This window comes from Dendropsophus ebraccatus, chromosome 3 (assembly GCF_027789765.1).
Source record: "Dendropsophus ebraccatus isolate aDenEbr1 chromosome 3, aDenEbr1.pat, whole genome shotgun sequence".
In the NCBI taxonomy this organism is placed as follows: domain Eukaryota; kingdom Metazoa; phylum Chordata; class Amphibia; order Anura; family Hylidae; genus Dendropsophus; species Dendropsophus ebraccatus.
The window spans coordinates 196,954,068-197,098,246 of record NC_091456.1 but is presented as its reverse complement, the minus strand read 5'-3'; the positions used below and the strand labels follow the sequence as shown (position 1 = coordinate 197,098,246).

At 45.5% G+C, this 144,179-nt stretch overlaps 6 protein-coding genes, 1 long non-coding RNA gene and 1 other non-coding gene across 9 annotated transcripts in view; 1 reads left to right on the top strand and 7 right to left on the bottom strand.

The window, feature by feature from the left end:
* Nucleotides 1-583, bottom strand: part of LOC138786706 (zinc finger protein 271-like) — a 10,336-nt gene extending 9,753 nt beyond the window's left edge. The window contains exon 1 of the mRNA XM_069963696.1: nucleotides 1-583. This exon is cut by the window's left edge and continues 115 nt beyond it. Within this exon, the coding sequence (XP_069819797.1) occupies nucleotides 1-555 (555 nt within the window). The 5' untranslated portion in view covers nucleotides 556-583.
* Nucleotides 1-40,893, bottom strand: part of LOC138786721 (zinc finger protein ZFP2-like) — a 380,133-nt gene extending 339,240 nt beyond the window's left edge. For both annotated transcript variants that reach the window (XM_069963729.1, XM_069963730.1), the window contains exon 1: nucleotides 40,797-40,893. The gene's annotated coding sequence lies outside the window, so the exon portion shown is untranslated. The remainder of the gene's footprint in view (nucleotides 1-40,796) is intronic.
* Nucleotides 12,351-26,213, top strand: LOC138786677 (zinc finger protein 182-like). Its single transcript, XM_069963655.1, has 8 exons — nucleotides 12,351-12,638; nucleotides 12,918-13,085; nucleotides 13,176-13,293; nucleotides 13,581-14,015; nucleotides 15,818-15,964; nucleotides 18,478-19,536; nucleotides 19,669-19,848; nucleotides 26,005-26,213. The coding sequence occupies exons 1-8, from the start codon at nucleotides 12,561-12,563 to the stop codon at nucleotides 26,211-26,213; spliced, it is 2,394 nt and encodes a 797-aa protein (XP_069819756.1). The 5' UTR covers nucleotides 12,351-12,560.
* LOC138787666 (U2 spliceosomal RNA) lies at nucleotides 22,002-22,200 on the bottom strand. The gene has a single exon (XR_011362425.1). It is a non-coding gene; the product is annotated as a U2 spliceosomal RNA (small nuclear RNA).
* LOC138786676 (oocyte zinc finger protein XlCOF22-like) lies at nucleotides 27,842-44,621 on the bottom strand. The gene is made up of 3 exons (XM_069963654.1): nucleotides 44,424-44,621; nucleotides 35,122-35,233; nucleotides 27,842-29,023 (listed from the first exon to the last, which is right to left on the bottom strand). Exons 1-3 carry the CDS (start codon nucleotides 44,619-44,621, stop codon nucleotides 27,960-27,962), a joined length of 1,374 nt encoding a protein of 457 aa, XP_069819755.1. The 3' UTR covers nucleotides 27,842-27,959.
* Nucleotides 44,622-52,312: 7,691 nt separating this feature from the next.
* Nucleotides 52,313-56,401, bottom strand: LOC138786675 (oocyte zinc finger protein XlCOF6-like). Its single transcript, XM_069963653.1, has 2 exons — nucleotides 56,092-56,401; nucleotides 52,313-54,055 (listed from the first exon to the last, which is right to left on the bottom strand). The coding sequence occupies exons 1-2, from the start codon at nucleotides 56,399-56,401 to the stop codon at nucleotides 52,686-52,688; spliced, it is 1,680 nt and encodes a 559-aa protein (XP_069819754.1). The 3' UTR covers nucleotides 52,313-52,685.
* Nucleotides 56,402-94,193: 37,792 nt separating this feature from the next.
* On the bottom strand, nucleotides 94,194-143,699 carry LOC138786674 (zinc finger protein 721-like). The gene is made up of 6 exons (XM_069963652.1): nucleotides 143,041-143,699; nucleotides 123,260-123,314; nucleotides 113,857-114,589; nucleotides 107,574-109,040; nucleotides 97,097-97,555; nucleotides 94,194-95,824 (listed from the first exon to the last, which is right to left on the bottom strand). Exons 1-6 carry the CDS (start codon nucleotides 143,610-143,612, stop codon nucleotides 94,509-94,511), a joined length of 4,602 nt encoding a protein of 1,533 aa, XP_069819753.1. The 5' UTR covers nucleotides 143,613-143,699; the 3' UTR covers nucleotides 94,194-94,508.
* LOC138786887 (uncharacterized) lies at nucleotides 97,762-101,273 on the bottom strand. Its single transcript, XR_011362241.1, has 3 exons — nucleotides 101,126-101,273; nucleotides 98,570-98,692; nucleotides 97,762-98,140 (listed from the first exon to the last, which is right to left on the bottom strand). It is a non-coding gene; the product is annotated as an uncharacterized lncRNA (long non-coding RNA).
* Nucleotides 143,700-144,179: the final 480 nt, after the last annotated feature.

Sequence of the window (144,179 nt, the reverse complement as noted above, 5' to 3'; positions counted from 1 at the left end):
AATGTCCTTCTTATACTGCTCATCAACGCTCACATCTGTCTCTTCTTCTTTTACCCTTATTTCTATAGCATTTATAGAGTCCAGCTCATTTCCGGAAGTGATGTCCTCCATATACTGCTCATAACCGCCTACATCTGTCTCTTCTTTTACCCTTATTTCTATAGGATTAATAGAGTTCAGCTCGTTCCCTATAGTGAAGTCCTCCTTATTCTGCTCATCACTGCTCAAATCTGTCTCTTCTTTTACCCTTACTTCTATAGCATTAATAGAGTTCAGCTCGTTCCCTATAGTGATGTCCTTCTTATACTGCTCATCACTGCTCAAATCTGTCTCTTCTTTTACCCTTACTTCTATAGCTTTAATAGAGTTCAGCTCATTCCCTATAGTGATGTCCTCCTTACACTGCTCATCACTGCTCTCTTCTTCTTTTACCATCTTGTCTGCAGTATAAAAAGTGTTTATATCCTTTTCTTCAGTGATGTCCTCCATATACATCTCCTCTTTTACTGTTATGTCCAGAGCATTAATATTGTTCCCATCTTTTCCCTGTTTCATAAGATGTGAGAGAAATATTGTAAGTAACATCAGACAGGAGGAGAAGTCAGGTGGGATGTACAGATCATAGGGAACATCTCCATCTACCTGATCCTGTGGGAGAAGAGGACGGGGACATCTCTCTGGTGCTGTTCTCTTACTGGATCTGACTGGAGGGAACACATACAGAGACTGAATTCATTCTTTCCATCCAGATAATACAGAGAGGAGGTGTGTATATAGTCCTGTCTATTACCTGCTGATGGGAGGATTATTATCCTCTCGGCCATCTTGTCTCTGTCTCTCTCCATGGTTGATGGGTCGGTCTCTTATATAGAAGATATCAGCAGAGGATCCTGGAGGGAAGAGGAGGAGACAATGTAATGCGGCTCTAGATTCCTGGAGATAGAAATATACATGGACAGGAGGGGATATGGGGGAATATGGGAGGAGACAATGTAATATATCTGGGGGATGAAGCTTCTCATAGACGTCAGTTATATAGAAACATAAAAGTTTGTCTGCATAAAAAGACCACTGGGTCCATCTAGTCGGCCCTTTTAGTATTTTCTTTCTTATTATCTTAGGATAGATATATGTTTATCCCAGGCGTGTTTAAATTCTGTTATAGTAGATTTACCAACCACATCTGCTGGAAGTTTGTTCCAAGTATCTACTACTCTTTTAATAACGTAATATTTTCTCATGTTGCTTCTGATCTTTCCCCCAGTAACCTCTCACAGTGTCTTCTTGTTCTTGAGTTGTTGTTGTTTTTTTTTTTTACTAAAAACACTTCCTTCCAGAACCTTATTTAGTCCTGTAATATATATAACGTTTTCCATAATGTCCTCCCCCCTTTCCCTTCTTTCCTCCAGACTATACAGATTTAAATCCTTCAGTCTTTTCTGATATGTTTTATGCCTCACACCCTCCACCATTTTTGTAGCCGTCTTTGGACCCGTTGTATTTTATCAATATCCTCTTTTAGGTGAGGTCTCCAGAACTGGACACAGTATTCCAGATGTGATATAACCAGATATATACACCCCAGCATACGATTTGCTTTCCCCACCGCCTGGTTGCACTGGTGACTCATTTTAAGGCTGTCAGAAATCACTACCCCTAAATCCTTCTCTTCTGAAGTCTTTTCCAACACAGAACTGCTGATGTGATACTCGGATAGAGGATTCCTCCTCCCCAAGTGCATTATTTTACATTTGGAAACATTGAACTTCAATTTCCAATGTTTGGACACTTATCTAGCAAAGCTAAATCATTTCCCATATTACTGACACCTCCAGGAATATCAACCCTATTGCACACTTTTGTGTCATCAGCAACAGACAAACCTTACCCACTAACCCTTCTCCTATATCACCATCCTTACCTACCAACCCTTCTCCTGTTACTATCCTTACCTACCAAACCTTCTCCTATGTCACTATCCTTACCTACCAACCCTTCTCCTATATCACTATCCTTACCTACCAACCCTTCTCCTATATCACTATCCTTACCTACCGCACCTTCTCCTATGTCACTATCCTTACCTACCAACCCTTCTCCTATGTCACTATCCTTACCTACCAACCCTTCTCCTATGTCATTATCCTGACCCACTAACCCTTCTCCTATGTCATTATCCTTACCCACTAACCCTTCTCCTATATCACTATCCTTACCAACCAACCCTTCTCCTATGTCACTATCCTTACCTACCAACCCTTCTCCTATGTCACTATCCTTACCTACACACCATTCTCCTATGTCACTATCCTTACCTACCAACCCTTCTCCTATGTCACTATCCTTACCCACCAACCCTTCTCCTATGTCACTATCCTTACCTACCAACCCTTCTCCTATGTCACTATCCTTACCCACCAACCCTTCTCCTATGTCACTATCCTTACCTACCAAACCTTCTCCTATATCACTATCCTTACCCACCAACCCTTCTCCTATGTCACTATCCTTACCTACCAACCCTTCTCCTATATCACTATCCTTACCCACCAACCCTTCTCCTATATCACTATCCTTACCTACCAACCCTTCTCCTATGTCACTATCCTTACCTACCAACCCTTCTCCTATGTCACTCTCCTTACCCACCAACCCTTCTTCTATGTCACTATCCTTACCCACCAACCCTTTTCCTATGTCACTATCCTTACCCACCAACCCTTCTTCTATGTCACTATCCTTACCCACCAACCCTTTTCCTATGTCACTATCCTTACCCACCAACCCTTCTCCTATGTCACTATCCTTACCTACCAACCCTTCTCCTATGTCCCTATCCTTACCTACCAACCCTTCTCCTATGTCACTCTCCTTACCTACCAACCCTTCTTCTATGTCACTATCCTTACCCACCAACCCTTTTCCTATGTCACTATCCTTACCTACCAACCCTTCTCCTGTGTCACTATCCTTACCTACCAACCCTTCTCCTGTGTCACTATCCTTACCCACCAACCCTTCTCCTATGTTACTATCCTTACCCACCAACCCTTCTATGTCACTATCCTTACCTACCAACCCTTCTCCTGTGTCACTATCCTTACCCACCAACCCTTCTCCTATGTTACTATCCTTACCCACCAACCCTTCTCCTATGTTACTATCCTTACCCACCAACCCTTCTCCTATGTTACTATCCTTACCCACCAACCCTTCTCCTATGTCACTATCCTTACCCACCAACCCTTCTCCTATATCACTATCCTTACCCACCAACCTTTCTCCTATGTCACTATCCTTACCTACCAACCTTTCTCCCATGTCACTATCCTTACCTACCAACCCTTCTCCTGTGTCACTATCCTTACCCACCAACCCTTCTCCTATGTTACTATCCTTACCCACCAACCCTTCTCCTATATCACTATCCTTACCCACCAACCCTTCTCCTATGTCACTATCCTTACCTACCAACCCTTCTCCTATGTCACTATCCTTACCTACCAACCCTTCTCCTATGTCACTATCCTTACTTACCAAACCTTCTCCTATGTCACTATCCTTCCCTACCAAACCTTCTCCTATGTGTCACTTACAAATATATTAAAAAGAACAGGACCCAGAACAGACCCTTGTGGCCGCCATGTGTAACCAGTCTCTGCTCTGAATATACACCATTAACAACAACCCTCTGATATCTATCCTTCAGCCAACCACAAATCCACTGAACTATCCAGGGATTAAGTCCAATTTTCTCTAACTTCTCTCTCAGCTCTTTATGGGGACCTGTATCTGCGTCTTTGCTGAAGTCCAGATAGGCGATATCCACAGCACCACCTTCATCCAGCACTTTTGTGACATAATCAAAGAAATCAATGAGATTAGTCTGACATGATCGGCCCTCAGTAAAGCCATGCTGGTTTGGATCCATCAAATTATTGATTCTTACGTGATCTATTATCTTTTTTAGAAGAGTTTCCATCATTTGTACTACTTCAGATGTTAAGCTCACTGGCCTGTAGTTACTGGGCTCCTCTCTACTCCCCTTCTTGAGGATGGGTATAATATTGGCCGTTCTCCAATCATCAGGGACATCTCCTGTTAGCAGGGATTGGTTATACAGATCTGTCAGGAGGGCAGCAATCACAGATCTGAATTCTTTAAGAACCCTGGGATGGATCCCATCTGGACCCATCGCCTTATTCAGCTTTATACGGGCAAGTTCCTCTGCAACTCTGAAAACCCTGGAGCTGGAGGCAATGCTGTGTCAAACCATCCTGTGATTGTGAAGGCCGCCTTCTGAAAACACTGAACAGAAGTAGCTATTCAAATAGTCATCGACCGCCTTATCTCCATCAATAAACGTATTATCCCCATTACTTATTTTAGCTATTCTTCTTCTTCCTGTCACTTATATATCTGAAGAAGGCTTTACTCCCCTCATTAACCGATTTTGAGGCTTTAGCAGCATTTATAATTTGCTTTGCCTCCTCCTGTATAATTTCATACATCAGCTACATTTCCATTCTCTTTATACTTCCTATAGGCTGACTTTTTTTCCCTTTACAATGGTCTTAACTAGGGATGGTCATGCAGTGGGCGGATACAGCGGGGGGACCGCCTGGAAAACTGGGATACAGCCTATGGCTATGGCTGTATCCCAGTTTTCCAGGCGTTCCTCCCGCTGGATCCGCCCGCTGCACGGAGCGGGCAGACAGCGGTAATCATTGCGGATGGTTCAGGTTCGTACGAACCCCGTCCGAACCATCCCTAGTCTTAACCTCTTTAGTAAACCATAATAGATTCTTCTTCCTTTTACTTTTGCTAACTTCTTGTACATGTAATCTTGTTGCCTTTAACCTCTTAAGGACATATGCCGTACCCGTACGGCATATGTCCGCAAGAGAAGTTCAGAAGGGGGCCGCGCCGCGACCCCGCTCTGATCTGCTGCGATGCCGACTGCTATCTGCAGCACGAGACCGCGGCTATTAGCGGGAGGATCGCCGCTCCCACTAATTAACACTAACAGTGTTACAGTGTTATTTGCAGCCCATCCCTGGTATCTAGTGGAGGGATCCCTGCCCCACGTGATGCGATCATGGAGGGGGGATCCCTTGGTCTTACCGGGCCAGGCCTCAGCATTGGTATTCTATTGCAATGGTGTGCAGCAGGCCATAGCAATAGAGCACTGATTTCAAGGATCGGTGCTGTGTTATACAGCTACACTGATCTCTATGAGAGATCAGTGTAGTTGTATTAGAAGTCCCCCAGGGGGGCTTCTAAGTAATGTAAAAGTGAAAAAAAAATGTCTTCATTAATTAAAAAAAACCCTAATAAAAGTCTGAATCACCCCCTTTTCCCATTTTATAAATAAAAATAAATAAACATGTTTGGTATCGCCACATGTGTAATCGTGCAAACTATTAATTTATCACAATCCTGATCTCGCCAGGCAAACGACGTAAGCGCAAAGACCCGCCAAAGTGCAAAAATTGAGCATCAACTCTAGAAACATTGTAATGAAAAGCGATCAAAAAGTCCCATATGCGCAATCAAGGTACCGATAGAAAGAACACATCATGGGGCAAAAAATTACACCTCAATCAGCCCCATAGACCAAAGGATAAAGGGTTACAAGCATGGGAATAGAGCAATTTTAAGGAATATAAAAGTTATGCAAGTTACATATTGTTTTAATCAGATCCCTCTTTGGACTGCATGCAAACCCAGAGAGTCTCCGGCTCTTTGTATGTATTTTGGATGACTGTCAATTTAAGACTATCCCTAACATAAATGGCTCCCCCGCCTCCCCTTCTCTCTGTTCTGTCTTTCCAGTATAAAACATATCCCAATATAGCTATTTCTCAATCATTCGAATCTTTACCCTCCGTGGCCACTGATAACCCCCGATACATATATATATATATATATATATATACACACTGTGCCTTCAGCTGCAGAGCCGTACAGGAGCCGTGTGCTTTCCCTGTGCTTCCTGGACCTACTATGATATCACAGTCATGTGATCAGTCACATGATCAGGGGCTGGGTTGTGACTAAATCCTATATCTGGGAAGGACCTTTTTGCCCCCTAGTGGTCAGGTCCTGAATAGATCCAGTATTTTGCCATCACACATTGAATTGAATTTTTTCTCATAACGTAGAAAGACCTTTTGCATTTATTATATACTGAGAAGAGTCATGTAGGAGAGGTCCTCCTGGTGATGGGATTTTGCGTCTTCTATAGTGTAAAAAAAAAGCTGCACGACAATAACCAAAACTTGGCTAACAAAGTTTTTTTTTTATTTTTTTTTAAAGTCTATGCAGTCTGACCATAACACAGCTGGGCTAAAGAAAAGACTTGTGGCCCACTGAAACAGTGTCGGACAGTTTATTGAAGAGGCAGCGTTTGGACGAGGTGTTCACATCATGTCTACTCTGATTATGTGCCGACCCGCAGCAGATTCATCGCATGTGTTCTCGCCCTCAGGGTGTGAACACGTACCTGAACCACTGCAGATATTAAAGGGGTAATGCGGCACTAAAAAATTATTCACAGAATAACACACATGTTATGTCTGTGAATCGCCCCCTTCCCGTGTCCCACCACCTCCGCCCATGTACTCGGAAGTGTTGGTGCATTATACATTACCTGATCCGTGTCGTGCATGTCCTCCATCTTGTGTCAAACGTCATCTTCGGCCACCCGGCCGAATCGCTGCCGTCGTCCCCCCTCCGCACAGTTATGCTCAGCCACTGTTTGGCACAAGATGGAAGACATGCGCGACACGGATCAGGTAATGTATAATGCACCAACACTTCCGAGTACACGGGCGGGGGTGGTGGGACACGGGTAGGGGGCGATTCATAGACATAACATACATTACAAAGTTGTATAACTTTGTAATGTGTGTTATGCTGTGAATAATTTTTTAGCGCCGCACTACCCCTTTAACATGCTAATAGAATTGCATAGGGACATGCTGTCTTCCTGGTGTTCACCAGCTTTATCCCTCGCTCACCTGATGGGCAGGCAGGGGGTGTGCGGCAAGGCAGGGAGGAGGCATGACCTCCTACGTGCCAGATTTATCACAATTTATGCCCATTCGCAGGTGCAGGGCCAGCTGTACTAAGAGGCGTAAGCCTCTAAGTAAATCCGGCTTGGGAAAAGGGAGCAGGGCGTACGCGTACGCCAGTCCTAATACATCTCCCCTTATGAGGCTGTCCAGACGTTCCCTGCTGCAAAAAAATAGGACAGATTGCTCTATAGAAGTCTATGGAATCCATGTTTTTCACTGATCCCACCTCTGTGGCAGCGCATCCCCACATATGACCCCTCCCGAACCGGTGCAGCCCCCCATCGCTTCCTTCTCCTGTCTCTCCTGTCGCACAAGTGACATCACTCATGCCCTGGGAAGCCGGGAGAACAAACCACAGTTCAGGTGAGATCTGAGTTGATCTGTGGAGATGCACTGCCAGGTCGGGGGGTGGCAGGGGAGTCATCTGTGTGAATGTGCTGCCAGTTCCGGGGGGGTCATCTGTGTGCATGTGCTGCCAGGTCAGAGCGGTCGTCTGTGTGCATGTGCTGCCAGGTCTGGGGGGGGGGGTCATCTGTGTGCATGTGCTGCCAGGTCTGGGGGGGGTCATAGGTGTGCATGTGCTGCCAGGTCCAGGGGGGTCATCTGTGTGCATGTGCTGCCAGGACTGGGGGGGGGTCATCTGTGTGCATGTGCTGCCAGGTCCAGGGGGGTCATCTGTGTGCATGTGCTGCCAGGTCCAGGGGGGTCATCTGTGTGCATGTGCTGACAGGTCAGGGGGGTCATCTGTGTGCATGTGCTGCCATGTCAGGGGGTGGGAGTCATCTGTGTGCATGTGTGCTGCAAGGTCCAGGGGGGTCATCTGTGTGCATGTGCTGCCAGGTCAGGGGGGTGGGGTTCATTTATGTGCTGCCAGGTCAGGGGGGTAATCTGTGTGAATGTGCTGCCAGGTCAGGGGGGGGGGGGGGTCATCTGTGTAAATGTGCTGCCAGGTCAGGGGGGTCATCTGTGTGCATGTGCTGCCAGGTCGGCAGTGGGGGTCATCTATGTGCATGTCCTGCCAGGTCAGAGGAGTCATCTGTAAGCATGTGGTGCCAGGTCGGAGGGTGGGGGTCATCTATGTGCATGTGCTGCCAGGTCTGTGGGGATGCACTGCCAGTGTAAGAATTATTATGTATATATAATTACCTAGAATATAGATAATATATACCCATGCTGCCCCTTTGTTCTCCCCCAGACGTCCATATGCCGTGCTGACACAGATGATGAATAGGAGAAAATCTGCCTGGAGCATTCCTATTGATGAGGAGGGACAGAGAAGTTGTGCCAGCCTAAGGCATACACAATCTAGGCCACAGCCGTTGGGCACAGGGCTGCAAGTTTTAAAGTAAATTTTTCGGACAACTACCGTATTTTTCGCTTTATAGGACGCGCCTTTTGATAAGACGCACCCCTGATTTTAGGGGGGAAAAATAGAAAAAAAAAATATTTTGCTCATTGTCACAGTTTGGAGATAGCAGTGTGATTGGTGCCAATCCCCCCATATAGTGCCCCACATAGTAGCCAATGCCCTCATACAGTAGCCAGTGCCCCCATATAGTGCCCCACATAGTAGCCAATGCCCCCATATAGTGCCCCACATAGTTGCCAATGCCCCCATATAGTAGCCAGTGCCCCCATATAGTAGCCAATGCCCCCATACAGTGCCCCCCATAGTAGCCAATCCCCCCTGCGACCAGAAAAACAACAAACAGGCTACTCACCCGTCCGCCGGCCCCAGTAGCTCCTCTCCCGACACTCCGGTCTCCTGACATCCTCCGGCACAGGCAGCGGGGGACAGAGAGACTGCCGCTGCAGAACACTTCCGGGACACAGGCAGCTTTTCTGTACCCCGCTGCCTGTGCCCGGAGGATGACATGAGGCCGGAGGATGACGGGAGACCGGAGTGTCGGGAGAGGAGCTGCTGGGGCCGGCGGAGAGGTGAGTAGGACAGCGATCCCCTCCGCCCGCCAAGCCGGCCCCCTCCATCGCCACTTAGCCGATCAGGAGCCCAGGAAAGTGCTGCTCATTGCACTTTCCTGGGCTTCTGATCGGCTCAGCTGAGCGGGGATAGAGGGGGCGGGTGGGGCGGGCAGAGGGGATGGCTCAGGGCCGCTCACTATGCATATGTATAGTGAGCGGCAATACAGAGGGCGGGCGGGACGGCTTCCATGCGGAGCTCAGCACTGCTTGGGAGCCGTCTTCGCTTTATAGGACGCACTTAGTTTTTCCTCCCACTTTGGAAGAAAAGTGCGTCTTATAAAGCGAAAAATACGGTACATCACCTACCAAACGAACCCCATGACAGATCTTGGATTAAAAGCAGCTATCTGAAGGTACAAGCGGTTTGGGGGGGGGGGGGGTCAGATTTTGGGTATAGAGTCACTTTAAAATCACAGACAGCTGATGTACGTATCAGTAACATAAGTGGGAAAAAAATCATTCATTTTGATCTTTCAACATGTTCTCAAATCATCGTTGGTCGTTTGCTAAAAATTCGCAGATCACGTTGTGTAAACAGTCTTTCAAAGATTCACCCTATGTGAAAGATGGGCTTAAGCGATCTTAAAAACGATCGCAATGAATATTCTTACAAACTTTCTAACTATTTATTCGTCTAAACAGTGATCGTTATAAAAACCAAATTGTTGCTTCAAAATCATTAAACAATCGATTGGGCGAATTATCTCTTCGTGTAAATGCAGCATTAACTTTTATAGACAGAATATGGGGCGGTAGTACTCATGCACAGTGTATTCACATGAAATGTATAAACTTTCAATACAGGCAGGGTTTCAAGTCACAAGTCACATACATATCACACTCTGATAGGTCAATCCATAGATGTCAGCAGTTTCCTGTCCTGCACAGTCAGGCTGGTACATCATGTTTACCATAAATTGTTTATTTAACAGTGTCTCTTCATTGCGTCTGTATTGTGGCTGCAATGTAGGTTCGAGGTGCTGTGCTCATCGGCGTGCTGCCAGCATTCCTTTCCTTCTACCAGGTCATCTGTTGGGATGTGCTGCCAGGTCCGGGTGAGGGACAGGTCATCCGTGTGGGGGGGAGGGGATTTGGCAACCTTTCAGCTTCTGCCCAGGAAACCCTGTAGCAGTCAGCAGCCTCTGAGGCCCCCAACACCTTAAATATGTGATCATTTGAGGGTTTACTACAGTGAACTACGTTTTTAAACAGTCTAGGGGGTGGGGGCATTATATCCGCAATCGAGGGGGGGGGGCATTATATCCACAGTGTGTGTGTGTGTGGGGGGGCATTATATCCACAGTGTGTGTGTGTGTGGGGCATTATATCCACAGTGTGTGTGTGTGTGGGGGGGGGGGGCATTATATCCACAGTGTGTGTGTGTGGGGGGCATTATATCCACAGTGTGTGTGTGTGGGGGGGGGCATTATATCCACAGTGTGTGTGTGTGTGGGGGGGCATTATATCCACAGTGTGTGTGTGTGTGGGGGGGCATTATATCCACAGTGTGTGTGTGTGGGGGGGGCATTATATCCACACTGTGTGTGTGTGTGTGGGGGGGGCATTATATCCACAGTGTGTGTGTGTGTGGGGGGGGGCATTATATCCACAGTGTGTGTGTGTGTGGGGGGGGGGGCATTATATCCACAGTGTGTGTGTGTGTGTGTGTGGAGGGGGGGGCATTATATCCACAGTGTGTGTGTGTGTGTGGAGGGGGGGGCATTATATCCACAGTGTGTGTGGGGGGGGGGGGGCATTATATCCACAGTGTGTGTGTGGGGGGGCATTATGCCCACTATAGGGATATAAAGCACCGTGTGTAAATTAGGGCAAACTAGTGTTGGTCATTGGGCTTATTCAGTACTATCACAGCCCCCTGTCCCTGCAGACCATCACATGGCATAACAGTACAGCTAGACCCATATCCCTGCAGAACATTACACCTAGACACTGGTTACAGCCCCGTCCCTAAAAAGTATAACCACATACCCCTGTCCCCGCAAACCATCACACCCAGACAGCAGTCACCTCCTTTGGATCACATTCCACCACACAGAAGCCTTGGGTGAGGAGGACTGATCTACACAGCACAGACCGGCTCCACTGAGGAGAAAGCCCGGGAACACAACGACTGACTATAGCTCCGCCCACACTGGTCACATGGGCATGACGTCATCAAAGGTCCTTCTGAGTTATGAGATTTACACGGCCCCTGTACAGCTCTGCGGGTGGAGGTACAGTATATATATATACACAGGGAAGGAGCTGGGGGTACAGTATATATATATATATATATATATATATATATATATATATATAGGGAAGGAGCTGAAGGTACAGTATAATATATATATATATGGAAGGAGATGGAGGTACACTATATATATATATATATATACAGGGAAGGAGCTGGGGGTACAGTATATATATATATATATATATATATATATATATATACAGGAAAGGTGCTGGAGGTACAGTATATACATATATATATATACACTCACCGGCCACTTTATTAGGTACACCTGTCCAACTGCACATTACCACTTAATTTCTAATCAGCCAATCACATGGCGGCAACTCAGTGCATTTAGGCATGTAGACATGGTCAAGACAATCTCCTGCAGTTCAAACCGAGCATCAGTATGGGGAAGAAAGGTGATGTGAGGCCTTTGAACGTGGCATGGTTGTTGGTGCCAGAAGGGCTGGTCTGAGTATTTCAGAAACTGCTGGGATTTTCACGCACAACCATCTCTAGGGTTTACAGAGAATGGTCCGAAAAAGAAAAACCATCCAGTGAGCTGCAGTTCTGTGGGCGGAAATGCCTTGTTGACGCCAGAGGTCAGAGGAGAATGGGCAGACTGGTTCCAGCTGATAGAAAGGCAACAGTGACTCAAATAGCCAACCGTTACAACCAAGGTAGGCAGAAGAGCATCTCTGAACGCACAGTACGGCCAACTTTGAGGCAAATGGGCTACAGCAGCAGAAGACCACCAGTTACTAGCATGGTGTACCTAATAAAGTGGCCGGTGAGTGTATATATATATATATATATATATATATATATATATATATATATACACAGGGAAGGAGCTGGGGGTACAGTATATATATATATATATACAGGGAAGGAGCTGGAGGTACAGTATATATATATTCAGGGAGGGAGCTGGGGGACAGCAGGAATATTAACCCCTTCAGGACTGGGCAGTATTAGGTATGAGGTGTTGTAGTTCCTTGTGTCATTGCTGATCCCAGGAGGCCGATCTGTGCTGTTTCCTCTTCTCTCCTCTCATCTGGATGATATCATGTTGGGGGAGATGAGAATCTTTCTTCACATTTTCTTCTCTCTTTCCTGGGACATCATGTGACTGTTCACTGTGCCTGATCAATAAAGTTATATTATACTGGAGACCCCCGATATATTACATTGTCTCCTCCTCTTCCCTCCAGGATCCTCTGCTGATATCTTCTATATAAGAGACCGACCCATCAACCATGGAGAGAGACAGAGACAAGATGGCCGACAGGATAATAACCCTCACCCTACACATACTCTTCCTGCTTACTGGGGAGGTGAGGGATTCTGGGAGTGATGTCATCATGACATCATTCTTATCTATGGAATAACAGATGGATAGGACTGGGGAGGTGAGGGATTCTGGGAGTGATGTCATCATGACATCATTCTTATCTATGGAATAACAGATGGATAGGACTGGGGAGGTGAGGGATTCTGGGAGTGATGTCATCATGACATCATTCTTATCTATGGAATAACAGATGGATAGGACTGGAGAGGTGAGGGATTCTGGGAATGGATGGAGTGATAGTAATGTGTCTCTCCATACACAGGATTACACAGTAGTGAAGAAGTCCTCTAGGGGGCGCTGTGGGGCCCCTGGGTGTGAAGGATGGGGAAGAACCCTGAGCCCAATCCCGGGGCCCCTGATACATGAGGAAATGGAGGAAGAGAAGATCCTAGAAGTCACCAACAAGATGGTGGAGCTGCTGAGTGGAGAGGTGAGACTGTGGCTGCTGGGAATGCTGGGACATTATACAGTAACACCACAGGAGGGGTGGGTGGATGACTGTGATCATTGTGTGTGTCAGGTTCCTATAAGGTGTCAGGACGTGGCGGTCTATTTCTCCATGGAGGAGTGGGAGTATGTAGAAGGACACAAGGATCAGTACAAGGATGTGATGCTGGAGGATCAGCAGCCCCTCCGATCAGCAGGTAATAGACAGGACTATATACACACCTCCTCTCTGTATTATCTGGATGGAAAGAATGAATTCAGTCTCTGTATGTGTTCCCTCCAGTCAGATCCATTAAGAGAACAGCACCAGAGAGATGTCCCTGTCCTCTTCTCCCACCGGATCAGGATCAGGTAGATGGAGATGTTCCCTATGATCTGTACATCCCACCTTACTTCTCCTCCTGTCTGATGACGTTTACAATATTTCTCTCACATCTTATCAATCAGGGGGAAGATCTGGACTATATTGATAATACAGCCATAATAGTTAAAGAAGAGACAGATATGAGCAGTAATGAGCAGTATAAGGAGGACATGACTACAGGAAATGATCCAAACACTATTAATGATACAGACATAAGAGTAAAAGAAGAAGAGACATATATGAGCGGTGATGAGCAGTATATGGAGGACATTACTACATGGAAAGATCTGAACTCTATAGACATAAGAGTAAAAGAAGAAGAGACAGATGATGGCAGTGGTGAGCAGTGCATGGAGGACATCACTACATGGAAACATCTGAACTGTATAGACATAAGAGTAAAAGAAGAAGAGACAGATGACGGCAGTGATGAGCAGTGTATGGAGGACATCTCTACATGGAAAGATCTGAACTCTATAGACATAAGAGTAAAAGAAGAAGAGCCAGATGACAGCACTGATGAGCAGTATAAGGAGGACATCACTACAGGTAAGCGCCGGGGGGAATATTATAATCTCTGTGTCCTGTCAGTCTTCTCTGCTGTATATCCCCCATACAGTGACACATTATAGGAGATAACACACACTGTGCATCTATAATATGGACATGAAATAAATTCATGTGGACGAGGCCGATATCTGCATCAAAAGCACAGAAAAATGCAACAGCTCACCGCAATGGCAAGATGCAGACCCAATACAGACATGAAAATCACTAAAAGCAGCCCCCCCTAACTGCAAAAAATCTCCATAAAAATATTAAGGCTCTTGGTTACCATTTGCAAATAGTGTAAACCACCCCAACAATGATAAGGTGGCCTCATGCCGGGGTGGATCCTACACTGTACTATGGCCTTTCCATCATCTGCTGTCACTACTGATGGGGGGAAGTATTTGCCCTATTTTGTGGCTATGATACTATTATTTCCTATTAGAATCCTCTGAGGTTACTGTGTGACCCCCACAATGTGAGCAAGTCCTCCCATTAACCCCTTCATGTCACAGCTAAGTTTTCATTTTTGCACTTTAGTTTTTTCCTCCTCATGCTTAATTATTTTTTTTTCACCTAAAGTCCCGTATGAGCTTTTATTCTTTGCGACACCAATTGTACTTTGTAATGACACACTGTTAAATTGTTAAAATAAGCGTCATTCACAATTCTGTTTCCTGTCCTTTGGAGGCTGTAGATAGGAAGGGGTCCCCTAACTCTCCAAGGGATCGCTTAAAGAAGGGAACTGGGTGATTAGCTGAGCGTAAAGCACAGGTAGAACGGTAGACGGCGATGAGGGAGGAGAAATAGGAGTTAATATTTTATTCTTTGCTCAATCAGGAACCAATGTAGTGACTGGTTTACGAGGAGACATTAGTGTAGTGACTGGTACACGAGGAGACATTAGTGTAGTGACTGGTACAGGAGGAGACATCAGTGTAGTGACTGGTACAGGAGGAGGAGGAGGCATCAGTGTAGTGACTGGTACAGGAGGAGGAGACATCAGTGTAGTGACTGGTACAGGAGGAGGAGACATCAGTGTAGTCACTGGTACAGAAGGAGGAGACATCAGTGTAGTCACTGGTACAGGAGGAGACATCAGTGTAGTGACTGGTACAGGAGGAGGAGACATCAGTGTAGTGACTGGTACAGGAGGAGGATACATCAGTGTAGTGACTGGTACAGGAGGAGGAGACATCAGTGTAGTGACTGGTACAGGAGGAGACATCAGTGTAGTGACTGGTACAGGAGGAGGAGACATCAGTGTAGTGACTGGTACAGGAGGAGGAGACATCAGTGTAGTGACTGGTACAGGAGGAGACATCAGTGTAGTGACTGGTATCCTTTGGGGCTATGGGATAGGGAAGAGATGTATTTGTATGTTAGGGGATCAGTTCCTGTATGTGTGTGAGGTTGGGGTGTCGAGGAATTTGTGACTAAGAAGCAGAGAAGGTTTTGGTCTGAGAGCTCGGTGGTAGAGTTAGGAAAGTGGGAAATGTGGGCAAAGTCTCGAAAAGACCAGGTGCAGGTTATTGCCACCCTTGTGGGTTGGAGACTGAGATTGCTAAGAAAGGCCAGGGGAGGAGGTTAGGGAAAGGAACTGAGCGGCTGATGGGGAGATTGGGTTGTCAGTGGGGATGTTAATATCGCCCATGATGAGAGTAGGACACGATGGACAGAATAGTGTCGTATAGAAAAAGGACTCCCCTGGGCTCTCCTACACAATTACTACTGATGCCGATCCTCAGGGGTGGGGAGCTCACACAGATTCTCCGGTACTTCAGGACCTCTGGTGTCCACAGGAGGCCAGAGATTCTCAGAACGTCAGAGAACCAAGGCGATATTTGTGTCCTTACCTCAGGCCCTTCCTACTGAGAAATGTCAGGGTTCTCACCGACAAGGCCCCAGCATTGGTGAATGGGGGTACAAGATCGAAAGACCTGATGAGAGTAGACCATTATATCTTCAGGCTAGCCGAAACTCATCTCAGCTCTCTCCCTGCTCCTGAAGGGAACAGACACCACAACAGGTAGTTCTCACAGCTCCCTTTTGGCCGAGGAGTGTGTAGTTTTCATGGTTGAGAACGATGTCCATAGCCAGTCCATGGGACGTTCCGGACAGGTCAGACCTTCTGAGTCAGGGTCCTGTTCTTCGTTCCAAGGTTTGTGAATCAGCATTGAGTTTTCCGCTAGAATAACTCTGTGTGCATGTAACCTTAGGAAAACTATGCCTGTAGGGTTTGGGGTACATACTACTAGAGCAGTTATTGGAGAGGGCCTCAATATCCAAGGAGCAGCTACCTCCCCTCACACCTTTTTTTTCATCACCACAGACTGCAGCTTACCTCTAGAGAGGATCTGTCTTTTACCAGAAGGTTCTGCAGGCTGTAGTCCCCCACTAGGTGGTTGTGTATTCCTAGTCTGGTCTCCAGGGGTGGCGTTATAGGGCGATAGGAGAAAACATAATTTACTAACCGGTAATTTCTTCTCTGGGCCCATGACGCCACCTGCCTATAACCCCACGATTACACAATCGCAGTGAAATTGTCATCCCGCTGTGTGTAAAAGTCAGCCCCCTTAACACCCCTTCCTGGTGCACACATTACTAGGTCCTGGGTGTCTGGACCTTCTATTTAGCCAATCAGTGCTCTGGATGTCCAGAGGCCGTATTCGGTGCCGGTTGGGGTGGGGTGGGGGGTCGCACAGATCTCGGACCCGGACACGGACCCTTACTTGGTACCACACTTGGGTTTATGAGATTTTTTTCATCAAAATATGTTTATTTTGGAAAAAAGGGGGGGATTTAACCCCTTAACGTAAGGACGTTCAGAGCGGGGCCGCGCGGCGGCCGTGCTCTGAACCGCGGCGGTCCCGGGTGCCGCTTGTAGCCCGGGACCGCAGGTATTAGCGGGCATGGTCCCGCTAATGCTGCAGAGATCTCTATGACAGATCAAAGCACTTATACTAGAAGTCCCCTAGGGGGGCTTCTAGTATAAGTGTAAAAGTAAAAAAAAAAGTGTCATTATTAATAAAAAGCCCCCTCCCCTAATAAAAGTCTGAATCACCCCCCTTTTCCCAGGTTATTAATAAAAGTAAATAAATAAACAAACATGTTTGGTATCGCCGTGTGCGTAATCGCCCAAACTATAAATTATTCACATTCCTGATCTCATACGGTAAACTGCGTAAGTGCAAAAAAATCCCAAAGTGCAAAATTGCGCATTTTTGGTCGCATCAAATCCAGAAAAATGTTAATAAAAAGCGATCAAAAAGTTGTATATGCGCAATCAAGGTACCGATAGAAAGAACATGTCATGGCGCAAAAAATGACACCTGACACAGCCCCATAGACCAAAGGATAAAAGCGCTATAAGCCTGGGAAGGGAGCGATTTTAAGGAACGTATATTTGTAAACAATGGTTTTAATTTTTTACAGGCCATCAGATACAATATAAGTTATACATGTTATATATCGTTTTAATCGTAACGACTTGTGGAACATATATAACAAGTCAGTTTTACCCCAGGGCGAACGGCGTAAAAACACATATCCACTAAAAACACAAAATGTGGTTTTTTTTTTCAATTTCACCACACATTGAATTTTTTCCTGCTTTTGCAGTGTACTTTATGCAAAAATTCAGCCTGCCATTGCAAAGTACAATTAGTGGCGCAAAAAATAATGGCTCATGTGGGTTTCTAGGTGAAAAAATGCAACTGCTATGGCCTTTTATGCATAAGGAGGAAAAAACGAAAACGCAAAAATCAAAATTGCCCCGGTCCTTAAGGGGTTAAACTTTTAAGACGGATTTATTTATATTTTAGAAACCTTTTTCACACATTTTTGGAGTCCCCAGGGCATTTCTATGCGCAGTACATTGCATCTACACTGGATCGCTTCTATCGGAGCTGGCGTCTGTTTTAATTCAAATTAAAGAGACTTTTCAGGATTGTAAACACCCCAATCAGGATCCATAGTCCTCTCCATCAGTGAGATATAAGCCTGTTTATTATTACAAAAAAAAAAAAAAAAAAACTCGCTCTAAAATAACGAAAGTGCAAAAAACGATTATTGGTCGTGACATAAAGGGGTTAATAGATATATATCCAAGGGTCCTTCCAAAAATTCCTTGAGAAAGTCCTACCTTCTCCTTACAGTGTCAGTCTCTCTGTCTCTCATCCACTAGGATGACAGGAGGGTTCCACGATGGAGGAGGACGGGAGGGTTCCACAATGGAGGAGGACGGGAGGGGTTCCACGATGGAGGAGGACGGGAGGGTTCCACAATGGAGGAGGAGGACGGGAGGGTTCCATAATGGAGGAGGACGGGAGGGTTCCACGATGGAGGAGGACGGGAGGGGTCCACAATGGAGGAGGACGGGAGGGTTCCATGATGTCACATTTTGGACAAGATGCTGCACTAAAAACCTATTACTCTAAATTAATCTCTTCTCTATTGTCAGGTGACTGTACCCGGAGATCAGAGGGAAATCTGATATATTCAGGTTTTAAAGTACATGATCATACATATGGAAAATGTTCTATTACCCCATATCTACCCTCAGCCTCTCACAGCAACGATCTGTCATCTGATCCTTTTAATACCATCCTGTATTTTGATTCATCACAGATTATTAATCTAAATAAGGACAAGTCATTTTCATGTTCAGAATGTGGAAAATGTTTTACTTGCAAATCAGCTCTTGTTAGACATCAAATAATTCACTCAGGGCAGAAACCATTTTCATGTTCAGAATGTGGGAAATGTTTTACTCGTAAATCAGATCTTGTTACACATAAAAGAATACACACAGGAGAGAAGCCATTTTCATGCTCAGAATGTGGAAAATGTTTTGCTAAAAAATCACAGTTCATTGTACATGAAAGAGCTCACACAGGGGAAAAGCCATTTTCCTGCCTAGAATGTGGGAAATGTTTTACTCAGAAAAAGGTTTTTGTTATACATCAAAGAATTCACACAGGGGAAAGACCTTTTTCATGTTCAGAATGTGATAAATGTTTTACACACAAATCCTGTCTTATTAAACATCAAAGAATTCACACAGGAGAGAAGCCATTTTCATGTTCAGAATGTGGAAAAGGTTTTGCTCACAAATCAGATCTTGTTAAACATAAAAGAAGTCACACAGGAGAGACACCATTTTCATGTTCAGAATGTGGGAAATGTTTTAACTATAAATCAAGTCTCGTTAAACATCAAAAAACTCACACAGGAGAGAAGCAATTTTCATGTTCAGAATGTGGGAAATGTTTTGCTAAAAAATCACAGTATAGTATACATAAAAGAACTCACACAGGAGAGAAGTTATTTTCCTGTTTAGAATGTGGGAAATGTTTTATTCAGAAATCTGATTTTGTTATACATCAAAGAATTCACACAGGGGAGAGACCTTTTTCATGTTCAGAATGTGAGAAATGTTTTATTCAGAAATCAAGTCTTGTTAAACATCAAAGAATTCACACAGGAGTGAAGCCATTCTCGTGTTCAGAATGTGGAAAATGTTTTACTGAGAAATCACATGTTATTAAACATAAAAAAATTCACACAGGGGAGAAGCCATTTTCATGTTTAGAATGTGGGAAATGTTTTACTCATAAGTCAGATCTTGTTAAACATCTAAGAATTCACACAGGGGAGAAGCCATTTTCATGTTCAGAATGTGGGAAATGTTTTACTGTGAAATCACAGCTCGATACACATCGAAGAACTCACACAGGAGAGAGGCCATTTTCATGTGATAAATGTGGAAAATGTTTTACGCGGAAAAAAAAACTGACTGAACATCAAACCATTCACTCAGTGGAGAAACCAAGTCAGATCGCTGAATGATCAGTCAGACGTCTGTTCTCCAGGAAGCAGATAAAAGCCAGATACCACAGCTATGTATTTCCCATGTACAGAGGAGATTTGGCGGTAATACAGATATCATATACCGCAGCTCCAAACTTCTCACTAATTGTTAATAAAATGTTTCTTCTAAACCTTAGTCTCCTCTCCCTCCATCTCATGTGGATATATATATATATATATATATATATATATATATATATATAGGGTTATGATGATGTGACAGATGGCACAGGTCCTGAGTGGGCGGCTGCGGCTTCCTCCGCATAGTTAGTGGCCATGCATACACAGTACAGGAGCAGGGAGGCCGGGGAGGATCTGGAGTCCCTGCTGCTCTATGTACAGTGTATTAGTGCAGCCGCCATGTGATGTCTTGGGGAACAGAAGGGGTATTGTTAAAGAGAATCAGTCACTAGGAAAACCACTATTAAAGGAGAAATCTCACCAAATTTAATTTAAAAAAAAGTCAGGGGACGCGGGAAAATAATTAACTAAACTTCCCTATCCTCGTGTCTCACAGCGCCGCTCCGGAGTCCCACTGACAGTCGCAAGTGACCTGCAGCTCTTCTAGCTTTAATGTCATGTACCTGGCACAGCCAATCAGTGACTGGGGCGGCCATGATGTCACAGCTGGAAAAGTTGGGTAGGTGAAGTACCCGGTTTCTAGCTGAAAATGACTTTCTGCGGCCGTCAGGGGGAGGAGCGCAGGCTCGGGGAAGTAGTCATGGTCTCGGGGCTGACCAGCACTGTCATCACATCCCTCTGGCCAAGATTCAGAGTGCTTTATCTTCATGGGGCAAACCCACCGCAGATTTCGCAGCTCGCCTTCGCTCACGGTTGTACACCCCCCCCCCCCTGTGCCATAGACTTCATTCTATGGTCAGGCAGATTCCGCCGTCTACCCGAAGAATGAACGGGTCAACGGAATCTGCCTGACCATAGAATGGAGTCTATGGCACAGGCGGAAATGCACGCGTCCACAAGCTGTGGAGTGTCCCTTCATGAATAATCACTGCTGCCTGGCCTCTTGTGCGCTCAGCTGTCAGTCAGTATCTGCCAGCAGATGACTTATCTGCAATCAGGTATAGTTGAACCTCCTAGCCTGTTTAGGAACTGTGGTATAGGGGTAAATCACCTGTCTGGAGACCAGTAACAGTTTGTTTTCTTTGGTTCAAATCCCCTGTTGGAAATGAAATAAAGTTAATTATTTATTTTTTTCTCAATATTGCATCATTTTTTAAAAGTGCAAAGAATTCCCAATCAGGTCCGGGGCTCAATGCAGGATCTCATCTTCAGGGGTAAGGATGATTCTGATAAAGGTCAGGAATCGTCCCAGAACCACACGGGAGGATCTGGTCACTGACCTAAAGAGAGCTGAGACCATAGTCTCATAGATTACCATTATTAACATACTACACCGTCAAGGAGTATAATCCTGCAGGACTCACAAGGTCCCCATGCTTACACCAGCACATGGCCATGCCCGGGTGACGTCACCAATCACCATCTGGAGAATCCAGAGGAGACATGGGAAAAGGTAATTTGGTTAGAAGAAGGAGGAAGAAGGATAAGTACAACTCCAAGAACACAATGTTAAGATCTATCCGTCTATCCCTAAGCGTATCCTCCATTCTTACCAAGATACTCCAGATGGTGGAGATAGACTTTCCCGGAAGATTCACCAGGTTGCTACTTCTTGAAAAGAGATGGGGGTGATGGACAGTAGTGTGTCTGGAAATAGTATAATATTAAACAGATACATAAACCTGAAGGTAATAGGGATTGCCTCTAAGTAACCACCTATCCCAATATGCAGGCAAGGCATATATATATATACTAGTACAGCAGTTTACTAGAGTCCTGAGGTGTTTTAATCCTCTGATCATTAATTGAGATTAACGAGAGGATCTCTCGCAAACACAGTGTACCTGCACCATACACATACAGTTACTTACCATACCATACATATACAGGCCAGTAATTTGAAACAAGTCTGACTCAAATCCAAACCCCATTTCAAAGGCAGGTGAGAGACGGGTAAAAGTAAGACTCAGCTATTCCTACGTGTTTCAACTCCCTCTGGGGTCTCCTCAGGGGACGGTGTGGCTTTTGTTTTATTTCTTTTGCACTGATCCTGGAAGCGCTGCAGTACCTGGTCAGTGCCTGGAGAGGACACCGCAAGCTCTCCCTCCATCTTCCTGTTCTATAAATCCATGTAATATATGGTCCTCAGATAGGAGACGTATCAGATATTAGACTGATAGGAACAGATACTACACCTGATCTTATAATCTTAACCAGAAGGCCGAGAAGCAATGACAGTGTGGCTTTTACAGACAAAAAAAAAACAAAAAACAGAAGGTGCAACAGCAACCCACCGGTGCAAGGGCTTACCATATATACTCCTCCCAGTGTACACACGATAAACACCTGCTCTACAGAGCAGGTGTTTAATGTGTGTACACTGGGAGGAGTATATACGATAAACCCTTGCACCTGTGGGTTGATGTTGCACCCTCTGTTTTTCTTTTTGTCTGTACTTAAGCCACAAGCAGCGTGCAACCTGCAGTGTGAACAGACTCATAGATGTGCTGCCAATTTTTTCCCTTTTTTAGTGTGGCTTTTACAGATAGGAGGATATCGGGTAGTGATGTCCACCAATGTCAAAGCTGCCATAGATGTCTGTCACACCATGGCCGTCCATTACTTGTCCCCTCCATAGATCTCTGACCTGATATCCCGCTTCCATTCTACATTTTTCGCTCCCCTGTTCCTACTTAACTCGACCACCTCAAAGATTCTACCTGAGCCTCCCTCATACTCTAGAACTCTCTACCCCAACACATCCGGCTCTCATCCACCATCAAGACCTTCAAAACAAACCTGGAAACCAGGCTACAACCTACAATAACTCTGCAGCCCGCTGTGACTGGCTGCCCCCTCACCTACTGTCGCCCTCCCCTTACCTTGCAGAGTGTAAGCCCTCATGGGCCGGGTCCTCTATCTCTATGTACCAGTCTGACAATTTACCTTATTCATGTATCTGTGTTTGTGAACCCTATCCCTTGTATAGTGCTCTGTAATCAAGGGCACATTACAAATTAATAATAATTGGTAATCGCATTGATTTTTTTTTTTTACACACAAGTGCTGGATAAAGGTGTTGAGGATGTCGTCTCTCTAGACTTCAGGAAAGCCTTAAAGGGAAACTCCAGCGAAAATCTTTTTCTATCAAATCAACTGGTTTCAGAAAGTTATATAGATTGGCAATTTCCTTTACTTTAAAAATCTCCTATCTTCCAGTACTTTTCAGCTGCTGTATGTCCTGCAGGAAGTGGTCTCCAGTCTGACACAGTGTTCTCTGCTGCCACCTCTGTCCATGTCAGGAACTGTCCAGAACAGGAGCAAATCCCCATTGAAAACCTCTCCTGCTCTGGACAGTTCCTGACATGGACAGAGGTGGCAGCAGAGAGGATAGTAAGGATAGTGACATAGGAGAAGGGTTGGTAGGTAAGGATAATGATATAGGAGAAGGTTTGGTAGGTAAGGATAGTGACATAGGAGAAGGGTTGGTAGGTAAGGCTAGTGACATAGGAGAAGGTTTGGTAGGTAAGGATAGGGACAGGAGAAGGGTTGGTAGGTAAGAATAGTGACATAGGAGAAGGGTTAGTAGGTAAGGATGGTGACATAGGAGAAGGGTTGGTGGGTAAGGATAGTGACATAGGAGAAGGGTCGGTAGGTAAGGAAAGTGACATAGAAGGGTTGGTGGGTAAGGATAGTGACATAGGAGAAGGGTCGGTAGGTAAGGATAGTGATATAGGAGAAGGGTTGGTAGGTAAGGATGGTGACATAGGAGAAGGGTCGGTGGGTAAGGATAGTGACATAGGAGAAGGGTCGGTGGGTAAGGATAGTGACATAGGAGAAGGGTCGGTGGGTAAGGATAGTGACATAGGAGAAGGGTCGGTAGGTAAGGATAGTGATATAGGAGAAGGGTTGGTAGGTAAGGATAGTAACATAGGAGAAGGGTTGGTAGGTAAGGATAGTGACATAGGAGAAGGTTTGGTAGGTAAGGATAGTAACATAGGAGAAGGGTTGGTAGGTAAGGATAGTAACATAGGAGAAGGGTCGGTAGGTAAGGATAGTGATATAGGAGAAGGGTCGGTAGGTAAGGATAGTGATATAGGAGAAGGGTTGGTAGGTAAGGATAGTGACATAGGAGAAGGGTTGGTAGGTAAGGATAGTGACATAGGAGAAGGGTTGGTAGGTAAGGATAGTGACATAGGAGAAGGGTTAATAGATAAGGATAGTGATAAAGGAGAAGGTTTGGTAGGTAAGGATAGTGATATAGGAGGTTTGGTAGGTAAGGATAGTGACATAGGAGAAGGGTTGGTAGGTAAGGATAGTGACATAGGAGAAGGGTTGGTAGGTAAGGATAGTGACATAGGAGAAGGGTTGGTAGGTAAGGATAGTAACATAGGAGAGGGGTTAATAGATAAGGATAGTGATAAAGGAGAAGGTTTGGTAGGTAAGGATAGTGATGTAGGAGAAGGGTTGGTAGGTAAGGATAGTGACATAGGAGAAGGTTTGGTAGGTAAGGATAGTGATGTAGGAGAAGGGTTGGTAGGTAAGGATAGTGACATAGGAGAAGGGTTGGTAGGTAAGGATAGTGACATAGGAGGTTTGATAGGTAAGGATAGTGATGTAGGAGAAGGGTTGGTAGGTAAGGATAGTAACAGGAGAATGGTTGGTAGGTAAGGATAGTGACACAGGAGAAGGGTTGGTAGGTAAGGATAGTGACATAGGAGAAGGGTTGGTAGGTAAGGATAGTGACATAGGAGAAGGGTTGGTAGGTAAGGATAGTGACAGGAGAAGGTTTGGTAGGTAAGGATAGTGACATAGGATAAGGGTTAGTAGGTAAGGATAGTGACATAGGAGAAGGGTTGGTAGGTAAGGATAGTGACATAGGAGAAGGGTTGGTAGGTAAGGATAGTGACACAGGAGAAGGGTTGGTAGGTAAGGATAGTGATATAGGAGAAGGGTTAGTGGGTAAGGATAGTGACATAGGAGAAGGTTCGGTAGGTAAGAATAGTGACATAGGAGAAGGGTTGGTGGGTAAGGATAGTGACATATGAGAAGGGTTGGTAGGTAAGGATAGTGACATAGAAGGGTTGGTAGGTAAGGATAGTGACATAGAAGAAGTGTTGGTAGGTAAGGATAGTGACATAGGAGAAGGGTTGGTAGGTAAGGATAGTGACATAGGAGAAGGGTTGGTAGGTAAGGATAGTGACATAGGAGAATGGTTGGTAGGTAAGGATAGTGACATAGAAGAAGTGTTGGTAGGTAAGGATAGTGACATAGGAGAAGGGTTGGTAGGTAAGGATAGTGACAGGAGAAGGGTTGGTGGGTAAGGATAGTGACATAGGAGAAGGGTTGGTGGGTAAGGATAGTGACATAGGAGAAGGGTTGGTGGGTAAGGATAGTGACATAGGAGAAGGGTTGGTGGGTAAGGATAGTGACATAGGAGAAGGGTTGGTAGGTAGGGATAGTGACATAGGAGAAGGGTTGGTAGGTAAGGATAGTGATATAGGAGAAGGGTTGGTAGGTAATAATAGTGATATAGGAGAAGGGTTGGTAGGTAAGGATAGTGATATAGGAGAAGGGTTGGTAGGTAAGGATAGTGATATAGGAGAAGGGTTGGTAGGTAAGGATAGTTACATAGGAGAATGGTTGGTGGGTAAGGATAGTGACATAGGAGAAGGGTTGGTAGGTAAGGATAGTGACATAGGAGAAGGGTTGGTGGGTAAGGATAGTGACATAGGAGAAGGGTTGGTAGGTAAGGATAGTGACATAGGAGAAGGGTTGGTAGGTAAGGATAGTGACATAGGAGAAGGGTTGGTGGGTAAGGATAGTGACATAGAAGGGTTGGTGGGTAAGGATAGTGACATAGGAGAAGGGTTGGTGGGTAAGGATAGTGACATAGGAGAAGGGTTGGTAGGTAAGCATTCCTAGAACCGTCTATAACACTTGCAGTTAGGATTGACTGGAGACTTAGAAAGAGAGATGTAATGAGAGGGTCTGCCCTGACTTGCCTACACTATCCGTCCCTTCTTTTCTTCTGAAGACGTGTTTTTGTCTTCCAATCCTATGTCCGGAGATGAACACATGCAGCTTGGAGCCATTGACGCCAATGCCTGGTCTGCCCATCATCTTCAGAACAACCTGTGCCTTTACTGCCGTAAACCAGGGCACCAGGTCTGTGACTGCCCCTACAAGCCTAAAGGCCCTATTCCACCAACAGATCTGACGACAGATTATCTGCCAAAGACTTGAAGCCAAACCCAGGAGTGGATTTGAAAAGAGGAGAAATCCAGTCTTTCCTTTATGGCCTGTTCTCCGATTATAGTCTGTTCCTGGGTTTGGCTTCAAATCTTTGGCAGATAATCTGTCGTCAGATCTGTTGGTGGAATAGGGCCTTAAGCCGGCAGGAATCTTCAGCCGGGTAGCTTTCCACCTTAGTAATAAATTGATGTTGAATGTAACGTTGTCTTCATGTAACAAATCGGTTTCCGGCTTTGCCCAGATGTATTCTGGTGCGGCAGCAAGTTTTGTTAATGCCTCGTTGTGTCTTGGTATCAGGTGGGCGCCATTCATTGTGAAACCAGGAGTCTATTAGTAATGGATAACTTACATTCTGATCTCATTCTCCGCTTCCCTGGTTGGACTTGTTTGATTGGTCCACCCATGAATTGGTTTAGTGGGGATCTCCGTGTGCTCCTCATTAATTAATAAATTCCACAGTCTGTTCCCCGCTGATGATATCTGATTTGTTGGCTGATTTGATGTGTTACAATCTGGAATGGACCCCCCCCCCCCCCTAAAGAACCTATGGTTGTGGAACAGAGGTGATCCCAGGGTCTAAACACCCCAAAGGTAGAAGGTTTAAAGGGAACCAAGCAGCCCTGGGGCTGGTATGATTCCCTGAACCGCTGTATACAGCTTCTGAGTAGCCCACGGCATGTACCAGAACAGCTGCAGCAGGAGCTGTATACCCCAGAAAAAGCAGTTTGACAAACATAGATAACATGTCAGTTTTACCACAGGGCAAATAGCGTAAACACAACCTCCCCCCAATGAAAAATATTGGGGGAGATTTATCGAACATGGTGTAAAGTGAAACTGGCTCAGTTGCCCCTAGCAACCAATCAGATTCCACCTTTCATTTTCCAAAGAGCCTGTGAGGTATGAAAGGTGGAATCTGATTGGTTGCCGGGGGCAATTGAGCCAGTTTCACTTTACACCATGTTTGATAAATCTCCACCTGTATATACACTGTTAGGGCCAGTTCACACTGAGGAAACACGGCGCAAATGTGCTGCTGTAAGAGAATGAGAGGGCGCGCGCTCGTCCGCTCCCTCTCTGCCTAAAGAGGTAATATGTCAATTCTCTGTGCGGAGAGCGCGGCAGCACACTGAGCACGGTGGGATTCCGCAGCGGAATTCCGACAATCTTGCTCAGTGTGAACTGGCCCTAAGGGTACAAACACACTTAACGTATCCGCAGCGAGTTTCTCACTGCAAATTGCAGCGAGATTCGCTGCGGATCTCGGCCCTATACTTTCAATGGCAGACAATCCGCAGCCCGCCCCGTTAACCCCCCCACCGCCGGAGCTGATACTTCACCTGATCCCGGCCCAGGCTTGCTTCGGCAGTTCCCGGTGTCTTCACGTCCAGCTCGACCAATCAGTGCGCTGCGGCAAGGCAGCACACTGATTGGCCGAGCGGGACGTGCCGGGAACCGCCTAATGTGGGGTCAAATGGTTCAGGCGTTTGGAAGTCTATAGAGGACAGACAGAAAGACAGACAGACTTTCATTTTTATGATATAGAAGATATATCCACATGAGATGGAGGGAGAGGAGACTAAGGTTTAGAAGAAACATTTTATTAACAATTGGTGAGAAGTTTGGAGCTGCGGTATATGATATCTGTATTACCGCCAAATCTCCTCTGTACATGGGGAATACATAGCTGTGGTATCCGGCTTCTATCTGCTTTCTGGAGAACAGACATCTGACTGATCACTGAGCGATCTGACTTGGCTTCTCCCCTGAGTGAAGATTTTGATGTCTCATAAGGTTATATTTCTGTGCATAATATTTCCCACATTTATCACATGAATATGGCTTCTCTCCTGTGTGAATTCTTTGATGTTTAACAAGATCTTTTTTACGAATAAAACAGTTTCCACATTCTGAACATGGAAATGGCTTCTCCCCTGTGTGAATTCTTTTGTGTGTAACAAGACTTGATTTGCACCTAAAACATTTTCCACATTCTAAACATGAAAAGGGCTTCTGCCCTGTGTGAATCATTTGATGTTGAACACAATTTGATCTGTTAGAAAAACATTTCCCACATTCTGAACATGAAAATGGCTTCTCTCCTGCATGAGTTCTTGCATGTATAGTGAGAAGTGATTTCTGAGCAAAACATTTCCCACATACTGAACATGAAAATGTTTTCTCTTTTGTGTGAATTGTTTTATGTTTAACAAGATCTTGTTTGCGAGCAAAACATTTCTCACATTCTGAACATGAAAAGGGCTTCTGCCCTGTGTGTATTATTTGGTGTCTAACAAAACGTGACTTGACAGCAAAACATTTCCCACATTCTGAACACAAAAAGGGCATCTCTCCTGTGTGAGTTCTCTGATGCACAACAAGCTGTGATTTTTCAGGAAACCGTTTCCCACATTTTAGACAGGGAAATGGCTTCTCCCCTGTGTGAGTTCTTTCATGTATAGTGAGATGTGATCTCTTAGAAAAACATTTTCCACATTCTGAACATAAAAATGGCTTCTCTCCTGCGTGGCGTCTTTGATGTATAGTGAGATGTGACTTATAAGCAAAACATTTCCCACATTCTGAACATGAAAATGGTTTTTTCTTATGTTGCTTAGTAATCTGTGATGAATCAGTAGATGGGACTGGTATATAGGGATCAGATGAGAGATCTTTGCTGTGAGGGGCTGAGGGTAGATCTGGGGTAATAGAATGTTCTTCATATGTATCCTGTGTGATAAAATTCTCTGCTTTATAACCTGAATATATCAGATTTCCCTCTGATCTCCGGGTACAGTCACCTGACAATAGAGAAGAAAGGATTTCTGAGTAATAACTTTAGAAATGTTTCATATATTTATATTTTGGGTTTTTAGTGCAGCATCTTATCCAGAATGTGACATCATGGAACCCTCCTGTCCTCCTCCATCATAAAACACTTTCATAGCAACCTAGATTATCGGCAGAAAAAGACCACCTGGTGTATCTAGTCACCCATTTAGCTCTATACATGGATCACAATCTTCTATTCTTACTGGTTATACCTCTAGCTATACAGCACAGCATACCATTTTATATATATACACTCAGCGGCCACTTTATTAGGTACACCATGCTAGTAACGGGTTGGACCCCCTTTTGCCTTCAGAGCTGCCCCAATTCTTGGTGGCATAGATACAACAAGGTGCTGGAAGCTTCCTCAGAGATTTTGGTCCATATTGACATGATGACATCACACAGTTGCCGCAGATTTGTCGGCTGCACATCCATGATGCCAATCTCCCGTTCCACCACATCCCAAAGATGCTCTATTGGATTGAGATCTGGTGACTGTGGAGGCCATTGGAGTACAGTGACCTCATTGTCATGTTCAAGAAACCAGTCTGAGATGATTCTAGCTTTATGACATGGCGCATTATCCTGCTGAAAGTCGCCATCAGATGTTGGGTCCATTATGGTCATAAAGGGATGGACATGGTCAGCAACAATACTCAGGTAGGCTGTGGCGTTGCAACCATGCTCAATTGGTACCAAGGGGCCCAAAGAGTGCCAAGAAAATATTCCCCACACCATGACACCACCACCACCAGCCTGAACCGTTGATACAAGGCCGGATGGATCCATGCTTTCATGTTGTTGACGCAAAATTCTGACCCTACCATCCGAATGTCGCAGCAGAAATCGAGACTCATCAGACCAGGCAACGTTTTTCCAATCTTCTACTGTCCAATTTCGATGAGCTTGTGCAAATTGTAGCCTCAGTTTCCTGTTCTTAGCTGAGCGGAGTGGCACCCGGTGTGGTCTTCTGCTGCTGTAGCCCATCTGCCTCAAAGTGGGAGGTACTGTGCTTTCAGAGATGCTCTTCTGCCTACCTTGGTTGTAACGGTTGGCTATTTGAGTCACTGTTGCCTTTCTATCAGCTGGAACCAGTCTGCCCATTCTCCTCTGACCTCTGGCATCAACAAGGCATTTCCGCCCACAGAACTGCCGCTCACTGGATGGTTTTTCTTTTTCGGACCATTCTCTGTAAACCCTAGAGATGGTTGTGCGTGAAAATCCCAGTAGATCAGCAGTTTCTGAAATACTCAGACCAGCCCTTCTGGCACCAACAACCATGCCACGTTCAAAGGCCTCACATCACCTTTCTTCCCCATACTCAGGCTCGGTTTGAACTGCAGGAGATTGTCTTGACCATGTCTACATGCCTAAATGCACTGAGTTGCCGCCATGTGATAGGCTGATTAGAAATTTAAAAAAAACAACCTACAAAGTCCTGCCTACACAAATGTGCTGCGCAACAACAAACCCAAGGAAACCAAAAACACTTGCACAACAACTATAAATATGCAAAAAGTCTTTATTGAAGCTCAATCAATTCATAAAAGCAGATAAAATAACATATGGGATAGAACACAGAGGTCAAAACCAGAGGGGGAGAAAGACATCAGTGTGGTACTACATGAATGAATAGAAAAAAGTAGGTGGTAGCTACAATGTGATCATGTTGAAGCACTACCATCTAGTGGTCATTACTTTTTGCATATTTATAGTTGTTGTGCAAGTGATTAGAAATTTAGTGGTAACGTGCAGTTGGACAGGTGTACCTAATAAAGTGGCCGGTGAGTGTATGTATATATGTACACACACACACATATATATATATATATATACACACATATATAAACACACACAGAGCCTACAAGTAGCATTCAACCCCCTGCAGATTTAGCAGGTTAGATAAGTTGCATATAAGTTAGAGCCTTCAAACAAGAGCGGGATTTATTAACAGATGCATAAATATTACAAAGCAAAAATTTACGTTGCTCAGTTAAATTATAATAAATTTTAAACATAAGTGTGGGTCAATTATTATTCAACCCCTAGGTTTAATATTTTGTGGGAAAACCCTTGTTTGCAATTTCAGCTAATAATTGTTTTTTATAAGACCTGATCAGGCCGGCACAGGTCTCTGGAGTTATCTTGGCCCACTCCTCCATGCAGATCTTCTCCAAGTTATCTAGGTTCTTTGGGTGACTCATGTGGACTTTAATCTTGAGCTCCTTATACAAGTTTTCAATTGGGTTAAGGTCAGGAGACTGACTAGGCCACTGCAACACCTTGATTTTTTCCCTCTTGAACCAGGCCATGGTTTTCTTGGCTGTGTGCTTTGGGTCGTTGTCTTGTTGGAAGATGAAATGACGACCCATCTTAAGATCCTTGATGGAGGAACAGAGGTTCTTGGCCAAAATCTCCAGGTAGGCCGTGCTATCAGTCTTCCCATGGATGCGGACCAGATGGCCAGGCCCCTTGGCTGAGAAGCAGCCCCACAGCATGATGCTGCCACCACCATGCTTGACAGTAGGGATGGTATTCTTGGGGTCGTATGCAGTGCCATCCAGTCGCCAAACCTCACGGGTGTGGTTGGCACCAAAGATCTTGATATTGGTCTCATCAGACCAGAGAACCTTGAACCAGTCTGCCTCAGAGTCCTCCAAATGATCATGAGCAAACTGTAGACGAGCCTTGACATGGCGCTTTGAAAGTAAAGGTACCTTACGGGCTCGTCTGGAACGGAGACCATTGCGGTGGAGTACGTTACTTATGGTATTGACTGAAACCAATGTCCCCACTGCCATGAGATCTTACCGGAGCTCCTTCTTTGTTGTCCTTGGGTCAGCCTTCATTCTTTGGACAAGCCTGGCCTCGGCACGGGAGGAAACTTTCAAAGGCTGTCCAGGCTGTGGAAGGCTAACAGTAGTTCCATAAGCCTTCCACTTCCGGATGATGCTCCCAACAGTGGAGATAGGTAGGCCCAACTCCTTGGAAAGGGTTTTGTACCCCTTGCCAGGCTTGTGACTCTCCACGATCTTGTCCTTGATGGCCTTGGAATGCTCCTTTGTCTTTCCCATGTTGACCATGTATGAGTGCTGTTCACAAGTTTGGGGAGGGTCTTAAATAGTCAGAAAAGATGGGAAAAACAGATAATTAATCCAAACATGTGAAGCTCATTGTTCTTTGTGCCTGAACTACTTCTTAATACTTTAGGGGAACCAAACAGAATTTTGGTGGTTTGAGGGGTTGAATAATAATTGACCCTCTGAATAAACTTTTCACAATTTAAAAAAACAAAGAAATAACATTCTTTTTTGCTGCATTTCACACTTCCAGGCTGATCTACAGTCCAAATGTCACAATGCCAAAGTTAATTCCGAATGTGTACACCCGCTAAATCTGCAGGGGGTTGAATACTACTTGTAGGCACTGTATATACACACACACATACAGCCCAGCATACCATTATATATATACAGCCCAGCATACCATTATATACGTACAGTAATGGCCAAAGGTTTTGACCATGACACAAATCTTATATTTTCCCATGATCTGCTGCCCTCTGGTTTTTATGTGTGTTTGTCAGATTTTTTTATCACATACAGAAATATAATTGCAATCATATTATGGGTAACAGAAGCTTCTACTGACAGGTAGACTGAGTTACTGCAGCAAGTCAATATTTGCAGTGTTTCGCCTTCTTCAGGACCTCTGCAATTCTCCCTGGCTGCTCTCACACAACTTCTGGACCAAATCCTGACTGATAGCCGTCCATTCTTGCACAATCAATGCTTGCATTTTGTTTGTCCACCCGTCTCTTGATGATTGTCCACAAGTTCTCAATGGGATTAAGATCTGGAGAGTTTCCAGGCCATGGACCCAAAATCTCTGTTTTGTTCCCTGAGCCATTTAGTTATCACCTTTGCTTTATGGCAAGGTGCTCCATCATGCTGGAAAAGGCATTGTTGATGGCCAACCTGCTCTTGGACGGTTGGGAGAAGTTGCTCTTGGAGGACATTCTGGTCCCATTCTTTATTCATGGCCATGTTTTTAGGCAAGACTGTGAGAGAGCCGATTCCCTTGGCTGAGAAGCAACCCCACACATGAATGGTTTCAGGATGCCGGTTACAGTTGGCATGAGACAAGACTGGTGGTAGCGCTCACCTCGTCTTCTCCCAATAAGCTGTTTTCCAGATGTCCCAAACAATCGGAAAGGGGATTCATCAGAGACAATGACTTTCCCCCAGTCCTCAGCAGTCCGCTCCCTGGACCTTTCTCCCAGTCCTCAGCAATCCGCTCCCTGGACCTTTCCCCCAGTCCTCAGCAGTCCACTCCCTGGACCTTTCCCCCAGTCCTCAGCAGTCCACTCCCTGGACCTTTCCCCCAGTCCTCAGCAGTCCACTCCCTGGACCTTTCCCCCAGTCCTCAGCAGTCCACTCCCTGGACCTTTCCCCCAGTCCTCAGCAGTCCACTCCCTGGACCTTTCCCCCAGTCCTCAGCAGTCCACTCCCTGGACCTTTCCCCCAGTCCTCAGCAGTCCGCTCCCTGGACCTTTCCCCCAGTCCTCAGCAGTCCGCTCCCTGGACCTTTCCCCCAGTCCTCAGCAGTCCCCTCCCTGGACCTTTCCCCCAGTCCTCAGCAGTCCACTCCCTGGACCTTTCCCCCAGTCCTCAGCAGTCCACTCCCTGTGCCTTCTGCAGAATATCAGTCTGTCCCTGATATTTTTTCTGGAGAGAAGCGGCTTCTTTGCTGCCCTCCTTGAGACCAGGCCTTGGTCCAAGAGTCTCCGCAGTCTCACAGTGCAGATGCCCTCACACCTGCCTGCTGCCATTCCTGACCAAGCTCTGCACTGCTGGTAGCCCCATCCCGCAGCTGAAACACTTTTAAGAGACGGTCCTGGCGCTTGCTGGTCTTTCTTGGGCGCCCTGGAGCCTTTTTGGCAACAATGAAACCTCTCTCCTTGAAGTTCTTGATGATGCGATAGATTGTTGACTGAGGTGCAATCTTTCTAGCTGCGATACTCTTCCCTGTTAGGCCATTTTTGTGCAGTGCAATGATGACTGCACGTGTTTCTTTAGAAATAACCATGGTTAACAGAAGAGAAACAATCATGCCAAGCACCAGCCTCCTTTAAAGTGTCCAGTGGTGTCATTCTTACTTAATCATGACAGATTGATCTCCAGCCCTGTCCTCATCAACACCCACACCTGTGTTAATGGAGCAATCACTGAAACAATGTTATAGTCCATTTACACGGAAAGATTATCTGATTATCTGTCAAAGATTTGAAGCCAAAGCCAGGGATGGATTCGAAAATCTCAGGCTTTCCTTTATGACCTGATCTCTGTTAATAGTCTGTTCCTGGCTTTGGCTTCAAATCTTTGGCAGATAATCTGTGAGATAATCTTTCTGTGTAAATGGACCCTTAGCTGGTCCTTTTAGGGCAGGGCTGCAATGATGTTGAAATGTGTTTTGGGGGATAAAGTTAATTTTCTAGGCAAATATTGACTTTACAAGTAATTGCTGTTAAGCTGATCCCTCTTTATAACATTCTGGAGTATATGCAAATTGCCATTTTAAAAACGGAAGTAGTAGACTTTGTAAAAATTTGTATTATTCTCAAAACTTTTGGCCATGACTGTATATACAGACCAGCCCAGCATACCATTATATATAGATACAGCCCAGCATACCATTATTTATACACAGCCCAGTATCTGATTACCTTCCCCAACCATCTGACAGCACTGGAGACTTAGAGGTATCAGAAATCTGAATTCTTTACTAAGATTTTGTTACATTCACACACCTGTAGTGCAACCATGCAGCTGCGGCCCCCACCAAGAATGTGCATCTGTGCCACGCGCATTGTGGCTCCGTACACGCGTATGGATGTGTGAACTGGGCCATTGAATAACATTGGTCCCATGTCCGGCGGACAGAACAATGGACGTGTAAATGTGGGCTTAGTGTTCCATTGTCTTAACCACTTATCTTGTAACGCTAAATCAGAAATATACAGAAGAGAAGACACAGAGGTTATAATATTCCCCCCAGCGCTTACCTGTAGTGATGTCCTCCTTATACTGCTCATCACTGCCGTCATCTGTCTCTTCTTCTTTTACTATATTGTTTAGACTATCAGTAAAGTTTATTTCTTCCCCCTGATTCATAATCTGTGAGAAAATAAAAGGAGAAGACGAGACAAGAGAAATCTTTAATGCAAAGAGAAGAGAACAGGAGAGGAGACAGTGTACGGTATTAACCCTCGAAGTGTCCCTGTCGTTATAACTTTCAAAATCTAAATCAGCAGTAGATGTGATGAAAAGAAAGTCTGCAATTTACATTTATTTTTTATTTCTTTTAGTTATCATGGAAAAAACGGCACTTCCCGTTGTCGGATCTTATTTTTTCTCAAAGAGTCAGAAAACAGAAAGTCCTGTGTATCCCAGGCCATCAGAGCGCGCAGAGAGAGAAGACAGTCATGTGATTGATGGACACATTCAGCCGGGACTCTCTGTACTGGAGGTAATTCCTGTGTTTAGTCTGTTTTTATCAACCAGCACAAGTCAGAAAATCTGCCTCCAGGAGACTGGACCTGGATACAGTAAGTATAGCTGTTATATAGCTGCCTTCAGGAGACTGGACCTGGATACAGTAAGTATAGCTGTTATATAGCTGCCTTCAGGAGACTGGACCTGGATACAGTAAGTATAGCTGTTATATAGCAGCCTTCAGGAGACTGGACCTGGATACAGTAAGTATAGCTGTTATATAGCAGCCTTCAGGAGACTGGACCTGAATACAGTAAGTATAGCTGTTATATAGCAGCCATCAGGAGACTGGACCTGGATACAGTAAGTATAGCTGTTATATAGCTGCCTCCAGGAGACTGGACCTGGATACAGTAAGTATAGCTGTTATATAGCAGCCATCAGGAGACTGGACCTGGATACAGTAAGTATAGCTATTATATAGCAGCCTTAAGGAGACTGGACCTGGATACAGTAAGTATAGCTGGTATATAGCTGCCTCCAGGAGACTGGACCTGGATACAGTAAGTATAGCTATTATATAGCAGCCTTCAGGAGACTGGACCTGGATATAGTAAGTATAGCGGTTATATAGCTGCCTTCAGGAGACTGGACCTGGATACAGTAAGTATAGCTGTTATATTGCTGCCTTCAGGAGACTGGACCTGGATACAGTAAGTATAGCTGTTATATAGCAGCCTTCAGGAGACTGGACCTGGATACAGTAAGTATAGCTGTTACATAGCTGCCTTCAGGAGAGTGGACCTGGATACAGTAAGTATAGCTGTTATATAGCCACCTTCAGGAGACTGGACCTGGATTTCTGGTAAGTATAACTTTGTTTTTCAGCATGATAACAAAACAAATAATGAATGCATATTGCAAACTTGCTTTATATCACATCTACTGTTGATTTAGATTTTGATTTGGACACAAGATTGGACCACAGAACCATTACTGTAAGGAGGAACGGAGGGTGAGGGGCCCAGGGTAAATAAAAGAAACTCCGTAGACCCAGAGATCGGCTTATACTGTATGAGGAGGAGGGGAGCCGGGCCACACATTATATAGCTCCTGGCAGCCTGAGCTGTGCTGGGGGAAACTGTAACGTCCTTTCCCAGAACCACGAGCTCAGACCTAAAAAGTATCATCCATATAATAGTGTAGGAGAAACCCCGACCCCAAGAGCCTCACATTTACACATCATAGGGAACATCTCCATCTACCTGATCCTGATCCTGTGGGAGAAGAGGACGGGGACATCTCTCTGGTGCTGTTCTCTTACTGGATCTGACTGGAGGGAACACATACAGAGACTGAATTCATTCTTTCCATCCAGATAATACAGAGAGGAGGTGTGTATATAGTCCTGTCTATTACCTGCTGATGGGAGGGGCTGCTGATCCTCCAGCATCACATCCTTGTACTGATCCTTGTGTCCTTCTACATACTCCCACTCCTCCATGGAGAAATAGACCGCCACGTCCTGACACCTTATAGGAACCTGACACACACAATGATCACACAGTCATCCCCCCCACCCCTCCAGTGGTGTTACTGTATAATGTCCCAGCATTCCCAGCAGCCACAGTCTCACCTCTCCACTCAGCAGCTCCACCATCTTGTTGGTGACTTCTAGGATCTTCTCTTCCTCTATTTCCTCATGTATCAGGGGCCCCGGGATTGGGCTCAGGGTTCTTCCCCATCCTTCACACCCAGGGGCCCCACAGCGCCCACTAGAGGACTTCTTCACTACTGTGTAATCCTGTGTATGGAGAGACACATTACTATCACTCCATCCATTCCCAGAATCCCTCACCTCCCCAGTCCTATCCATCTGTTATTCCATAGATAAGAATGATGTCATGATGACATCACTCCCAGAATCCCTCACCTCTCCAGTCCTATCCATCTGTTATTCCATAGATAAGAATGATGTCATGATGACATCACTCCCAGAATCCCTCACCTCTCCAGTCCTATCCATCTGTTATTCCATAGATAAGAATGATGTCATGATGACTTCACTCCCAGAATTCCTCACCTCTCCAGTCCTATCCATCTGTTATTCCATAGATAAGAATGATGTCATGATGACATCACTCCCAGAATCCCTCACCTCCCCAGTCCTATCCATCTGTTATTCCATAGATAAGAATGATGTCATGATGACATCACTCCCAGAATCCCTCACCTCCCCAGTAAGCAGGAAGAGTATGTGTAGGGTGAGGGTTATTATCCTGTCGGCCATCTTGTCTCTGTCTCTCTCCATGGTTGATGGGTCGGTCTCTTATATAGAAGATATCAGCAGAGGATCCTGGAGGGAAGAGGAGGAGACAATGTAATGCGGCTCTAGATTCCTGGAGATAGAAATATACATGGACAGGAGGGGATATGGGGGAACATGGGAGGAGACAGGAAAGTGCAGATGATGGAACTCTCCTCCATGGCTGAGGTGAAGCAGTGATCAATGATCAGTATTACACTAGTGTAAAAGTGAGAACAAAAGATGTGCACCAAAACACATAACACCCCCCAGCCCCCCCCTCCAATAATAAAGATGCATTACATTCCCTATACGCAATAAATCGTTATATAAAACAGATCAAAAACACAAATCCTATACATATTTGGTATCCCCACGTCCATAATGACCCAGTCTATTAAACTACATTAATAATTATATTGCACGACACACACTGTAAAAAAAAAAAAAGTCATATATATGTGAAACTTGGTATCAATAGAAACTACAGATCTTCCCGCAAAAAATAAGCGCAAAAGATAATAACGCTATGGATCTTGCAATGTGGCGACAGTTTTTTGTGGGTTTTTACTAGGAAGATAGTTTCTATTGCGCCAAAGTGGTAATAGTTAAAAAAATTAAAAAAAACTACACAAATGTGGTATCGCCATAACCGTAGTGACCCAGAGAATACATGTATGATGTTATTAGTGACCGCCGATATGGATTTTTAAAGCAGTCACTAATGGACTCTATTCTGCTTCCATCAGCTTTTTACAGCGATGGCGCAGAATAGTGCAGCGGTGCCGGTAAGGCCCGCAGCCCCCAAATTCGGTAGCTGTGGGGTTGGGGCAGAGTGTGGGGTCAGTCCTGGAGGGCGATCGCTGTTATTAATAGTGTGACATCAGTCACCGCTAACGGGCATTGCCGGCGCAGCTAAAAACATGTCCCCAGGATTAACCCTAGTGACCCGGTCACTGACCCTCCCCTCCCTGGGCGGCCATCTGATCCAAGATGGCTGCCGTCACTGTGAACAGACTCTGTTCACAATGATGGATTCCTAAAAATGATCAAAGCTCCATCCTCTTCACCACCGGAGGTGGCGGAGAGCATGGAGCAATGATTGGGGACACCCAGTGTGGTCCCGGTACAAGAGATCAGCGGTATACACTTGCTCCAAATGCTTTTTATCCCCTGTCACGAAAGTCAAGTGCCCCAGATTACCTGTAACCAACCCAGATAGCCAGTGAACACCCCAGATTGCCCGTCACCACACCAGATTGCCAGTGAACACCCCAGATTGCCATAACCACCCCAGATTGCCCGTCACCACGCCAGATTGCCAGTAAACACCCCAGATTGCCCGTCACCACGCCAGATTGCCCGTCACCACGCCAGATTGCCCGTCACCACGCCAGATTGCCAGTAAACACCCCAGATTGCCCGTCACCACGCCAGATTGCCCGTCACCACGCCAGATTGCCAGTAAACACCCCAGATTGCCCGTCACCACGCCAGATTGCCCGTCACCACGCCAGATTGCCCGTCACCACGCCAGATTGCCCGTCACCACGCCAGATTGCCAGTAAACACCCCAGATTGCCCGTCACCACGCCAGATTGCCCGTCACCACGCCAGATTGCCAGTAAACACCCCAGATTGCCCGTCACCACGCCAGATTGCCAGTAAACACCCAAAGATTGCCTATAACCAAAATGACGCTCCTCTTCTGAGCCCCGCTGTGTGCCCATACAGTGGTTTATGCCCACATATGGGGTACCATTGTACTCAGGAAAACCTGCACTACAAATTTAGGGGTGCGTTTTCTCTCATGTTGCTTGTGAAAATGAGATACTTCAATCTAAACAAATACATTATTGGAAAATCTCTATTTTCCATTTTTTTAATGGCCTAATTGCGAACACTTTCCTCCAGCCCCTGTAGGGTCAAAATGCTCATTATACCCCTAGATTAATTCTTTAAGGTGTCTAGTTTCCAAAATGGGGTGACTTATGGGGGTTTCCAGTATACAAGACTCCTAAATCAACTTAAAAAAAAAGAAGTGATCCCTAAAAAAAAAAATCAGTTTTGAAAATTTGATAATTTCCTGATACTTTTCTAAGCCCCGTAACACCCTAAAAAGCTAAAATATGTTTACAAAATGAAATCAGAAGAGAACATAATAGGGGAAATTTATCAAACTAATTGCGCCTGTTTTTAGTCTAATATATCTAGTTTGCGCTCATAATAAATCTAATATGAATTTATGAAGCTTCTTAGACAAGACTATCCAAATTAGATGCGACTTTTTGAATTAGATTTTTTGTCGTTAATTAGATCAAAAGTGCGCAAAATTTATTAACTGCACAAATTTTTAAAAAAGTTGCATATATTGGCGCATCGCTACGACTGCTCCGAACCAGGTGAATTTATTAGACTAATTAAAAGACCATTATTTTTAAGACACATTTACTATGCTATTAGACAATTTACATAAATTTGACTAAACACATTAGATTGGAAATTCTGCCAAAACATCGTTGACAAAATCGTGTTTTTAGATTTGTTAGTAAATATTCCCCATTGTTATTGTGACTTAGTAACTAATTTATGTCATGTGACTTTCTTTTTTTTTTTTTAGCAGAGAATTTCAAGGTTTGTAAAGTGCAAATTTTTAAAATTGTTCATGATATTTTGATGTTTTTCACAAAAAAACACACAAGACAGTGACCAAATTTTGCCAATAACAAAAAAAGTACCTTATGTTACACAAAAATTTTTTTTAGAATGGCTAGCATACGTTACAGCATCACTGAGCTATAAGCGCATAAAGTGAGACAGGTCAGATTTTGAAAAGCGCAAACATGGAAACTGGCTCCGTCATTAAAGGGTTAAGGGGAATTCCGGCAACATTCATCCTACTTGTCAGTGAGACCTTTTCTTTGTTACGTTAATCCTTACCCTGCTGCCCGGCAACATTCAATTTTGCTTGGACAAATCCTTTAAGGCAGGTGAGGTGTGCTCTACCAGCTCCTTCTGTGTGGTGACTCCTCATATATATATACCCCTCCCCCACCTGCAGAGCTGTACAGGAGCCGTGTGCTTCCCCCGTGCTTCCAGGACCTGCCATGATGTCACAGTCATGTGATCAGTCACATGGAGGAGGAGGAGTCACATGATCAGGGGCTGCTGCTCAGTGTATGCAGGACTCTGCTGTGCTGGATGAGCTGAAGTGATGTGTATGCAGCAGAGCTGTGTGTGTGTGATGTGTGTGGAGCAGAGCTGTGTATGTGTGTGTTATATATGTCTGCAGCAGAGCCCTGTGTGTAATGTACATGTAGCTGATCTGTATATGTGTGTAATGTACATGTAGCTGAGCTGTATATGTGTAATGTACATGTAGCTGAGCTGTATATATGTGTGTAATGTACATGTAGCTGAGCTGTATATATGTGTAATGTACATGTAGCTGAGCTGTATGTGTGTAATGTACATGTAGCTGAGCTATATATGTGTGTAATGTACATGTAGCTGAGCTGTATGTGTGTAATGTACATGTAGCTGAGCTGTATGTGTGTGTAATGTACATGTAGCTGAGCTATATATGTGTGTAATGTACATGTAGCTGAGCTGTATATGTGTGTAATGTACATGTAGCTGAGCTGTATATGTGTGTAATGTACATGTAGCTGAGCTGTATGTGTGTGTAATGTACATGTAGCTGAGCTGTATATGTGTAATGTACATGTAGCTGAGCTGTATATGTGTAATGTACATGTAGCTGAGCTGTATGTGTGTAATGTACATGTAGCTGAGCTGTATGTGTGTAATGTACATGTAGCTGAGCTGTATGTGTGTAATGTACATGTAGCTGAGCTGTATATGTGTGTAATGTACATGTAGCTGAGCTGTATGTGTGTAATGTACATCTAGCTGAGCTGTATGTGTGTAATGTACATGTAGCTGAGCTGTATATGTGTGTGTAATGTACATGTAGCTGAGCTGTATATGTGTGTGTAATGTACATGTAGCTGAGCTGTATATGTGTAATGTACATGTAGCTGAGCTGTATATGTGTGTAATGTACATGTAGCTGAGCTGTATATGTGTGTGTAATGTACATGTAGCTGAGCTGTATATGTGTGTGTAATGTACATGTAGCTGAGCTGTATATGTGTGTGTAATGTACATGTAGCTGAGCTGTATATGTGTAATGTACATGTAGCTGAGCTGTATGTGTGTGTAATGTACATGTAGCTGAGCTGTATATGTGTGTAATGTACATGTAGCTGAGCTGTATATGTGTGTGTAATGTACATGTAGCTGAGCTGTATATGTGTGTGTAATGTACATGTAGCTGAGCTGTATATGTGTAATGTACATGTAGCTGAGCTGTATATGTGTGTAATGTACATGTAGCTGAGCTGTATGTGTGTAGTGTACATGTAGCAGAGCTGTATGTGTGTAATGTACATGTAGCTGAGCTGTATATGTGAGTAATGTACATGTAGCTGAGCTGTATGTGTGTAATGTACATGTAGCTGAGCTGTATATGTGAGTAATGTACATGTAGCTGAGCTGTATGTGTAATGTACATGTAGCTGAGCTGTATATGTGTAATGTACATGTAGCTGAGCTGTATGTGTGTGTAATGTACATGTAGCTGAGCTGTATATATGTAATGTACATGTAGCTGAGCTGTATATGTGTAATGTACATGTAGCTGAGCTGTATGTGTGTAATGTACATGTAGCTGAGCTGTATATATGTAATGTACATGTAGCTGAGCTGTATATGTGTAATGTACATGTAGCTGAGCTGTATGTGTGTAATGTACATGTAGCTGAGCTGTATATGTGTAATGTACATGTAGCTGAGCTGTATGTGTAATGCACATGTAGCTGAGCTGTATGTGTGTAATGTACATGTAGCTGAGCTGTATATGTGTAATGTACATGTAGCTGAGCTGTATGTGTGTAATGTACATGTAGCTGAGCTGTATATATGTGTAATGTACATGTAGCTGAGCTGTATATGTGTGTAATGTACATGTAGCTGAGCTGTATGTGTGTAATGTACATGTAGCTGAGCTGTATATGTGTGTAATGTACATGTAGCTGAGCTGTATATGTGTGTAATGTACATGTAGCTGAGCTGTATATGTGTGTAATGTACATGTAGCTGAGCTGTATATGTGTGTAATGTACATGTAGCTGAGCTGTATGTGTGTAATGTACATGTAGCTGAGCTGTATATGTGTGTAATGTACATGTAGCTGAGCTGTATGTGTGTAATGTACATGTAGCTGAGCTGTATATATGTGTAATGTACATGTAGCTGAGCTGTATGTGTGTAATGTACATGTAGCTGAGCTGTATATGTGTGTAATGTACATGTAGCTGAGCTGTATGTGTGTAATGTACATGTAGCTGAGCTGTATATGTGTGTAATGTACATGTAGCTGAGCTGTATATATGTGTAATGTACATGTAGCTGAGCTGTATGTGTGTAATGTACATGTAGCTGAGCTGTATGTGTGTAATGTACATGTAGCTGAGCTGTATGTGTGTAATGTACATGTAGCTGAGCTGTATGTGTGTATGGGGGGGGGGGGCGGTGACACAAGAGGCAGTAAGTGCTGTGTTTGCAGATGGGGCAGCCATTGTACATAGAATCAGAAAGCTCCTGTAAGTGTGGGGTGAGCTCTGCTTTGCATTACTATTCCCGGCCATTTAATCAAGCTGGCTCCGCTGTATAGTACCATCCACCAGAAGATGAAGTTTTTCTTCTCAAAAATCTTCATAACCTGGGTTGCCTTGGCTAGAAGCTCATAACCCCATGTTCTATTGGTCCAGCAGGGAACTTGTGCGGTGGGGGCCTAGGTGTGGATCGCATTGTATTGCTGTGTCACTTGTAGAATGTTCCCCTGGGGAGGGGGAGATTCCAGAGTTTTTGGATGACTATGCGGACGTATTTAATGAGAGTTCAGTGGAGGGGTTGCCCCCCCCATCAACCCTATGATTGTGCAATTGATCTCATTCCAGGTGCCAAATATCCTAAGGGATGCATATTCGATCTATACTGCCCATAGAGGGAGGCCATGCAGGAGTATATAAAGGAAAGTCTATGTAAGGGTCACGTTTGCCCCATCTCCTCTCCTTTGGGGGCAGGATTCTTTTTTCTCTCCTCACCTTCACGACGGCACCACAGGAGTTAACTCTTGCCCTAGGGACAGGAAAAGCACACAGCGAGAGGTTAAAAGCCCCTCCCCTTCCCCTAGACACCAGTGCTTTTCCTGTCCCTGAAGGGCAGGCACGAGAGGTGTGGGGGATTCGTCGGAAGGTGAAGAGATCCCCTTGAAGAAAAAATTCCCCCCTTACCAGAGGGATCGATCGGGTTCATCCCCTTCCCTGGAGGCAGCTAATGGGGGTAGGGGGGAGGCCCGTTCGCGCGCCATCCTCCGGTGACGGGACCGGCCGGGGATTGCGGGGCCGCGGTCTTCAGCTCTCCCCGGCGGCGACTCGTCCACGTCGAGCTCCGGTAAGTGTGCGGCCTTCTCTGCGTTCGCCGCGGCCTACTTCCGGTTACGGCTAGTTCCGCCGGAAGTGGGGCACGGAGTCCGACGTGCGTCCCCAGGTGACGCGCTGACGTCACATGACGGAAGCGGATTCTCCGGCCGCTGACAGAAACGCCGGGCGGTGCATTTAAAAGACAGGCTTCTCTCTGCGGGTCGCCCGTCCTGAGGTCTGCTTTCAAGATGGACTTAGCGGCATCATCTGCAAACATGCCTTCGCACCCGCCAGCGGCGGTAAGTGTGCCATTTCATGCTACACTGGGGGGTTGTGGTGCAACTGTGTTTCCACCTATATCAACCCTCTCTCTCTCTGGGTGCCCACCTGCTGGTTTCACTAGGTGTGGGGCTTCCTCATTCTCCTGCCATGATTCTGAAGTACTCTGTTCATGTCTAGGAGAAAGAAGCCACTCAGAAAGAGAAGGAGAAATCCAGACCTCTCCCCCCACCTGCAAGGAGATGTCTTAATTGCAACACTAGATTACCATCATCATTTAAACGGAACATCTGCACATCTTGCATAAATGAATTTATAAAAGAGGATAGATCATCTTTTCTGTCTGATATAAGGCAAATGATAAAAGATGAGATCAAAGGTTCTAATCCAGTCGCTCAGCCGGTGGCTATAGCTCCTGCTCCAGAACCAATAATAAATCCTCTCCCTCCTCCGCGGGTTGATCCTCCTGCTCTCCTGGTTGAAATCACTCCTGCATTGGTGGTTCCAGGATGTTGGGGATCCTCAGTGTCTTCTATTACATCTAAAAGACACAGGTCTCCCTCTTCCTCCTCAATATCTGAAGTGGAATCAGGCCAGGTTTCTGATTCTGGGGTTCGATCTGACGCTTCGGACACCCAAGAATCAAGGAAGAAGTATTTCTTTCCTTCTAAACGGATTTCCCCTTTACTAAAAGCAGTCTGAACTGCGTTAAGTATCGAGGAAAAGGAGGAGGAGATCTCGGCCGCAGACCAATTATTTGCGGGTCTTAAGGCAAAGAAGAAATTAGGTTTTTCCCATTCATAAAACCATAAAAGAACTAATTTCTGATGAATGGAAAAAACCCGAGAAGAGGATGTCAGTTCCCTCAGATATCAGGCGACGTCTTCCCTTTGATTCTGAGGAAACTGAGGAATGGGAGGTCCCTCTGGTGGATGCCCAGGTGGTGAAAGTCTCAAAAAAAGACTATTATTTCATTTGAGGACTCCACACAACTTTGCGATCCTATGGATCGAAAAGCAGAGAGCTTATTGAAAAAGTCATGGGAGACTGACTTTTTCAATCAAAAACAATATAGCCGCTACCTGTGTGGCCAGAGCATCACATGTCTGGGTCAATCAATTAGAAGAACATCTGAGGAGTAAAACCTCAAGAGATAAAATTATTGACTCCCTTTCTCTCTTAAAAGATGCCATTGGGTTCTTAGCAGATGCCTCAGCCGAGGCTATACGGGTCGCTGCCAAAGATGGAGCCCTAATTAACTCGGCCCGAAAGGCCTTGTGGCTGAAAGATTGGAAGGGAGAAAATATCTCCAAATCCAAACTTTGTGGATTACCCTTTGAGGGTAAATACGTTTTTGAGTCAGCCTTGGATAAGCTTCTAGAAAAATCATCCGACAAGAAAAAGGCTCTCCCAGAGGAGAAAACCCAAAAGAAACAGGAGCAGACTCAACAACCTAAATATCAGGACAAATATAAAGGGAAATCAAAAAGAGGCCGTTGGAGCTATTCCAAAGGGGGCAAGAATTCTAATATTTTTTTCAAGCCCCGTGATGGAAAGGACAAACAATGACATAGCTCCAGTCGGGGGGAGATTGTCCAAGTTTTGGGAGTCTTGGACACAGATCACAAAGAATCAATGGATTATAGATGTAATCCGAGAGGGATACAAGATAGAATTTATCCAATCTCCTCCCGAAAAGTTCAGAATCTCCCAACAATCCTCTCTATCCCTTCAGTTGGAACTTATTCAAAGTGTGAGGAACTTGATAAGCTCCAATGTAGTGATCCCGGTCCCAGTGAAGCAACTAGGGAGGGGACACTACTCGAATCTATTCTTAGTTCCCAAGCCCAATGGGACCGACAGACTAATCATCAACCTAAAACCTGTAAACAAATATGTGAGATACAGGAGGTTCAAGATGGAGTCAATAAAGAGTACAACTCCACTAATCCCAACAGGCACCATGATGGCGTCAATCTACTTAAGAGACGCGTATTACCATGTCCCGATACATCCATCCTCCCAAAAATACCAAAGGTTTGCCATCAAGATGGACGGGAGGGTACAACACTTTCAGTTCTGTGCCCTTCCTTTCGGGATCTCGTCAGCTCCACGCATATTCACCTGCATCATTAGCGAGGTCATTTCCTATCTACATCTGCAGGGTATCAACGTGATTGCCTACCTAGACGATCTTCTTCTAGTGGCAAACTCTTCACTGAAGCTTCTAGAGGATCTATCTCTTACCAGGAACCTCCTTCTCTCGCTGGGATGGTTCCTGAAGGACAAAAAATCAGACCTCAACCCAGGTACAGAAAAAATCTTCCTGGGAATTCTTCTAAACTCAGAGAAACAGATGTCTTTTCTTCCATCAGAGAAAGAGGTCGCGATCATGGAAAAGATAAAATTGTTCCGCAGGAAGGGAGCATGTCGTATCAGGGAAGCCATGTCAATTCTGGGGTCAATGACCGCATGCATTCCAGCAGTACCATGGTGCCAGGCACACTCCAGACCTCTGCAGTTCCAAATTCTCTCATCTTGGAACAAACAGAAGTGGGGGCTAGACAAGATAATGAAGATTCCGTTATCAGTCCGTCACTCTCTGAACTGGTGGTTAGACCCAGTCAATCTGAGGAAAGGTGTTCATTGGAACCCAGTTCCAAAGAAGATTCTTACCACAGACGCAAGCATGTCAGGTTAGGGTGCGAAGGTGGACTCTTTTCTATACCAGGGCACTTGGTCTCAGGAAACATCCGGAAGATCATCCAACTACAGGGAACTCCTTGCGGTATGGATGTCTTTGCAACAGGCCAAAGATACCTTGCAGAGATCTCATCTTCATGTCCTCTCGAACAATATAACAGTGGTTGCGCACCTAAGACACCAAGGGAGCGCTAAACAAAACTCCCTCCGATATATCTCGGACAAGATATTCCGGTGGGCGGAAGAGAACCTCCTCTCAATTACAGCCACTCATCTCCGGGGAATAGAAAACTCCCAGGCAGATTATTTGAGCAGGCATGTCCTATTGCCGGGGGAATGGATCCTGAAGGATTCAGTCTTCAAAATGGTTACGGAGGAGTGGGGCTCACCACAGGTGGACCTCTTTGCGAACCACAGGAACAAGAAGACAAAGAACTTCTTCTCCCTTCAACCAATTGGGAAACCATTAGGAATAGACGCACTAGCTCACCCCTTGACATTCAACCTGGCCTATGGGTTCCCACCTGTTCCCCTAATACCCAAGGCACTACAAAAGATCCTAAAGGAAGAGGTGACAGTAATATTAATAGTCCCATTCTGGCCCAAAAGAGCCTGGTTTGGGATACTGAAGAAGATGGCCCTGGAACCTCCTCTGCTTCTGCCGTCAGACCCGGACCTTCTACATCAGGGTCCACTTCTCCACCCAGGACTTGCGAATCTAAAACTTTCAGCATGGATCCTGAACGGGAGATGCTTAGAAGCAAGGGGCTTTCAGATAGAGTAATTTCTACCATCCAGAATAGCAGGAAACCAGTGACCTCAAAAATCTATTTGAAGATTTGGAAAGTCTTTAATTCCTGGTGCCCAACTAAACCGCCCTTTCCTGCTGATCCCAACATCCCGCTTATTCTGGATTTTCTTCAGGCAGGCCTAAACAAAGGCTTAAAACCAGCCACCCTCAAGGTGCAGATTTCTGCTCTATCGGCAATCTATGATTCCAACATTGCTGACAACAGATGGGTGAAAAGGTTTATGAGAAGTGCAGTCAGACAGAATCCTCCTATAAAAAATTTACTTCCCCCCTGGGACTTAAACATTGTACTTGAAGGTCTGACTCAACTTCCCTTCGAGCCATTATCAGAGTGTGACCTAAAATTTCTATCATACAAAGTCGCTTTTCTTGTAGCAATTGTGTCAGCAAGACGAGTAGGAGAGATGCAGGCATTTACTATTAGAGAACCCTACTGCCTGATCCAGGAAGACAGAGTTATCTTAAAAAACAGATCCAAATTTCTTACCGAAGGTAGTAACGTCTTTTCACAGATCTCAAGACGTTGTTCTTCCCTCCTTTTGTTCTTCACCAAAAACTGACCTGGAACAAAAGTTCCATTCCCTTGATGTAAGAAGAGCAGTCTTACATTACCTCAAAGTATGTGAACCGTGGAGGAAAGATCAATCACTTTTTATTCAGTTCCAAGGGAAAAACAAGGGCAAAAAGGTGTCAAAGAGCGTGTTAGCCTGCTGGATAAAAAACGCTATAATTGAAGCCTATAGTCTTCAGAATTTACCATCCCCATTGCTGGTCAAAGCCCATTCCACCAGGGCTATAGCAACAACATGGGCAAAGAAGGCATGTGCATCTATTGAACAGATCTGCAGAGCAGCCACCTGGTCTACTCCACATACCTTTACAAGACACTACCGGCTACAGCTACAACGCAACGAAGACCTTGCGTTTGGTAGGAAAGTTCTACAAGCTGTGGTCCCTCCCTAAGGTAATTTGTTGGTATTACTCCTGTGGTGCCGTCGTGAAGGTGAGGAGAGAAAGACGTATTAGTCTTACCGGTAAGACGGTTTCTCCTAAACCTTCACGACGGCACCAACATCCCCCCCTGTATTGTATGTTGTATTAATGTACGATACTCACGTGGTGCTAAGACATGGTTATAATGCACTGGTGTCTAGGGGAAGGGGAGGGGCTTTTAACCTCTCGCTGTGTGCTTTTCCTGTCCCTAGGGCAAGAGTTAACTCCTGTGGTGCCGTCGTGAAGGTTTCGGAGAAACCGTCTTACCGGTAAGACTAATACGTCTTTTGTGTGTGTGTGGGGGGGGGGGGGGGACAGTGGTCTTTGGCCCTGTATTGACTGTCGGGAGTTAAATAAGATCACGGTTAAGAACCAGCACCCGCTAAGGTCATTAATGGAAGACTGCCTTCAATACCCCAGAAGGTCATTTTGAGTGTTTTGTCCTGCATTTTGGGTTATGCAACGCCCCGGCAGTCTTCCAACATTTCGGCAATGATATCTTCTGTGAATACTTTGGTCGTTTTCTGGTTGTGTATCTGAATGACATTTTGATTTTTTTTCCCCCCGATTGGTCTTCTCACATCCTGCATGTCCATACTGGAGCTTCTGAGAGTAAATCATCTCTGCGCCAAGTTGTCAAAGTGCCAATTTTGAATACAGGAGGTCTCATTTTTGGGGTATAAGATAACCTCAAACTCATTTAGTATGGACCCTCTAAAGGTCATAGCCATCGAAAACTGGGAGCGACCCAATAACCTCAAGGCTCTGCAGACGTTCTTGGGTTTCGCCAATTACTATAGGTAATTCATCAAGGGTTTCTCTCTCATTGCCAAATCCCTTACAGATCTAACTAAGAAAAGGGCGGGTTTCGAAAACTGGACCCCAGACGCTATCATGGCTTTTAACCAACTTGGGCAGTTTCTCAGAGGCTCCAGTGTTGATACAGCCAGACTTTGAGGGTCCTTTTATTGTTGAGGTGAACGCATCTGAGGTGGGGGTAGGAGCGGTTCTATCTCAAGGATGGCATTGTTCTCTAGAATGTACTCCGAGGCGGAATGTAACTATGACATAGGGAACAGAGAGTTACTGGCTATAAAGATGGCTTTTGATGAATGGAAGGTGCAAAACATAAGGTTGTGGTTTTTACCGATCATAAGAACCTCATGTACCTGGACAAAGCTAGGCGTCTTACCCCACGTCAGGCCAGGTGGGCCTTGTTTTTTACTTGGTTCAATTTTGAGATTACCTACCGGCCTGGTTCCAAGAATGTCAGGGCTGACTCCCTGTCCCGCAGCTTGGACATTGAGACCACTTCCAAGGTCCAGCCCAATAATATTCTGTCCCCTGGTGTGGTAGTGGCCATCTTGCAGCCGGACCTGGTGACTCAGATCGCTGAATCTCAGTCGATGGCGCCCCTTAACACTCCGGAATGAATGTTATTTGTACCCCCTAATCTTTGCCTCTGAGTCTTGGAGGAGATTCCCAGCTCTGTGTTAGCTGGTCACCCAGTGGTGGCGGGGACCGGGTACTTGCTCTCACGCCACTACTGGTGGCCTTCCTGGGCCCGAGATGTCAAGTCCTTTGTTGATTTGTGTGAGACCTGTGCTAGGTCCAAGGTCCTTCGTAGGCCACCTGAGGGTTTATTACATCCTCTGCCAGTGCCTACGAGACCATGGACACACATCTTGATGGATTTCATTACAGACTTGCCCCTGTCCAAGGGGAAAACTGTCATCTGGGTAGTTGTAGATAGATTTTCCAAGATGTGCCATCTTACCTAATGCTCGTACCCTGGCTACACTGTTTTATTAATCACATTCTGAATAAATCTGCATTCTCCAAAAATATTTAAAAATTAAAATATATATATTTTTTTTTTTAGAAAAGTGAGGATCTTAGCAAACTATTTGATCAAACAGAGTGTACCATGTCACCAACGTTAAGGCGCCCTCGAGAGATGGACCCTTTTCTCACTAGCAATGGCCTCTCCTGGGTTGAATAAGCTACAACTGGGCATATAGGAGCCAAATGATCTCTTTTATAGCAGCCTTGGGACATGGGTGGAGTGCAGGCCAACAGGAGGTAGCCACACCCCCCACATTCAACAGAAAAAAAGGGAAATTTTGGCAGCACATCTATGACTCTGTTCACACTATTCTCCAAAAATACCATCCCACACTATTAGGGGTTAATAAGTAAAAGTTGGGTGTGATCGGACGCTGATCCAGGGATTATTCTGACGGGAAGAAATCTTCTCCTTGTGACTGACATCTGCCCCATGGGGGTTATTGCCTCCTCTGGATCAGCATAGCAGGTTTCCTGTAGGCCAAACTTTATGGACTTTTGTCTTTTTTCAACCATATTAATTCTGTTCCTTCCAGCGGGTCTGATGACTTCTTCTCCCCTCATCCTATGAAATCCCTACATGAAGGATAGACAGCGCTGTAATGGGGTTTGGGCCTGGTATGACCCCTGTAAACCCCTCCGCCTGTCCACACTGACCGTCACATTCTCATTCACATTTACCCAAAACTCAAGGCCGAAATAAATCTATCAGAGACAAAGATTATTGTGAGGCATATGGATTGGCCAATCAGAGACCCTCAATAACCCCGGCCTAGTGTTTCCTGACCAGAGACCCTCAATAACCCCGGACCAGTGTTTCCTGACCAGAGACCTTCAATAACCCCGGACCAGTGTTTCCTGACCAGAGACCCTCAATAACCCCGGACCAGTGTTTCCTGACCAGAGACCCTCAATAACCCCGGACCAGTGTTTCCTGACCAGAGACCCTCAATAAACTGCTCAGAGTTTATGCTGTTTGGACAAGCTAAGGTATAGTGAGTGGAATACACAGAACAGTATGTTGTGTTTGAATAAGTAAAACACTTTCATAACCACATATAATACAACTGTACACACAATAGGGACAGGGCCATCCATATTCCTTACAATTATATGTTAGAAATGATGCAGCAAAAAAAAAAAAAAAAAAGGAGATATTAAAGCAAATCCCGACTCGTTTCAGCGGTAGATAATGTGAACACCGGATCATCAGGGGATTTATGCAAAAAAAAGAACAAATCCATAAGAATTGATCCCACTCAGCATGGCCGTCCTCCCCCCGAGTCCCGTCCTCCCCCCAGCGAGAGTCTGGTGATAGACAGGATTCTATTCTCCTGTCCGTCCATCCTGTGGCGGCTGCACTAATACACTGTACATAGAGCAGCAGGGACTCCAGATCCTCCCCGGCCTCCCTGCTCCTGTACTGTGTATGCATGGCCACTAACTATGCAGAGGAAGCCGCTGCCGCCCACTCAGGACCTGTGTCATCTGTCACATCATCATAACCATATATATATATATATATATCCACATGAGATGGAGGGAGAGGAGACTAAGGTTTAGAAGAAACATTTTATTACCAATTGGTGAGAAGTTTGGAGCTGCGGTATATGATATCTGTATTACCGCCAAATCTCCTCTGTACATGGGGAATACATAGCTGTGGTATCCGGCTTCTATCTGCTTTCTGGAGAACAGACGTCTGACTGATCACTGAGCGATCTGACTCAGCTTCTTCCCTGAGTGACAGTTTTGATGTTTCATAAGGTTATATTTCCGTGCAAAACATTTCCCACAATTATCACATGAATATGGCTTCTCTCCTGTGTGAGTTCTTTGATGCACAGTGAGCTGTGACTTCAAACTGAAACCTTTCCCACATTCTGAACATTCAAATGGCTTCTCTCCTGTGTGATTTTTTTGTTGTTTAACAAAATCTCTTTTATGAGTAAAACTTTTATCACATTCTAAACATGAAAACATATTCTCCCCTGTGTGAATTCTTTGATGGGTAATAAATTGTGATTTCTGAGTAAAGAATTGTCCACATTCTGAACATATAAATGGCTTCTCTCCTGTGTGAATTCTTTGATGTTTAACAAGATCTGCTTTTCGAATAAAACAGCTTCCACATTCTGAACATGGAAATGGCTTCTCCCCTGTGTGAATCATTTGATGTTTAACAAAATTTGATTTGTTAGTAAAATATTTTCCACATTTTGAACATGAAAATGGCTTCTCTCCTGTGTGAGTTTTTTCATGTATAGTGAGAAGTGATTTCTGAGCAAAACATTTCCCACATTCTGAACATGAAAATGGCTTCTCTCCTGCGTGAGTTCTTTCATGTACAGTGAGATTTGATTTCTGAGCAAAACATTTCCCACATTCTGAACATGAAAATGGCTTCTCTCCTGCGTGAGTTCTTTCATGCATAGTGAGATGTGCTTTCTGAGCAAAACATTTCCCACATTCTGAACATGAAAATGGCTTCTCTCCTGCGTGAGTTCTTTCATGTACAGTGAGATTTGATTTATGAGCAAAACATTTCCCACATTCTGAACATGAAAATGGCTTCTCTCCTGCGTGAGTTCTTTCATGTATAGTGAGATGTGCTTTCTGAGCAAAACATTTCCCACATCCTGAACATGAAAATGGCTTCTCTCCTGCGTGAGTTCTTTCATGTACAGTGAGATTTGATTTATGAGCAAAACATTTCCCACATTCTGAACATGAAAATGGCTTCTCTCCTGCGTGAGTTCTTTCATGTATAGTGAGATGTGCTTTCTGAGCAAAACATTTCCCACATTCTGAACATGAAAATGGCTTCTCTCCTGCGTGAGTTCTTTCATGTACAGTGAGATTTGATTTATGAGCAAAACATTTCCCACATTCTGAACATGACAATGTTTTCTCCTTATTTTGCTTAGTAAGCTGTGATGAATTAGTAGATGGGACTGGTATATAGGGATCAGATGACAGATCTTTGCTGTGAGGGGCTGAGGGTAGATCTGGGGTAATAGGATTCTCTGCTTTATAACCTGAATATATCAGATTTCCCTCTGATCTCCGGGTACAGTCACCTGACAATAGAGAAGAGAATAATAGTAATAACCTTACAGATGTTTCATAGATTTATACTTTGGGTTTTTAGTGCAAAATCTTATCCAGAATGTAAAATCATGGAATCCCCCCCCCCCCCCCGTCCTCCTCCATCCTGGAACACTCCCGTCATCCTCCATCGTGGAACCCTCCCGTCATCCTCCATGGTACAACCCTCCCGTCCTCCTCCATCGTGGAACCCTCCCATCCTCCTCCATCGTGGAACCCCCCCATCCTCCTCCATCGTGGAACCCCCCCATCCTCCTCCATCGTGGAACCCTCCCATCCTCCTCCATCGTGGAGCCCTTCCGTCATCCCCCATCGTGGAACCCTCCAGCGCCACCAGCAGTCTCACAGAGGAGAAGGGTAAAGCTAAGTTATTGTGCTTCATATGAAATCTCAGGTGTGACAGGAAACCCATGAGTATGATGGAAGCTGTGAGAAGAAGAGTATCATATGGGGGCACAGCCGGAGAGGTGACAGGAGAGGGGGGCACAGCCACAGAGGTGACACCAGAGGGGGGGGGGCACAGCCGGAGAGGTGACAGAGGAGGAGGGCACAGCCAGAGAGGTGACAGGAGGGGGGGGGGCACAGCCGGAGAGGTGACAGAGGAGGGGCCACAGCAAGAGAGGCGACAGGATGGGGGGGCACAGCCGGAGAGGTGACAGAGGAGGGGCCACAGCAAGAAAGGGGAAAGAGGAGGGCACAGCCAGAGAGGTGACAGGAGGGGGGGGGCCACAGCCGGAGAGGTGACAGAGGAAGGCACAACCAGAGAGGTGACAGGAGGGGGGGGACCACAGCCGGAGAGGTGACACCAGAAGGGGGGGGGGGGGGCACAGCCGGAGAGGTGACACCAGAAGGGGGGTGGGCACAGCCGGAGAGGTGACAGGAGGGCGAGCCACAGCCGGAGAGGTGACAGGAGAGAGAGATGCACAGATGGAGGGTTGACGAGATGGGGGGCACAGCCGAAATGGTGACGAGAAAGGGGAGCACTGTGTGTAGTAGATCAGTCAGACAGGGAGACTGACACTGTAAAGACAAAGTATAACTTTCGAGAAATTTTTGGAAGTACAGTTGGATATACTTGGATATACTTTTATTTACCCCTTTATGTCACAGACAATTATTGTTTTTGCACTTTTAGGCTATTTTCACACAGCGTAAAAGGACGGCCGTTGTTGCCATTGATTTTTTAAATATAAATAAATCCATTCCATAACAACCCCCCCCCCTTCCCAATAAAATAAAATGAAACAAACAACCTAACACATATTTGTTATCGCTGCACGTGGAATCATTAATGATCACATTCCTCACATGGTGCAAAGCTGCTGATTACTGATCACATCCCAGAAAAGACGGAATAAAAAGTCGTGAAAAAGTAAAGTGTGATACAGATAAGACAACAGATCATGGAGAGAAAAAATCCCGTACACGGCTCTATAGACCAAAAAATAAAACGTTACAGGGGTCAGAATCCAGCAATTTATACAGGGGGAATTTCTTACAAATGTTTCAATTTTTTAAAAGTAGTAAAATAAAATGATGATATAAATTGGGAATCGTACTGACTTGGGGAACATCGATAAGACGTCAGTTTTACCAGATGGGGAAATGCAGAAACATTAAACCCCCCTGAAATATGAAGAAAAAACAGGCGCTTTGGCCTTTTAAAACAAATCTGTACACCCTTCCCTTTAAATAAGAGGAGAAAATTTTTTTACTTAGCCATGACATGAAGGGGTTAATGGGTGGACATGCTAACATTGTGGGGGTCACACAGTGTAACCGCATAGGATTCTAATAGTAGTTATTAGTATAATAGCCGCAAAATACTCCCCCCCCATCAGTAGTAACAGGAGATGATGCAGATATCGGCCTCGTCCACATAGATGTATTTTATGTCCATATTATAAATGCACAGTGTGTGTTATCTCCTATAATGTGTCACTGTATGGGGGATATACAGCAGGGAAGACTGACAGGACACAGAGCTTATAATATTCAGGACTCTTACCTGTAGTGATGTCCTCCTTATACTGCTCATCACTGCTGTCATCTGTCTCTTCCTCCTCTTGTTTTACGCTTATGTCTATAGCATAAGAATAGTTCAGATTCTCCTCCGTAACAATGTCCTCCTTATACTGTTCATGACTGCTCACATCTGTCTCTTCTTCTTTTACCCTTATGTCTGTAGCATTAATTGAGTTCAGCTCGTTCCCTGTAGTGATGTTCTCCTTATACTGCTCATCACTGCTCACATCTGTCTCTTCTTTAACTATTATGTCTGTAGCATCAATATAGTCCAGATCTTCCCCCTGATTCATAAGATGTGAGAGAAATATTGTAAAAGTCATCAGACAGGAGGAGAAGTCAGGTGGGATGTACAGATCATAGGGAACATCTCCATCTACCTGATCCTGATCCTGTGGGAGAAGAGGACGGGGACATCTCTCTGGTGCTGTCCTCTTACTGGATCTGACTGGAGGGAACACATACAGAGACTGAATTCATTCTTTCCATCCAGATAATACAGAGAGGAGGTGTGTATATAGTCCTGTCTATTACCTGCTGATGGGAGGGGCTGCTGATCCTCCAGCATCACATCCTTGTACTGATCCTTGTGTCCTTCTACATACTCCCACTCCTCCATGGAGAAATAGACCGCCACGTCCTGACACCTTATAGGAACCTGACACACACAATGATCACACAGTCATCCCCCCCACCCCTCCAGTGGTGTTACTGTATAATGTCCCAGCATTCCCAGCAGCCACAGTCTCACCTCTCCACTCAGCAGCTCCACCATCTTGTTGGTGACTTCTAGGATCTTCTCTTCCTCCATTTCCTCATGTATCAGGGGCCCCGGGATTAAGCTCAGGGTTCTTCCCCATCCTTCACACCCAGGGGCCCCACAGCGCCCACTAGAGGACTTCTTCACTACTGTGTAATCCTGTGTATGGAGAGACACATACTATCACTCCATCCATTCCCAGAATCCCTCACCTCCCCAGTCCTATCCATCTGTTATTCCATAGATAAGAATGATGTCATGATGACATCACTCCCAGAATCCCTCACCTCTCCAGTCCTATCCATCTGTTATTCCATAGATAAGAATGAGGTCATGATGACATCACTCCCAGAATCCCTCACCTCCCCAGTCCTATCCATCTGTTATTCCATAGATAAGAATGATGTCATGATGACATCACTCCCAGAATCCCTCACCTCCCCAGTCCTATCCATCTGTTATTCCATAGATAAGAATGATGTCATGATGACATCACTCCCAGAATCCCTCACCTCCCCAGTCCTATCCATCTGTTATTCCATAGATAAGAATGATGTCATGATGACATCACTCCCAGAATCCCTCACCTCCCCAGTAAGCAGGAAGAGTATGTGTAGGGTGAGGGTTATTATCCTGTCGGCCATCTTGTCTCTGTCTCTCTCCATGGTTGATGGGTCGGTCTCTTATATAGAAGATATCAGCAGAGGATCCTGGAGGGAAGAGGAGGAGACAATGTAATGCGGCTCTAGATTCCTGGAGATAGAAATATACATGGACAGGAGGGGATATGGGGGAACATGGGAGGAGACAGGAAAGTGCAGATGATGGAACTCTCCTCCATGAGGTGAAGCAGGAGACACTCGGGGGCCACAATCATCTTGTAGCGTCCACTGCATCACTGCTGCCCCCAGTGGACGTCTCCACAATACAGTCCCATAGATGATGTTTGTTTCCAATGTAAACACCTCGTCATGCTCCGTCAAGGGTGAGCCCTCTCTGCAGCCCACGGTCCCCGGTTGCTATGTGTAGCCCAGGACCGCGGGTATTAGCCGGCACGGCTGATCACTGCTCCTGGCTAATTAACTGTTTAAATGCAGCTTTCAAAGCTGACAGCTGCATTTAAATAGTGCTTGGCCCCTCTCCCTGGTGTCTAGTGTAGGGGATCTCCCCGCCGTGATGTGATCGCGGAGGGGATTTCCCTGCTACTGAGCTGGCCGAGGTTTAGCGTCTGAATGACGCTGATCCCGACTCTGCAATCAGTGCATCTGGTTTGCTGCAGACCAGAGTAATAGAGTACTAATGTGATGGATCAGTGCTCTATTATATACACAGTATCTCAATGGGAGATCAGTGCTGTGTATATAGGAGTCCCCCAGGGGGATTAGTGCTGTGTATATAGGAGTCCCCCAGGGGGATTAGTGCTGTGTATATAGGAGTCCCCAGGGGGATCAGTGCTGTGGGAGCGGTTAGGGAGGGAGGGGGAAGGGAAGGAAGGGAGAGCAGTTAGGGAGGGGAGACCACACCCACTTTCATGCAGCCAGGAAAACTAAATGTATTTTTTCTTCTCAGACAAACAACTGGGGATATCTCAGCGAGCGCACACGCTATCAACACAGTTTATGGGTAACACATGGGATTTTTCACAGAGTAATTTCATTATGTAAATTAGAGTTACGCTTTAAGGTCCAAATAGGCTTGGTCCCTAAGGGGTTAAAAGCCATCAAATAAAATAGAAGTTACACAAGTTACATATGGTTGTAATCGTACTGACTTGAGGAACATATATAACACGTCAGATTTACCATAGGGCCAATAAGTCTGTATTTGCAAAGTATAATTGGTGTTGCAAAAAATAAGCCGCTCATGTGGGTCTGTAGGGGGAATATGCAGGAGCAGCGGCCGTATATACACCAGGAGGGAAAACAACAGCGCAAACATGGAAACTATGTTACACCTTACCCTGCTGCCCGAAAACATTCAACTTTGCTTGGACAAATCCTTTAAGGCAGGTGAGGTGTGCTCTACCAGCTCCTTCTATGTAGTGACTCCTCATATATATATATACCCCTCCCCCACCTGCAGAGCCGTACAGGAGCCGTGTGCTTCCCCTGTGCTTCCAGGACCTGCTATGATGTCACAGTCATGTGATCAGTCACATGGAGGAGGAGTCACATGATCAGGGGCTGCTGCTCAGTGTATGCAGGACTCTGCTGTGCTGGATGAGCTGAAGTGATGTGTGTGCAGCAGAGCTGTGTGTGTGTGATGTGTGTGGAGCAGAGCTGTGTATGTGTGTGTTATATATGCCTGCAGCAGAGCCCTGTGTGTAATGTACATGTAGCTGAGCTGTATGTGTGTAATGTACATGTAGCTGAGCTGGATATGTGTGTAATGTACATGTAGCTGAGCTGTATATGTGTAATTTACATGTAGCTGAGCTGTATATGTGTAATGTACATGTAGCTGAGCTGTATGTGTGTAATGTACATGTAGCTGAGCTGTATATGTGTAATGTACATGTTACTGAGCTGTATATGTGTGTAATGTACATGTAGCTGAGCTGTATATATGTGTAATGTACATGTAGCTGAGCTGTATATGTGTAATGTACATGTAGCTGAGCTGTATATGTGTAATGTACATGTTACTGAGCTGTATATGTGTGTAATGTACATGTAGCTGAGCTGTATATATGTGTAATGTACATGTAGCTGAGCTGTATATGTGTAATGTACATGTAGCTGAGCTGTATGTGTGTAATGTACATGTAGCTGAGCTGTATATATGTGTAATGTACATGTAGCTGAGCTGTATGTGTGTAATGTACATGTAGCTGGGCTGTATATGTGTAATGTACATGTAGCTGAGCTGTATGTGTGTAATGTACATGTAGCTGAGCTGTATATGTGTAATGTACATGTAGCTGAGCTGTATGTGTGTAATGTACATGTAGCTGAGCTGTATATGTGTAATGTACATGTAGCTGAGCTGTATATGTGTAATGTACATGTAGCTGAGCTGTATATGTGTAATGTACATGTAGCTGAGCTGTATGTGTGTAATGTACATGTAGCTGAGCTGTATGTGTGTGTAATGTACATGTAGCTGAGCTGTATGTGTGTAATGTACATGTAGCTGAGCTGTATATATGTGTAATGTACATGTAGCTGAGCTGTATATGTGTAATGTACATGTAGCTGAGCTGTATGTGTGTAATGTACATGTAGCTGAGCTGTATGTGTGTAATGTACATGTAGCTGCGCTGTATATGTGTAATGTACATGTAGCTGAGCTGTATATGTGTGTAATGTACATGTAGCTGAGCTGTATATATGTGTAATGTACATGTAGCTGAGCTGTATATGTGTAATGTACATGTAGCTGAGCTGTATATGTGAGTAATGTACATGTAGCTGAGCTGTATATGTGAGTAATGTACATGTAGCTGAGCTGTATATGTGTAATATACATGTAGCTGAGCTGTATATATGTGTAATGTACATGTAGCTGAGCTGTATATGTGTAATGTACATGTAGCTGAGCTGTATATGTGTGTAATGTACATGTAGCTGAGCTGTATATGTGTGTAATGTACATGTAGCTGAGCTGTATATGTGTGTAATGTACATGTAGCTGAGCTGTATATGTGTAATGTACATGTAGCTGAGCTGTATGTGTGTAATGTACATGTAGCTGAGCTGTATATGTGTAATGTACATGTAGCTGAGCTGTATATGTGTAATGTACATGTAGCTGAGCTGTATATATGTGTAATGTACATGTAGCTGAGCTGTATATGTGTAATGTACATGTAGCTGAGCTGTATTTGTGTGTAATGTACACGTAGCTGAGCTGTATATGTGTAATGTACACGTAGCTGAGCTGTATATGTGTAATGTACATGTAGCTGAGCTGTATATGTGTGTAATGTACATGTAGCTGAGCTGTATGTGTGTAATGTACATGTAGCTGAGCTGTATATGTGTAATGTACATGTAGCTGAGCTGTATATGTGTAATGTACATGTAGCTGAGCTGTATATGTGTAATGTACATGTAGCTGAGCTGTATGTGTGTAATGTACATGTAGCTGAGCTGTATGTGTGTAATGTACATGTAGTTGAGCTGTATATGTATAATGTACATGTAGTTGAGCTGTATATGTGTAATGTACATGTAGCTGAGCTGTATGTGTGTAATGTACATGTAGTTGAGCTGTATATGTGTAATGTACATGTAGTTGAGCTGTATGTGTGTAATGTACCGTCATGGCCAAAAGTTTTGAGAATGACACAAATATAAATTTTTACAAAGTCTACTGCTTCAGTTTTTATAATGACAATTTGCATATACTCCAGAATGTTATAAAGAGGGATCAGCTTCACAGTAATTACTTGCAAAGTCAATATTTGCCTAGAAAATGAACTTTATCCCCCAAAACACATTTCACCATCATTGCAGCCCTGTCTTAAAAGGACCAGCTAACATTGTTTCAGTGATTGCTCCATTAACACAGGTGTGGGTGTTGATGAGGACAGGGCTGGAGATCAATCTGTCATGATTAAGTAAGAATGACACCACTGGACACTTTAAAAGGAGGCTGGTGCTTGGTATCATTGTTTCTCTTCTGTTAACCATGGTTATCTGTAAAGAAACACGTGCAGTCATCATTGCACTGCACAAAAATGGCCTAACAGGGAAGAGTATCGCAGCTAGAATGATTGCACCTCAGTCAACAATCTATCGCATCATCAAGAACTTCAAGGAGAGAGGTTCCATTGTTGCCAAAAAGGCTCCAGGGCGCCCAAGAAAGACCAGCAAGCGCCAGGACCGTCTCTTAAAAGTGTTTCAGCTGCGGGATGGGGCTACCAGCAGTGCAGAGCTCGCTCAGGAATGGCAGCAGGCAGGTGTGAGGGCATCTGCACTGTGAGACTGCGGAGACTCTTGGAGCAAGGCCTGGTCTGCAGGAGGGCAGCAAAGAAGCCACTTCTCTCCAGAAAAAAACATCAGGGACAGACTGATATTCTGCAAAAGGTCCAGGGAGTGGACTGCTGAGGACTGGGGGAAAGGTCCAGGGAGCGGACTGCTGAGGACTGGGGGAAAGGTCCAGGGAGCGGACTGCTGAGGACTGGGGGAAAGGTGCAGGGAGTGGACTGCCGAGGACTGGGGGAAAGGTGCAGGGAGTGGACTGCCGAGGACTGGGGGAAAGGTGCAGGGAGTGGACTGCCGAGGACTGGGGGAAAGGTGCAGGGAGTGGACTGCCGAGGACTGGGGGAAAGGTGCAGGGAGTGAACTGCTGAGGACTGGGGGAAAGGTCCAGGGAGTGGGCTGCTGAGGACTGGGGGAAATGTACAGGGAGTGGACTGCTGAGGACTGGGGGAAAGGTCCAGGGAGTGGACTGCTGAGGACTGGGGGAAAGGTCCAGGGAGCGGACTGCTGAGGACTGGGGGAAAGGTCCAGGGAGCGGACTGCTGAGGACTGGGGGAAAGGTCCAGGGAGCGGACTGCTGAGGACTGGGGGAAATGTACAGGGAGTGGACTGCTGAGGACTGGGGGAAAGGTCCAGGGAGTGGACTGCTGAGGACTGGGGGAAAGTCATTGTCTCTGATGAATCCCCTTTCCGATTGTTTGGGACATCTGGAAAACAGCTTATTGGGAGAAGAGGAGGTGAGCGCTACCACCAGTCTTGTCTCATGCCAACTGTAACCGGCATCCTGAAACCATTCATGTGTGTGGTGGCTTCTCAGCCAAGGGAATCGGCTCTCACAGTCTTGCCTAAAAACACCACCATGAATAAAGAATGGGACCAGAATGTCCTCCAAGAGCAACTTCTCCCAACCGTCCAAGGGCAGTTTGGCCACCAACAATGCCTTTTCCAGCATGATGGAGCACCTGGCCATAAAGCAAAGGTGATAACTAAATGGCTCAGGGAACAAAACAGAGAGATTTTGGGTCCATGGCCTGGAAACTCCCCAGATTTTAATCCCATTGAGAACTTGTGGTCAATCATCAAGAGACGGGTGGACAAACAAAAACCAACAAATTCTGACAAAATGCAAGTATTGATTGTGCAAGAATGGACGGCTATGAGTCAGGATTTGGTCCAGAAGTTGTGTGAGAGCAGCCAGGGAGAATTGCAGAGGTCCTGAAGAAGAAGGCGAAACACTGCAAATATTATTGACTTGCTGCAGTAACTCGTCTAACTATCAGTATAAGCTTCTGTTACTCATAATATGATAGCAATTATATTTCTGTATGTGATAAAAACATCTGACAAACAGACATAAAAACCAGAGGGCAGCAGATCATGGGAAAATATAAGATTTGTGTCATTCTCAAAACTTTTGGCCATGACTGTATGTACCAAGGAGGTTTAAATTCTGTTATTGTAGATTTACCAACCACATCTGCTGGAAGTATCTACTACTCTTTCAGTAAAATAATATTTTCTCACGTTGCTTCTGATCTTTCCCCTAGTAACCTCTCACTGTGTCCTCTTGTTCTTGAGCTCAGCTTTTTACTAAAAACACTTCCCTCCTGACCCTTATTTAGTGCTTTAACATATATAAAGGTTTCCATCATGTCCTCCCTTTCCCTTCTTCCTCCTGTAACATATATAAAGGTTTCCATCATGTCCTCCCTTTCCCTTCTTCCTCCTGTAACATATATAAAGGTTTCCATCATGTCCTCCCTTTCCCTTCTTCCTCCTGTAACATATATAAAGGTTTCCATCATGTCCTCCCTTTCCCTTCTTCCTCCTGTAACATATATAAAGGTTTCCATCATGTCCTCCCTTTCCCTTCTTCCCTCCTGTAACATATATAAAGGTTTCCATCATGTCCTCCCTTTCCCTTCTTCCCTCCTGTAACATATATAAAGGTTTCCATCATGTCCCCCCTTTCCCTTCTTCCTCCTGTAACATATATAAAGGTTTCCATCATGTCCTCCCTTTCCCTTCTTCCTCCTGTAACATATATAAAGGTTTCCATCATGTCCCTCCTTTCCCTTCTTCCTCCTGTAACATATATAAAGGTTTCCATCATGTCCCTCCTTTCCCTTCTTCCTCCTGTAACATATATAAAGGTTTCCATCATCTCCTCCCTTTCCCTTCTTCCCCCTCTAACATATATAAAGGTTTCCACCATGTCCCCCCTTTCCCTTCTTCCTCCTGTAACATATATAAAGGTTTCCATCATGTCCTCCCTTTCCCTTCTTCCTCCTGTAACATATATAAAGGTTTCCATCATGTCCCCTTTCCCTTCTTCCTCCTGTAACATATATAAAGGTTTCCATCCTGTCCTCCCTTTCCCTTCTTCCTCCTGTAACATATATAAAGGTTTCCATCATGTCCTCCCTTTCCCTTCTTCCTCCTATAACATATATAAAAGTTTCCATCATGTCCTCCCTTTCCCTTCTTCCTCCTATAACATATATAAAGGTTTCCATCATGTCCCCCCTTTCCCTTCTTCCTCCTATAACATATATAAAGGTTTCCATCATGTCCCTCCTTTCTCTTCTTCCTCCTGTAACAGATATAAAGGTTTCCATCATGTCCTCCCTCCTTTCCCTTCTTCCTCCTGTAACAGATATAAAGGTTTTCATCATGTCCTCCCTCCTTTCCCTTCTTCCTCCTGTAACATATATAAAGGTTTCCATCATGTCCTCCCCCCTTTCTCTTCTTCCCCCAGACTATAGATTCAAATCCTTCAGTCCTTCCTGATATGGTTTATGCCTGACACCCGCCACCATTTTTGGACAGTGCCAAACATCTGCCCCTCCGACAGGCCCGTTGGGGATTGGTTATTGCACATTCTTATTGCATACCGCCTGGCTGTAAGAACGTGCGCTCTGATTCCCTCTCACATAGTTTTGGTTCCAATAGAAGTTCTGAGAAAATTTTTGCTCCCGGCCCCTGGAACGGAGCAGCACAAAGCAGTAGTCAGTTATAAGGCAGCCGGGAAGGAGCAGCAGTCAGTTATAAGGCTGTCGGGGAGGAGCAGCACAGAGCAGCAGTCTGTTATAAGGCAGCTGGGGAGGAGCAGCACAGAGTGACAGTCAGTTGTAAGGCAGCCAGGGAGGAGCAGCAGTCAGTTATAAGGCAGCTGGGGAGGAGCAGCACAGAGTGACAGTCAGTTGTAAGGCAGCCAGGGAGGAGCAGAAGTCAGTTATAAGGTAGCCAGGGAGGAGCAGCAGTCAGTTATAAGGCAGCCAGGGAGGAGCACCACAGAGTGACAGTCAGTTATAAAGTAGCCAGGGAGGAGCGACACAGAGCAACAGTCAGTTATAAGGCAGCCAGGGAGGAGCAGCACAGAGCGATGACAGTCAGTTATAAGGCAGCCAGGGAGGAGCGGCACAGAGCAACAGTCAGTTATAAGGCAGCTAGGGAGGAGCAGCATGAAACAGCAGTCAGTTCAGGGCTGTATTGGCCACTAGGCACCCGTGGTCCGGTGCCTAGAGCGTCGCCCTGTGGGGGGCGGCACCCGCAGGACACATTTCTCTTTCTACCCCCCAGCTGCTCCATCCTGCTTCTCTATCTGCCCCCCCCATCTGCTCCCCCATCCTGTCACCTCAGCTGCCCCCCATCTTCTCCTCCTGCCCCCTAGCTGCTCCCCCTGCCCCTGCCGCCCCTAGGTGGTTCCCCTCCCCCTGTCACCCCAGCTGTTCCTGCCCCCCCCCGTCCCTGTCACCCCAGCTGCTTCCCCAGTCACCCCAAGCGGTTTCCCCTGCCCCCCAGCTTCTCCCCCTCCCTCTGTCACCCCAGCTTCTCCCCCTGCCACCCTCAGCTGCCTCCCTTCTGCAGACTGTCAGTACATGCTGGGAGTTGTAGTGCCTGTTGTAGTTGGGTCCTAGGTGCATTATACACTGGATGCTTTGTGGCATATAAGAATACATAGATCTGTGGGGGCTCAGTGCAGGGACGTGACCCCAGAACATCACTAATAGGGGACAGAACAAAAACATCTCCCCCTATCCCCTATTAGCTGCAGGCACTACAACTCCCAGCATGTACTAACAGTCTGCAGCCCTAAGCATATGCTGGGAGTTGTAGTACAGTGTAGACAGATGTATTGCTGGAACTTCAGGGCTGATGGTTGTCACCCACAGATTGCAGCCACCAGGAGCCTCTGCACACAGTGATTTATTACAGGGTTGCCCTCTCAGAGACTACAACTCCCAGCATACCCTGAGAGCTGTACAAATGGAGGGATTTGTCACAGATACAGATGAATCCAGGAGAGGACGGGCTCAGCATGTTGTGTCTCACTGGTTCTATATTGGTGGGCCCCAAGGATCATTTCCTCTCTTTGGCCCCAGGTACCCCAGTCCGACACTGGACAGAAGTGGTTCCCGAACTAAGACGTCCCCGGCCTCCTTCCTTACTCCATCACGTCTGTTTGATGAGAAGAGTGGGCATCAAGCAGAGCGGCACCCCAGCACCCAGTACTACTGAAAGCCGGGGGGTGCCGCTCAGTAGTACCAGGAACTGGGTGCTGGGGTGCCGGCCTGCCAGCTGTGCCAGGGTATACACCATTCATGTAACCTGCCAGTGCCGAGTGGGGGGTAGGGTGCAGGGGCGCCTCAGCTTGCAAAGTGCCTAGGGCAGTCAGTTATAAGGCAGCCGGGGAGGAGCAGCAGTCAGTTATAAGGCAGCCAGGGAGGAGCGGCACAGAGCGGCAGTCAGTTATAAGGCAGCCAGGGAGGAGCGGCACAGAGCAGCAGTCAGTTATAAGGCAGCCAGGGAGGAGCGGCACAGAGCGGCAGTCAATTATAAGGCAGCCGGGGAGGAGCAGCAGTCAGTTATAAGGCAGCCAGGGAGGAGTGGCACAGAGCGGCAGTCAGTTATAAGGCAGCCAGGGAGGAGCGGCACAGAGCGGCAGTCAGTTATAAGGCAGCCAGGGAGGAGCGGCACAGAGCGGCAGTCAGTTATAAGGCAGCCAGGGAGGAGCGGCACAGAGCGGCAGTCAGTTATAAGGCAGCCAGGGAGGAGCGGCACAGAGCGGCAGTCAGTTATAAGGCAGCCAGGGAGGAGCGGCACAGAGCGGCAGTCAGTTATAAGGCAGCCAGGGAGGAGCGGCACAGAGCGGCAGTCAATTATAAGGCACTTCGCTTCCTAACACTCTTAATTCGCTCATCTCTAGTAAATGCAATATAGGAACAAATTCCATTCTAAATATAACTTATATGTCATGATCGTGTCTGTAAAGGCATCAGCGCCAGCCTCTGTGGTGAAGATCCGACCTCTGCGCCAAAGACTGCGCTTTTGACCATGATCCGTTCCTGGTTTTTCTATATTCTCTGCTTGTATCTTCTGTGATCCGGTCCATGTTTTCTTAGTTCTCCCTGCACTTTCTTTGTTGTGGTCTATTCACTAATTGTCTCTGCTGTGTTGTGATTGACAGGTCTTGTCACCTCTGGTTTCCTGTGATTTTCTTGTGTGTTTCTCTTGTTCTACCTATCAGCTTGGAGTCCGGGACTTCTGTTCCCTTATAGCTCGGTCTCTCCCTTCACTCTGGGCTCTTGATAGCTTTTTCCAGCTTGTTTGTTTAGCTAGATGTTAAAGGACACCTGTCACCCCCCGTGCTGGGGTGACAGGCTCCCGACCCCCTGTTAGATCCCCCTATACTTATGTGATCCCGCCAGGTCCCGCTTCCTGAGCCGGTCGGGTCACGGAGATTTCAGCGCCCGAAGCCCGGCGCGCGCGCTGACAGCAGAGTCAGATGCCCATAGAGAATGAATGGGGAGACCGATGCTCCGTCATTCTCTATGGGCATCAGACTCATCTCTCAGCACGCGCTGGGCTTCGGGCGCTGAAATCTCCGTGACCCGACCGGCTCAGGAAGCGGGACCCGGCGGGATCACGTAAGTATAGGGGGATCTAACAGGGGGTCGGGAGCCTGACACGGGGGTGACAGGTCCTCTTTAACATTTTGAATGCATCCACCCCCTGAGGAAATTTTAAAGTACATTATAGGGAGGGAGTCTTGTGTTGCCAATAGGACTCAGGGAAAACACATTTAGACTATGTTCACACTACGTATATGTCTGGCCGCATATTTTTCGCGGCCGGACATATACGTTTAAAACTCCGGCCGGAATTTACGCAAGTTGCGGCCGGCTACGTACGACCCGCGAACTTACGCCCGTAAGCTACGTACGCTTCCCGAGCGGTGTACGTAGCGATCTGACAGCGGCCTTTTACTTGGATATCTTCGGCTAGCCCCGGACACCCCACAGAACCTTTTGGATCGGCACAAAAAGCTGCAAAAATGAAGAAATCACCACTACGTACGGGACCGCATGTTACGCTACGGGCGTAAGTTACAGCATTTCCGTCCCGAAACAATGGTCTGGTTCATTTTTTACAGCGCCGCATACGATCCGGGCGTAAGTTCGTACATAGTGTGAACTGTGCAGCCGTAGATCGTATACTTTCCATTTTACGCAAACTACGTAAATCTCCGGCCGCTTATTCACGGAGCGCGCTACGGCCGGAAACTTACGTGGTGTGCACATAGCCTAAGGGTGCATTCACACGAACAGGATCTGCAGCAGATTTGATGGTGCAGATTTGAAACTGCAGATTTGCTTTGAATCTGCAAGTTCAAATCTGCACCATCAAATCTGCTGCAGATCCTGTACGTGTGAACGCACCCTAACATTCAAAATATTAACTTCCCTATTGTCCTAATTGGCAGTACAACAGATGGGGATCTAGCAAGAAACAGCAAGGGCTCTGTGCCGAAATAGAACTTAGCACAGATCTAGCAAACGTTTGCCTAGAAATTAAAGAATTGATTCTATAAGGTTTTATGAAGGTGAGTGGAGATGACCATGTCGCAGAATTGCATATTTGGTCTAAAGGAACGGCACGCCTTTCCGCCCATGAAGTAGACACAGCTCTCGTAGAGTGCCCTAGTACATTCTGGAGGCTGTTCACCTGTTGCTGAATAGCTTGAATTGACGCCTTCTTGCCCTTGTTACGTCCGTGGAAAAGAACTAATAAATTTTCTTCTTTTGTAAAGGAGGAAGTCCTTAGTAGATACACTTTTAGTGCTCTGACTATGTCAAGGGTTGACAAGTCTTCTCCATCGTCCAAAGATTCTGGAGCAAATTGTGGTAGCACAATGGGATGTTTTATATTGGAGAAGGAAGAGTACTTCGGACGGTAGGTACCTCAAATTCACCCTGCCTTCCAGGAAGGTAGTGTATGGCTCTTTAGCTGCTAGTGCTTGCAGCTCCCCTACCCTCTTGGCCATAGTCACTGCCAAAAGAAAAGCCACATTTAGCGTTAGGTACTTAACCTCTACTGAGTCCAGAGGTTCGAATGATGGTTTACATAATTGCTTCAGGACTAACACGAGGTCCCAGGCAGGCACAGGCTAAATAACGATAGGACGCAGTCTGGATATTGCCCTTGTGAAGTCTTTCTATTAAGGAAGGATGACAAAGCTATTTGAACCTGGATGGAATTGGGTTTAAGTCCTTTGTCAAAACTATACTGTAGAAAATCCAGAATTTGCGCCACTGTAGGATTTTCTGAATTAATCTGCTTTGTATTGGCCCAGTTCTGGAATAATCTAGCGATCCTTCTATATGACTTATTGGTTGCCTCACTCCTAGAGTGAGTAAGCGTTTCCAATACTTTTTAAGATAGCCCTCCGGCTCTCAGTATGGTCCTATTAGTCTCCAGGCTGTCAGATTGAAAGCCTTAAGACTCTGGAAGAGCTGGTTGCCCTGGGACACTAGGTCCCTCCTCACTGGTAATTTCCAGTATGTCCCTCTGCTCATGTTCAGGAGCTGTGGAAACCAGCATGTCTTTGGCCAGAAGGGGATGATTGCTATGACATTCATCTGGTCCTGACGAATTTTGGCTAATACCCTCGGTATTAGGGGGATTGGTGGAAATATATACGCTGAGTGGAAGTCCCAGATTGACGGGGCATCCACTGCCATTGTACTGTCTTCCCTGTAAAGGGAGTAGAACCAGTTGAGTTTGGAATTCTGCCTGGTTACCATGAGGTCCACTCGTGGCAGACCCCACCGATCCACCAACTGTCTGAACACTGCTTCGTTCAGTGACCACCCCCCTAGCACAGTAAGTCCCCGGCTCAGCCGGTCCGCTATCACATTGTGCGAGCCTTTGATATGGACTGCAGATAACCTTGTTATCCTCCCTTCTGCCCATAAGAAGATCCTCTCCACTTCTCTCTGGAGTGTCTGGGATATTGTGCCTCCCTGTTTGTTGATGTAACAAACGCATGCATTGTTGTCTGAACGCACTTTTACTGCTTTGCAATAAAGTATGTGCTCGAAATGAGTTAGTGCCTTGAAGATGGCTCTTAACTCCCTTACGTTTGAGGAGAACTCTCTTTCTTCTTGTGTCCAGGAGCTCCTGAAGTTTTAATTTGACCAACATAGTCTTCCCAGCCTGTCCCGGAAGCGTCTGTAGTTAGGATTTCGTAGATCGGATCTTGGAGATCCATTACATTCCTTCACCTTCCGCCACCATCTGAGAGACAGTCTTGTGTTCACAGACAGGACATGTATATTGTCTAGTGTGGCCAGATACCTGTTCCACACTTGGAGAGTTTCCTGCTGCAGTCTTCTTGGGTGCCACAGCGCCCACGGCACTGCTTATGCTGTTGACGAAAGGGGTCCTAAGAACTTCATCAGGGTCCGTAAAGACACCTGGCGTGGAGGAAATAGAAATTGACAGCCCTGCTGGATCTTGTTCTTCCTCTGAGGAGAAAAAAAGAGCTTCATCTGTGTCGTATCTACTACGAATCCCAGGAAAGCCTTGACTGTTGCAGGCACCAAGTCTGACTTGTCTCGATTTACCACCCAGCCTAGCTGATGGAGGAAATCTAATGCCCCTATTCCACGAGTCGTTTGAAGGAGCAAACGAGCGCTATTAGCGCTCGTTTGCTCCTCGTTCCCCGCTCGCTGCCGCCGCTATTCAACGCGGCGTCAGCGAGCGGGTGAGTGCGGGAGGGGCGGCGGGGAGCTGCTGGGGGGGCTGCCCGGGGGATCGCTGATCGTCCGGGCAGCCCATAGGATACAGCAGCGCCTGCTGCCGATGCTCCTATTCAACGGAGCGACGCCAGCAGATCGTTGCTGTATCAGTCGCTTGTTTTTCAACATGTTGAAAAACAAGCGACTGCAACGATCATGAACGATGTCGGCTGATCGTTGCACTCTATTCCACGGGACGAATATTGTTCGTAGCGATCGATATCGGCCGAATACGAACGATATTGCTCCTCTAAATGACCCGTGGAATAGGGCCTTAAAACTATGTTGGTTTGCGTGCTTAGGAGGTTGGCTGTTGGTGCCATAATGAGCCAATCGTCTAGATAAGGGACTATCCTTATCCCCTGAAGTCTCCGTACCGCCACTACTAATGAGACTATTTTGGTAAAGACGAAAGGCGCTGTGCTTATCCCAAATGGCAACACCTTGAACTGCAGGTGTTTGGTCTGTCCTTGAAGGGACAAGGCAATCCTCAGGTATTTCCTGTGGAGTGGGAGTATGGGCACATGGAAATAGGCGTCCTGGAGGTTCAGGGACGCCATGAAATCCCCTGGAAGAATTATGGATCTCACTGATTTTATGGTTTCCATACGGAACCTTTTGGTGACAATAAACTGATTTAGGTACCAGAGGTCTATTATCAGCCTCCATTTTCTGGACGGCTTCGGAACAAAAAAAATGGGGGCATATACTCCCCTTCCCCTTTCTAGTGGAGGAACTTCCTCCAGGGCGACTATGGAAATTAAATGTAGGACTTGCTGCTCCAGAATTTCTCTTCTGTCGCCATCTAGTCCTTTTGAAATTAAAAACCTTCCTACGGGAAGGGGTTCTAACTGAAGAGAATATCCATACCGGATAGTATTTATAACCCAGGGATCCTGAATTGTAGATGCCCAGGCTGTAGATGCCCGCCCTTGGCGCCGACTGTGCCTCCTACTCCCGCCCCCCGAGGCACCTAGTACCTCCGTCACGGGCTCTTTTACTGTGGGAATATCGGTGAGGCAGCGCTGCTGCCGACGTCCTCATACCTGTTCAGTGCAGCCCTGCGCCTCGTGCTGTCTGTGATGTGCCAGGGAAGCCTCCGTTCTGGGTATCGGAGAAACCGGAAATCGTCCCCTGACCTTGTGACGTCAGTTCCGCCCACACGGCACAATGAAGATGGCGCGGCCGCTACAGCAAAACACACGGTGCGCCCGTTCTGGACAGCAAATCTGGTGCGCCGGAACAGACAGTCTCCCCCCCCCAGAGTTGTTTCCTAATCCTGTGCGCAGCTAAAAAGAAGCTGTGCACCCAAATCCATGGATTACAGGACAAAAAAAGAAAACTCAAGGGGCGGATGCATGAGGGGGCGGAGCTTTTGATTTTAACTCATTAAAATATTCCCTTGTCCATGGGTTCACAGAGGCGGAGCCAATTAGGACGATAGGGAACCAGCCTTTTTCATTTTGTCCTTATTCCTGGTTTCCTGATCCCTTTGCCTGATTCTCTCCAGTGTTTGTCTTTTGGTTCAGTGTTCCTTACCTCGTCTATTGTCTGTTCCTAGTGCCTAGTCTTTGTTTCTCCTTTCCGTGTATTTTAGTGTTTCTGACCCTTGGATTTCGTGACCTTGACCTTGCTTGTGGATTCTGACTCTGTACTTCTGCTGCCCGTTTGTTGCCAACCTTGCCCGCTGACTATTCTTTGTTGTGTTTTTTCTCTCGTCTTGTTTTGTGTTTTCACTTACTGCAGCGTAGGGAACGCCGCCCAGTTGCGGACAGTCATTTAGGACCTGCACTGCAAGTAGGTAGGGACAGCGTGGGGGGTGTTAGCCATAGGGCCCACTTGTCCTGTGTCTCTCTGTTCCCTTAGGCCCTGACATTATATTAATAATAAACCACAAAATCCCATATTCCCAATAAATCAGAAATCATAAAACCAAAAATCCCATCCCACACTATGAGGGGTCAATAAGTAAAAGTTGGGTGTGATCGGACGCTGATCCAGGGATTATTCTGACGGGAAGGAGTTCTCTCTCTGTGACTGACATCTGCCCCATGGGGGTTATTGCCTCCTCTGGATCAGCACAGCAGGTTTCCTGTAGGCCAAACTTTATGTTCCTTCCAGCGGGTCTGATGACCATTTTTCCCCTCATCCTATGAAACATCTGCATGAAGGATAGACAGCACTGTAATGGGGTTGGGGCCTGATATGACCCCTGTAAGCCCCTCCGCCTATCCACACTGACCGTCACATCCTCATTCACATTTACCCAAAACTCAAGGATGAAATAAATCAGAGGAAAATATTATATGATAGAAATGATAGAGCAAAAAAAATACTAAAAAAAGAGATATAAAAGCAAATCCCGACTGGTTTCACCAGTAGATAATGTGAACACCGGATCATCATGGGATATATGCAAAAAAAAAAAAGTAAAAAAAAATTTTAAGAACTGATCCCACTCAGCATGGCTGTGTCCCGTCCTCCCCCCAGCGAGAGTCTGGTGATAGACAGGATTCTCTTCTCCTGTCTGTCCGTCCTGTGGCGGCTGCACTAATACACTGTACATAGAGCAGCAGTGACTCCAGATCCTCCCTGGCCTCCCTGCTCCTGTACTGTGTATGCATGGCCACTAACTATGCAGAGGAAGCCGCTGCCGCCCACTCAGGACCTGTGTCATCTCTCACATCATCATAACCCTATATATATATATCCACATGAGATGGAGGGAGAGGAGACTAAGGTTTAGAAGAAACATTTTATTACCAATTGGTGAGAAGTTTGGAGCTGCGGTATATGATATCTGTATTACCGCCAAATCTCCTCTGTACATGAGGAATACATAGCTGTGGTATCCGGCTTCTATCTGCTTTCTGGAGAACAGACGTCTGACTGATCACTGAGCGACCTGACTTGGCTTCTCCCGTGAGTGAGTCTTTTGATGTTTCTTAAGGTTATATTTCTGCCTGAAACATTTCCCACATTTATCACATGAAAATGGCTTCTCTCCTGTGTGAATTTTTTGATGCGCATTGAGCAGTCCCTTGACAGTGAAACATTTCCCACATTCTGAACATGAAAATGGCTTCTCTCCTGTGTGAGTTCTTTGATGCACAGTGAGCTGTGACTTCAAACTGAAACCTTTCCCACATTCTAAACATTCAAATGCAAGCTCTCCTGTGTGAATTTTTTGATGTTTAACAAAATCTCTTTTCTGAGTAAAACGTTTACCACATTCTAAACATGAAAACATATTCTCCCCTGTGTGAATTCTTTGATGGGTAATAAATTGTGATTTCTGAGTAAAGAATTGGCCACATTCTGAACATAAAAATGGCTTCTCTCCTGTGTGAATTCTTTGATGTTTAACAAGATCTAATTTACGAATAAAACAGGTTCCACATTCTGAACATGGAAATGGCTTCTCCCCTGTGTGAATTCTTTTGTGTGCAACAAGACTTGATCTGTTCCTAAAACATCTCCCACATTCTGAACATGAAAAGGGCTTCTGCCCGGTGTGAATCAATTGATGTTGAACAAAATTTGATCGGTTAGAAAAACATTTCCTACATTCTGAACATGAAAATGGCTTCTCCCCTGCATGAGTTCTTTCATGCATAGTGAGCTGTGATTTCTGAACAAAACATTTCCCACATTCTGAACATGAAAATGGCTTCTCTCCTGCATGACGTCTTTCATGTATAGTGAGATGTGATTTATAAGCAAAACATTTCTCACATTCTGAACATTTAAAGGGCTTCTGCCCTGTGTGTATTATTTGGTGTCTAAGAAAACGTGACTTGACAGGAAAACATTTCCCACATTCTGAACATGAAAAGGGCATCTCTCCTGTGTGAGTTCTCCGATGTACAACAAGCCGTGATTTTTCAGGAAACCGTTTCCCACATTCTAGACAGGAAAATGGCTTCTCCCCTGTGTGAGTTCTTTTATGTATAGTGAGATTTGATCTCACAGTAAAACATTTCCCACATTCTGAACATGAAAATAGCTTCTCCTTATTTTTCTTAGTAAGCTGTGATGAATTAGTAGATGGGACTGGTATAAAAGGATCAGATGACAGATCGTTGCTGTGAGGGGCTGAGGGTAGATCTGGGGTAATAGAATGTTCTTCATATGTATCTTGTGTGATAGGATTCTCTGCTTTATAACCTGAATATATCAGATTTCCCTCTGATCTCCGGGTACAGTCACCTGACAATAGAAAAGAGATGAATTCTGGGTAATAACCTTAGAAATGTTTCATAGATTTATACTTAGATTGTTTATGTGCAGCATCTTATCCAGAATGTGACATCATAGAACCCTTCCGTCCTCCCCCATCCTGGAACCCTCCCGTCCTCCCCCATCCTGGAACCCTCCCGTCCTCCTCCATCGCGGAACCCTCCCGTCGTTGCTACCAACAACCCTTCTGGTGATATTGCAGTATAGCAGAGGTCAGCCTGTATTCTGGGCCTAGGATGGAACCTGATTGGATTAGTGCAGTATAATGTAATATATGTTTATTATGATGGTTTATGTAATATCAGTGTAACTGGCAGAGAGATGAGCAATCCTCGAGCATGCTGGCGTCCATACAAACCAGAACGTTCGGTATTTGATTAGCGGTGGCTGCTGAACTTGGATAAAGCTCTAAGGTTGTCTGGAAAACATGGATACAGCCAATGACTATATCCATGATTTCTACATTGCCTTAGGGCTTTATCCAAGTTCAGCAGCCACCGCTAATCAAATACCGAACGTTCGGGTTCGGATGGACTCCAGCATGCTCCAGGTTCACTCATCTCTAGTTACACACTGTCACACACCTAGATGTCAGGCAGCAGCACCACCACCACCAGCAGTCTCACAGAGGAGAAGGGTAAAGCTAAGTTAGTGTGCTCCATATGAAAACAGGAAAGCCATGAGTATAATGTGAGCTGTGAGAAGAAGAGTATCATTAGGGGGCACAGCCGGAGAGGTGAAGGGAGAGGGGCGGCACAGCCAGAGAGGTGAAGGGAGAGGGGCGGCACAGCCAGAGAGGTGACAGGAGAGGGGCGGCACAGCCAGAGAGGTGACAGGAGAGGGGAACAGTCAGAGGGAGCCCAATGTGTGGTAGATCCGTCAGACAGGGAGACTGACACTGTAAAGAGAAAGTAAAACTTTCTCGAGGAATTTTTGGAAGGACAGTTGGATATACTTCTATTTACCCCTTTATGTCACAGACAATTATTGTTTTTGCACTTTTAGGCTATGTTCACACAGCCTATGCTATGTTCTTTTTTTAAAAGTAGTAAAATAAAATAATGATATAAATTGGGAATCGATAGAATCGTACTGACTTGGGGAACATCGATAAGACGTCAGTTTTACCACATGGGGAAATACAGAAACATTAAACACGCCTGAAATATGAAGAAAATAAAAAAGCGCTTTGGCCTTTTAAACCCCCCCCCTCCTTTTAAGTCTAATAGGAGATAATATAATCAAAATACCCAAAATAGAGCACATACTCCCCCCCCCCCCCATCACTATTAACAGGAGATGATGCGGATATCGGCCTCATCCACATAGATTTATTTCATATCCATATTATAGATGCACAGTGTGTGTTATCTCCTATAATGGTGTCACTGTATGGGGGATATACAGCAGAGAAGACTGACAGGACACAGAGATTATAATATTCCACCAGGACACTTACCTGTACTGATGTCCTCCTTATACTGCTCATCACTGCTGTCATCTGGCTCTTCTTCTTCTTTTATTCTTATGTCTGTAGCATTAATTGGGTTCAGATCCTTCCCTGTAGTGATGTCCTCCTTATACTGCTCATCACTGCTGTCATCTGTCTCTTCCTCCTCTTGTTTTACCCTTATGTCTATAGCATAAGAATAGTTCAGATTCTCCTCCGTACGAATGTTCTCCACACAGTGCTCATCACCGCTCACATCTGCTTCTTCTTCTTCTTTTACCCTTATGTCTGTAGCATTAATTGAGTTCAGCTCTTTCCCTGTAGTGATGTTCTCCTTATACTGCTCATCGCTGCCGTCATCTGTCTCTTCTTTAACTATTATGTCTGTAGCATCAATATAGTCCAAATCTTCCCCCTGATTCATAAGATGTGAGAGAAATATTGTAAAAGTCATCAGACAGGAGGAGAAGTCAGGTGGGATGTACAGATCATAGGGAACATCTACCTGATCCTGATCCTGTGGGAGAAGAGGACGGGGATATCTCTCTGGTGCTGTTCTCTTACTGGATCTGACTGGAGGGAACACATACAGAGACTGAATTCATTCTTTCCATCCAGATAATACAGAGAGGAGGTGTGTATATAGTCCTGTCTATTACCTGCTGATGGGAGGGGCTGCTGATCCTCCAGCATCACATCCTTGTACTGATCCTTGTGTCCTTCTACATACTCCCACTCCTCCATGGAGAAATAGACCGCCACGTCCTGACACCTTATAGGAACCTGACACACACAATGGTCACACAGTCATCCCCCCCACCCCTCCAGTGGTGTTACTGTATAATGTCCCAGCATTCCCAGCAGCCACAGTCTCACCTCTCCACTCAGCAGCTCCACCATCTTGTTGGTGACTTCTAGGATCTTCTCTTCCTCCATTTCCTCATGTATCAGGGGCCCCGGGATTGGGCTCAGGGTTCTTCCCCATCCTTCACACCCAGGGGCCCCACAGCGCCCACTAGAGGACTTCTTCACTACTGTGTAATCCTGTGTATGGAGAGACACATTACTATCACTCCATCCATTCCCAGAATCCCTCACCTCTCCAGTCCTATCCATCTGTTATTCCATAGATAAGAATGATGTCATGATGACATCACTCCCAGAATCCCTCACCTCTCCAGTCCTATCCATCTGTTATTCCATAGATAAGAATGATGTCATGATGACATCACTCCCAGAATCCCTCACCTCTCCAGTCCTATCCATCTGTTATTCCATAGATAAGAATGATGTCATGATGACATCACTCCCAGAATACCTCACCTCCCCAGTCCTATCCATCTGTTATTCCATAGATAAGAATGATGTCATGATGACATCACTCCCAGAATCCCTCACCTCTCCAGTCCTATCCATCTGTTATTCCATAGATAAGAATGATGTCATGATGACATCACTCCCAGAATCCCTCACCTCCCCAGTAAGCAGGAAGAGTATGTGTAGGGTGAGGGTTATTATCCTGTCGGCCATCTTGTCTCTGTCTCTCTCCATGGTTGATGGGTCGGTCTCTTATATAGAAGATATCAGCAGAGGATCCTGGAGGGAAGAGGAGGAGACAATGTAATGCGGCTCTAGATTCCTGTAGATAGAAATATACATGGACAGGAGGGAATATGGGGGAACATGGGAGGAGACACGAAAGTGCAGATGATGGAACTCTCCTCCATGAGGTGAAGCAGGAGACACTCAGGGGCCACAATCATCCTGTAGCGTCCACTGCATCACTGCTGCCCCCAGTGGACGTCTCCACAACATAGATGATGTTTGTTTCCAGTGTAAACCCCTTAACCCCTTTAGTGTACTCGTCATGTGCTGTTAAGGGTAAACAGAGAGAGCTCCCGGTGTAAGCCCTCTCTGCAGCCCACGGTTCCCGGTTGCTATGTGTAGCCCAGGACCGCGGGTATTAGCCGACACGGCTGATTGCTGCTCCTGGCTAATTAACTGTTTAAATGCAGCTTTCAAAGCTGACAGCTGCATTTAAAAATAGTGCTTGGCCCCTCTCCCTGGTGTCTAGTGGGGGATCTCCCCCCCCCACGATGTGATCGCGGAGGGGAGATCCCTTCTACTGAGCTGGCCGAGGTTCAGCGTCTGAATGATGCTGATCCTGGCTCGGCAATCAGTGCATCTGGTTTGCTGCAGACCAGAGTAATAGAGTACTAATGTGATGGATCAGTGCTCTATTATATACACAGCATCTGAATGGGAGATCAGTGCTGTGTATATAGGAGACCCCCAGGGGGATCAGTGCTGTGTATATAGGAGTCCCCCAGGGGGATCAGTGCTGTGTATATAGGAGTCCCCCAGGGGGATCAGTGCTGTGTATATAGGAGTCCCCCAGGGGGATCAGTGCTGTGTATATAGGAGTCCCCCAGGGGGATCAGTGCTGTGTATATAGGAGTCCCCCAGGGGGATCAGTGCTGTGTATATAGGAGTACCCCAGGGGGATCAGTGCTGTGTATATAGGAGTCCCCCAGGGGGATCAGTGCTGTGTATATAGGAGTCCCCCAGGGGGATCAGTGCTGTGTATATAGGAGTCCCCCAGGGGGATCAGTGCTGTGTATATAGGAGTCCCCCAGGGGGATCAGTGCTGTGTATATAGGAGTCCCCCAGGGGGATCAGTGCTGTGTATATAGGAGTCCCCCAGGGAGATCAGTGCTGTGTATATAGGAGTCCCCCAGGGAGATCAGTGCTGTGTGTATAGGAGTCCCCCAGGAGGATCAGTGCTATGTGTATAGGAGTCCCCCAGGGAGATCAGTGCTGTGTATATAGGAGACCCCCAGGGGGATCAGTGCTGTGTATATAGGAGTCCCCCAGGGAGATCAGTGCTGTGTATATAGGAGTACCCCAGGGAGATCAGTGCTGTGTATATAGGAGTCCCCCAGGGGGATCAGTGCTGTGTATATAGGAGCACCCAGGGGGATCAGTGCTGTGTATATAGGAGTCCCCCAGGGAGATCAGTGCTGTGTATATAGGAGTCCCCCAGGGGGATCAGTGCTGTGTATATAGGAGTCCCCCAGGGAGATCAGTGCTGTGTATATAGGAGTCCCCCAGGGGGATCAGTGCTGTGTATATAGGAGCACCCAGGGGGATCAGTGCTGTGTATATGGGGGGTCTCCCAGGGGGATTCTTATTATTTGTTAATTACGACAAACGCTGTAAAAACAAACAAAAAAACAGTACCCGAATAGCTGTATTTTATCAATCCGCTTTAGAAAATACATCTTAAAAGAGATCAATAAGTCATATATATCTAAAACTTGGTATCAATAGAAACTACAGATCTTCCCGCAGTTAATAAGCGCACGCCCAATTTCATGCAACCAGGAAAAAAGGTCCTTTATTCTTCCGTATTTGCAAAGTATAATTGATGTGGTAAAAAATAAGCCGCTCATGTGGGTCTGTAGGGGGAATATGCAGGAGCAGCGGCCGTATATACACCAGGAGGGAAAACAACAGCGCAAACATGGAAACTGGCTCCGTCATTAAAGGGTTAAGGGGAATTCCAGCAACATTCATCCTACTTGTTACTGAGGCGTCTTCTTTATGTTACACCTTACCCTGCTGCCCGGCAACATTCAACTTTCCTTGGACAAATCCTTTAAGGCAAGTGAGGTGTGCTCTACCAGCTCCTTCTGTGTGGTGACTCCTCATATATATATATATACCCCTCCCCCACCTGGAGAGCCGTACAGGAGCCGTGTGCTTCCCCTGTGCTTCCAGGACCTGCCATGATGTCACAGTCATGTGATCAGTCACATGGAGGAGGAGGAGTCACATGATCAGGGGCTGCTGCTCAGTGTATGCAGGACTCTGCTGTGCTGGATGAGCTGAAGTGATGTGTGTGCAGCAGAGCTGTGTGTGTGTGATGTGTGTGGAGCAGAGCTGTGTATGTGTGATGTGTGTGGAGCAGAGCTGTGTGTGTGTGATGTGTGTGGAGCAGAGCTGTATATGTGTGTGTTATATATGCCTGCAGCAGAGCCCTGTGTGTAATGTACATGTAGCTGAGCTGTATATGTGTAATGTACATGTAGCTGAGCTGTATATGTGTGTAATGTACATGTAGCTGAGCTGTATATGTGTGTAATGTACATGTAGCTCAGCTGTATATGTGTGTAATGTACATGTAGCTCAGCTGTATATGTGTAATGTACATGTAGCTGAGCTGTATATGTGTAATGTACATGTAGCTCAGCTGTATATGTGTGTAATGTACATGTAGCTGAGCTGTATATGTGTAATGTACATGTAGCTGAGCTGTATATGTGTAATGTACATGTAGCTCAGCTGTATATGTGTGTAATGTACATGTAGCTGAGCTGTATGTGTGTAATGTACATGTAGCTGAGCTGTATGTGTGTGTAATGTACATGTAGCTGAGCTGTATGTGTGTGTAATGTACATGTAGCTGAGCTGTATGTGTGTAATGTACATGTAGCTGAGCTGTATATGTGTGTAATGTACATGTAGCTGAGCTGTATGTGTGTAATGTACATGTAGCTGAGCTGTATGTGTGTAATGTACATGTAGCTGAGCTGTATATGTGTAATGTACATGTAGCTGAGCTGTATATGTGTAATGTACATGTAGCTGAGCTGTATGTGTGTAATGTACATGTAGCTGAGCTGTATATGTGTAATGTACATGTAGCTGAGCTGTATATGTGTGTAATGTACATGTAGCTGAGCTGTATATGTGTGTAATGTACATGTAGCTGAGCTGTATATGTGTAATGTACATGTAGCTGAGCTGTATATGTGTGTAATGTACATGTAGCTGAGCTGTATGTGTGTAATGTACATGTAGCTGAGCTGTATATGTGTAATGTACATGTAGCTGAGCTGTATATGTGTAATGTACATGTAGCTGAGCTGTATGTGTGTAATGTACATGTAGCTGAGCTGTATGTGTGTAATGTACATGTAGCTGAGCTGTATGTGTAATGTACATGTAGCTGAGCTGTATATATGTGTAATGTACATGTAGCTGAGCTGTATATATGTGTAATGTACATGTAGCTGAGCTGTATATGTGTAATGTACATGTAGCTGAGCTGTATATGTGTAATGTACATGTAGCTGAGCTGTATATGTGTAATGTACATGTAGCTGAGCTGTATATATGTGTAATGTACATGTAGCTGAGCTGTATATGTGTAATGTACATGTAGCTGAGCTGTATGTGTAATGTACATGTAGCTGAGCTGTATATGTGTAATGTACATGTAGCTGAGCTGTATGTGTGTAATGTACATGTAGCTGAGCTGTATATGTGTGTAATGTACATGTAGCTGAGCTGTATATGTGTAATGTACATGTAGCTGAGCTGTATGTGTAATGTACATGTAGCTGAGCTGTATATGTGTAATGTACATGTAGCTGAGCTGTATGTGTGTGTAATGTACATGTAGCTGAGCTGTATATGTGTAATGTACATGTAGCTGAGCTGTATGTGTGTAATGTACATGTAGCTGAGCTGTATATGTGTAATGTACATGTAGCTGAGCTGTATGTGTGTAATGTACATGTAGCTGAGCTGTATATGTGTAATGTACATGTAGCTGAGCTGTATGTGTGTAATGTACATGTAGCTGAGCTGTATGTGTGTAATGTACATGTAGCTGAGCTGTATATGTGTAATGTACATGTAGCTGAGCTGTATATGTGTAATGTACATGTAGTTGAGCTGTATATGTGTAATGTACATGTAGTTGAGCTGTATATGTGTGTAATGTACATGTAGCTGAGCTGTATATGTGTAATGTACATGTAGCTGAGCTGTATATGTGTAATGTACATGTAGCTGAGCTGTATATATGTGTAATGTACATGTAGTTGAGCTGTATATGTGTAATGTACATGTAGCTGAGCTGTATATGTGTAATGTACATGTAGCTGAGCTGTATATGTGTAATGTACATGTAGTTGAGCTGTATATGTGTAATGTACATGTAGTTGAGCTGTATATGTGTGTAATGTACATGTAGCTGAGCTGTATATGTGTAATGTACATGTAGCTGAGCTGTATATGTGTAATGTACATGTAGCTGAGCTGTATATATGTGTAATGTACATGTAGCTGAGCTGTATATGTGTAATGTACATGTAGCTGAGCTGTATATGTGTAATGTAGATGTAGCTGAGCTGTATATGTGTAATGTAGATCAGAGGCGGACACAGACTGCAAAGGGCCCCTGTGCAAAAAATGTTTTTGGGCCACATAACCTATTTGTTTCTCCACCTTTTGGCCTTTCTCACACATATATACACCCGGGTATCTGGTACGTGTCCTGGTTTCTCGGGGGGCCCTACAGCACAGATGCCAGGGCCCACTAGGACTGTACTGCAGTCTGTGCTGGTCTTAGTGTGGGACTGGGGTACCTGTGGCCACCAATAGAACTGATCATGGGGGGAAACGTAATAAATAACCAGTCAGAAGCGACATGCTAACCTGGTCCCATCCTGTACTAATGTATCTGTGATCACAACTCCCGGAATAACAATAACTACAACTCTCAGAATGCCTTACACTTATGAAGCTCTCAGAGAATGCTGGGAGTTGTAGTTTAAGAGGGTTCAACCTCTTGAGTTGTCTGTTCATTTGTACTTCAAATCCCAGCAAATCCTGAGGACTTCAGACTGAGGTAAATGCTGGGAGTTGTAGTGTTTGCAGCTGTTGTACTTGGAGGGTCCTGGGTGCATTATACACTGGATGCTGTGTGGGGGATGGGAGTATACAGCTCAGAGTGTGGAAGTGGCCCCAGAACAGCACTGATAGAGGATAGAACAAAGGGGCCCATAATCAGTGTTGGGGCACAGGTGGGAGACATGACTGTATGTGGCTGCACAGGTGGGAGACATGTACTGTATGTGGCTGCACAGGTGGGAGACATGTACTGTATGTGGCTGCACAGGTGGGAGACATGTACTGTATGTGGCTGCACAGGTGGGAGACATGTATTGTATGTGGCTGCACAGGTGGGAGACATGTACTGTATGTGGCTGCACAGGTGGGAGACATGTACTGTATGTGGCTGCACAGGTGGGAAACATGTACTGTATGTGGCTGCACAGGTGGGATACATGTACTGTATGTGGCTGCACAGGTGGGAGACATGTACTGTATATGGCTGCACAGGTGGGAGACATGTACTGTATGTGGCTGCACAAGTGGGATACATGTACTGTATATGGCTGCACAGGTGGGAGACGTACTGTATGTGGCTGCACAGGTGGGAGACATGTACTGTATGTGGCTGCACAGGTGGGAGACATGTACTGTATGTGGCTGCACAAGTGGGATACATGTACTGTATGTGGCTGCACAAGTGGTGGGATACATGTACTGTATGTGGCTGCTTAGGGGAGATGAAAGAGGAAAACAACCATGCTGCAGGAGGAGGGGGGCACAGATATTGGCTTAAAGGCATAAACTTACAGCACCAGGGGGGGGGGCTCTGTGCTTTCTCTTACACAGTCCACCCTCTATCTTCCAGCAGCCTGACAGACACACTGACAATAATCACTCACTGTCAGAGCTGCTGCAGCTCCTCTTCACAGTCCTGTCCCTGGCAGCCATATCCCTGCCGGATCCCTCCAGCCCCTGTCACCACATCCTGTACCTGGCAGCCATAACCCTGCCGGATCCTCCAGCCCCTGTCACCACATCCTGTACCTGGCAGCCATAACCCTGCCAGATCCTCCAGCCCCTGTCACCACATCCTGTACCTGGCAGCCATAACCCTGCCGGATCCCTCCAGCCCCTGTCACCACATCCCGTCCCTGGCAGCCATATCCCAGCCGGATCCCTCCAGCCAGTCACCACATCCTGTACCTGGCAGCCATAACCCTGCCGGATCCCTCCAGCCCCTGTCACCACATCCTGTACCTGGCAGCCATATCCCTGCCGGATCCCTCCAGCCCCTGTCACCACATCCTGTCCCTGGCAGCCATAACCCTGCCGGATCCCTCCAGCCCCTGTCACCACATCCTGTACCTGGCAGCCATATCCCTGCCGGATCCCTCCAGCCCCTGTCACCACATCCTGTACCTGGCAGCCATAACCCTGCCGGATCCCTCCAGCCCCTGTCACCACATCCCGTCCCTGGCAGCCATAACCCTGCTGGATCCCTCCAGCCCCTGTCACCACATCCTGTCCCTGGCAGCCATAACCCTGCCGGATCCCTCCAGCCCCTGTCACCACATCCTGTACCTGGCAGCCATATCCCTGCCGGATCCCTCCAGCCCCTGTCACCACATCTCGTCCCTGGCAGCCATATCCCAGCCGGATCCCTCCAGCCCCTGTCACCACATCCCGTCCCTGGCAGCCATATCCCAGCCGGATCCCTCCAGCCCGTCACCACATCCTGTACCTGGCAGCCATAACCCTGCCGGATCCCTCCATCCCCTGTCACCACATCCTGTACTTGGCAGCCATATCCCTGCCGGATCCCTCCAGCCCCTGTCACCACATCCCGTCCCTGGCAGCCATATCCCAGCCGGATCCCTCCAGCCCCTGTCACCACATCCCGTCCCTGGCAGCTATAACCCAGCCGGATCCCTCCAGCCAGTCACCACATCCTGTACCTGGCACCCATATCCCAGCCGGATCCCTCCAGCCCCTGTCACCACATCCTGTACCTGGCAGCCATAACCCTGCCGGATCCCTCCAGCCCCTGTCACCACATCCCGTCCCTGGCAGCTATAACCCAGCCGGATCCCTCCAGCCAGTCACCACATCCTGTACCTGGCACCCATATCCCAGCCGGATCCCTCCAGCCCCTGTCACCACATCCTGTACCTGGCAGCCATATCCCAGCCGGATCCCTCCAGCCCCTGTCACCACATCCTGTACCTGGCAGCCATAACCCTGCCGGATCCCTCCAGCCCCTGTCACCACATCCTGTACCTGGCAGCCATAACCCTGCCGGATCCCTCCAGCCCCTGTCACCACATCCTGTACCTGGCAGCCATAACCCTGCCGGATCCCTCCAGCCCCTGTCACCACATCCTGTACCTGGCAGCCATATCCCTGCCGGATCCCTCCAGCCCCTGTCACCACATTCTGTACCTGGCAGCCATAACCCTGCCGGATCCCTCCAGCCCCTGTCACCACATCCTGTACCTGGCAGCCATAACCCTGCCGGATCCCTCCAGCCATATCCCTGCCGGATCCCTCCAGGCCCTGTCACCACATCCCGTTCCTGGCAGCCATATCCCAGCCGGATCCCTCCAGCCCCTGTCACCACATCCTGTACCTGGCAGCCATATGCCTGCCGGATCCCTCCAGCCCCTGTCACCACATCCTTTACCTGGCAGCCATAACCCTGCCGGATCCCTCCAGCCCCTGTCACCACATCCTGTACCTGGCAGCCATATCCCTGCCGGATCCCTCCAGCCCCTGTCACCACATCCCGTCCCTGGCAGCCATAACCCTGCCGGATCCCTCCAGCCCCTGTCACCACATCTCATTCCTGGCAGCCATAACCCTGCCGGATCCCTCCAGCCCCTGTCACCACATCCTGTACCTGGCAGCCATAACCCTGCCGGATCCCTCCAGCCCCTGTCACCACATCCTGTCCCTGGCAGCCATAACCCAGCCGGATCCCTCCAGCCCCTGTCACCACATCCTGTCCCTGGCAGCCATATCCCAGCCGGATCCCTCCAGCCCCTGTCACCACATCCTGTACCTGGCAGCCATAACCCTGCCGGATCCCTCCAGCCCCTGTCACCACATCCAGCATTTTGTGTATGATGTATTTGGTGAATATCTTGGGCGGTTTTTAGTGGTATACCTTGATGATATTTTGATCTTTCCCCCCGATTGGTCCTCTCACATATATCATGTCCGTAAGGTGATGGAACTGCTGACATAATCATCTGTTCGCCAAACTGTCCAAGTGCCGGTTCGGGATTCAGAAAATCTCCTTTCTGGAAAACATTATCACCCCAAATTCTTTCTGTATGGATCCCCTTAAGGTGGCCGCTATGGAGAAATGGGAGCGTCCTGCTAATCTCAAAGCCTTACAAAGATTCTTGGGGTTTGCCAATTATTACAGAAAATTCATTAAGGGGTTCTCTGTAGTGATCAGCGAGCATGCTGGTCCGAGCTTGGTACTCGATGGAGTATTAGGGTACTCGATGGCACTCGTTACTCGGACGAGCATCTCGAGATACTCGAGGAAATCTCATCATCCGTTTCCTGTAAGTTTGGGCGCTATTTCTCAGCCAATAAACATGCAGGAGCCTCTTTGGTACATCCTGCAATGACGTGGGACCCATACATGTCGATAGCAGCGATTGGTTGGCCAGATCAGATGACCCTGCCATATAAAACTTGGCGCCGGCAGACGCATGCTGTGAGAGATCAGGGACAGAGCTGCTGCTGGTCAGGGAGAGTGTCAGTGTAGGATATAGCCTTCCAGTAGGCAGGGTATATACTAGCAATACAAACACACAGACCTTGTCAGGGCTTCAAATAGTTTTTTAATAGTATTACTAGAGACTGCTGGCTGGGAGTTGCAGTGCTGCTACTGTGATTTCACCAGCACACTGTGGTGACCGGCTGCTGGCAGAAAGGGGGCATTAGGTGTTGCATACACACCCCTAAGAAGTGCTCAGTACTCTTTTTTGATTTTGGGGCTGGTGGTCCTGGTGTACTACATTGTATTGCTGGGATTTGTAGTGCATCCTGCATAGAACTTCACTGCTCATTGGAAGGGGGTGTCACAGAGTGTGTATAGGTGCAGCCACTACTGGATTGTATCCCACAGACCCCCAAAACTAGTGGGACCCCAAGTATTTTTCCTGATTTCTGTATTTCATACGCAAGGCCTATCTAAGTTCACAACTGCTTGCACAGAGTAAAGGTGGTGTCACGGAGTGTGTATAGGTGCAGCCGCTACTGGATTGTATCCCACAGATTCACAGGGTCTCATGGTAGACCGATATTGAAACCACAGCAGTGTGAACAGGTGCTGACATGGATAGGGGATAATGTGTCCAGTAACTTATCCACCACCCAGTTTTCCACACAGTCCGCCCACGCTACCCAAGGGAGTGGAACCCTTGCTCCATTACCTCAGCCTCCTTCCCCACAGCCGGGATACAGATCCACCACCACCACCATGTTCCCAGGAACTCTTTTCTGGACCCTTCCCTGAGTCTGAGCATTTATTATACATTTATTACAAAATAGTAACAAAGACTGGACAGTGTTTTGCTCATTCTGGAAAGATGAAGCTCAGTGAGACACAACTGGAAATTGTCCAAAGGTTGCGGCAATATCTTCCTCCTTAAGAATGGATTATCGGTTTTGTCTGCAGATTCCTTGCCACAGGGGCTGCAGATCATTGCACTGTAAGGAGATACATACTCCTCTGGCTGTGAAGGGGCAGAAAATTGCCTTTAAAACAAGGGAAATAAAATGTAGGAAGCTGCCCTTGGCCATCTTTCCAAATGAAATATGAGAAGGATCTTCAAAAATGCACAGACACGTGTTTCTTTTATTACCAAATAGCGCTACAATGAACAATGCAAACTTTGCTGTCTAATTCTGTGTGTTTATCTCTCTCTCTCTTTTAAGAATTTCTTACAATTTTTAAACCGAGTGGTATACTTTGTCAGTATTCTGTTCTTAAGTGTGTGCCTGTATACAGACCCGTGTGTGCCTGTATACAGACCCGTGTGCGCCTGTATACAGACCTGTGTCTGTCTGCTGGCATAAAATGATAACAAAACAAAAGAGGAAAGAAAATCAGACCCTGCTCAAACTAAAGAGACAAATAATTCTAGTTGTTGGGCAGCACATAATTTAGTACGGCAGGACCTCAAGTGATGATCCCTTTGCATGAGACAATTGCCAGATCCTCAAGGAATTAAAACCAGGATGCCAGAGCCCCATCACTACAGTCAAAGTCAAATAGAAAATCAAAACAGCGGTGGGGGGAGAGGTGCAGGGAATGTTACTCCAACTGCTACAGTCAATGTCAAATCAAGCCTCCACGTTGGCTACTGCTAGTGACATAAGAGAAGGGTTGGTGGGTAAGGATAGTGACATAGGAGAAGGGTTGGTAGGTAAGGATAGTGACATAGGAGAAGGGTTGGTGGGTAAGGATAGTGACATAGGAGAAGGGTTGGTAGGTAAGGATAGTGACATAGGAGAAGGGTTGGTAGGTAAGGATAGTGACATAGGAGAAGGGTTGGTAGGTAAGGATAGTGACATAGGAGAATGGTTGATAGGTTAGGATACTGACATAGGAGAAGGGTTGGTAGGTAAGGATAGTGACATAGGAGAAGGGTTGGTAGGTAAGGATAGTGACAGAGGAGAAGGGTTGGTAGGTAAGGATAGTGACATAGGGGAAGGGTTGGTAGGTAAGGATAGTGACATAGGAGAAGGGTTGGTAGGTAAGGATAGTGATATAGGAGAAGGGTTGGTAGGTAAGGATAGTGACATAGGAGAAGGGTTGGTGGGTAAGGATAGTGACATAGGAGAAGGTTTGGTAGGTAAGGATAGTGACATAGGAGAAGGGTTGGTAGGTAAGGAGAGTGACATAGGAGAAGGGTTGGTAGGTAAGGATAGTGACATAGGAGAAGGGTTGGTAGGTAAGGATAGTGACATAGGAGAAGGGTTGGTAGGTAAGGATAGTGACATAAGAGAAGGGTTGGTAGGTAAGGATAGTGACATAGGAGAAGGGTTGGTAGGTAAGGATAGTGACATAGGAGAAGGGTTGGTAGGTAAGGATAGTGACATAGGAGAAGGGTTGGTAGGTAAGGATAGTGACATAGGAGAAGGGTTGGTAGGTAAGGATAGTGACATAGGAGAAGGGTTGGTAGGTAAGGATAGTGACATAGGAGAAGGGTTTGTAGGTAAGGATAGTGACATAGGAGAAGGGTTGGTAGGTAAGGAGAGTGACATAGGAGAAGGGTTGGTAGGTAAGGAGAGTGACATAGGGGAAGGATTGGTAGGTAAGGATAGTGACATAGGAGAAGGGTTGGTAGGTAAGGATAGTGACATTGGAGAAGGTTTGGTAGGTAAGGATAGTGACATAGGAGAAGGGTTGGTAGGTAAGGATAGTGACATAGGAGAAGGGTTGGTAGGTAAGGAGAGTGACATAGGAGAAGGGTCGGTAGGTAAGGAGAGTGACATAGGAGAAGGGTCGGTAGGTAAGGAGAGTGACATAGGAGAAGGGTCGGTAGGTAAGAATAGTGACATAGGAGAAGGGTCGGTAAGTAAGGATAGTGACATAGGAGAAGGGTCGGTAGGTGAGGATAGTGATATAGGAGAAGGGTTAGTAGGTAAGGATAGTGACATAGGAGAAGGTTTGGTAGGTAAGGATAATGATATAGGAGAAGGGTTGGTGGGTAAGGATAGTGACATAGGAGAAGGGTTAGTAGGTAAGGATAGTGACATAGGAGAAGGATTGGTAGGTAAGGATAGTGACATAGGAGAAGGGTTGGTAGGTAAGGATAGTGACATAGGAGAAGGATTGGTAGGTAAGGATAGTGACATAGGAGAAGGGTTGGTAGGTAAGGATAGTGACATAGGAGAAGGGTTGGTAGGTTAAGTTAGGGAGCCATTTACTCCCAGCCCAATCACATCAGTTTTGCCAAACTTCTGACTATCGTTTAGGGCAAGCGGGCAGCGGAGGATGACTGTATGGAGTTTGGGAGGCAATGCATAGTGACAATCGAATCCAAATAAAGGGAGGGGATGAGTGGAAGGTAACACCCCCGAGGGTCACTCACTCCTGACAACCTTATGATACCCTTCAGGTTACGCAATGCACCAGCTGTCGGCCAAGATTTTCTTAATGATGTCTTCTGAGAGTTTTTAGGTCACTCTGTGGTAGTGTATCTGGATGACATTTTATTTTTCCTCTGACTGGGACACCCATGTATAACTCTGCTCCTTCAGATTCGTTTGTATGATGAGCTGTCCAAGTGCCTTCTGGGATCCAAAAGGTCATTTTCCAGGGGTCATCACTCCTGATTATGTATGGATCCTCTTAAGATGGTTGCCATTGAAATCTGGTAGCGTCCTTCCAACCTCCGATGGTTCCTGGGGTTCGCCAATTTTTCAGTGATGCCTCTACCTGATCTCACCAGAAAACTCAGAGGCAGAAAAGGCATCTGGGCAGCTAAAATAAGTGTTCCTCCTGACAGGTCGACGCTCGCTTGCTCCGAAATATCGGTCTGTGTAATGGGGCCTTTAGGTATCAAGTGAACGTTTGAAGAGGAGAGAGACCTCTTTGAGGGCACCAAACACCAAATAACTGTCACAAAGGACCATAAAATGGGCTGTATCTGGACATAGAAGATTGTCGGCAGAAAAAGACCACTTGGTCCATCTAGTCGGCCCTTTTAGTATTTCCAATACTTATTATGTTAGGATAGATGTATGTTTATCCCAGGCGTGTTTAAGTTCTGTTATTGTAGATTTACCAACCACCTCTGCTGGAAGTTTGTTCCAGGTATCTACTACTCTTTCAGTTAAGTAATATTTTCTCATGTTGCTTCTGATCTTTCCCCCAATAACCTCTCACTGTGTCCTCTTGTTCTTGAGTTCTTTTCCAAAAACACTTCCCTCCTGATACTTATTTAGTCCTGTAACATATATAAAGGTTTCCATCATGTCCCTCCTTTCCCTTCTTCCTCCTGTAACATATATAAAGGTTTCCATCATGTTCCTCCTTTCCCTTCTTCCTCCTGTAACATATATAAAGGTTTCCATCATGTTCTCCTTTCCCTTCTTCCTCCCGTAACATATATAAAGGTTTCCATCATGTCCTCCCTTTCCCTTCTTCCTCCTGTAACATATATAAAGGTTTCCATCATGTCCCCCTTTCCCTTCTTCCCTCATGTAACATATATAAAGGTTTCCATCATGTCCTCCCTTTCCCTTCTTCCTCCTGTAACATATATAAAGGTTTCCATCATGTCCCTCCTTTCCCTTCTTCCTCCTGTAACATATATAAAGGTTTCCATCATGTCCCCCCTTTCCCTTCTTCCCTCCTGTAACATATATAAAGGTTTCCATCATGTCCTCCCTTTCCCTTCTTCCTCCTGTAACATATATAAAGGTTTCCATCATGTCCTCCCTTTCCCTTCTTCCTCCTGTAACATATATAAAGGTTTCCATCATGTCCTCCCTTTCCCTTCTTCCTCCTGTAACATATATAAAGGTTTCCATCATGTCCCCCCTTTCCCTTCTTCCCTCCTGTAACATATATAAAGGTTTCCATCATGTCCCCCCTTTCCCTTCTTCCTCCTGTAACATATATAAAGGTTTCCATCATGTCCTCCCTTTCCCTTCTTCCCTCCTGTAACATATATAAAGGTTTCCATCATGTCCTCCCTTTCCCTTCTTCCTCCTGTAACATATATAAAGTTTTCCATCATGTCCTCCCTTTCCCTTCTTCCTCCTGTAACATATATAAAGGTTTCCATCATGTCCCCCTTTCCCTTCTTCCCTCATGTAACATATATAAAGGTTTCCATCATGTCCTCCCTTTCCCTTCTTCCTCCTGTAACATATATAAAGGTTTCCATCATGTCCCTCCTTTCCCTTCTTCCTCCTGTAACATATATAAAGGTTTCCATCATGTCCCCCCTTTCCCTTCTTCCCTCCTGTAACATATATAAAGGTTTCCATCATGTCCTCCCTTTCCCTTCTTCCTCCTGTAACATATATAAAGGTTTCCATCATGTCCTCCCTTTCCCTTCTTCCTCCTGTAACATATATAAAGGTTTCCATCATGTCCTCCCTTTCCCTTCTTCCTCCTGTAACATATATAAAGGTTTCCATCATGTCCCCCCTTTCCCTTCTTCCTCCTGTAACATATATAAAGGTTTCCATCATGTCCTCCCTTTCCCTTCTTCCTCCTGTAACATATATAAAGGTTTCCATCATGTCCCCTTCCCCTTCTTCCTCCTGTAACATATATAAAGGTTTCCATCATGTCCCCTTCCCCTTCTTCCTCCTGTAACATATATAAAGGTTTCCATCATGTCCCTCCTTTCCCTTCTTCCCCCTGTAACATATATAAAGGTTTCCATCATGTCCTCCTTTCCCTTCTTCTTCCTGTAACATATATAAAGGTTTCCATCATGTCCCCTTCCCCTTCTTCCTCCTGTAACATATATAAAGGTTTTCATCATGTCCCTCCTTTCCCTTCTTCCCCCTGTAACATATATAAAGGTTTCCATCATGTCCTCCCTTTTCCCTTCTTCCTCCTGTAACATATATAAAGGTTTCCATCATGTCCTCCCTTTCCCTTCTTCCTCCTGTAATATATATAAAGCTTCCATCATGTCATCCTTTCCCTTCTTCCTCCAGACTATAAATTCAAATCCTTCAGTCCTTCCTGATATGGTTTATGCCTGACACCCTCCACCATTTTTGGACAGTGTCAAACATCTGCCCCTCCGACAGGCCCGTTGGGGATTGGTTATTGCTTAGTTACATACCCGCCTGGCTGTAAGAACGTGCGCTCTGATTTCCTCTCACATAGTTTTGGTTCCAGCAATGTCTCCAATAGAAGTTCTGAGAAAATTTTTGCTCCCTGCTTTTCCCGGACCCTGGAACGGAGCAGCATGAAGCGGAAGTCAGTTATAAGGCAGCCGGGGAGGAGTAGCACAGAGTGGCAGTCAGTTATAAGGCAGCTGGGGAGGAGCAGCAGTCAGTTATAAGGCAGCCAAGGAGCAGCACAGAGCGACAGTCAGTTATAAGGCAGCTGGGGAGGAGCAGCACAGAGCAGCAGTCAGTTATAAGGCAGCAGGGGAGGAGCACAGAGCGTCAGTCAGTTATAAGGCAGGCAGGGAGGAGCAGCACAGAGCAGCAGTCAGTTACAAGGCAGCAGATGATGGGCGGATTGCACTTTGCTTAATACTGTTGATTCGCTCATCTCTAGCAAGTCATAAAACCAAAAATCCCATCCCACACTATGAGGGGTTAATAAGTAAACGTTGTGTGTTATCGGACGCTGATCCAGGGATTATTCTGACGGGAAGGAATCTTCTCCCTGTGACTGACATCTGCCCCATGGGGGTTATTGCCTCCTCTGGATCAGCACAGCAGGTTTCCTGTAGGCAGAACTTTATGTTCCTTCCAGCGGGTCTGATGAACACTTCTCCCCTCATCCTATGAAACATCAGCATGAAGGATAGACAGCGCTGTAATGGGGTTGGGGCCTGATATGACCCCTGTAAGCCCCTCCGCCTATCCACACTGACCGTCACATCCTCATTCACATTTACCTGAAACTCAAGGCCGAAATAAGTCAGAGACAAAGATTATATGTTAGAAATGATAGATCAAAAAAAATTACTAAAAAAGGAGATATTAAAGCAAATTCCGACTTGTTTCACCAGTAGATAATGTGAACACCGGATCATCAGGGGATATATGACAAAAAAAAAAAAAATCCATAAGAACTGATCCCACTCAGCATGGCTGTGTCCCGTCCTCCCCCCAGCGAGAGTCTGGTGATAGACAGGATTCTCTTCTCCTGTCCGTCCATCCTGTGGCGGCTGCACTAATACACTGTACATAGAGCAGCAGTGACTCCAGATCCTCCCCGGCCTCCCTGCTCCTGTACTGTGTATGCATGGCCACTAACTATGCAGAGGAAGCCGCTGCCGCCCACTCAGGACCTGTGTCATCTGTCACATCATCATAACCCTCTATATATATATATATATATATCCACATGAGATGGAGGGAGAGGAGACTAAGGTTTAGAAGAAACATTTTATTACCAATTGGTGAGAAGTTTGGAGCTGCGGTATATGATATCTGTATTACCGCCAAATCTCCTCTGTACATGGGGAATACATAGCTGTGGTATCCGGCTTCTATCTGCTTTCTGGGGAACAGACGTCTGACTGATCACTGAGCGATCTCACTTGGCTTCTCCCGTGAATGAGTCTTTTGATGTTTCATAAGGTTATCTTTCCGAGCAAAACATTTCCCACATTTATCACATGAAAATGGCTTCTCTCCTGTGTGAGTTTTTTGATGCGCATTGAGCAGTCCCTTGACAGTGAAACATTTCCCACATTCTGAACATGAAAATGGCTTCTCTCCTGTGTGAGTTCTTTGATGCACAGTGAGCTGTGACTTCAAACTGAAACCTTTCCCACATTCTAAACATTCAAATGCAAGCTCTCCTGTGTGAATTTTTTGATGTTTAACAAAATCTCTTTTCTGAGTAAAACGTTTACCACATTCTAAACATGAAAACATATTCTCCCCTGTGTGAATTCTTTGATGGGTAATAAATTGTGATTTCTGAGTAAAGAATTGGCCACATTCTGAACATAAAAATGGCTTCTCTCCTGTGTGAATTCTTTGATGTTTAACAAGATCTACTTTACGAATAAAACAGGTTCCACATTCTGAACATGGAAATGGCTTCTCCCCTGTGTGAATTCTTTTGTGTGCAACAAGACTTGATCTGTTCCTAAAACTTCTCCCACATTCTGAACATGAAAAGGGCTTCTGCCCTGTGTGAATCAATTGATGTTGAACAAAATTTGATCGGTTAGAAAAACATTTCCCACATTCTGAACATGAAAATGGCTTCTCCCCTGCGTGAGTTCTTTCATGCATAGTGAGCTGTGATTTCTGAACAAAACATTTCCCACATTCTGAACATGAAAATGGCTTCTCTCCTGCGTGACGTCTTTCATGTATAGTGAGATGTGATTTATAAGCAAAACATTTCTCACATTCTGAACATGAAAAGGGCTTCTGCCCTGTGTGTATTATTTGGTGACTAACCAAACGTGACTTGACAGCAAAACATTTCCCACATTCTGAACACGAAAAGGGCATCTCTCCTGTGTGAGTTCTCCGATGTACAACAAGCCGTGATTTTTCAGGAAACAGTTTCCCACATTCTAGACAGGAAAATGGCATCTCCCCTGTGTGAGTTCTTTCATGTACAGTGAGATGTGATCTCTTAGTAAAACATTTCCCACATTCTGAACATGAAAATGGCTTCTCCTTATGTTGCTTAGTAAGCTGTGATGAATCAGTAGATAGGACTGGTATATAAGGATCAGGTGACAGATCGTTGCTGTGAGGAGCTGGGGGTAGATCTGGGGTAATAGAATGTTCTTCATATGTATCTTGTGTGATAGGATTCTCTGCTTTATAACCTGAATATATCAGATTTCCCTCTGATCTCCGGGTACAGTCACCTGACAATAGAGAAGAGAGAATTTCTGAGTAATAACCTTACAGATGTTTCATGTATTTTTACTCTGGGTTTTTAGTACAACATCTTGTCCAGAATTTGACATCATAGACGGCCCCCCCTCCCCGCCCTCCTCCATTGTGGAACCCTCCCGTCGTCGCTATCAACAACCCTTCTGGTGATATTGCAGTATAGCAGAGTATTCCTGTATTCCGGGCCTAGGATGGAACCTGCTTATTGGATTAGTGCTGTATAATGTAATATATGTTTATTGTGATGGTTTATGTGATATCAGTGTAACTGGCAGAGAGAGGATGGGTTACACACTGTCACACAACTAGATGTCAGGCAGCAGCGCCACCAGCAGTCTCACAGAGGAGAAGGGTAAAGCTAAGTTAGTGTGCTCCATATGAAATCTCAGGTGTGACAGGAAACCAATGAGTATGATGTGAGCTGTGAGAAAAAGAGTATCATGTGTGGGCACAGCCGGAGAGGTGACGGGAGAGGGGGGCACAGCCAGAGAGGTGACGGGAGAGGGGGGGGCACAGCCGGAGAGGTGACAGGAGAGGGGGGCACAGCCGGAGAGGTGACGGGAGAGGGGGGGGCACAGCCGGAGAGGAGGAGGGAGAGGGGGGCACAGCCGGAGAGGTGACAGGAGAGGGGGGCACAGCCGGAGAGGGGACGGGAGAGCAGGGCACAGTCGGAGGGGTGATGGGAGAGGGGGGCACAGCCGGAGGGGTGACGAGATAGGGGAACAATCAGAGGGAGCCCAATGTGTGGTAGATCCGTCAGACAGGGAGACTGACACTGTAAAGACAAAGTATAACTTTCTCGAGGAATTTTTGGAAGGACAGTTGGATATACTTCTATTTACCCCTTAATGTCACAGACAATTATTGTTTTTGCCCTTTTAGTCTATGGTCACACAGCGTAAAAGTTATGGGATCCCTGCAGTACCGGCTGGGATGATTGGCCGTTCCATGACCCGGATGGTCTCATACGCCATGTGAACATGGCCTTAGGAGGAAAAAATTTTGTTTGATTTTTTTAAATATAAATAAATCCATTCCATAATAACCCCCCCCCCCCCTTCCAAATAAAAAATATGATTTAAAAAAAACAAACACATATTTGGTTAGTTACATAGTTAATACGGTTGAAAGAAAAGACAAGTTCAACCAAGGAAGGGATGGATACAGGGAAGGGGGATGGGTGATAAGTTCTATACATGTCCATTTAAGTTATATAGACCAAAATAACGTAAATTCATGCTTACCTGTAGTGATGTCCTCCTTATACTGCTCATCACTGCTGTCATCTGTCTCCTCTTCTTCCTCCTCTTCTTTTATTCTTATGTCTGTAGCATTAATTGGATTCAGATCTTTCCCTGTAGTGATGTCCTCCCTATACTGCTCATCACTGCTCACATCTGTCTCTTCTTCCTCTTGTTTTACCCTTATGTCTATAGCATAAGAATAGTTCAGATTCTCCTCCGTAACAATGTCCTCCTTATACTGCTCATCACTGCTCACATCTGTCTCTTCTTCTTCTTTTACCCTTATGTCTGTAGCATTAATAGTGTTCAGATCATTTCCTGTAGTGATGTTCTCCTTATACTGCTCATCACTGCCGTCATCTGTCTCTTCTTTGACTATTATGTCTGTAGCATCAATATAGTCCAGATCTTCCCCCTGATTCATAAGATGTGAGAGAAATATTGTAAAAGTCATCAGACAGGAGGAGAAGTCAGGTGGGATGTACAGATCATAGGGAACATCTCCATCTACCTGATCCTGTGGGAGAAGAGGACGGGGACATCTCTCTGGTGCTGTTCTCTTACTGGATCTGACTGGAGGGAACACATACAGAGACTGAATTCATTCTTTCCATCCAGATAATACAGAGAGGAGGTGTGTATATAGTCCTGTCTATTACCTGCTGATGGGAGGGGCTGCTGATCCTCCAGCATCACATCCTTGTACTGATCCTTGTGTCCTTCTACATACTCCCACTCCTCCATGGAGAAATAGACCGCCACGTCCTGACACCTTATAGGAACCTGACACACACAATGGTCACACAGTCATCCCCCCCACCCCTCCAGTGGTGTTACTGTATAATGTCCCAGCATTCCCAGCAGCCACAGTCTCACCTCTCCACTCAGCAGCTCCACCATCTTGTTGGTGACTTCTAGGATCTTCTCTTCCTCCATTTCCTCATGTATCAGGGGCCCCGGGATTGGGCTCAGGGTTCTTCCCCATCCTTCACACCCAGGGGCCCCACAGCGCCCACTAGAGGACTTCTTCACTACTGTGTAATCCTGTGTATGGAGAGACACATTACTATCACTCCATCCATTCCCAGAATCCCTCACCTCCCCAGTCCTATCCATCTGTTATTCCATAGATAAGAATGATGTCATGATGACATCACTCCCAGAATCCCTCACCTCCCCAGTCCTATCCATCTGTTATTCCATAGATAAGAATGATGTCATGATGACATCACTCCCAGAATCCCTCACCTCTCCAGTCCTATCCATCTGTTATTCCATAGATAAGAATGATGTCATGATGACATCACTCCCAGAATCCCTCACCTCTCCAGTCCTATCCATCTGTTATTCCATAGATGAGAATGATGTCATGATGACATCACTCCCAGAATCCCTCACCTCTCCAGTCCTATCCATCTGTTATTCCATAGATAAGAATGATGTCATGATGACATCACTCCCAGAATCCCTCACCTCCCCAGTAAGCAGGAAGAGTATGTGTAGGGTGAGGGTTATTATCCTGTCGGCCATCTTGTCTCTGTCTCTCTCCATGGTTGATGGGTCGGTCTCTTATATAGAAGAAATCAGCAGAGGATCCTGGAGGGAAGAGGAGGAGACAATGTAATGCGGCTCTAGATTCCTGTAGATAGAAATATACATGGACAGGAGGGGATATGGGGGAACATGGGAGGAGACAGGAAAGTGCAGATGATGGAACTCTCCTCCATGAGGTGAAGCAGGAGGCACTCAGGGGCCACAATCATCCTGTAGCGTCCACTGCATCACTGCTGCCCCCAATGGACGTCTTCACAATACAGTCCCATAGATGATGTTTGTTTCCAATGTAAACCCCTTAACCCCTTTAGTGTACTTGTCATGTGCCGTTAAGGGTAAACAGAGAGAGCTCCCGGTGTAAGCCCTCTCTGCAGCCCACGGTTCCCGGTTGCTATGTGTAGCCCAGGACCGCGGGTATTAGCAGACACGGCTGATCGCTGCTCCTGGCTAATTAACTATTTAAATGCAGCTTTCAAAGCTGACAGCTGCATTTAAAAATAGTGCTTGGCCCCTCTCCCTGGTGTCTAGTGGGGGATCTCCCCCCCCCCACGATGTGATCGCGGAGGGGAGATCCCTTCTACTGAGCTGGCCGAGGTTCAGCGTCTGAATGACGCTGATCCCGGCTCGGCAATCAGTGCATCTGGTTTGCTGCAGACCAGAGTAATAGAGTACTAATGTGATGGATCAGTGCTCTATTATATACACAGCATCTCAATGGGAGATCAGTGCTGTGTATATAGGAGTCCCCAAGGGGGATCAGTGCTGTGTATATAGGGGGTCCCCCAGGGGGATCAGTGCTGTGTATATAGGGGGTCCCCCAGGGGGGATAAGTGCTGTGTATATAGGGGGTCTCCCAGGGGGGGATAAGTGCTGTGTATATAGGGGGTCTCCCAGGGGGGGATAAGTGCTGTGTATATAGGGGGTCCCACAGGGGGATCAGTGCTGTGTATATAGGGGGTCCTCCAGGGGGATCAGTGCTGTGTATATAGGGGGTCCCCCAGGGGGATCAGTGCTGTGTATATAGGAGTCCCTCAGGGGGATCAGTGCTGTGTATATAGGGGGTCCCCCAGGGGGATCAGTGCTGTGTATATAGGGGGTCCCACAGGGGGGATCAGTGCTGTGTATATAGGGGGTCCCACAGGGGGGATAAGTGCTGTGTATATAGGGGGTCCCACAGGGGGGATAAGTGCTGTGTATATAGGGGGTCCCACAGGGGGGGATCAGTGCTGTGTATATAGGGGGTCCCCCAGGTGGATCAGTGCTGTGTATATAGGAGTCCCCCAGGGGGATAAGTGCTGTGTATATAAGAAGGGGGATCAGTGCTGTGTATATAGGAGTCCCCCAGGGGGATAACTGCTGTGTATATAAGAAGGGGGATCAGTGCTGTGTATATAGGAGGCCCCCAGGGGGGGGGTTCTAATTATTTGTAAAAAAAAAAAATTAAATAAAGTGTTTTTATTAATTAAAAATCCCCTCCCTCGCTACGTCCGTAACGACCCAATCTATAAAACTATATCAATAATTATACCGCATGAAACACGCTGTAAAAACAAACAAAAAAAACAGTACTTGAATAGCTGTATTTTATCAATCCGCTTTAGAAAATACATCATAAAAGAGATCATTAAGTCATATATATCTAACACTTGGTATCAATAGAAACTCCAGATCTTCCCGCAAAAAATAAGCCCCAAACCAGCTCGGTCGAGCAAAAGATAAGAACGCTATGGATCTTGCAATGTGGCGACAGTTTTTGTGGGTTTTTGCTAGGGAGATAGTTTCTATTGCGCCAAAGTGGTAATATTTAAAAAAACCTACACAAATGTGGTATCGCCGTAACCGTAGTGACCCAGAGAATACATGGATTATGTTATTAGTGACCGCTAAGGCTCGCAGACCCCGGAGGTTGCTGATTGGTTGGGGCAGAGGGTGGGGTCAGTCCCCACACAGGCGGTCGCTGTTATTAATAGTATAACGGCAGCAGGGAGCTATGTATATAAAAGATATGTTTAGACATAGAAAGCTCACTATTCCAGGAATGATCAGCCTGCCCCTCAGTATTAGGGTATGTGCTGCCACAGCTTCTTACTTTGGCACAAAAAAACAAAACAGGTATAGCAAGTTCAGTAGCTGCAGTGTGTATGTTCCTGAGGTAAGGAGGGCGGGGCAGGAGATAAGGAGGGAGGGGGAGGAGATAAGGAGGGAGGAGAGAGAGGAGACCACGCCCACTTACATGCAACCAGGAAAAAATTCCTTTGCAAATACAGAAGAATAAAGTATAATTGGTGTGGTAAAAAATAAGCCGCTCATGTGGGTCTGTAGGGGGAATATGCAGGAGCAGCGGCCGTATATACACCAGGAGGGAAAACAACAGCGCAAACATGGAAACTGGCTCCGTCATTAAAGGGTTAAGGGGAATTCCAGCAACATTCATCCTACTTGTTACTGAGGCGTCTTCTTTATGTTACACCTTACCCTGCTACCCGGCAACCTTCAATTTTCCTTGGACAAATCCTTTAAGGCAAGTGAGGTGTGCTCTACCAGCTCCTTCTGTGTGGTGACTCCTCATATATATATATATATATACCCCTCCCCCACCTGCAGAGCGGGACAGGAGCCGTGTGCTTCCAGGACCTGCCATGATGTCACAGTCATGTGATCAGTCACATGGTGGTGGAGGAGTCACATGATCAGGGGCTGCTGCTCAGTGTATGCAGGACTCTGCTGTGCTGGATGAGCTGAAGTGATGTGTATGCAGCAGAGCTGTGTGTGTGTGATGTGTGTGGAGCAGAGCTGTGTGTGTGTGTGTTATATATGCCTGCAGCAGAGCCCTGTGTGTGTGATGTGTGTGGAGCAGAGCTGTGTGTGATGTGTGTGGAGCAGAGCTGTGTGTGTGTGATGTGTGTGGAGCAGAGCTGTGTATGTTATATATGCCTGCAGCAGAGCCCTGTGTGTAATGTACATGTAGCTGAGCTGTATATGTGTAATGTACATGTAGCTGAGCTGTATATATGTGTAATGTACATGTAGCTGAGCTGTATGTGTGTACTGTACATGTAGCTGAGCTGTATATGTGTGTAATGTACATGTAGCTGAGCTGTATATGTGTGTAATGTACATGTAGCTGAGCTGTATATGTGTGTAATGTACATGTAGCTGAGCTGTATGTGTGTAATGTACATGTAGCTGAGCTGTATGTGTGTAATGTACATGTAGCTGAGCTGTATGTGTGTAATGTACATGTAGCTGAGCTGTATATGTGTGTAATGTACATGTAGCTGAGCTGTATATGTGTAATGTACATGTAGCTGAGCTGTGTGTGTAATGTACGTGTAGCTGAGCTGTATATGTGTAATGTACATGTAGCTGAGCTGTATATATGTGTAATGTACATGTAGCTGAGCTGTATATGTGTAATGTACATGTAGCTGAGCTGTATATGTGTAATGTACATGTAGCTGAGCTGTATGTGTGTGTAATGTACATGTAGCTGAGCTGTATATGTGTGTAATGTACATGTAGCTGAGCTGTATATGTGTAATGTACATGTAGCTGAGCTGTATATGTGTAATGTACATGTAGCTGAGCTGTATGTGTGTAATGTACATGTAGCTGAGCTGTATATGTGTAATGTACATGTAGCTGAGCTGTATGTGTGTAATGTACATGTAGCTGAGCTGTATGTGTGTAATGTACATGTAGCTGAGCTGTATATGTGTAATGTACGTGTAGCTGAGCTGTATGTGTGTAATGTACATGTAGCTGAGCTGTATATGTGTGTAATGTACATGTAGCTGAGCTGTATATATGTGTAATGTACATGTAGCTGAGCTGTATATGTGTGTAATGTACATGTAGCTGAGCTGTATATATGTGTAATGTACATGTAGCTGAGCTGTATATATGTGTAATGTACATGTAGCTGAGCTGTATATGTGTAATGTACATGTACCTGAGCTGTATATATGTGTAATGTACATGTAGCTGAGCTGTATATGTGTAATGTACATGTAGCTGAGCTGTATATATGTGTAATGTACATGTAGCTGAGCTGTATATGTGTGTAATGTACATGTAGCTGAGCTGTATATGTGTGTAATGTACATGTAGCTGAGCTGTATGTGTGTAATGTACATGTAGCTGAGCTGTATATATGTGTAATGTACATGTAGCTGAGCTGTATATGTGTAATGTACATGTAGCTGAGCTGTATATATGTGTAATGTACATGTAGCTGAGCTGTATATGTGTGTAATGTACATGTAGCTGAGCTGTATATATGTGTAATGTACATGTAGCTGAGCTGTATATGTGTAATGTACATGTAGCTGAGCTGTATATGTGTAATGTACATGTAGCTGAGCTGTATATGTGTAATGTACATGTAGCTGAGCTGTATATGTGTGTAATGTACATGTAGCTGAGCTGTATATGTGTGTAATGTACATGTAGCTGAGCTGTATGTGTGTAATGTACATGTAGCTGAGCTGTATGTGTGTAATGTACATGTAGCTGAGCTGTATGTGTATGTGAGCTTACACACTAGGAGGACACAAGAGGCAGTAAGTGCTGTGTTTGCAGATGGTGCAGCCATTGTACATAGAATCAGAAAGCTCCTGTAAGTGTGGGGTGAGCTCTACTTTGGAATCTCTTGAACAGGAATTGTCATCGGTCTTGGGGGTGGATAACCTGAGGGGGATTCGTCTTCATTCGAGAGGGAATTATCAGGCAATGAAGACAAACCAACAAAAAGATTCATGCAGGAATGGAAATCCTTTTGGAGGAACAAGAACACAACTCCAGAAACCAATCAGATTCCGCCTTTCATTTTCCAAAGAGTCTGTGAGGAATGAAAGGTGGAATCTGATTGGTTGCCGGGGGCGACTGAGCCAGTTTCACTTTACACCATGTTCGATAAATCTCCCCCATTATGTCACATCTTAAATCCACCACATGGTATAACAAGGCAGAACTACGTGGGACCTCGGGGATACTTAAAGTAACTTGAAAATTCCATGAATTCCACAATCTATCCCGGTTCTTGAACCGATAGTGAGAAAATAATAACAAACATATAAAGTGACTAAATAGTTTGTTTTCTTTTCTGTTTCGGTAGTTATTATACTGTTGAGCTATGGTCTTCTATTATTTCTAGAGATGAGCGAAATGAAACCGACCAATCAAAATTCTGCAAAGCGAATTCCCACCAATTTGTTAAGGAAATTAGCAAAAACACTAAATGGCGGCTGTACATGCTGTCTGGAGCGTCACTCAGCAGGAGAAAGGGATTAACCATAATCTCTAGCGTCCGTCCAATCAGCTGCAGCCCCTCTGTGATGTCAGTATCTTCCCCTCTTTATAAGGAGGTTTGGTAACGGAGGTGGCCAGTCGGCTGTGTGTGGAGGATAGAGCAGGATGGCAGCAGGCAGTTATAGCAGAGCAGGGAGAGACTAACAGAGGGATATAGGGACAGAGAGGAGAGACTAACAGAGTGATATAGGAACAGAGAGGAGAGACTAACAGCGATATAGGGACAGAGAGGAGAGACTAAGCGATTTAGGGATGGAGAGGAGAGACTAACAGCAATATAGGGACAGAGAGGATAGGATAGCTGATTGTGGGGGATTGTTTGTTGTAGCTGTCAACCAAGTGTCCAGTGTCAAGTAACTGTGTGCCTATAAGAGTTAACTGGGACCAGTAAAGACACAGTCCATGATATTCACTCTGGGCACTGTATACTCCTATTGAGTTATACCAAGTTACTGGAATTAGTGAATGGAGCGTGCGCCTTACATAATCAGTGGTCACTCTCCACTCCTGCTGTGTTATAGAAGTTGGGTTTCATCAGTGAACTGAGCGTGCGCTTTACATAATCAGTGCTTGCACTCCTATCCTACTGTGTTCTACTAGTTTGATTTCATTAGTGAACTGTGTGCGCGTTACATAATCAGTGCTCGCACTCCTCTCCTACTGTGCCCTGTGCCTGTCCAGTTGGATCCCAGACTCTATTTAAAAAAAAATGTATGGTTTTGCCAAATTATTTTGTTTGGTGGAGGAAGACGAGTAGGTTGAAGTATGCTACATGGACACAGTTAGTCGATGAAGGTGGGATGGCTCTCCCAGATTTCCGGTTATATTTCTTAGCAATAGGTGCACAGGAACTTAAGAGGTGGGGCACTTCACCCATTATACAGTATATTTTGAAACAGGTTAAGGGGTGTTATGGAGATGTTTTTGAAGGGGTGGAAGCTAATTTTGGTGGCAGCAAAATTCTTTTACAGGTTGGATTATATGTAAAAACTTGCATGGTGATTAAGAAATTGAGAATGCATATATGTGGTGTCCCACTAGGGGTGTTACTGTTATCCACACCCTGCGCAAAAGTTTGTACTTTTTGTGGTCATATCACAGTCAGTATTTAAGGATGACCACTAGCTGTCGCTGTATTGTGTGTTTACGCGTGGAAGCTGAACAGCTGAAGTGTCTCAAAGGGTTATTGTTTTTGTGTACCAGAATCTGCGAACCAGTAGGATCTTTACTTTCTTCTGTCCTATCACCTCCTCTCTTTCTGCTCTTCTGTTATACTCTTTCCACCCAACACGCTGGATTGGAAGTTAGTCCCTTAGGTGAAGGAGGAGTCTTAGTTAGGATTCTGTAGAGAAAGGACGCAGATCAGATAGCTCTCCACAGTGGTTCTACGTGGGCCATGGCCCTCTGCCAGGTCGCCCAGGAAGAGTAGTCTAGTCTTAGTCAGTGCCCTGCATGGGTAGGACGCATGGGTCAATACACCGCACTATGCAGTGCTAAAGCCTCTTGGGAGAGGACCTGCCTACATATAATCTCAACCCACGCCATGGACTAGGAGTTACACAGTGCAGGACAGTATTCACTAAAGAGCCAAGAAGCTAGGAACAGATCCGGGTGGAGCAAAGTTACTAGAAAGTCGATAAACTCCATCTCGCAGCGCGGGTGACAGCCAGGAAACCCTCACCACTCTGCTCAACCCAGGTAACTAGGTCTGGAGCCTGTGTCACCTATTAGTACGGTTCAGCCAACACTAGTGGGCATAAGGTGGTGTGAAGACTATAAGGAAGTCAATACACAGGCACAAGTTTTTCTCTTTCTTCTTCTCTACACTCCAACCTCCCGGCAGAGCACATTACTACTTGGGTTGAGACTCTCACGGCACCCTCCTCTCTACTACGCTACCTCAGCACAACTTTGCCAACTCTTCTACATCCTACTCAGCACTTATCACGCAGATTTGGTGGTTCTATGTTTAAGTATTTATTGGAACTTTGTCAAGTGTATCTCCCTTCTGTATTACCTGCTACACATTTTCAAGTGGTAAACCAACTCAACTTTATCTTGGAGTCTGTGATTATTCACCACCACCTGCACAGCATATTCACTGCAACCTTGGGACACCTCCCCTTTCTGTGGGTGGTGGGTCCTACTACACAGGAGTGTCATTACACCGCTCTGGCCACCTGTGACTACACTATCCCAAGGGACCCGGTAGCAACACCGACACCGACCACAGGGGAAAAGAATACAACCGGCCTTACACCATCACACCTGTGTGCCCACCAGGCACTGGCGTCACGTGACAAACACTTAAGGTCCAGCTGAATCTCGGCCATCGACCACAAGTAGTGGCGTCACACTTCCATCTAGCAAGTAGCCGGCCGTCCCACCGCTACAACATCCTCCGGGGGCTCACCACACTTACACATACGGAGAACCTAGAGGTTTGGGTGATTAATAAACATGAGTTGATAGAGAAGTTAAGGAAAGAAATATCTGTCAGCTATTTATAAAATGAGGATTAGGGAGAGGGGAAGGACTCAGATGGGGGACCTGAGGGATAAATGGGGGGTAGCGGTTGGGGGACTACCCTTTGGCAGGATGCGGTGAGAAGTGTAACATACTCCTCAATCAGCTCCTCATATAGGCTTGTTAAGCTGAAAATTCTTCATAGGATTTATTATTCTCTGTCGTTTACATTTTTTTTTCAAAAATCAGTAGTACAGGCAATTTTAAGAAATTTTGTAATTGTGTTTATTAGCTGAAAAATGCATTTTTATCATGAAAAGAACAGTTTGAAGCTCTCCCCCCTGTCTTCATGGTTTTCTATGGAGAGGGGAGGGGTGGAGGGAGAGGAGGCACCAAAACAGGACAATAAAGAGTTAATTTACAGCTACATTAATGGGCCATCTCCTCTGACAGTCAGCACTGACCTCCCTGACCTCTAAATACCGACTTTCACACAGGTCCTGCTGTGTAATCCTTTGTTCTCTGCTGCCGACTAATCTCCCTCCTACCCCCTCCATAGGTTACACAGGGCTCGACTGATGCAAAAGAGTCAAGAAAACAACAAAAACACGACAGTGACACTTTGAGCTTATTCAGAGCTTCTTTTTTAAATAGAAAAAAAATATATTAAAGCAGATCCTGATTCCTTTCACCCGTAGAAAATGTGAACACAAGATCATCAGGGGATATATACAGAAAAAATAAAAAGAACAAATCCATAATAAGCTCCAAGACCCTGGAACCTGGAGGACCTGATGTCAGCCTGACTCCACGGAGACAGGTCCTCCCAGGATGGATGGTTCCCAATTGATAGCTAGAGCTGTAACCTGCAGTATTACCAACTCGTCACTTATAAATCACGGACACAGATAAGACAATGTATCAGGATTATAAGCCTGGAAATAATGGCTGTTTTACTATGGTAATCACATTTTATAGTCAGATAAAGTCAAATCAATTGGTGAGAAGTTTGGAGTTGCGGTATATGATATCTGTATTACCGCCAAATCTCCTCTGTACATGGGGAATACATAGCTGTGGTATCTGGATTCTATCTGCTTTCTGGAGAACAGACGGGTGACCACGGGTGATCACTGAGCTTTCTGACTTGGCTTCTCCCCTGAGTGACTGTTTAGATGTTTAATAAGTTTCTCCTTCCGCGTATAACATTTCCCACACTTATCACATGAGTATGGCTTCTCTCCTGTGTGAGTTCTTTCATGTACAGTGAGATGCGATTTCTGAGTAAAACATTTTCCACAGTCTGAACATGAAAATGGCTTCTCTCCTGTGTGGGTTCTTTGATGTTTAACAAAATCTCCTTCAGAAGTAAAACCTTTACCACATTCTAAACATGATAATGTAATCTCCCCTGTGTGAATTCTTTGATGTTTAATAAAATCTCTTTTATAAGTAAAACTTTTTCCACATCCTGAACATGAAAACATATTCTCCCCTATGTGAATTCTTTGATGGATAATAAGTTGTGATTTCCGAGTAAAAGACTTTTCACATTCTGAACAGGAAAATGGCTTCGCTCCTGTGTGAATTCTTTGATGTCTAACAAGATCTGCTTTACAATTAAAAAAGCTTCCACATTCTGAACATGGAAATGGCTTCTCCCCTGTGTGAACTATTTGATGTCTAACAAAAGTTGATCTGTCAGCAAAACATTTCCCACATTCTGAACATGAAAAGGGCTTCTTCCCTGTGTGAACTATTTGATGTCTAACAAAAGTTGATCTGTCAGCAAAACATTTCCCACATTCTGAACATGAAAAAGGCTTCTCTCCTGTGTGAGTTCTTTCATGCATAGTGAGATGTGATTTAAGAGTAAACCATTTCTCACATTCTGAACATGAAAAGGGCTTCTCCCCTGTGTGAACAATTTGATGTCTAACAAAAGTTGATCTGTCAGCAAAACATTTCCCACATTCTGAACATGAAAATGGCTTTTTCCCTGTGTGAACTATTTGATGTCTAACAAAAGTTGATCTGTCAGCAAAACATTTCCCACATTCTGAACATGAAAATGGCTTCTCTCCTGTGTGAGTTCTTTCGTGTAGAGTGAGATGTGATTTCTGAGCAAAACTTTTTCCACATTCTGAACATGAAAAGGGCTTTTTCCCTGTGTGTATTATTTGGTGTCTAACAAAATGTGATTTGAGAGCAAAACATTTCCCACATTCTGAACACGCAAAGGGTTTCTCTCCTGTGTGAGTTCTCTGATGTACAACAAGCTGTGATTTTACAGTAAACCGTTTCCTACATACTAGACAGGAAAATGGCTTCTCCCCTGTGTGAGTTCTTTTATGTACAGTGAGATGTGATCTCTTAGAAAAACATTTCCTACATTCTGAACATGAAAACGGCTTCTCCTTTTTTTTCTTAGTAAGCTGTGATGAATCAGTAGATGGGACTGGTATATAAGGATCAGATGAGAGATCTTTGCTGTGAGGGGCTGAGGGTAGATCTGGGGTAATAGAATGTTCTTCATATGTATCTTGTGTGATAGGATTCTCTGCTTTATAACCTGAAAATATCAGATTTCCCTCTGATCTCCGGGTACAGTCACCTGACAGTAGAGAAGAGAATAATAGTAATAACCTTAGAAGATTTGTACTTAGATTTTTTTGTGCAGCATCTTATTCAGAATGTGACGTCATGGAACCCGCCCGTCCTCCATCATGGAACACTCTCATAGCAACCTAGAAGATTATCGGCAGAAAAAGACTACCTGGTGTATCTAGTCACCTATTTAGCTCTATACATGGATCACAATCTTCTATCCAGCCCAGCATACTATTATATATATACATACAGCCCAGCATACCATTATATATATATATAAGGCCCAGCATACCATTATATACATACACACACACACACACTACTGTTCAAAAGTTTGGGGTCACATTTATTTTTGAAGGAAAAGCACTGTACTTTTCAATGAAGATAACTTTAAACTAGTCCTAACTTTAAACAAATCCACTCTATACATTGCTAATGTGGTAACTGACTATTCTAGCTGCAAATGTCTGGTGTTTGGTGCAATATCTACATAGGTGTATAGAGGCCCATTTCCAGCAACTATCACTCCAGTCTTCTAATGGTACAATGTGTTTGCTCATTGGCTCAGAAGGATAATTGATGATTAGAAAACCCTTGTGCAATCATGTTCACACATCTGGAAACAGTCTAGCTTGTTACAGAAGCTACAAAACTGACCTTCCTTTGAGCAGATTGTGTTTCTGGAGCATCACATTTGTGGGGTCAATTAAACGCTCAAAATGGCCAGAAAAAGAAAACTTTCATCTGAAACTCGACAGTCTATTCTTGTTCTTAGAAATGAAGGCTATTCCATGCGAGAAATTGCTAAGAAATTGAAGATTTCCTACAACGGTGTGTACTACTCCCTTCAGAGGACAGCACAAACAGGCTCTAACCAGAGTAGAAAAAGAAGTGGGAGGCCGTGTTGCACAACTAAGCAAGAAGATAAGCACATTAGAGTCTCTAGTTTGAGAAACAGACGCCTCACAGGTCCCCAACTGGCATCTTCATTACATAGGACCCGCAAAACACCAGTGTCACCATCTACAGGGAAGAGGCGGCTGCAGGATTTTGGCCTTCAGGGCAGAGGGGCAAAGAAAAAGCCATATCTGAGACTGGCCAATAAAAGAAAAAGATTAAGATGGGCAAAAGAACACAGACATTGGACAGAGGAAGACTGGTAAAAAGAGTTGTGGACGGATGAATCCAAGTTTGAGGTGTTTGGATCACAAAGAAGAACGTTTGTGAGACACAGAAGAAATGAGAAGATGCTGGAAGAATGCCTGACGCCATCTGTTATACATGGTGGAGGTCATGTGATGGTCTGGGGTTGGTGCTGGTAAGGTGGGAGATTTGTACAGGGTAAAAGGGATTGTGAATAAGGAAGGCGATCACTCTGCACCGCCATGCCATACCCAGTGGGCAGCGCTTGGTTGGAGCCAATTTCATCCTACAACAGGACAATGACCCTAAACACACCTCCAAATTGTGCAAGAACTATTTCCAGCAGAAGCAGCAGCTGGTATTCTATCATAGGTAATGGAGGGGCCAGCACAGTCACCAGATCACCACCCCATTGTGGGGGGGGCAAGGAATAGATTGTTGCGCGCGGGCCCCCCTCAACGCCGGGCCAGGTCACAGCGGCGACCCCTGCGACCACGGTGGCTACGCCACTGATTATATATATACAGCCCAGCATACCATTATATATATATATATATATATATATATATATATATATATATATATATATATACACACAGCCCAGCATACCATTATATATATATACAGCCCAGCATACCATTTTATATATATATATATATATATATATATATATATACACACAGCCCAGCATACCAATATATATATATATACATGGAGCCCAGCATACCTATATATATATATATATATATATATATATATATATATATATATGCCAAAAAGGGGTCCGTGGAGCCTCAGTTACGAGTCTCAAAACACGGGAATAGCCAGATATCTGGCTATTCCCGTGTTTTGAGACTCGTAACTGAGGCTCCACGGACCCCTTTTTTGCATATTTAAATTTTGTATGGGACAATTAATGGAGACTCGTAAATGAGTACTCCATTGGAATTTTTCACTGTTCTCCCTGAGTTCAGTGATTGTTGTGTTTTGTTGGTCTATTTATCATTGCCCCAGTAGCCAGAATCCTGCTCCACACTGACGAGGGGCAAATACCCCGAAACTGCAGTCTGTGGATGGATGCCTGGCCTTGGTAACCCTTGTCTTATGTCGTTATACTCGCCACAGAGTTAGACTTTGACTCACAGGGGCCACCCTGGTGTTTCCCTATTTAGGTCCTAAAGCTCGTAACAGAGTGAGGACCTGAGGGACTATGTATCAGGGTGGTTTGGTGCTCTCCCCACTAGGAGGCACCCCTTGGCAATGGGCTTCCTTCTCTGGAGAGAGGGATATCTGGCTATTCCCGTGTTTTGAGACTCGTAACTGAGGCTCCACGGACCCCTTTTTTGCATATTTAAATTTTGTATGGGACAATCAATGGAGACTCGTAAATGAGTACTCCATTGGAATTTTTTACTGTTCTCCCTGAGTTCAGTGATTGCTGTGTTTTGTTGGTCTATATATATATATATATATATATATATATATATATACAGCCCAGCATACCATTATATATATACAGCCCAGCATGCCATTATATATATATATATATATACATATACACACATACAGTCCAGCATACCATTATATATACATACAGCCCAGCATACCATTATATATACATACAGCCCAGCATACCATTATATATATACAGCCCAGCATACCATTATATATACATACAGCCCAGCACACCATTATATATACATACAGCCCAGCATACCATTATATATATACAGCCCAGCATACCATTATATATACATACAGCCCAGCATACCATTATATATATATATACAGCCCAGCATACCATTATATATATACAGCCCAGCATACCATTATATATACATACAGCCCAGCATACCATTATATATATATATACAGCCCAGCATACCATTATATATATACAGCCCAGCACACCATTATATATACATACAGCCCAGCATACCATTATATATATACAGCCCAGCATACCATTATATATACATACAGCCCAGCATACCATTATATATATATATACAGCCCAGCATACCATTATATATATATACAGCCCAGCACACCATTATATATACATACAGCCCAGCATACCATTATATATATACAGCCCAGCATACCATTATATATACATACAGCCCAGCATACCATTATATATATATATACAGCCCAGCATACCATTATATATATATACAGCCCAGCTGTTAGGACTAGGAGTAACCACTAAGGCCGGTTGCTGGGGGCGCGACGCCGGCGTCCATAGCAGCCGGACTGCTTTTCATGTTTTTCACTAACTCTGCTCTGCTACTCCTTGTTGAAGCAGTGGCCAGGGTGCTCTCCCCTGGCCGAACAGCATAAGCTGTAGAAGGTTTCACTAATTGTTGATTGACAGCTAACACACCAGTCAGCTGTCAGTACCTGGGCAGGACCTGGAGTCCCAGCCCCTATCACTCCTGGGGCTGGGACTACAGGTTGTATAAGTATCTTCCTCTGTTTTCCACCCCCTGCCTGTGAAAGTGCCTAGTTCGCTAGTGTATCTGGATCAAGTGTTTTCCCTGCTTTGTATTTCTGGTAACTTGACTTCTGGCTTCTAACTAATCGACTACCCCTTGGACACGTTTTGTACTGCACTGCTCAACGGTTACTGACTCGGATTCCTGACCTTGCTCTCATTGTGTTTTGTCTGTCCTGTTTCGTTTAGTGTTGCACTTTAGTCGATCAGGGACTGCCGTCCAGTTGTCCGTTTGCTACCTAGGGCATCTGAGGCAAGTAGGTAGGGACAGCGGGGCGGGTGCAAGCTTCAGGGCTCACCTGTCCTTGTGTCTCCCTGTCCCCATTCTAACACCAGCATACCATTATATATATATATATATATATATATATATATATATATATATACATACAGCCCAGCATACCATTATACATATATACAGCCCAGCATACCATTATATATATATATAAATATATACATACAGCCCAGCATACCAATATACATATATACAGCCCAGCATACCATTATATATATAGCCCAGCATACCATTATACATATATACAACCCAGCATACCATTATATATATATGCAACAAATTTGGGCTGGGTCCGCGGAAACACCACTAGATGCACAGATCTCCCGGGGTACGGCTCTATCCCCCAACGTTATGCAGAGAAAAAGGAGATTGAGGACAGCATCGTCTTCCAAACACGTGCTAATTCTTTATTGTGCCAGTCTCTCTCTCTCTTTCTATATATATATAGCCCAGTATACAATTACCTTCCCCTACCGTCTGACTGAATTGGAGACTTAGAGGTATCAGAAATCACTGCACCTAAATCCTTCTCTTCTAAATTCTTCACTAACATTTTGTTAGGCTACATTCACACCCCTGTAGTGCAACCATGCAGCCGCGGCCCCCACCAAGAATGTGCATCTGTGCCATGCGCATTGCGGACAGAACAATGGAAGTGTGAATGTGGTCTTAGTGTTCCATTGTTTTGACCACTTATCTAGTAACGCTAAATCATTCTTCATATTACTGACGCCTCCAGGAATATCAGCCCTATTGTCTATTGTGTCATCAGTAACAGGAGGAACTGACAGGACACAGAGCGTATAATATCACACACAGAATAGTTACAGCCAGTGACTGAGGAGGATGTGTGACTGTTCTCTGCATTTACTGGTCACTACTCACCTGGGCGGTTACCTGTAGTGATGTCCTCCTTATACTGCTCATCACTGCTGTCATCTGTCTCTTCTTCTTCTACCCTCATGTCTGCAGCATTAACATAATTCAGATTCTTCCCTGTAGTAATGTCCTCCTTATACTGGTCATCACTGCTGTCATCTGTCTCTTCTTCTTTTACCCTCATGTCTGCAGCATTAACATAATTCAGATTCTTCCCTGTAGTGATATCCTTCTTATACTGCTCATCACTGCTGTCATCTGTCTCTTCTTCTTCTACCCTCATGTCTGCAGCATTAACATAATTCAGATTCTTCCCTGTAGTAATGTCCTCCTTATACTGCTCATCACTGCTGTCATCTGTCTCTTCTTCTTCTTCTTCTACCCTCATGTCTGCAGCATTAACATAATTCAGATTCTTCCCCGTAGTAATGTCCTCCTTATACTGCTCATCACTGCTGTCATCTGTCTCTTCTTCTTCTTCTACCCTCATGTCTGCAGCATTAACATAATTCATATTCTTCCCTGTAGTGATGTCCTCCTTATACTGCTCATCACTGCTGTCATCTGTCTCTTCTTCTTCTTTTACCCTCATGTCTGCAGCATTAACATAATTCAGATTCTTCCCTGTAGTGATGTCCTCCTTATACTGCTCATCGCTGCTGTCATCTGTCTCTTCTTCTTTTTTTACTATATTGTTTAGACTATCAGTAAAGTTTATTTCTTCCTTCTGATTTGTGATCTGTGAGAAAGTAAAATAAAAGGATAACACAAGACAAGAGGAATCTTTAATACAAAGAAGAGGTGAGAAGCTACAGGAGAGGAGAACAGAAGGGAGTGCACGGTATTAACCCTTAAAGTGCACCTGTAGTTATAACTTTCAAAATCGAAATCAGCAGTAGATGCGATATAAAGAAAGTTTGCAATTTACATTTCTTTTCTTTTTTTTTTTTAAAGTTAACATGGAGATCACAGCACTTCCTGTTTTCTGACTTTTTCATACTCAAAGGGTCAGAAAACAGGAAGTCCTGAGTTTGCCAGGCCATCTGCCAGGCTATCTGAGAGAGAAGACAGTCATGTGATTGATGAACACATTGAGCGGGGACTCTGTACTGGACGTAATTTGTGTGTTTAGTCTATTATTTTCAACCAGCACGAGTCAGAAAATCTGCCTTCAGGAGACTGGACCTGGATACAGTAAGTATAGCTGTTATATAGCTGCCTTCAGGAGACTGGACCTGCATACAGTAAGTATAGCTGTTATATAGCTGCCCTCAGGAGACTGGACCTGGATATAGTAAGTATAGCTGTTATATAGCTGCCTTCAGGAAACCGGGCCTGGATACAGTAAGTATAGCTGTTATATAGCTGCCTTCAGGAGACTGGACCTGGATACAGTAAGTATAGCTGTTATATATAGCTGCCTTCAGGAAACCGGGCCTGGATACAGTAAGTATAGCTGTTATATAGCTGCCTTCAGGAAACCGGGCCTGGATACAGTAAGTATAGCTGTTATATATAGCTGCCTTCAGGAGACTGGACCTGGATACAGTAAGTATAGCTGTTATATATAGCTGCCTTCAGGAGACTGGACCTGGATACAGTAAGTATAGCTATTATATAGCTGCCTTCAGGAGACTGGACCTGCATACAGTAAGTATAGCTGTTATATAGCAGCCTTCAGGAGACTGGACCTGGATACAGTAAGTATAGCTGGTATATAGCTGCCTTCAGGAGACTGGACCTGCATACAGTAAGTATAGCTGTTATATAGCAGCCTTCAGGAGACTGGACCTGGATACAGTAAGTATAGCTGTTATATATAGCTGCCTTCAGGAGACTGGACCTGCATACAGTAAGTATAGCTGTTATATAGCTGCCTTCAGGAGACTGGACCTGGATACAGTAAGTATAGCTGTTATATAGCTGCCTTCAGGAGACTGGACCTGGATACAGTAAGTATAGCTGGTATATAGCAGCCTTCAGGAGACTGGACCTGGATACAGTAAGTATAGGTGTTATATAGCTGCCTTCAGGAGACTGGACCTGGATACAGTAAGTATAGGTGTTATATAGCTGCCTTCAGGAGACTGGACCTGGATACAGTAAGTATAGCTGTTATATAGCTGCCTTCAAGAGACTGGACCTGGATACAGTAAGTATAGCTGTTATATAGCTGCCTTCAGGAGACTGGACCTGGATACAGTAAGTATAGCTGTTATATAGCAGCCTTCAGGAGACTGGACCTGGATACAGTAAGTATAGCTGTTATAGCATCTGCAGGAGACTGGACCTGGATACAGTAAGTATAGCTGTTATATGGCTTGTTTTACAGCATGACATCAACAAAAAAAAAGAATGTATATTGCAAACTTACTTTATATCTTATCTACTGTTGATTTAGATTTTGAAAGTTATAACGGCAGTGACACTTTCAGTGACACATCCAGGTCCAGTGTCCTGAAGGCTGCTATATAACAGCTATACTTACCATATCCAGGTCCAGTCTCCTGAAGGCAGATTTTCTGACTTGTGCTGGATTAAAAAAAACTGACTAAACACAGGAATCCCGGCCAGTACAGAGAGTCCCGGTTCAATGTGTCCATCAATCATATGACTGCCTTCACTGTGTGAGCGCTCAGATGGTCTTTGATACACAGGACTTCCTATTTTTTGACTGTTTCCTGTTTTTTGAAAAAAGATGAGTCAGAAAACAGGAAGTGCCGTGTTTTGATTGATAACGTAAAATAAATAAATAATGAATGTAAATTGCAAACTTGCTTTATATCACATCTACTGCTGATTTAGATTTTGAAGATTATAACGACAGGGACACTTTAAGGACCTTTTACACATAATCGGCCCATGTAAAAGTGACAGCGGAGGAGACAGAAGATGCCAAATCCTCGGCTGATCGTTTTTTTCAGAGCATGTTAAAAACTTTATCGTTATCAGGTGCATGCCTCCCAGACTGATGGAAAGCCGGAGGAGGTGGGGCCTAAAGACACAGAAGCTGGATTGGAAGACAGAGAAATAGGATGACGGATCACAGCAGCAGTACACTAGGTAAGTATGTGTGTGACCTGGAAACTGACAGTACAGATATATGTAATGTGCTGTCAGTTTCCATAGCTGCACAAACAATATATGGATTGTTCATGCAGCCAGGTTACTCAATTTCTTGTCCCATGTAAAGGCCGTGCAAAAGAGTGCTGATCTCCGGATTTACAAATCTGTCCATGTAAAAGGAAATTTACCTTCCATTCTAGACAGACAAGAAACATAAAGGAGGAAAGGAGAGATAAGGGTTAATCCTGTTACACAGGAGACACAAGAACCATTACTGTAAGGAGGAACGGAGGGTGAGGGGCCCGGAGCAAATAGGAGGAACTCCGGAGACCCAGACTGAGAGCAAGAGCCTCACATCTACACATCATAGGGAAGATCTCCATCTACCTGATCCTGATCCTGTGGGAGAAGAGGACGGGGACATCTCTCTGGTGCTGTTCTCTTACTGGATCGGACTGGAGGGAACACATACAGAGACTGAATTCATTCTTTCCATCCAGATAATACAGAGAGGAGGTGTGTATATAGTCCTGTCTATTACCTGCTGATGGGAAGGGCTGCTGATCCTCCAGCATCACATCCTTGTACTGATCCTTGTGTCCTTCTACATACTCCCACTCCTCCATGGAGAAATAGACCGCCACGTCCTGACACCTTATAGGAACCTGACACACACAATGATCACACAGTCATCCCCCCCACCCCTCCAGTGGTGTTACTGTATAATGTCCCAGCATTCCCAGCAGCCACAGTCTCACCTCTCCACTCAGCAGCTCCACCATCTTGTTGGTGACTTCTAGGATCTTCTCTTCCTCCATTTCCTCATGTATCAGGGGCCCCGGGATTGGGCTCAGGGTTCTTCCCCATCCTTCACCCCCAGGGGCCCCACAGCGCCCACTAGAGGACTTCTTCACTACTGTGTAATCCTGTGTATGGAGAGACACATCACTATCACTCCATCCATTCCCAGAATCCCTCACCTCTCCAGTCCTATCCATCTGTTATTCCATAGATAAGAATGATGTCATGATGACATCACTCCCAGAATCCCTCACCTCTCCAGTCCTATCCATCTGTTATTCCATAGATAAGAATGATGTCATGATGACATCACTCCCAGAATCCCTCACCTCTCCAGTCCTATCCATCTGTTATTCCATAGATAAGAATGATGTCATGATGACATCACTCCCAGAATCCCTCACCTCTCCAGTCCTATCCATCTGTTATTCCATAGATAAGAATGATGTCATGATGACATCACTCCCAGAATCCCTCACCTCCCCAGTAAGCAGGAAGAGTATGTGTAGGGTGAGGGTTATTATCCTGTCGGCCATCTTGTCTCTGTCTCTCTCCATGGTTGATGGGTCGGTCTCTTATATAGAAGATATCAGCAGAGGATCCTGGAGGGAAGAGGAGGAGACAATGTAATATCACATATATATACCTCAGGATGCAGCACGGTCAGTATATAGAAATGTTACAGAAAAGTTTATACAAATGTTTAATGTTCCTCAAAGTTTGTCAATGTCTACAAAACTTATCAGAGACTTTAAAGTATTGAGTCCAGAAGGGGTTAATAGTTCTGCTGTCCCCCAGCTCCTTCCCTGCTGTGTGCTTCCCCTGTGCTTCCAGGACCTGCTATGATGTCACAGTCATGTGATCAGTCACATGGAGGAGTAGTCACATGATCAGGGGCTGCTGCTCAGTGTATGCAGGACTCTGCTGTGCTGGATGAGCTGAAGTGATGTGTATGCAGCAGAGCTGTGTGTGTGTGATGTGTGTGGAGCAGAGCTGTGTGTGTGTGATGTGTGTGGAGCAGAGCTGTGTATGTGTGTGTTATATATGCCTGCAGCAGAGCCCTGTGTGTAATGTACATGTAGCTGAGCTGTATGTGTGTAATGTACATGTAGCTGAGCTGTATATATGTGTGTAATGTACATGTGGCTGAGCTGTATATGTGTAATGTACATGTAGCTGAGCTGTATGTGTGTAATGTACATGTAGCTGAGCTGTATATGTGTGTAATGTACATGTGGCTGAGCTGTATATGTGTAATGTACATGTAGCTGAGCTGTATATGTGTAATGTACATGTAGCTGAGCTGTATATGTGTGTAATGTACATGTAGCTGAGCTGTATGTGTGTAATGTACATGTAGCTGAGCTGTATGTGTGTAATGTACATGTAGCTGAGCTGTATATGTGTGTAATGTACATGTAGCTGAGCTGTATATGTGTGTAATGTACATGTAGCTGAGCTGTATATGTGTGTAATGTACATGTAGCTGAGCTGTATGTGTGTAATGTACATGTAGCTGAGCTGTATATGTGTAATGTACATGTAGCTGAGCTGTATGTGTGTAATGTACATGTAGCTGAGCTGTATATGTGTAATGTACATGTAGCTGAGCTGTATATGTGTGTAATGTACATGTAGCTGAGCTGTATGTGTGTAATGTACATGTAGCTGAGCTGTATGTGTGTAATGTACATGTAGCTGAGCTGTATATGTGTAATGTACATGTAGCTGAGCTGTATATGTGTAATGTACATGTAGCTGAGCTGTATGTGTGTAATGTACATGTAGCTGAGCTGTATGTGTGTAATGTACATGTAGCTGAGCTGTATATGTGTGTAATGTACATGTAGCTGAGCTGTATATATGTGTAATGTACATGTAGCTGAGCTGTATATGTGTAATGTACATGTAGCTGAGCTGTATATATGTGTAATGTACATGTAGCTGAGCTGTATATGTGTAATGTACATGTAGCTGAGCTGTATATGTGTGTAATGTACATGTAGCTGAGCTGTATATGTGTAATGTACATGTAGCTGAGCTGTATATGTGTAATGTACATGTAGCTGAGCTGTATATATGTGTAATGTACATGTAGCTGAGCTGTATATGTGTAATGTACATGTAGCTGAGCTGTATATGTGTAATGTACATGTAGCTGAGCTGTATATGTGTAATGTACATGTAGCTGAGCTGTATATGTGTGTAATGTACATGTAGCTGAGCTGTATATGTGTAATGTACATGTAGCTGAGCTGTATATGTGTAATGTACATGTAGCTGAGCTGTATATGTGTGTAATGTACATGTAGCTGAGCTGTATATGTGTAATGTACATGTAGCTGAGCTGTATATGTGTAATGTACATGTAGCTGAGCTGTATATATGTGTAATGTACATGTAGCTGAGCTGTATGTGTGTAATGTACATGTAGCTGAGCTGTATGTGTATGTGAGCTTACACACTAGGAGGACACAGGAGGCAGTAAGTGCTGTGTTTGCAGATGGTGCAGCCATTGTACATAGAATCAGAAAGCTCCTGTAAGTGTGGGGTGAGCTCTACTTTGTATTACTATTCCCGGCCATTTCATCAGGGTGGCTCGGCTGTATTGTACCGTCCACCAGAAGATGAAGTCTTTCTTCTCAAAAATCTTAAAGAGCCAGCAGCTTTATCCCAAGAAAACAATAGTAGGGGGAGACACTTAAATAATCGGAAATCGGCAGAAGAATCCATGGAATAAATAGACTCCGTATGTGACTTACTTGACTTGAGCCGCTCTTCAGCCATTTTTGGAGACGTCCATCCTTTCTGGGAGATTTTTCTTGTCTCAGTATTATTGGTTATGAATAGAGAGTAGTAATAGAAGTAGTAAAATATTTGAAAGCTCGAAATTCAATTTGAACGGATCGTGTTTAGTAATGAGCGAGCATGCTGGTCCGAGCTTGGTACTCGTTACTTGGGACTTGAAAAAAGGGCATCATCCGTTTCCTATAAGTTTGGGCGCTATTTCTCAGCCAATAAACATGCAGGAGACTCTTTGGTACATCCTGAGATCACGTGGGACCCATACATGTCGATAGCAGCGATTGGTTGGCCAGATCAGATGACCCTGCCATATAAAAATCTCAGCCGCCGACGCTCGGCTCACATGTATGCTGGAAGAGAATAGGGACAGAGCTGCTGCTTGTTTGGGAGAGGGTTAGGGAGGGAATTAGCGTTCCAGTAGGCAGGGACACTATATACAGAACCCAACAGCCCTTTTAAGGGCTTAAAATCTTTCTTTTATTTTATTTTATTTTTTCGATTACTACAGACTGCTGGCTGGGACTTGCAGTGCAGCTAACACGATTTCAGTAGCACACTGTGGTGATCGGCTGCTGGCAGAAAGGGGACAGCAGGTGGTGCATACAGACCCCAAAGAAGTCCTCAGTACTATTATATTTTTAGTGGCTGGTGCTGCTGCTGTTGTACATTGTATTGCTGTTATTTGTAGTACAGCTGCATAGAATCTCACTGCTCATTGTCCTGTGTAACAGGGGGCATACACCATTTACCACCACCACATACACACAGACTATACAACAGCCTCCAAAAAACTAGTGTGACCAGTATATGTTCTTTTTTTCTTCATTTCTTTGTACAGCAATATACAAGCTCACTGCTAATTGCCCTGTGTAAGGGGGTGGCATACAGTATATAGCTGCAGTTACCCACAGATTGTATTTGACAACCTCCAAAAACTAGTCTGACCAGTATATTTTCTTATATCTTTATTTCTCAGTTCAGCCATATACAAGCTCACTGCTAATTGCCCTGTGTAAGAGGGTGGTATAGACTAAATGGCAGCACATACACTTAGCTTCTGAGGGGGAGGCAATGTCAGTCACAGGACCGGTTGGAAGAGGAAGATGGGTGGGCAGAGGGATAAGCAGGGCCAGAGCAAGTAGATCAGCAACTGTTTCAAACTCCCGTGGCCAGGCCTAGATGTTCGCACGTCTGGAGGTTCTTTAAAGAAACTGCGTATGACCGACGGACTGTAGTGTGCAGCCTGTGCCACTCCAGGATCAGCAGGGGAGCCACCACTACCAGTCTAACCACTACCAGCATGCGCAGGCATATGAGTGCTAAACACCCCACTCAGTGGAACCCAGGCCACTCAGTGACTGCAAGTCACACCCCTGCTCCTTCCCCTGTGTCACGTACTGGATCTGTCAGTCCCCCCGCCCAGGCTCCAGGCACGAGCGCCTCCCGCCCTACACCCACCCCTTCACCTCCACTATGCTCCACACCCTCCAGCAAGGTGTCCAAGCGCAGCGTTCAACTGTCCCTACAACAGACCTTTGAACAGAAGCGCAAATACACCGCCACTCACCCGCACGCATAAGCCCTAAATGTGCACATAGGCAAACTGCTGAGCCTGGAGATGCTGCCCTATCGGCTGGAAGAGACAGAGGCTTTTAGGAACCACATGATGGGGGCTGCCCCTTGGTATTCTACTGTGTCAGGCCTAATTTTTGGGAGGTTAACGCCTGCCTTATCTAAAGGCCACTTTATGGTGTTTTTTTTTTTTTTAAATCTTCAATTAAAATTTTTAAATCAAATCGACTTCAATTCAAGAGCTATTTTGCAGGGCTGTCTGGTCATCTATTGTATCTCCAAGATACAAGCCACCGTTCAAAGGAACAGACAGTGAAAATGGTGGATCCTAATTTAGCATCCTTGTGTTGTCCATTTTGAACTATACTATCTGTGGATGTCAACTTGCGGGTGTTCTCTGCCGTCCTTTAATTTTTTATCTGTTTCAAAGGCAGTAGTCAGCTGCTCGTTAAAGGCCACTTCATGGCCATTTTTTAATCTTCAATTTCAATTATCAAATTAACTTCCATTTGACTAATAGTCATTCAAATTCGATTATTTTGCAGGGCTGTCTGTTCATCTGGTCTGGTCTGTGTCAGGCTAAGTTTTTGGGTGGTTAATATGCTACCTCTGTTTTAATGGTTCCCTGTTTTCTCACTGCCATGCTGTGTCAGGCTAAATTTTGGGGTGGTTCACGTGCCCACGCGGTGGAATTCCACCCTCCAGATGGTAGCCAGGGTTTACCAGCAACGCAGAGCCATTGTGGAATGCCAGAGTGGACGTGGATGTCTGCTATCTGTCAGGTACTGGGCCCCTTTGAGGAATCAACACAGATGGTCAGCGGGATGCTGCTGTGTCTGCTTCAAACCTCCCTGCTCAGCCTTCGTCTCAGGAGACGGGGGAAGAACATCCGCCCCTAGATAGCCAGACCACCCTCACGTCTGTTATTCAGCATGAAGTAGAGGAAGAGAAGCAGACTGCTGCCACGACTGAAGAGGGTACCCATGCTCAATCCTTAGCTGTTGAGTGTGTATGGCCTGAAGAGGAGGAATTGGTGGAGGAGGAGGAAATGGACAGTCAGCCTATTGAGGAGAGGGAATTCTTGCAACTTGGGACTCTGGTGCACATGGCTGACTTTATGTTAGGCTGTTTTCCCGTGACCCTCGTGTTAAAAAAAACAGATTACTGGGTGTTCACCCTCCTGGACCCTCGGTACAAACAGAACTTTTCTACTCTCATACCTGCCGAGGAACGCAGTATGAGAGTGAATCAATATCACAGGCCCTGGTGCAGAAGCTGAAAATGTACTTCCCATCTGACACCACTAGCGCCAGAGAACGTAATTCTGTGGCCCAAAAACCGGGGGAGAGGAGGGGTGGAGCAGGCAACTTGTCAAGGGGCAGGGGAACACTCTCCAAGGCCTTTGACAGTTTCATGGTACACCATGCTGTGTCTGGCATAATTGTTTGGAGGCTCACTTGCTACCCCACTTTTAATGGTTCTCTGTGTCTTCACTGCCATGCTGTGTCAGGCCTAAATTTTGGGAGGTTCCACGCCTGCCTCATCTAAAGGCCGGTAAAGGCCACTTTATGGTCTTTTTTTAATGTTCAATTTCAATTTTCAAAGCACACCGCAGACATTCACTCCCTAGCTTCTTCTCGCACAACTTACGGGCCTCAGGGTACACCGCTATTGAAACCGCAGCAGTGTGAACAGGTGATCACGTGGAGAGAACATACAAACTTCTTGCAGATGTTGTCCTTGGTGGGATTTGAACCCAGGACCCCAGCGCTGCAAGGCTACCCTGCTAACCACTGAGCCACTCAAACTCAAAATCAAATCAGAGGTGGGGAGAAGTGGTGAGCCACATGATACAGGGAAAATTACCCCAACTGCTAAAGTAGTCAGGGGATGTCATGCCCCAGCCCAGGTCAGTCTAGTAACTTAAAAAGACAAGTTATTAAGGGGGAGGAGGGGAGCAGTCAGCTTGTCAGGCACTGGCAGGGGAGCATTCTCCAAGCCCTTTGAACTTCAAAGTGACCTTCAGGCCTTTGACCGTGGTTTCATGTGCCTTGCCCATCTTGGTCTGGGTCAGCACTATTGTCTTGAGGTTGACCACCAGGCTGTTGGCCATAATTTGGCGTAATGGTGCGATTAGGCAGCCTCTGAGGCATCCATGCATGCTGCCCCTGCTGTTTCCTGTCCATTTCCGTGGTGTTTCCATCATTCTCTGAGGTGGACAGGTTTTCACAAGACCTTCCCTCTGCCGGGCTTGGGTCCCCTGCAAAAATGCTCGAGTTTCCCTTTGACTTCAATGGGGTTCGTTACTCGAAACAAAACGAGCATTCGTTACTCGAAACGAGCAGCACTCGAGTATCGGGAAATATTCGTCTCGAGTAACGAGCACCCGAGTATTTTAGTACTCGCTCATCACTAGTAACTGTACAGTGTACACGTGAATGGGGAGATGCTTCCGGTCTCTTCCTGAGGTAACCGTACATAGTATACAGGTGGATGGGGAGATGTGGATCTGTTTGTTTTTAAGTCTTTTTCCACAGATGAGCAGCAACAAGCTGTGAGACCGGCGGATGGAGAGGAGGTACAGGGTGAAGATGGCATCAGACAGTAAGTAAGTAACTGTGTTTGCCAACCGCCTTGTATCTCACTGTAAGTTATCTGACAAAACCAGCAGAAGGAAGCCATGTGTAATGTGGTGTAGTATCCTCACATTGGGCGGCCCTGGGGTCAACAAATATACCATAGATGTTTGTGTAGGGCTGTATTATCTACACCTGTCATAACCTACTGTAGGTAACACAGGAAAGTGCCTGTCTGCATAGTCTGTGATCTTCTTGCCTGTTCCAGGGAATGTAAGTGGACTTCATCCAACTCCCACAGGTGGCCTATATAGGTATGTCCTTACAGGTGGCCTATATAGGTATGTCCTTATAGGTGTCCTTACAAGTGGCCCATATAGGTATGTCCTTACAGGTGGCCTATATAGGTATGTCCTTACAGGGGGCCTATATAGGTATGTCCTTACAGGTGGCCTATAGAGGTATGTCCTTACAGGTGGCCTATAGAGGTATGTCCTTACAGGTGGCCTATAGAGGTATGTCCTTACAGGTGGCCTATAGAGGTGTGTCCTTACAGGTGGCCTATATAGGTGTGTCCTTACAGGTGGCCTATATAGGTGTGTCCTTACAGGTGGCCCATATAGGTGTGTCCTTACAGGTGGCCTATAGAGGTATGTCCTTACAGGTGGCCTATAGAGGTATGTCCTTACAGGTGGCCTATATAGGTGTGTCCTTACAGGTGGCCTATATAGGTGTGTCCTTACAGGTGGCCCATATAGGTGTGTCCTTACAGGGGGCCCATATAGGTGTGTCCTTACAGGTGGCCTTTATAGGTATGTCCTTACAGGGGGCCTATATAGTTGTGTCCTTGTCTGTATTGATGTCTTCTTTACAGGTCAGCCAAAGCTATATAACTGAGGCCAAGAGTCCAAGCATCTGTAAAATGGCCTGTCAGTCAAAAGACAGGTTAATGGATCCATACCAATGCCACTAACCATTACAAAAAGGATCATGTGATATATTGTTTTCATAAAAAGTTTGAAACCTTAGATGATGTATAGTATATACTTTGCTTTTATTTCTATGGTGGTTATTTTATGTGTAATATGTGATGATCTCAGTGAAACAAGAGACAATTCAGTAGGATCCAAATATTATATCGGTAATAAGTGCTCAGTTACTTCATATTATTGGTCTTTGTATTATAGTATATGATTATTTACAGGAAGAGATGTGATCGGTCATTAGACCTGTGTGATCTAATCATAAAGACGTTTCCTAGGTACAAAATGAGGTAAAAAGAGGTGGAAATTCTGAGAATCCGGTACTGATGATTGTGAATTGACTGGTTATTATAAGGGACTGTAGTGGTTATATAGTAGGTCACATTGTAGAAATGTTATTGCATTTATCTGTTGTGCTGTTTTTGGTTTATGTGTCAATCAATTTTTTTAATTTTTACTTTTGCCATGAGATAAGATTTGCTCACTGTCAGGAACCGGACAGCAGGACAATACAAGACAGTGAGCCCTGACGCTGAACCCCGCCCACTGTCCCTACCTGCTTGCCGCAATCCGCCCTAAGATGGCGGCGGGCAACTTGGCGGCGGTCCCTGTACAGACTTGGTGGGACACAAAGACAAGACAGACAGACAAAACACAATAAACAGTAGTCCACAGTCCGGGTCACAACAAACGGGCAGCACAGTACAAAATCACAATCCAAAAAGCAAGGTCAATAAACAGGCAATATGGTCAGGGCAGGCAGCTAGCAGGAATGGTCAGAATACAAGGCAAAAGGGTCAGAATAAATATAGCAAGAGTAGCAGAAACAGAACCAGGCAGAGACGCGCTCAATATCCGGCAGTGAGAGGCCGGCTGGCAGACACTATATAGGAGACCAGAGGGCCAGTGCAGAAGCTGATTGGACCAGACGCCTAATCTCCTCAGAACACCTGGGGCAAGAGCAACCCGACTGGCAGGGAGAACAGTCAATCAGACTAGCTAACCAGCATCAGAGTTAACTCCTGAGTGGCCAGGAATATCTCAGGCAAAGCAAGTGTGGCTGAAGAAACACAGAAGGAAATAGAGCAGTGTTCAGACAGGGTTCAGGACACTGCACAAACATACAAAACAATGAATATCAGCGCCATCTCAGGCGCGCAGCACGAGCCAAGGGGCGCACAGAGTTCGGCACAGGCACATTCATGACACTCACATCTAAACTTTTCCTTTCCAGAAACTTTTTAAAATTAGTTGCTGTGACTTTCCAATACCCACATGATGCCGAAGTGGTAGAGTCCTTGTTATAGAGTCTGTTATATACAGTGGATAGCTTATTGTCCGATCACTCAATGTCACAGGGAGACTGTAGGAGTGACAGGAGACTAGCTTAGGTTCGAGACGGAGGATGTCCTACCTCTAAGGACAGTCCTACGGTAAAGGGACCTAGAGCAGGTTGGCTACATCTGTAGTCAGGATTAGGGACAGGAGTGATGAGACAATAAGGTTTGGTATCTATCAGGTGATTGGATGGATATGCTGCCACTATGTAAATGCAACTAAGAATTGCATTTGCACCAGCGGCATCTGATGAGGATTATTGATTATTCTTTTCATAATAAGACTCTGTCATTTTATATCTTATTGGAATATGATTTCTATGGGTATACATGTGCGATGTGTATATATGTTTTATGTGTTGGTTTGGATATTGATAATAAGCTTTTATTTGTTTGGTTGTTACTAGAGATGAGTGACCCTGGAGCATGCTGGAGTCGATCCGAACCCGAACTTTCGGCATTTGATTAGCGGTGGCTGCTGAACTTAGATAAAGCCCTAAGGCTATGTGGAAAACATGGATATAGTAATTGGCTGTATCCATGTTTTCCAGACAAACTTAAGAGCTTTATCCAACTTCAGCAGCCACCGCTAATCAAATGCCGATCGTTCGGGTTCGGATCGACTCGAACCCGAACCAGGTTCGCTCATCTCTAGTTGTAACTAAGCTGTATATTGATGTATAATGTACAGACTTACCCATTGTTTTCTTTTAGAGGATTGTTGGTAGAACAAGACCCCCGGTCAATCTGTCCTATTAGTTCTTTCTTTCGGTTATTGCAGATCTACCTACCACATCTGCAGAAAGTTTGTTCCGCCATCTATAACTTTCAATAAAACGTATAGTACTATTTTTGTCTATCCTATGGTGATGCCCATAAACTAATGGGAGTCCGTCAGGGTCTCTTCCAAGTGGTCTTATGCATAATACCGATCTGTTTGTCAGTAAAAGCGATGATGTGTATTCTCTCTTGTATAAAACTTCAATGAACAAGAAGAAGGTCTACCATCATATAGGTAACTAACGTGATTTTGTTTTCTTTCTCTTATCAGTTCTCTTGAATCTGTGCCGCCTGGAAATTTCTGGAGGTTAGACGCTAGACTAGTACTCTGGGTTCACCCGTGTTCCCTTGATCAACCTGCGGGGTGTGAGGATAGAATCCTTGAAACCTCTGGCTACGAACCAACCACCAGTGATGACTAGTGATGAGCGAGTACTAAAATGCTCGGGTGCTCGTTACTCGAAACGAATATCTCCCGACACTCGAGTAACGAACCCTATTGAAGTCAATGAGAGACTCGAGCATTTTTGCAGGGGACTCAGGTTCAGTAGAGGGAAGGTCGTGTGAAAACCTGTCAACCTCAGAAATTGATGGAAACACAACGGAAATGGACAGGAAACAGCAGGGGCAGCATGTATGCATGCCTCTGAGGCTGCCTAATGGCACCATTATGCCTAATTCTGTTCAACATCCTGGTTAAAACAGAGGTAGGCATATGGACCACCCAAAAACTCAGCCTGACACAGCATGGCAGTGAGAACACAGGGAACCATTAAAACAGAGGTAGCATAACATGAACCAGCCAAAAATTCATCCTGACACAGCATAGCGGTGAGGACAGAGTGAACAAGGTAGAAGCGGTAGCCAGTCAGCCTCCCATAAAATTATACCATGCCTAGCATGGCAGTGAGCATACAGAGAACCATTAAAAGTGAGTGAGAAAGCAAGTGAGTCTCCCAAAAATCAGGCCAGACACAGCATGGCATTGAGCACACAGAGAACCATTAAAAGTGAGGAAGCAAGTGAGCCCACCCAAAAACTGGAGTGAGTCCAGGGGCTGGGATATTAAGTGGACACGAACCCGGGTGCTGACAGCTTACTGGCTAGGCCAGCTGTCGGTCACCATCAAGGGTATACCTGATGCCTCTCAACCGTGGGATGGTGAGGCCCCAGCCTCAGCTAGACAAAAAAATAAAATAAAAAAGCTGGCTGGTTGGGGGGGGGGGGGGGGGCGCGATCGGCAGGCCCCCGGCAACCAGTCCCACTCCTCCGCAGACGTAGTGTGACTTCAGGCAGTGAGGACACATAGAACAATACAGTCTTCTTAAGAGGCCCTGGAATTTGAGAACACTGGGAACCATGAAAACAGAGGTAGCATATCATGAACCAGCCAAAAATTCAGCCTGACACAGCATGGCGGTGAGGACAGAGTGAACAAGGTAGAAGCGGTAGCCAGTAAGCCTCCCCAAAATTGGGCCAGACACAGCATGACATTCAGCACACAGAGAACCATTACAAGTGAGTGAGGAAGCTAGTGAGGCTCCCTAAAACTAGGCCAGACACAGCATGGCATTCAGTACACAGAGAACCATTACAAGTGAGTGAGGAAGCTAGTGAGCCTCCCAAAAATTAGGCCAGACACAACATGGCAGTGAGGACACAGAGAACCATGAAAAACTATGCCTGTGGATAGATCAACTTTTACAGCATTTGGTCCTACGTACCCCGGGCTACATAAAGCATAGCAAGGAGCTTCTGAAAACCTTTGACAATTTTGAATGGAAAGCGGAATACAGCTGGCTTACTTGTGACGTAACAGCATTGTATTCATCTATTCCGCACGACGTTGCTCTCACTGCCCGATCTTACCATCTGTACAAATATGGGAATTACACAGAAGATCTGTGTGAATATATTAAGGAATCCAACAGATTTCTTTTAAAACACAATTATTTCATGTTTGACAACAAATTTTACCTTCAAACGACAGGTGCCCCAATGGGCGCACGTTTCTCACCATCTCTGGCCAATTTGGTCATGTCGTGGTGGGAGGAGAAGGTTATCTATTCTGAAACCAATGTTTTCAGGGATTCCATCGGATGGTATGGGCGATACATCGACGATATACTCATCGTTTGGTCGTCTGATGTGTCGTCCATACCATCTTTTGTGGATATGATTAATGATAATCCCTTCAACTTAAGATTCACCTTCGAGACCTCAGGGGATAGTTTGCCTTTTTTGGATGTTGGCCTCAAAGGGGATCCAATTCAAAATAAAGTTATCACAACTCTTTATAGAAAACCCACGGCTGGCAATACCATCTTACATGCCACCAGCCAACATCCTTTACACACTATAAAATCCATCCCCGTTGGAGAATTCATACGCACCTCCAGAGCTTGCTCAGACCCCATTATGGCTCAAGAAGCACTAAACGAGACCGAATCTAGACTTAAACAAAGATGGTATCCCCCCTGGATGTTAAGAAGAGCCAGAAATATGGTAGATAAAAAACAAAGAAAGGACCTTCTAGCTCTCAAAAGAGCAAATAAAAAGCAAAATGGGGAACAGGGGAAGGAGATGGAGAAATCTGGTGTTTTCTTCAGTACAGCGTTTAGCAATGAATACCAAGAGATCAGTAATATTATTCACAGAAATTTAGGTTTCCTACGTCTGATGCAGACATAGCAGAAATATTAGATGAAGGCTTCCATTGTGTCTCAAGAAGAGGTTCATCCTTGGGACAACTTTTGTCACCCAGCCTCTATACAGATCCCAAATGTAGTCGCCACATGAGAAATACCATCCATGCAGAGCCCCATGCAGAGAAATACCATCTATGCAGAGCCCCAAGATGCAATATATGCAAATACACCAGTAATTGTACGACTTTTGAGTCGAGTGACTCATAGAAATCGTTTCAGATCAATCATGACTTGACCTGTAATTCGGACCATATCGTCTACCTGATCACATGCAAATCATGTAATCTCAAATATGTGGGTTGCTCCATCAGAAAGATGAGGACACGAATAAATGAACATATACTAAGCATAAAAAATAATAGTGTTCAACTATCTTGGGCCGCAAAACACTTCATTACCCAACACGATGGGGACCTGAAAACCTTTCAATGCCAAGCAATAGATAAAGTTGACAAAGGGGATTGGAGAAAGGCTCTCCTTAAAAAAGAAGCTGAATGGATATTCAGACTGGAGACCAGAACACCCAAGGGGTTAAATGTCAGGAGTGACCTCAGTTTTTTTCATTAATCCCATCCCCTTTCTTCTCCCCCCCCCCCCCCCCCCTCCCTTCCTTTTTTTCATTATTGATCTTCACATGCAGTTTTTGACATGTATTTTCATATATTTTTTCATAATTTTTTTTTTTTTTTTATGTCTGTATGCATGTTCATGTTTTTGATGGTCTTTTATGTTTTTTCACGTTTCTCCATAGGTCTTTGTCATGTGTTTTTCTCATATGTTTTTGTTTTATACATTGACTTTTGTGGTTATGTGTTCATTTCATTTTTTAAAGCGGCTTGCGATATACTTGTCTTCTCAGACATCTACATACATTCTCCATTTTGTTACATTTATTACAGCTGCGGTCACAACAACTTATAAACAATACCAAATTGCATGACGAGCAATGGGCATATTCTTTAATCCAACATAGTTAGTTCGGATGGCCAGTCCCTAATTCAGATAAATTCATCTTTTCATTTAGTGCATTGCGTTCCAGGCTGGCACGCACCACATCATCCCTCATTTATTCATTCTCTCTCCCAAACACAATAGGAACATGATTCCCTTAGTCCGGACCATGTGATTCCTCACATGACCCGATAGGATCAGGTATTTCCCTATATATCGGATGCGTTCCATTGTGAAACGCATTTCGCGATACCACGTTGGGTGGATGCGACGCCAGTCGCATGACGTCCTCCATACCAATCCGGCCCCGCCCCTATGTTTTGGTATTTAAACCACAAGCGGTGAGCCGGTAGCATATGCGGCGCGGCTATACACGCCGCAACTGATTCAACACTATGGGGAACGGACTTTGTTAAGTTCACTATCCACATTTCAAAGCCAGCTATTTAGGTAGACATTTTATTGCATATTTATACAATTATATGTTTTACATTTGGCTTTTACCTATATGTGTTCACATAGATCGTGCCTCATCATCATCACCACCTTTGGGTAGCGGTCTCCTTATTTGTGAGTCGTCTTCATACCCGAGGAATCAGGTATATTATTCATTCAAATTAAAAATTATATTAATTTATATTCACATGATTACTGACATGCATGATATATCTATATGGCTCATTCAATATAGCCTTCTGGGTAGCATTCTGTGTACAGTTTTAGTAAGTGTAGGATATTGGACACATATTATTCAAGATATTTCCTCTACACACTTTACACGGAAGTTTATACATCTACACGTATTTTAACTATCCTGAGCATTTTATGACGGACACGGTTTTCCCAATATTACTTATTCATTTAATTCATATATGTGCTTGCACAATAGAACCAATCCATACATATCCAGTCCAATTACTCTATAAGACCATATGTAGTATACCCATTATACACTAACTATGTCACCTCTTATCTGGTCTTCATTATGTTTCATACTCGATCAAAAATGGTTTCATTTTACTGTCATATTTCATTATCTTGAGTACCTTGTCTCTATCTATTCCTATTAATGTATAACTCTATTTTAACACCATGTTTTCATGTATTTTTATGTACATATGCATTGTATGTCTGATGTCTGTCACTAATCCAGTAACACACATGTATTGTATTTTATGTTGCTTAGAGCCATGACTAAGGGCAAGCCAGCCCGAAACGCGTCGGCCTTTGAAATTAATGAATTAAAGATTGCATTTTAAGTGAGCTGGAGAGAATCGTGGTGTTTTCTTCTTCATTTGGATACCCTTGGGTCTGGGGATCAATCTCACGTGCTCCTAGAGTGGCATACAGCCTAGTGAGAGCACCCCATTTTATCTGAAGGGACCTTTGGTTGAGTGCTGACCATCTCTTGTCTGTTAGACAGAGAACCATTACAAGTGAGTGAGGAATCAAGTGAGCCCACCCAAAAATTGGAGTGAGTCCAGGGGCTGGGATATGTAGTGCACATGAACCCGGGTGCTGACAGCTAACTGGCTAGGCCTGCTGTCACTCACCACTCACCATCAAGAGTACACTTATAAGAGTACACAAAATAAAACAGCTGGCCGGTTGGCGGGGGCGCGATCGACGGGCCCCCGACAACCAGTCCCGCTCCTCCGCAGATGTAGTGTGACGTCAGAGCATGGCAGTGAGGACACAGAGAACCATTAGAAGTGAGTGAGGAAGCAATTGAGCCTCCCAATAATTAGGCCATACCCTGCATGGCGGAAGAAGACTTGGCAGTTGGCTGATAATTGTAGGAAGAGGAGGAGAGGAGATACCAAGAATCTTTATGTTCAGCTGCTTTCCCCGGGTGGACAGTTGAATTCAGGTGAAATCTAGGCTTTGTTCATTTTTATAAATGTCAGCCTGTCAGTGCTGACAGTGGACAGGCGGGTGCGCTTATCAGTGATGATGGCACCAGCTGCACTAAAGACCCGCTCTGACAACACGCTAGCGGCAGGGCAGGCCAGCACCTCCAAGGCGTAAAGCGCCAGTTCAGGCCACGTATCCAGCTTTGAAACCCAGTAGTTGTAGGTAGCAGAGTGATCAGGAAGGACGCTGGTATGGTCAGCAAGGTACTCCCTCACCGTCTAGACTGGGGACAGTTGACATAGTCTTGCTGGGGTGCCATGAAACTGTCAAAGGCCTTGGAGAGTGTTCCCCTGCCCCTTGACAAGCTGCCTGCTCCACCGCTCCTCTCCTCCGCTCTTTGTCCCACAGAACTACATCCTATGGCGCTAGTGGTGTCAGATGGGAAGTACATTTTCAGATTCTGCACCAGGGCCTGATTGATTCCCTCTCATACTGCGTTCCTCGCATTAAATTTTTAACCCGAGGGTCACGGGAAAGACAGCCTAACATAAATTCAGCCATGTGTGCCAGGGTCCCAACACGCAAGACCTCCCTCTCCTGACTAGCCTCAATTTCCTCCTCCTCCACCAATTCACCCTCTTCGGGCCATACACGCTCGACAAGTAAGGATCGAGCATGGGTACCCTCTTCAGTGGCGGCACCAGTCTGCTCCTCTTCTCCTTGGTGAGAAACTGACGTCAGGGTGGTTTGGCTATCTAGCGGTGGCTGTTCTTCAACCGTCTCCTGAGATGAAGGAAAAGTGTCAGACTTCAGGCTGAGCAGGGAGTTTTGAAGCAGACACAGCAGCAGGATGGTGAGGCTGATGATGGCGGCATCGCCGCTGACCATCTGTGTTGAAACCGCATCTCCAAGCTCAGCAGTTTGCCTATGTGCACATTTAGGGCTTGTGCATGCGGGTGAGTGGAGGTGTATTTGCGCTTATGTTCAAAGGTCTGCTGCAGGGACAGTTGAACGCTGTACTTGGACACCTTGCTGGAGGGTGTCGAGCATAGTGGAGGTGAAAGGGTGTGTGTAGGGTGGGAGGCGCTCGTGTCTGTGGCCTGGGCGGGAAGACTGACAGAGCCAGCACGTGACACAGGGGAAGAGCAAGTGTGCGACTTGCACTCACTGAATGGTCTTGGTTCCAGTGGGGTGTTTAGCACTCATATGCCTGCGCATGCTGGTAGTGGTGGCTCCCCTGCTGATCCTGGCGTGGTACACATTGCACACTACAGTCCGTCGGTCATCCGCAGTTTCTTTAAAAAACCTCCAGACTTGGGAACATCTAGCCCTGGCCACGGGAGTTTGACTCCGTGAAACAGTTGCTGATCTACTCGCTCTGCCCCTGCTTCTCCCTCTGCCCATCCCTCTTCCTCTTCCAACTGGTCCTGCGGGTGAACTTGCCTCCCCTCAGAAGCACGGTCTACACTAGACTTATCCACCCAGTTCAGGTCAGTCACCTGGTCCTCATCCACCAGCTCCTCACTCTCCTCCTCACTGTCTGACAACCGGGTCTCATCGTCATCATCAGACACCTCTTCCAACCCCGCTTGCAAGTCCCCACTCTCATCACCCACTGACTGTGTGAGCTGCATAGTTTGGGCATCAGGACAGATCGACTGCTCCGGTTGCTCAGACTCAGGGAAGGGTCCAGAAAAGAGTTCCTGGGAGCATGGTGGTGGTGGTGGATCTGAATCCCTTCTTTCCCTTGAGGGGCCAGGTTGTGGGGAAAAAGGCTGAGCTAATTGAGCAAGGTTTCCACTCCCTTGGGTAGCGTGGGCGGACTGCGTGGAAGACTGGGTGGTGGATAAGTTACTGGACACATTATCCGCTATCCATGTCATCACCTGTTCACACTGCTGCGGTTTCAATAACGGTCTACCTTGAGACCCCATAAGTTGGGCAAAGAAGCTAGGGAGTGGACGTCTGCGGTGTGCCACTGCTACCTCCTCAACAGGTGCTGCTGTGTCACCCTGCCCTGAACCACGGCCTCTGCCAACTGCATCGCTTGGAACCCCACGCCCCTTACCCCTGGGGTTCACCATTTTATGGACACTGCACAGTATGGAACTTAGATAGGCCTTGCGTATGAAATACAGAAATCAGGGAAAATACTTGTAGTACCCACTGGTTTGGTGGGGCTGAACGGTACAACCTGGTATTGGCGTGAACTATACACACTCTGACACCAGATCAGCAGTGTGTCAGGACTGGCGGTCAGGGTGTCCGTGCCATCATTCCTGTCTCTGACACTGAAAGTGATGTGGGTGCTCGCTCGCATTCTCAATCATTAGCTGCACGCAGGAGAACGTGAGCATTTATTCATTTGCCATGTTGTACTGACCTGGTCACATCAGGGTTAATTTTTCTCTGGAGTTCTCCTGCTCTCACCTGTGGGGGTGGGGATTCCAGCCTGCATTTAAGCTTTGCTCATAGGCTGTTTGCTGCCAGTGTTTGATAATTCTGCACTAACTAGCTGGGTGATCTGATCTCCACAATTCTGACCTTATTCTGTGTTCTGACCATCTCTTTGCCTGACCCCTTTGTACCTTGCTACCGGTTGGTTATGACTTTGGCTTGTTTTTGACCTTTCTTAGCTTTCTGATTTTGACTCTTTGACAATTGTTCTGTGTTGTCTGTGTCTCTTGTCTCCCATCCCCAGCACACTAGTCAGTGTATACGTAGTCTTCGTGGTTGTCGCCCCACGGTCTAGCGTGGGTGGGGCAATAGGCAGAGACAGAGGTTGGGGTAAGAGCAGGGCTCACGTTCCTCTGTTGTCTGTTTATCCCAGCCCTGACACAGTGAAGTTGTATGCAGGATGTACTACAAATCCCAGCAATACAGTGTAATGCCCACTAGTTTAGGGGGGACTGGACGGTTCAATCTGGTATTGGCGTGAACTATATACACTCTGACCCCCCTTCCAATCAGCAGTAAAGTTCTATGCAGGACTACAAATCCCAGCAATACAGTGTAGTGCCCACTAGTTCAGGGGGGGCTGGACGGTACAATCTGGTATTGGCACGAACTATACACACTCTGACACCCCCTTCAAAATCAGCAGTGAAGTTGTATGCAGGATGTCAGGGCCGCCGATAGGGCAGTACAAGTGGTACTGCCGTATGGGGCCCGGACCCTAAGAGACACGGGGGGGGGGGGGGGCCCGGCGGGCCCGCCGGCCGCCGCCCCCCACCGCTACGCTAGGGGGGCCCGCACGGCCCCCCTTGCCACCTGTTTCTGAGCATCCTGAGAAGCTGCGGCCGCGCAGCTTCTCCGGATGCATTGATCGCTTTGATGTTCCGCCCGCACATTGAGCGGGCGGAACATCAAAGCGATCAGAATACAGGAGAAGGACCTGTCAGCGTCCTGCTCCTGTATTCTCTCCCATAGGCTGCCGGCACTTCATACCAGCAGCCTATGGGACGCCCGGACGTGACCTCTCCGGCAGGCGTGATCATGTGACGTCATCACGTCTGCCGGAAGTCCCGTCCCTGCGGCTCGCAAGATGGAGCCCGAAGAGTAGGAGGAAGAGCTGCTGCCTGCAGCCACAGCGCGGAGTAGGTGAGTAGGATGTTTGTTTTTTTAGGGGCACCTCTGGGGGCATTATTAGTTCATGGGGGGCACCTCTGGGGGCATTATTAGTGTAAGGGGGCACCTCTGGGGGCATTATTGGTATATGGGGGCACCTCTGGGGGCATTATTAGTGTAAGGGGGCACCTCTGGGGGCATTATTAGTGTATGGGGGCACCTCTGGGGGCATTATTAGTGTATGGGGGCACCTCTGGGGGCATTATTAGTGTATGGGGGCACCTCTGGGGGCATTATTAGTGTATGGGGGCACCTCTGGGGGCATTATTAGTGTATGGGGGCACCTCTGGGGGCATTATTAGTGTATGAGGGCACCTCTGGGGGCATTATTAGTATATGGGGGCACCTCTGGGGGCAGTATTAGTATATGGGGGCACCTCTGGGGGCATTATTAGTGTATGGGGGCACCTCTGGGGCATTATTAGTGTATGGGGGCACCTCTGGGGGCATTATTAGTATATGGGGGCACCTCTGGGGGCACTATTAGTGTATGGGGGCACCTCTGGGGGCATTATTAGTATATGGGGGGCACCTCTGTGGGCATTATTAGTATATGGGGGGCACCTCTGGGGGCATTATTAGTGTATGGGGGCACCTCTGGGGGCATTATTAGTGTATGGGGGCACCTCTGGGGGCATTATTAGTGTATGGGGGCACCTCTGGGGTCATTATTAGTGTATGGGGGCACCTCTGGGGGCAGTATTAGTATATGGGGGGCACCTCTGGGGGCATTATTAGTGTATGGGGGCACCTGTGGGGGCATTATTAGTGTATGGGGGCACCTCTGGGGGCATTATTAGTATATGGGGGCACCTCTGGGGGCATTATTAGTGTATGGGGGCACCTCTGGGGGCATTATTAGTATATGGGGGCACCTCTGGGGACATTATTAGTATATGGGGGCACCTCTGGGGGCATTATTAGTGTATGGGGGCACCTCTGGGGGCATTAGTATATGGGGGCACCTCTGGGGGCATTATTAGTATATGGGAGCACCTCTGGGGGCATTATTAGTATATGGGGGCACCTCTGGGGGCATTATTAGTATATGGGAGCACCTCTGGGGGCATTATTAGTATATGGGGGCACCTCTGGGGGCATTAGTAGTGTATGGGGGCACCTCTGGGGGCATTAGTAGTGTATGGGGGCACCTCTGGGGGCATTATTAGTATATGGGAGCACCTCTGGGGGCATTATTAGTATATGGGGGCACCTCTGGGGGCATTATTAGTATATGGGAGCACCTCTGGGGGCATTATTAGTATATGGGGGCACCTCTGGGGGCATTATTAGTATATGGGGGCACCTCTGGGGGCATTATTAGTGTATGGGGGGCACCTCTGGGGGCATTATTAGTGTATGGGGGCATTAGTAGTGTATGGGGGCACCTCTGGGGGCATTAGTAGTGTATGGGGGCACCTCTGGGGGCATTATTAGCTCATGGGGGAACCTCTGGGGGCATTATTAGTATATGGGGGTACCTCTGGGGGCATTATTAACTCATGGGGGCATCTCTGGGGGCATTATTAGTATATGGGAGCACCTCTGGGGGCATTATTAGTATATGGGGGCACCTCTGGGGGCATTATTAGTATATGGGGACACCTCTGGGGGCATTATTAGTATATGGGGGCACCTCTGTGGGCATTATTAGTATATGGGGGCACCTCTGGGGGCATTATTAGTATATGGGGGCACCTCTGGGGGCATTATTAGTTCATGGGGGCATTATTAGTATATGGGGGCACCTCTAGGGGCATTATTAGCTCATGGGGGCACCTCTAGGGGCATTATTAGCTCATGGGGGCACCTCTGGGGGCATTATTAGCTCATGGGGGCACAGCAGGGAATCCTACATACAGGGGGCACAGCAGGGGATCCTACATACAGGGGGCACCCCACACAGCGCAGTTACTTTGGGAGCCTACAGGGGGGAGAAAGGAAAGGAAGTTGCTAGAAATGTGCGGAGCCTAAATTGTTTGTCTCGCAGGTTCTAAGGGGATGAAACGTATCTGGAAGAAATCATCATGGAGGTCTGGGCCAGATGGAGAGGAAAAGGGAAAGTAACGCCTCAGATCAAAGAAGACGTCACCTGTGAGTCACTGTATGACACTTTTCTTATTTTGTAGAACATCATTTAGTATGCGCCCCGAGGTGACAGCTACTACATTATCTGTACTCAGAGATATCACTGTGTTATCTGTGGTGTTACATAGGACTGCAGGTGACAGCTACTACATTATCTGTACTCAGAGATATCACTGTGTTATCTGTTGTGTTACATAGGACTGCAGGTGACTACTACATTATCTGTACTCAGAGATATCGCTGTGTTATCTGTGGTGTTACATAGGACTGCAGGTGACATCTACATTATCTGTACTCAGAGGGATATCACTGTGTTATCTGTGCTGTTACATAGGACTGCAGGTGACATCTACTACATGATCTATACTCTGAGATATCACTGTGTTATCTGTGCTGTTACATAGGACTGCAGGTGAAATCTACTACATTATCTGTACTCAGAGATATCACTGTGTTATCTGTGCTGTTACATAGGACTGCAGGTGACATCTACTACATGATCTATACTCTGAGATATCACTGTGTTATCTGTGCTGTTACATAGGACTGCAGGTGAAATCTACTACATTATCTGTACTCAGAGATACCACTGTGTTATGTGGTGTTACATAGGACTGCAGGTGATATCAGGTGATTTCTCCAGGTTGCAGAAGTTCAAACTTCATCGTGCCCTGGTGTGCTGGTGTCTGTATACATGTGTGCTGGTGTCTGTATACATGTGTGCTGGTGTCTGTATACATGTGTGCTGGTGTCTGTATACATGTGTGCTGGTGTCTGTATACATGTGTGCTGGTGTCTGTATGTGTGTATACATGTGTGCTGGTGTCTGTATACATGTGTGCTGGTGTCTGTATACATGTGTGCTGGTGTCTGTGTGTGAGATCAATTCTAGAGAACTGGCTCATATTCCCCATTTTCCCCAGTGGCTTAAAATGTAACCTCTGTTATACAGTTATAAAATTGTAGAACCTAAATGTGAACAAGGTGCAATTCAGATAGACACTTACTTGTATAGCTGCCTCTTGTGCTCTGTATGCAGTGCATTATATTCACCCTTGCAACGTACAATTTATAGCGTGTCTACAAGCCCAGCGGGGCTCATTATGATGGAGACTAAAACTTATACAAGAGTGGGGTAGGGGTTCCCCTGTATTCAGAATGCTGTTGAGTGCTCGGCAATGCCCCGTTTGGGGTTATTGAATTTCGAGGGTCTATGCAGAGCAGGATAAAGACACCTCTGCTGCACAAACAGGATCTCCTAGAAAGCGTTCTCACCGCCATGTATTCGCTATCACTGTCTTGGGTGAGCTAAACTAGTCTGCCTGGGGGGGTGGGGGGTGATTTGTATATGCTCACTAACATGGAACAGCCTCATTATATTAGCCTTATCAACATATTCTATGTTAGTGAGCATACCGGGGGGGGGGGGGGGGGGGGGGGGGGGGGGGGGATATTGGTGAACATATACAAATCACACAGCCCCCCAGACCCTCGAAATTCAATAACCCCAAACGGGGCATTGCCTAGTACTCAACAGCATTCTGAATACAGGGGAACCCCTACTTGTATACCCCTCTTGTATAAGTTTTAGTCTCCATCATAATGAGCCCCGCTGGGCTTGTAGACACGCTATAAATTGTACGTTGCAAGGGTGAGTATAATGCACTGCATACAGAGCACAAGACACAGCTATACAAGTAAGTGTCTGTATGGTGACATTTACATTGCACCTTGTTCACATTTAGCTTCTACAATTTTATAACTGTATAACAGAGGTTACATTTTAAGCCACTGGGGAAAATGGGGAATATGAGCCCGTTCTCTAGAATTGATCGGAACCAAATTATACCTCCCAGCAAGGCGTGGGGCGAACACACTATTTTTTTTTTTTTATTAATGTGGGGGGCCCAGACACTTTGGTTGTATGGGGCCCTGAAATTCCTGATGGCGGCCCTGCAGGATGTACTACAAATCCCAGCAATAGTGTAGTGCCCACTAGTTTAGGGGGGGCTGGACGGTACAATCTGGTATTGGCGTGAACTATACACACTCTGACACCCCCTTCCAATCAGCAGTGAAGTTCTATGCAGGATGTACTACAAATCCCAGCAATACAATGTAGTACACCAGGACCACCAGCCCCAAAATAAAAAAAAAAGAGTACACTGAGCACTTCTTAGGGGTCTTTATGCAACACCTAATGCCCCCTTTCTGCCAGCAGCCGGTCACCACAGTGTGCTGGTTAAATCGCGGTAGCAGCACTGCAACTCCCAGCCAGCAGTCTCTAGTAATAGTATTAATAAAAGCGTTTAGCCCTGAAAAGGTCTGTTTGTTTGTATTGCTAGTATATACCCGGCCTACTGGAAGGCTATATCCTACACTGACACTCTCCCTGACCAGCAGCAGCTCTCTCCCTGATCTCTCACAGCATGCGTCTGAAGAGAGCACTGCCGTCGCCGAGTTTTATATGGCAGGGTCATCTGACCTGGCCAACCAATCGCTGCTATCGACATGTATGGGTCCGACGTCATTGCAGGATGTACCAAAGAGTCTCCTGCATGTTTATTGGCTGAGGAATAGCGCCCAAACTTACAGGAAAAGGATGATGAGATTTTCTCGAGTATCGTGAGATGCTCGTCCGAGTAACGAGTACCATCGAGTACCCTAATACTGAACGAGTACCAAGCTGGGACGAGCACGTTTGCTCATCACTAGTCATGACCCAAGTCAATGCTCCACGGATGTCAAATGTGGGACTGATAGGGTTAACGCTGATGATTCTAATATCTTGGATATTTATTCGCCCTTGAAAACATGGACACAACAAGCGTTTTCACATCATGAACTGTTTCTCAGAGACTCCTTATCAGTTCATGGCTGACTGGTACACAGAGCATGTTATGAGAAGATGTCTTTGCACAGAATGTACCAGCACTATGTACCAGCCTGGCTGCGCAAGACAGGAAGCAGCTGACCATCTATGGACTGACCTATCAGAATGTGACATGTATGTGTCTTGTGACTTGAGACCCCTCCTGTGTTGAAAGTTTATATATTTCATATGAATACACTGCATATGAGTAATACTGCCCCATATTTTGTCTATAAAAGTTAACACAAATTAATAAAGGGGGCGCTTCCCAAACTTATGTTACTGATACGTACATCAGATGTCTGTGTCTGTGATTTTAAGTTGTAAGCAGAACTGCAGCTGCTAACTCTAATCTGAAACCATCCTATACCTGGGAGGACCTGTCTCCATAGAGTCAGGTCAACATCAAAGTTTAACCTTGTCAGTGGCGCAAACAAAAAAGGGCTCCTTTGGGTCTGTAGGTGAAAAAAATGCAAGCACTTATATACACAAGGGGGAAAAAAACAAAAATGAGCCCGGTCCTGAATGAGGATTAGGGAGAGGGGGACCACCAGTCTTCGTCCTGTGAGCGGTGGTCGGGCTGCTGATGTCCTCGGTGGCCGGTAAGTATAATTCTATCCCTTCTATGTTTTTCTCACAGACGGCTCATGGGGCTGTGGATTGTCCCTGTGATCTCAGTGGGAAACAATGAGATGCAGAACTGATCCCACTCAGCATGGCTGCGTCCCGTCCTCCCCCCAGCGAGAGTCTGGTGACAGACAGGATCCTCTTCTCCTGTCCGTCCATCCTGTGGCGGCTGCACTAATACACTGTACATAGAGCAGCAGGGACTCCAGATCCTCCCCGGCCTCCCCGCTCCTGTACTGTGTATACATGGCCACTAACTATGCAGAGGAAGCCGCTGCCGCCCACTCAGGACCTGTGTCATCTCTCACATCATCATAACCCTATATATATATATATATATATATATATATATATATCCACATGAGATGGAGGGAAAGGAGACTAAGGTTTAGAAGAAAGATTTTATTACCAATTGGTGAGAAGTTTGGAGCTGCGGTATATGATATCTGTATTACCGCCAAATCTCCTCTGTACATGGGGAATACATAGCTGTGGTATCCGGCTTCTATCTGCTTTCTGGGGAAGAGACGTCTGACTGATCACTGAGCGATCTGACTCGGCTTCTCCCTTAAGTGACTCTTTTGATGTTTTATAAGTATATCTTTCCGCGTAAAACATTTCCCACATTTATCACATGAATATGGCTTCTCTCCTGTGTGAGTTCTTTCATGTACAGTGAAATTTGCTTTCACAGAAAAACATTTTCCACATTCTGAACATGAAAATGGCTTCTCCCCTGTGTGAATTCTTTGATGTTTAACAATATCTCTTTTATTAGTAAAACATTTCTCACATTCTGAACATGAAAATGGCTTCTCTCCTGTGTGAATTCTTTCATGTACAGTGAGATGTGATTTCTGAGCAAAACATTTTCCACATTCTGAACATGAAAAAGGCTTCTGCCCTGTATGTATTATTTGGTGTTTAACAAAATGTGATTTGAGAGCAAAACATTTCCCACATTCTGAACATGAAAATGGCTTCTCTCCTGTGTGAATTATTTGATGACTAACAAGAGCTGTTTTACGATTAAAACAGCTTCCACATTCTGAACATGGAAATGGCTTCTCCCCTGTGTGAATGATTTGATGTCTAACAAGAAATGATTTGTACATAAAACATTTCCCACATTCTGAACATGAAAATGGCTTCTCCTTATTTTGCTTAGTAAGCTGTGATGAATCAGTAGATGGGACTGGTATATAAGGATCAGATGACAGATCTTTGCTGTGAGGGGCTGAGGGGAGATCTGGGGTAATAGAATGTTCTTCATATGTATCTTGTGTGATAGGATTCTCTGCTTTATAACCTGAATATATCAGATTTCCCTCTGATCTCCGGGTACAGTCACCTGACAATAGAGAAGAAAATAATAGTAATAACCTTAGAAATGTTTCATATATTTATACTTTGGTTGTTTATGTGCAGCATCTTATCCAGAATGTGAGATCATAGAACTCTCCCGTCCTCCCCCATCCTGGAGCCCTCCTGTCCTCCTCCATCATAAAACACTCTCATTGCAACCTAGAAGATTATCGGCAGAAAAAGACCACCTGGTGTATCCAGTCACCCATTTAGCTCTATACATGTATCACAATCTTCTATTCTTACTGGTTATACCTCTAGCTATACAGCCCAGCATACCATTATATATATATATATATATATATATATATACACAG

Coding starts and splice junctions, on each gene's coding strand:
- LOC138786677 (XM_069963655.1), top strand. CDS start 12,561: ATGGAGAGAGACAGAGACAAGATGGCCGACAGGATAATAACCCTCACC. Junction 12,639..12,917: donor TCTTCCTGCTTACTGGGGAG/GTGAGGGATTCT, acceptor CTCCATACACAG/GATTACACAGTAGTGAAGAA. Junction 19,849..26,004: donor TCACTCAGTGGAGAAACCAA/GTCAGATCGCTG, acceptor TTTCTTCTGAAG/ACGTGTTTTTGTCTTCCAAT.
- LOC138786676 (XM_069963654.1), bottom strand. CDS start 44,621: ATGTTTGCAGATGATGCCGCTAAGTCCATCTTGAAAGCAGACCTCAGG. Junction 35,234..44,423: donor CACTTCCGGCGGAACTAGCC/GTAACCGGAAGT, acceptor ATTTTCTCACAG/ATTATGAATCAGGGGGAAGA. Junction 29,024..35,121: donor TAAGGAGGACATCACTACAG/GTAAGCGCTGGG, acceptor CTCTATTGTCAG/GTGACTGTACCCGGAGATCA.
- LOC138786675 (XM_069963653.1), bottom strand. CDS start 56,401: ATGAATCAGGGGGAAGATCTGGACTATATTGATGCTACAGACATAATA. Junction 54,056..56,091: donor TAAGGAGGACATCACTACAG/GTAAGAGTCCTG, acceptor CTCTATTGTCAG/GTGACTGTACCCGGAGATCA.
- LOC138786674 (XM_069963652.1), bottom strand. CDS start 143,612: ATGTACAAATCATTTCTTGTTAGACATCAAATCATTCACACAGGGGAG. Junction 109,041..113,856: donor CACTACAGGTAACCGCCCAG/GTGAGTAGTGAC, acceptor CTCTACTGTCAG/GTGACTGTACCCGGAGATCA. Junction 95,825..97,096: donor TAAGGAGGACATCACTACAG/GTAAGCATGAAT, acceptor CTCTATTGTCAG/GTGACTGTACCCGGAGATCA.